A 144,179-nucleotide genomic window follows, 5' to 3' on the forward strand; every position below is an offset into this window, starting at 1 on the left:
AAACTTCCTTTTAAGAAGAACGAAGATATCAATCCTACCAAAGCCAGCCATTGAGGCATGAACCACGACCATCTCATCAGGGCTCGTGAAGAAATTGCCCTCTTGGAAGCCCAAGGACTCATCGAGAAGACATCTTCCCCTTGGGCCTGTGAAGCGTTTTATGTGAACAAACGCGCGGAACAAAAACGCGGCAAGCTTCGCCTTGTGATCAATTACCAGCCCCTGAACACGTTCTTGCTTGATGACAAGTTCCTTTACCAACCAGGCCATCTCTTCTTCTTGACTATTTAAGGCCAAGGTTTTCAGCAAGTTCGATCTCAAAGCAGGATTCTGGCAGTTGGGTATTCATCCCGGCACAATCGGGTTACCTCCGACCAGGGTCTAAGAGGTTTACTATTCATAATTCTCCGGTTAAATTAAAACAATATCAAAACAGAGTTCCCCGACGAAGTCCAGGTGCAACTCTACCGAGACGGTGGTCCCTTATCATACATCTTACATGGCTCTCCAACCGCCTTCTCCGGCTCGGTTACTCTCAAAGCAGTCCCATGCTTCAAAAGTGGACTATTTGTATGAACTTCAGCTACACTCCGGCTGAGCGAGATCCATCAGCGAACTTTCCGATCCTCAATCCTTATGATGTCTTCCCGGACATCCTCTTCGTCACAAGGAAGCTTGAACTATCATAGCTCCTAAAAAGACCCGGGGTCTCAAGGAGTATGTTCGAGCTCCTCCGTTCTCTCGAGAACCAAGTTCTGCAAGTGGCAAGGAACAATATTTCCCGGTTGATATCAGTCCAGGACCTGATCCGCCGGTGGATCCATCTTGGCTACACTCATCTTCACTTGGGTGCTTGTCAAGATCGCAACAACCTTCCATGGTCGCAAAGGTCTTCCCGGTGGCGTCGTCTCAATTTTCGGACACTAGATTCGAAGTTCCCTCATGCCACCATCACGGCGTTCGAGACCACTGCGAGCGATGGCCTTGTGTTTTACACTATTTATCCCAACTACAACATATCTCTTCAGGATCCTAATCTTACGGATGCCTGGCAGTTCCTAATACAGCTTACCGGTGCTCCTCAAAAGGAATCAGCTATTGCAGCTACGCTGCACTACCAGATCTGCTACAGACTACAGAATCATGCCATGAACCTCAACACTGGATTCTCCAGTAATGATGCAGCTCTCTTCGTCCAGATCGGCGAAGACAGAATCCCGACAATCACTCATGTCCCTCGACAGATTGATCGCGAAACTCTCATCAAGCTCATCCCTGAATCTTGGATTACGGCATATGAATCTACCCACACCATACCTGCTGCAACACCACCGTTGACAGCAACGAATCCCGTCTACAAAGCACTTGATGACGGACGTACCATGGTCACCTATCCACGACCTACTGATATGGGTATGATTCTCCCATGTTCATCCTCTGATGCTTGGCCTCCTTGGCCTAATCAGGATGATGATCTTGATTCTGATGCTCCCCCGCCGCCACCTCCGAAACCTAAAAAGAAGAGGCGCGGCCCAGACTCTCTTTGGCTTCGTTATCAGGCAGGTTGCCCTAACGTTGGCCCCCTTGGCGAAGATCGTGGACGATATCAGTTCATCGTTGAGTATGGAAACAGCAAACCCTGTTCAGTGGGTTGTTGTTCCTCTCCTGATCCTCCGATGACTCCTCCACCATCCACTCCTTATTGTAAGCCAGATCTGCCACCTGCTCCTCCATCTCCACCAGCGGAACCTCCGCTTATGCTTTGGCAGCAGCAGCCCATTCCATGTTATATGGCTACCAGTTCTGAAGGCATCAGCAGGAATTTTCCTCCTACGGTTGATTATGAGGATGCTGATCGCCGTTATCACAAGTGGAAAATTACTCCTCCAAGTGTTCTTGACAACAATGGCCAGATGGCACATAATTCTTCTGTTGAAGCCCAGCTCAACTGGCAAGCTGAGAACGCTCTGGTCCAGAATCAGTATCTGACCAAGCTTCTCTCATACCAAGAACATCATACTCTTGCTCTACGTCAGAACGAAGGTGACATCCGTTATCTGAAGACACGGATTGAATCCCTCCATCAGGAGCTTATGACCATAGCTATGACGGTGAAGGATTCGGCACAGGCCTCTTACCTGATCTCTGGCCGAGAAAAGGAGAAGCGTCTCCTAGAAGAACAGCTTCGTCTAGCCCAATCTCATAACTATCCGGCTAGTCCAACCCTGTTCCCTGATTCAGTTATGACACCTGTCTACCATGACTATCAGGCCCCGCACAGTTTTCCTACGGCCATGTTCAAAGAACTCCAAGATCAGCAAAGACATCTAGCTGCACATAAGGCAAGATCCGCTAAACCTAAGCGATCTCATGAGGCACCATACCCATCAGTGCAGCAGCCAGTCTTTCAACCTTCCCCTATAAATATTGCTAAGCCGATGGTGCAACCTACTTTCCAACCTCTAGCTGAGCCACCTACAGGACCTCCTGGTTTTGTCCCCTGGGTTCCTCCCAGATCTAATCCATCACCTCCTGACTCAGCTTATACTGTTGTCCCACAACCTGCACATCCGAATACCCTCAGCAATTACTTAACCCAGTTAACCTTAGCTCCATCAGCCATCCCCGCGTTGGCAACCTCTAAGGTCTCTTCTGTCACTACCTTCTCAGACTCGGAATCACAGGCTTCTTCGAGCCCTTTGCCAGTCTATCGGACTAAAGCTCCGAGATGATCCTCGAGCAACCGAACCTATCATCTACAAGGTGCGAGTGAAGTGGACATCTGCTCCACGAGCACCACCAATTGCCCCAGGCCCAAAATCCCACGATGCCTCCTCGGGCCCATGTTCCTAGCCCTTTTGGCAATCAAGACCCCAAGCGTTGTTTACCTTTGACGGTCTTCCTTTCCATAAATGGCCTGACCGTATCTCGGAATTTCATGCCGGCTCATCTGAGAAATGTTGGTTCTTGGTGCTACGACAACACTTGTTCTCACCAAGTTTTTGGCCCGTTCCCATGGTACTCTCGAGAGAATGGTTTATGGCCCTTGGTGGTTATCGTCGCTTCAATGGACGCAGATCCCCATAGATGTTTTCATAGTGATTATACAATGAAATGATTGGCCCTATTGAGAACAATCGCATCAAAGCTCGCGAAGAATACTTCCGGATGAAGTCTTTGTTCTTTCCAAAAGGTGACCTTGCAAAACATTACACTCGCATCTTTGGATCGCTTCTACATCCTCGGTGGCATGGATGATCCTAACATGAAGCAGAGTCTTCCTCAACTCTTTCCCTGATCCTCTGGGAAAGGAGGCTGCAAAGGCTTTGCAGCAGCTAGGTCTTCGTATTGATCAAGCTCCTATTGGACGTCTCTACCAAGAGATCCTCAGCGCACTACAAAAGCTATGTGATCAACAGCTTTTCTTCAAGCAATGGGAGAAGACCACCCATAAGCTCACAGACGCGTGTGATACTTCATATCTTAAGCTCAAGTGCAAAGATAAGGACTGCTCATGTCCTTCAAAGAAGAAATCTCATTTCTCCAAAGTTCATCCAGGCAAAATCCGTTCCAAGCATAACCGTACTCATCGGTTTAAACGGGCTTCACAGCAGCAGAGGCCTTATAAGTTCTTCAAAAGGAAGAAATTCAGGAACAAGACCTCTACGAAGTGTTATGCCTGCGGAAAAATTGGTCACTTTGCAAAGAATTGTCCTGACAAAGCTAAGCAGGCCAAACTCATGCACATGCTTGCCCCCTTCTCTATTACGGATGATCTTGAGGCAGACGTTGAATCTCTCTACTCGGTGGATGATGACTTCACGCCAGATCTACTATTCGTTCTTGAGAATTGGAACGAAGATGATCCAGACTCTTCTTCACCCGAACCCGAGTCCGATGAATTTGACCCCATCTACCCGATCATTTCTCCTGACACGCCTAAGTCACCAGTTTTGGCTATCACCAAAACCCCCTTACCTCAAGCTCCTCTTTCCATCCTTCCTACATCTTGGGATCGTCCGATTAAGATCATAGGATACTTTGACACCGGATGTGCTTCCACAATCCTAGCTCCCAAGGTCCTTCCCTCGGAATTTTGGAAGCCTCACAGCCAGTTCTTTACTGCAGCAGATGGTCAAACATTCTCCATTGACCTCATTTCCAAACATCCTGTTAAGCTTAGGTTGTTCCCCAATCTAACCATCTCCCACACAGTGTTGGGATCCTCTCTCCCTGGTCGAGATGCTCTTATAGGCTTCGATGTTCTATGCAAGTTACCCCATCTCCGATGGAGTATTCATGGTCTCAGCTACAAGAAGCATTTTACCCCCTGGACCACTCTGCCCAAGCTATTTCTAATGACTCCTATTGAGAGAGAGCAAGACACGATTGTTCCTCGGAGTGCGATCTTTGATAATCATGCGATTTCCTCGGCAAGTGTTCCAATCCTCTCTGGCACAATGACAGGTTCTTCATCAAACTTCCTTTTAAGAAGAACGAAGATATCAATCCTACCAAAGCCAGCCATTCAGGCATGAACCCTGACCATCTCATCAGGGCTCGTGAAGAAATTGCCCTCTTGGAAGCCCAAGGACTCATCGAGAAGACATCTTCCCCTTGGGCCTGTGAAGCGTTTTATGTGAACAAACGCGCGGAACAAAAACGCGGCAAGCTTCGCCTTGTGATCAATTACCAGCCCCTGAACACGTTCTTGCTTGATGACAAGTTCCCTTTACCAACCAGGCCATCTCTTCTTCTTCAGCTATTTAAGGCCAAGGTTTTCAGCAAGTTCGATCTCAAAGCAGGATTCTGGCAGTTGGGTATTCATCCTGATGATCGCCCCAAAACAGGATTCTGTATCCCTGGAGGCCATTACCAATGGAAGGTCCTCCCTTTTGGACTCAAGGTGGCTCCGTCTTTATTCCAGCAGGCTATGTTGCAGGTCTATGCTCCCATCAGAGAAAATGCTCTCATCTATATTGACGACATCCTCCTATTCTCATCTACTGAGGACGAACATGCCCTTCTTCTTCAAACATTCTTGGACATCACTGTAGCCCATGGCATCATGCTCTCTCCTACTAAGATGGTAGTTGCAGTCGACACAGTCGACTTCCTTGGTGTCACCATCTCCAATGGACATTTCCAGCTACAGCCTCACATTGGAAACTCTCTTCTAGAATTCTCAGACGGTCCTCTTACCCGTCAAGAGTTACAACAGTTCCTCGGCATCATCAACTATATGGCAGAATTTCTCCCTCATCAGATCCGTATGACCAGTCATCTTCATCGCCTCTTGAAGAAAGATGCTCCTCCATGGTCAGCTATTCATACCAAAGCAATCAAGGATTTAAAGGCCCTGGCTCAGACTCTTCCTACCCTGCAGATCCCTTCTACAGGTCTTCGCATCCTCCAGACTGATGCTAGTGACACTCAATGGGGTGCTGTTCTCCTCGAAGAACTTCCAAACAAGACACGTCGTATCTGTGGATATCGCAGTGGCGAGTTCAAGCCGTCCGAACAACATTATCATTCGACTTTCAAGGAGATTCTAGCAGTTCGTCGCGGCATTGAAAAGTTCCAGTTCTTCCTCATCGGTCATACCTTCTTGATAGAAATGGACATGACAGCTTTCCCGAAGATGTTGCAGTTCAAGCAAAAGCAACTTCCTGAATCTCAGCTCCTTCGTTGGGCTCAATGGTTCTCCCAATGGTCGTTTACAGTTCACCATATCAAAGGCAAGGACAACGTACTTGCAGATTTCCTCTCTCGTACCAAGCGGAAGTTACCATTATCTTCTTCCATCCCTGTCCTCTGCATGCCCCTTACACCAGGTGCTTCTTCCTCGGCACCTCCACCACCTGACCCTCTGCTTCGTCTTCTTCCAAGGCTTCCAGCCTCTCTGTTTAGTCATCTCTCTCTTCGTACCCTAAAAGCTTACAGCATAGCAACCTACCAGTCTGTCCTCCTCTCCATTGTTCATACCAGTGGACTCCAGTTTGACTGGGTCGCTTGTCACCCTGATTATCCCTTCCTAATGCCCTTCGCCATTAATCCAGCATTATTTGACAAAGAATGCGTGGTTTTCTTCTGGCATCTTCTAGCGGTTCATAAGGTGGCTCTCACCTTCAACCGGCTTACTCTCTGGCATTATCTCAGCACAGTCTCCACCATCTTCTCCAACCCAATAGGTTCAGCCTATTTCCGTCTGCAGAGACCCCAGTGCTTAGCCCGTTTTCTCCGTCTCTTTGCTCCTATTCCCACTTGGCTTCATCAACTCTCAGCCCTTGATGAACATCCCTTTGTCACTTACATCTTCCATCGACCACCGGATTTCATACACCATCATCTGGTTACACCACCCATCTTGGATCATAACCTTATTGCTTATGACCCTACCTTCACCTTCCTCGAATCCAGCTCTCAGGATCTTTTTATCCATCGTGATCAGTCAGATGAGCATAAGGCTCGATGGTTCTCTTTCATGACAACCATGTGCACTCACAACAACGTTGATCCAGCCACGTTGCCCTCTTGCCTTCTGCAAAGTACCAACACGGCCTGGGAGGTCAACAACGTACTTCACCATCCGTTCATCCATCGTATCATGAGCGAACATACAGAATTCGAAGTCGACCATGCTTTAGACTTCTACATCCCCTACGATGATGATACCGACCTTGATACGGATTAGCCTGTATTGTATAGGACTATTTTTAATGTATGTCTGTATCGAGTTTGTATGTCTTTCATTTGAGTATGTCTGAGTATGTATGTATGTGTGTACCATGTCTGTACTTCTACCCGACAGCAGTCCGACAGCAGTCCACATCAGTTTGGTTTCTCTTTCGGCTACTATGGTTAGTTGAAGACTTTGAAGGCTCAACCACAGTTTGTTGAAGACTTTGTACCAACTATGGTTAGGTGGGTTACCAACTATGGTTTGGTTAGATGAAGACTTTGTACTTACCTTGGTTAAGTTACTTTTAGACTTTTGTACCCGTGGTTAGTTAACCCGGATTAGTTTGTAAGTCTATATAAGCAGTTCGCCTGCTCCTTTGTAATTCAAGTTGTGAAATCAATAGAAACTCTGAAATATGGTATCAGAGCCTTGTGAGTAGTTCCTTCGACTCCTGTCTGATGGAGCTCTGCTCCCTGTTCTTCTTCTGTCTCTTGCACTGTTTTGTTATTGTTTTAATTTAACCGGAGAATTATGAATAGTAAACCTCTTAGACCCTGGTCGGAGGTAACCCGATTGTGCCGGGATTTTACAGCGGCCTTGCCGGAATACCTCTCGGGACGATAAGACTTGTATATAGCATATCTTTGGCTAGGATTTTTGTCTCCTTATGCTACGACCCTTACCAATAGGGATTTATATGTTGGGTAGTCAGAGCACCTGTTGCCTGTGGAGGAGAGAGGCCAGGTTAGAGGTAGTAATGGCTATCGGGGTCTGCCACTGGGTGGTCTTGGTGGCTTTGACTGGCGTAGGCACCCTTGTGATAACTGAGGTTTCATTGTGGTGATAAGTTATGTGACCCATAGTATCTCCCGAGTTATCATAGTAGCATATACCTGACTTAGATTTGTGTGGTAGGTGAAAAATGAATTTAACATGTGCATGCATCATAAATTGTTTGTAAATGTGTGTTTGTGTGTATGTGCATTCCCCTTTACTCTCTCACTAGCTTGTGGAGCTAATCCCGTTGCGCAACCTCTTTTAGTTGATATGTAGGTAATCTCTTGACGTGCTCCTTTTGATGCGAATCGAGTGGAGCTAGTGGCTTGGACTTGGATGTTGATGCACATTCAAGGATGGTGCCCTTGGGGCATAATCTAATTCTTTACTTTTATAATCATCTTTTGTCATGGACAAACTCCGTGTATATCTTTTGGAGTAATTACTTGATGATTATAGGAAAATAGTAACGATAGTATATATTATCATTAGCCAGAGTAGACTCCATTAGATAAGAGATATAGCCACCCCCCCTCCCCTCTCTAGACTACAAAGTCATAATAACAAATAGTAGAGAGATGGGGGGAGCTTTTTTGAAAATTTTCCAATAGAAGGAACAAAAAACCTAGAATCACAAAGAAAAACAAAATCTGGATTATATTTCTGAAGATGAGTAATTAATGCACGAGAAGTGGAAGCACTTCCAAAACCACGACAATTCCAACAAAACTTCCTCCATCGATCTTCTCACTAATCTTTAAACTTTTTCTAAAAGTGGAAGATCGGCAATGCACTTGCTCATTCTTGACTTCACAAACCCAGGTTTTTTTAGGAAGATGGAATTCCAGAGGTTTGGAGAAGTGAAGAAAGTATTTTTGAATATGTGCTGGACAAGGGCTTGGTCATCAAAGACATCCTGACTATCAGAGAGATTCTCCTTCTCAACGCTGTACCTTTTTTTAGGTCCAAAGGAATGGTCCCTAACATTAGCATCTTGGGGCTTCGAAGGCTCACTATGATCAGAGGCATTCTCTGAGTGATGAGGCATAAAACACCCCACCAATCAGAGGCTGCCACGTGGCCGACCTGACCTCAGTCCGAGAATCGAACTGAGCTGAGCAGGAAATCGGGCCAACCCGATCTTCGATAGGTCACCTGACAGAGCCGGACTCACACAAGTTTGCCGGGGGCTGAGGCCGAGCTCACACAGGTCAGCCATAAACTCTTGGCCGAGCTGACTGCCGAGACAACCTCTCGGGCCGACCTCCCAGGCCGAAGTGACTGCCAAGGCCGACCGACCAGGCCGACCTCCTAAGCCGACCTCCTAGGCCAAGCTCTCCTCCACGGAAACTACCGTAGCGCCCCACCAGGGATCGCGGGGCCACGTCAGCGCATCCCGAGAATCACGGGATAAGAACCGAGTCACGATCCCAGCGCAATACGAAGTCACACTCTACATGGACTCTTACCTTAATAAGAGCCCGACCCCGAAAATAGCTCTCCACTCCGCTCTACGCGAGAGAGCCTTTCGAAAGAAGGACTCCTACCAATTCTAGGACTCTCCCAACCGCCTCATCTCATCCTCACTCTATAAATACCCAGGTATGGAGCACCATTCCTCATCTTGCTTTTCATTACGCAGTTACACTGTTGCACTGGTGATCTAACTTGAGCATCGGAGAGTCCTGGGCCGGAGCCACACCGGCTCTCTTGTGCTCATCACTTGGTCCTTGCAGGCTCATCCGTGGGCGAACCAAGCGTCGGAGATTTCCACACGCAACACTGAGTCACTTGAAAAGGTAGACATGCGAAAAGTTCCACTTGATTTCGAGGTACCTGAACCAATTTTAGAGCTCTTGTATCTCACCCTATTATGGTAACCCTTGGATCTATTTTTTTTTTTCTTCAAGAGGGAGATCTTTCCTTTGGAAAGTTTTGAAGGTTTGAAAAAATTCTGGATGATCACAAATTTAGGGTTCCCAATGTAGAGATGAGTAACACCATCAATGGTCTTGGACGAAGGGTTTAAAGAGTGTGGAGAGGGAGGAGGTGGAGTGGGAGTGGGGTTACTTGGGGCACGGGTAAGAGGGGGTTGGGGTGTTTTTGGGTTAGGTTCAAAACAAGAAGGGCCAGGAAAGTGGGGTTGGTCCTGGATTGGGTAAACCGTCATAGGGGAAGGGTTAAAAGAAAGAGAAGGGGGAAGTGGTACCACTGAGTAAATTCTCCATGAGGGGTTCGTTAATGGCAGTATCAGGGAGGAGAAGTGGATGAGAGTGGAATGGGAGGGAAACTTGGTGAATAGTCAAAGAAATGATAGGATCGGGTGAGGTAGTGTAAGTAGGTGATGTTAATGTTCTCATATCATTTCGTGTTGGTAACTGATGGTATATATATACATACACGACACCTCAATAACTGACCATACAAGAGTGTAACAGACCCTAACAGACTCTGGACCACTACGTGATAGGTGGAGAGTGTGTGGATTGGGTCTTGATACAATGGGTGTCGGATGACATAGGACTACCTACAACAGGTGAGTTCAAAAGAGCATCAATGCAATTATCATTCCCTTGATTTAGGAGATCACGGAGATAACCTGATGGTTGAAAAGAGGTAGAAATATCAATTTGGTTTCCCACCGATAAGGACGAAGGAGGGAGGGGGTTACACGTCCCTTGGAAATATAACCCTGGGAACCAGAGGTGATGATTAATTCCTTTACGAACAAGAGGGTAGATAAGGTCATGTATGTAAGGGTATTTGTATAATATCCCTTCATATGTTCTAATATAATCCTATTTGTATTAATACTCAGGCTGTGACGGGTAATCTAGTAATTAGCCCATCTGACCTAAACCCTAGTTTCCTATAAATACTAACTGGAGACAGTAGTCTGAGTATTCCAAACTAGATACTCAGAGTGTAATACTTTAAGCAACCTTGTGCTTAAACCCTAAACCCTAACAATGTACAGATTAGTTGGATAATCCGACGAGGGAATACAATCATCCAACGATAATCATTTAAAATTTTGAAGAGGCACATTTTCGCTGTGTTATCACCAAGACAGTCGTCTACAATACTATGAGTAATCTGGCCACAACGGAGGCATGCATAAAAAGTACAATTCAAAACGAACCCCAACAACATCTGTGGATTTTCCTTCAAAATTACGAATGCACACTGTAGATTGAATAGGAGCTTTGATGGGGGGAATCTGATCGAGCTTAACTCGAGCAAATATCTGGTGGAAAACCATGCGACTCAGGGGATATTTCTAAATCAAGCACTTCACCCAATGTAGAAGCAGCGTGTTTTTTTTTTTTTTTTTTTTTTCTTACCTATCAAAAAAAAAAAAAAAAACATCAGATGTTTTTGCCCACCAATTTCTTTTTGGATAGCACTTTTGTAATTGCAAAATCCATTCACCATACCACCAAGGGCTAGCTCGAAGGATTTCATTACGAAGAACTTGGGAAGCAAAATCCACTGCCAAGCAGCCTTCTTAAAAAATAAGTAGTTTATTTATTTTTTTTATTTTTATTTTTTAATAAAGAGAGATTATCTATTAACATTCATTCAAAGTGCGAGAAAAGTGCACAGATTGTACATCAGCAAGCAAAGCCGAAGCCAAAAAAGATGGAGGGGAATCTTAATTTTTATCCTATGCAGTTACTGCACGGTGCAGTACTGCATCGTGCGGCAGCTGCAGAGGCCATGTGCATTATGTGAGACCCATTATGTCACATGATCTCTATTATACCGCACGATGTATTATTATACTGTACACTTATAGGAGAAGATAACGATTCGGAGAATCCTCCCAAAATACAAGAAGAAATAGAAATTCGCCCAGGAGTAAGTAAGATGACCAGCCACGAAATTCTGTTCTCTGTAGACATGACAAAAGGAGATGTGAATGAACTGCCTGCTAAAGTTCAGACAGTCTTCTATGATAGAAGAAATTCTCCAAGGAACATCTACAACATTCTTGTTCAAAAGTTGAATGATAAGAAGATAATCACTCTCCACTTCGATATGAGAAAGACCTTTTGAGATAGCCACAAACAAAGCTTTCCTAACCGCCAAAGCTTCAGCTACATAAATTCTTTAGCAAAATGGAGACTAGAATAGTACACTAGAGAAGGAGGCTTAACAGATCTATTAAAGGGCAAAGGGGCATGATTGAACCTGGCCTAGCTCAAGTATGCCAAAGTTAGATGCTCCTGCAAGATAAAGTTATAATATTCAGATCCTCTATGGTTGTGTCTTTCTTTTATAGTAGCATATGGCGCCAAGAGCCAGTTGATTAACGAATATTGAGTGAATAGAGGCCATTAAGGGCTACTATCCGATTAGAACAACCGAGGGAGGATCGTAAAACTGTGCAGATAGATATCCGCGTTTGGGAAACATCTTCATGAATATGGATGACTTGACCTCGGGTTAGACTCCGGGGAGGACATGACTAGCGATAGGATCAACAAGAATGGGTGAGCCCCCATCGGTGCCCATGAATGGTAAGAAGGCCCCAGTGAATGAGGGCACGGTGGCCGTTAAGCACCTTCCATAAGAAACAGCCGAACCTGTGGTGCAATAGTGCCGCCAAAATGCTGGCTCATTCGTTCCCCTTGGCTATGGGGCGGGTCGTCTATGACACGTGGCGGTCGTTATTGGCCATGTGAATATTGGATGTATCGGTACACTAGAGAAGGAGGGCTTAACAGATCTATTAAAGATAGCATGATTGACCTCATTGCCCACCATGTACAATACCTTTTGTCGCACCTCATTGATGTGCTTCTTTATGCCACTTGTTCAAAGAACCCTCTCCCAAAAAAATTATATAAGTATGTATTTTTTTGTTCCCAGATTTTTAGACAAAACTGTTGGAATTTTTCAAATAATAATGTGGGACATCGGTTCTGAAAGAAAATTTCTTTTGGGTTATATGTGATAATGATCTATTATCACATATTATGTTTAGAAAGGATTGTACGGTGCACTTGTGAGCAAGGACGGTGATCGTCCCAGAGTGTATGCGTACGAGTGCGTGAGGCGCTTTGATGGCGCACTTTGCATTTCGCACGTACGCGAGCCCAATGGTTGTACCCATACGAACTACTAGGTCCAAGCCCATATGTAGCCCACAAGTTCAGTCATTCAGACATATCAATTCTTTGATAGTTTCAAGTGATTACTGTCTCTACATACCAGTGATCAAGCCAGCCTGGTTTATCTTGGGAGGCAGGTTTGCTGTAACCCATTTGCAGTAATAGGGTGCAAATACTGTCTTAATGACAGAACGACCTCGTTCAACTCAGACTATCTATCTGTCCTCTTCCTTTTTATATCAGATTTTAACAAGAACCAAATGAACCATGTATCATGTTTATATTATACTGTGAGATTTTTTTAGGCTGAATTTTTAGAAGTGTTATTTTTTGAATGAATGAAAAATATATTAAGGTAAAAGAGCAAAAGACCACAAAAATAAGAGGCAAGTTTAGGGGGACCCAAATATAAAAGATCAAATGCATCTCACAAAAGGATGATACATCAAAAGTTTGGGTAGGGAAAAAAACAACTGCCAAAGGATGTCAAATAAAAAGCAACGGGAGGGGAGAAACAACAAAGAAATGATGATGAGACATCAAGAATCCAAAGAGGAAGAAGAAATAAGAGGAAGATATAGATCCCAACATTTTGACTAATGCATATCCCTTAATGTATTTGGGCTCGCAGTACAAATGAGAAAAAGTCTATTTCTGATCTCGAAAGTAATGGATTCCCATATCTACTCTATCGTACGCAACGATGAGGTCCATCTTTTATTTATTTATTTTCCCACCAAACATGATGAATCACATTCCTAAAGGAAGCTTTCTGATATAGTTATAGATTAACTTACCATTGAAATTTTTTAAAATCCATCGCCATTCTCTCTGAAATGGAAAGATAGATCTTTGATGTGACCAATACTTACTTAGGACCCCTTTCTAAAAAGATCTAGAGAAGGGGCAATAGAAGGAGATTTGGTCCATATTTTCATGAGAGTTCCAGCATAAAAAACAATTAGAGGACAACTTTCTCCATTCCCATTGATTTTTTTTTTTCTTTTTTTTTACCTATATTTGTGGTACTATGATTTAAGCCCAATACGTTTTTACCAAAAAAAAACCCAATACGTTGCCTCTTATAGGATTAGGCAACTTTTGGACTGAATTATAGTAAAACCTACAATCCAAATTCTATTATGACAACACATTGGTGCTTCTCCCTCAGAATCCCACAAAATGAACAGATTGTTGGATTTACTAATAATTCTGAAGAATCACTATGAGAATCCGAAATCACCCTTTCATCTGATTGAAGAGTTAGTATGCTATATCATGTTAATCAGGGTCATGAAATCCATCCAAGCGTGGCTTTAGACTGCCAGATTTCAATTCTTGGAATTTTTATCCTATGCAGTCACTGCATGATGCAGTGCTGCATCGTGCGGCGGCTGCAGAGACCATGTGCACCATGTGGGGCCCGCTGTGTCACATGATCTCTGCTGCGTCGCACGATGCAGTACTGCACTGTGCAGTAATAGGAGCGGATATCGATTCTTCTTCCACCTCCAAACGTGGCCTTGTTCAAGCCCATTCCTTGTTCAAACATGAAAGCTGAAGAGACTCCAAAGCCTATCTCAAAACCTGCGAGTGGCGGCGCTGTTAAGCCCCCACGAGCCTTGTCTGAAGTTCCCTATAACCTAGCCACTGCCACTCGAAGAAGTTAACTCCCCTATTGACAGCCGTGTCAGGTATAGCTGGCTGCTACGTCTGGATGCAATAGATAAGATTTACACTCCTTTCAGACTATGGCAGTAACAGAACGAACCTTGGGAACGATTCCCTCATGGCTCCCTGTCAATAATTCACGGGCATAAGACGGGAACATGAGAGACTACTGTTTTGGACATCGGGGCAAAGAAGAGCATGAGAGAACATTCCCTACCCTGACATCAAGTAGGAGGTTGTCAGGGCCGCTGAATCTATTGAATCTCCCTTCTTCCCTGGGCAAGTGATTCACTACTTGATTTGCCACATCTGCTTTTACCGGTTCAATTGACAGCTGCTTGATTTGGTTCAGGAAACACTGAATCCTCAGGGTTCCTTGTTTGATCCGACAAGATTTTTATATACTAGTGTAGCAGTCGAAATCTATACCCTGCAAACATGTCTTCTCATTGATGGTAAAACAGTAGTAGCCAAGAAGCAATTGCATTCAGAATGCATACAAAAGCAATAAAGATGGGTCAATTCATTCTATATCGGAGAAAATTTCCTTGGTCCACATGAAACAAGATTAGACCATCAGTACAGCAATCCGGCCAACCGTAAATGGATTACAAGAAGTTTTCAACATTTCATACAATTACCTGAGCACTTTATTTGCAAAGTTTATGGTAAAATAAATGAATCGTTTTAAGAAATTGATGCTCCATGTCTCATTGACAGTAAGTAGGTTGAGTGCAGCCGATATTAGAGGTCCTCAAGTCAAAGACCTAAGCAGCACATCATCGAGAACAGCAGACTAGCTGCAAAGATTTAATTTAAGCATATCCCCAGACTGCCACAGAAATCTGCTCAGAACTTCTTGTGTCTTATCATTTCTGACTGGACATGATAAAAGAGAAAGCAAATGCAACTCAATCTTGAATGTCAAGAACCAAACACATTCTGAAACACACTTGGGACGTGAGGAATTGGCATTCACGGGGAGATTTCCTCACTCAGAAAAAGGTAGCGGAAGCGGTAATCAAAGGGGAGGATGCCACAGTTGCGAGAGCCAAGGAAGCTCTGCCGCCTCCGAGAGATGCATTGTTCAACAAAGGCTGCTTGGTGAGGCGGAAGGTAACGAGAGATCCACACAGCTAAATTAGAATCATCAACAAAGCCCCTGGCAAAGCAGTGGAGCATTTTTGGCACCAGGAGCCTCCCCTTGCTGCTCATCCCAACAGAAGCTCGAATGAAGTCACGCCGAGCTTCTAGAAGTTCTTGTCTCACATTCTTGGCAGTGTAGATTTTTACCTGCATGACCAGTACTATTTCTCTCAGATTCAATACAATCAACAACTTCCTAATACCAGAAACAAGTAAATCCTCATCGGCTCAGAAACTTCCTAAGAGCACTGGATTTTGATTCAAACACTGGGAATTCATTAAATTAAAAACTAAAAAATCAGCTAAAAACACTAGAAACTATTACCGCAGGAGATGAGTACATTCCACAGCTCAAAGCAAATACTACAAGTGGTTCGAAGGTATCAATCGAGAACTTCCGCTGCTCCTCTGATACCTTGAGCTTGTGAAGTGCAAGTACTAATGCCTAAACAGAATAACAAGCTTTGATACGTCAATCACATATATATGAGTAACAAGTAAAGAACTTACATACTACGTCGAAGAATACTAATGAAATGCAAGGACGTACAGTTTGAGGCCTATGGACTGGTGGCTTCATCTTCAGTATTACATATTCAATAGCAGCAGCATTGAAGGAATGGCCCCCAACAGTGTATGCTGCCTGAAAGGAGAAACACAAAAATGCACAAACAAATCTGATTAGGAATACTGTATCATCAAACTAAAGGTCTAAGATTTTCTTCAAGAACAATAATAGAAGTGTCTGACTGCTCACTGATCATCGCAAATAGATCACTTAAAGAGAGAAAGGAAGAAATTAAGCTCTAGAAATCCATTAAAAGAAGTCCAACCCATCCTTCAGATCATGGACCCAAACAGCTGAACATTAGTGTTGCTTAGGTAAAGAACCCCCATGGGTTAATCTCATAAGAATAACTGCAAGTCCTTTTGGAATTAGGACTGCTAAAAGTAAAAAAGAAGGAAAAAAAAAAAAAAAAAACTGGATTTGGACTCCTAACACAACCAGGACTGGAAAACTGTCCCATGAGTGGACCCACTCTGCCTTAAAGATAGGAACAAGTCAGCGAAGTATGACATGGGGGGATGTGAAGCCCTTGTAGCTCCCCTTAACCCCAAGCCTCCATTAGAGAAACAAAAGGATTTGTTATGATAAATCACAGTCTAATCCAAGCCTGTGCATAGATATAGGGTATCTTCTTATGGGTTGATCTTGTGCTCAGACTGCACCAGAGTTTTAAGCGTGAATGAGCAATTCAATTCACCTTTTCTCCCCCTTATCTATCTACTTACTATCTGTGATACATCAAAACAGGTTATCAGTACTACGGAAGAGAGAGAGAGAGAAGAGAAGGAAAGAAGGTGCTGCAAGTCTCTAGAGAAGAAAACAGACTCACGGTTCTGGCAGAATGCCAAACTGTGAGCATGAGAGTGTGTTATATAATATATTATCCCAAGATTTATAATAATACCCCGTAACAACTAGATACTCTTAAAACAAGAAATATATACCAAAAACACCCCTCAAGCTGGAGCAAATACATCACCCATGCCTAGCTCGGAACAATCCTCGAGAAAAGCTGGACGAAACAAGCCCTTAGTGAACATATCACCTAGCTGATTCACAAAGGTGACAAGGACATGCTTTAATAATTGAGTAACTAGATCATCACGAGACAAAGGACCTGTTGTACTAGATCCAGATAAAGTGGCAAGATTAGTGTCACCAGATGGCACCATATCAGAACTCCCATCAGACACTGCGGTATTGGCCAATCATGGGGCCCACTGAGGCTTACAATGTTTAGCCCAAGTCCCAACATGTGTCAACTGTATGGTTAGGCATGCCACAATGTGTAAATTGACGTAAAGGTTGGTCTACCTATTATCCATTACGTCCACCCGTATTACAACCACGTCCTCCCCCTTGAACCACGATCTCTCTCAGGAAAGGCAGAGCCATGACCATGTCCACCATTAGCAGCAACAAAAACAAAACTATCCTTAGAAGAGGAGGATGAATCAGCTCTGGTGTGAGAGGGAGAGACAATCACAGTTGTCACGACGTCAAGGCGAACCAAGGCAATGGAAGGGACCTGGACACAAGGTGACACCAACAAAACAACCAAGGTGACCAAAACGCCCACCTAGGCAACCAAGGTGATGTTTTGGTCGAATGATCAAGGCTTGAATGAAATCTGATGGCTGGATCTCCTTATATACGAGAGTCACAAAAATAGCAAGTGGCCAAAAAACTGTCAAGAACACAATCAGCTGATCAAACAAGATTGATCAGACCGTCATCTACTGACCATAATTCATTCACAAATAATGGAGATGGATGAGATCAACAGAGGTATAAAAAACTAGCCATACAAGACACCTACTCATGTACCTGTAAGAGAGGGGCAGAAAGGAACCTACCGCAGGTCTTCAGCAACAAAAAAAAAAAAAAACCACCGCAAGGCTTCAACAGTGCATCTACATGTCTTCATCAACAGCAGTAACCCTAGTTCTTCATTTAAAACAACTTAGGTTTCATGGTAATCATAAAATTAGCAGCAATAGGTGGCTGCACACCACAGGAGAAACCCTGAGAAGAGTCTCTCAAAATAGAAAAAAAGAGATGGTAGTGACTGATAAAACCTGTTCTGATACCATGTAACAACACCAAAATAGGTTATCAATACTACGGAAGAGAGAGAAGAAGAAGGTGCCGCAAGTCTATAGAGAAGAAAACAGACTCACGGTTCTGGCAGATAAATATATTGGGGAAGAAGGGAAAGTGCATAAGGTCTTCGCAGAAAAGAGGTGATTCAGAGCCTGCCAAACTGTAAGCATGAAGGTGTCTTATATAAAATAGTCCCAAGATTTACAATAATACTCCTGACAACTAGATATTACATAAAGTACTCTTAAAAACAAGAAATATCTACCCAAAACATCCCTGCTGTAGCACTACCCTTTAACACTATCGTAATGGGATTAGCTATATTGCCTACACCAAATATAATGTACCAACACATCTCTTCCCATTATTGGATATGTTAGAATAAGTAGTTCTACCTGATAAGGGTATTTTTGTCTATTTTTATGTATTTTCTCCCATAGCTGATTCTTTTTTTTTTTTTGGTAAATACCTTAGCTGATTCTTATTAGGTATTCCTAATTAGAATCGGCAAAGGTGGCTTTCCTAAATCTAGTTTGAGTGATTGTAACTCTTTGAATATAAATAAAGGGGCTTGGTGATCCAGATTGATCACTCAAGCATTCAGTTCTAAGGCTGTTTACATGGTATCAGAGACAACTTGATCTAGAAGAGACCTTTCTCGATTTTCAGGTTTTCTTTTCTCCACCCTTCTCGGTTTCTGGTTTTCTTCTTCTCCACCATTCTCGGTCTCTCTCTCTCATTCAGGGCAGCAACTATGAGGTGATCTAATGCAAATTTAGCTGCTGCCCTCAATGTCACCTCATTGAAGATTCAAAGACAATTGGTGCAATCAGAATCTGCCGCAGGTTTCCCCCAACCTTGGGGATTGAGCTTGCTACTTCAACTCCAGCTTGATTTCTGTTATTTTTTGGAGATTGATTCCTGCCATTATTGGCCTACACCCTTCCCTGATTGAAGACTGCAGCTTTGAATCAACACCAATTCAGATTCAACCCTACGATTTCTCTGCATTCAGGATTTTTCCTAAATTTTCATAAATTTAGGGCTTTTTATTAGCTCATCAAAAGGAGCTAATTTTTGGAGGATATCTTCCCTACTACTAGAGGGAAACTCGACCTCAGTTTCAGCCTGTTCTAACGGCTGAAAATTCTGCAATCTCAAAACCCAGGACTCTACTCGATTCTGATAATTGCCCTGCTAGGGTTTTTTATTTACTCATCAGAAGTTGCTGATTTTTTGAGGACTTATTACATACTACCTGAAGAGAATTTGATCCAAGTTTGAGCCTATTCTGATGGTTCAATTTGTGGGAATTTCAAAACCTGTGTGTTCTACACTTTTGACATCATGTCTGATCATACTTTAGCTGACTCAGATGGATTTGCTCATCCAGAGTACCTTCCTTTTGCTTCTCCCACTAAACTAGATGGGACTAATTACTTGATGTGGTCAAGGTCCACTTACCTCACAATTGCTGGCCATGGCTACATAGGACACCTTATAGGCAGTCTTCCCAATCCTGTTGAAGGACCTGCCCTGGCTCGATGGTTATCTCATGACTCTATGGTAATGTCATATCTTATTCATTCTATGCATTCTTCCATTGCACTTGGTTATCTTCTCCTCGACATTGTTGCCCAGATATGAAAAATGTTAACAGATCTGAATTAGGGAATAAGGCTTAGATGATCAAAGGCTGATCCTAAGCAATGTATTTATAATATTAGAAGACAATTACATGGGCAATTCTGTCCCTCATAACTGACTCAATACATAGCAAAATAAAAAAGGGAAAAAGACCAGAATACCCCCCATGGTATTCTGCCCCATACAACCAACACTCCCCCTCAAGTTGGTGTATATATGTCACACATGCCCAACTTGACCAAAACAGGACAGAACTTTGCTACTCAACCCTTTAGTGAACACATCGACTAACTGGTCAGCAGACTTCACAAAGGGAATATAGATGAGGCCAGCTTCAATCTTCTCCTTAATGAAATGTCGGTCAACTTCAACATGCTTGGTATGATCATGCTGGACAGGGTTATGAGCGATGCTAATGGCAGCTTTGTTGTCACAATACAACATTATGGGAAGATGGACAACAACTCCAATGTCTTGCAACAATCCTTTAAGCCATAGCAACTCACAAATTCCTTGTACCATAGCACGGAATTCAGCTTCAGCACTGGATCTTGCCACAACATTCTGCTTCTTGCTACGCCATATGACAAGATTCTCAACCACAAAAGAGTAATATCCTGAGATGGATTTCCTATCAGCAGAGCCAGCCCAATCAGCATCAGTGTAAGCTTCAACTTTCAGATGGCCATTGGGAGATAAAAGTATTCCTTTTCCAGGAGCAGACTTCAAATATCGAAGAATACGAATAACTGCCTCCATATGAGAGGAATAAGGATCATGCATAAATTGGCTCACTAGACTAACTGCAACAACTATATTTGGCCGTGTATGAGAGGGGTAGAGTAGCTTGCCAACCAATCGCTGATAGCGACCTTTGTCAACTGGTTCACCTTCTTTCTCCTCAAGCCTTGCAATAGCTTCCATGGGGGTGTTTGTGGGATGACACCCTAACATCCCTGTTTCGGACAACAGATCTAGGATATATTTCCTTTGAGAAAGGAAGATGCCCTTTGAAGATCAAGCAACTTCTATCCCTAAAAAATATTTTAGAGTTCCCAGATCCTTTATTTCAAACTCACGGCCAAGGAAGTGCTTTAATTTCTTGATCTCATCACCATCATCTCCGATTACCACAGTATCATCAACATAGACTATGAGAATAGTTATCTCATTACCAACTCGTTTGATGAACAGTGTATGGTCAGCATTGCTTTGCTTATATCCCACTGAAATCATAGCCTTGCGAAACTTGTCGAACCAAGCTCTATGTAACTGTTTCAACCCATAAAGAGCACGCTTCAATTTACAGACCTTGCCCTTGGTCTTATCCTCAGAGAAGCCTGGTGGAATAACCATATATACCTCTTCCTCTAATTCTCCATAGAGGAAGGCATTCTTCACATCTAACTGCTGAAGATCCCACCCAAGATTTACAGCACAAGACAATGACACTCTTACAGTATTGAGTTTAGCCACTGGTGCGAAGGTCTCCTGATAATCAACTCCATAAGTTTGGGTATAGCCCTTTGCAACCAGGCGTGCCTTATATTGATCCACAATCCCATCAACCTTCTGTTTGATCACAAATACCCATTTACATCCCACTGGTTGTTTCCCTGGAGGAAGATCTACAAGATCCCAAGTATTAATTTTTTTCAATGCTCTCATTTCTTCCAACATTGCAGCCTTCCACTTTCCATCTGTATAGGCTTCCTGCCAATTTTTAGGAATGGAAACAGAAGAAAGAGAGGACACAAATGCACGAAAAGATGGAGAAAGAGAATTATAAATAACAAAGCGGGAAATGGGATGCTGAGTGCAAGTCCTAGTACCTTTGCGATGAGCAATAGCCAGGTCGGAAAGAGAAATCTTACCAGGAGAAGTAAGGTCTAGATCCAGAGTTGGCAACTGGATGGGTACTGGAGCTACGGTGGATTGAGGCTGCCCTTTTCTGGAACATCTTTTGTGATATGTTAAAATGTTGGAGTCGTCGATCCTCTTCTGAAATTTATCAATGGTTCTCTGAATTGGAGTCAACTCCCCCTGAGTAGGAGCTTCACTGTCATCATTTTCCATAGTCTCCCCCTGTATAGGATTATCTAAAGGTGATGGGGCAGCAGTCAAAGGAGATGGGGCAACAGCCAAAGGTGATGGGGCAAAAGCCAAAGGAGATGGGGCAGCAGCCAAAGGTGATGGGGCAACAGCCAAAGGAGATGGAATTTCAAGAATAGTAGGCCCAAGGGAAGGAAACACATCCACATCTTCACTATAACTCTCCCCTTGAAGAGGTGGTGAAGAATAATAAGAAAGGCCTTTATGAAAGGTAACATCCATACTGACTAGAGTACAACGGAAAGGGGGATGATAACATTTATAACCCTCTGGGTTGGAGAATAACCTAAAAAAATACACCGCAATCCACGGGGTTCAAGCTTGCCAGGGGACTTGGTATCCCTAGCATAACACACACAGCCAAACACCTTGGGTGAAACCACAAAGGAGGAATTCCCAAGTAAAACTTCAGCCGGACTACGGGAGTCAAGGTCACTAGTAGACAATCGATTAATGAGATAGGCTGCAGTGAGAACATCAAGTGACAATCTATAAATGACACAAACCAACGATGTCCAGAAATTGAAGTCTTACGACTAGGGCCCCAAACATCAGAATGAACCACATGGAAAAGAGAAGAACTTCTTTTATTAGAACTAGAATAAATTGAACGTGTCTGTTTGGCCAAAACACACACCTCACAATAGAATTCATCTTTATTACAACCCTTGACTAAGGCTGGAAACAAATGAGACAAAGTTCCTAATGGGGGATGACCTAATCTAGAGTATCATTAGTAAAGTTCAGAAGAGGCCAATGAATTTTGATGGAGTGGAGAAAGTAAGGTTGGTGGAGAAGGACAACCATCATCAAGCAGGTACAATCCACCTTGCACTTTACCACATCCAATCGTCTTCCCTGTCACCAGATCCTGAAAATCACAGTGAGAAGGGAAAATGTTACTTTGCAATTAAGTTTACGAGTAAGACTACTAATGGAAAGAAGATTAGTAGTAAAATTAGGAATGTGTAAAACTAAAGACAAGGTAAGGGAAGAGGTGCAGTTAATGGATCCTTTTCCAGAGATGGAGGAAAGGGAACCATCAGCTACCCTGACTTTGTCCTTCCCTGAAGTGGGAGAATAACGATGAAAAAGACTAGAAGATCTAGTCATGTGGTCTGTAGCACCAGAATCGATGATCCAAGCATGGGATGCTACAGAAGCACAGTGACCACCAAATGGGATAACTGACCAAGCAAAATATGAAACTCAAGGAGTAGAGGAATTGGCAGGAGCTAATGTACTAGAAGCAGCAGCGGCAGAAGTCCTTAGCATACGTAGGAATGCCTGTAGATCTTCCTGGGATAGACTAAGGTCAGTAGTAGGAACTGTAGTAAAAGTCTCAGTGTGATGAGCCTTGTTCTTTGGTTTTTTCTTGGCAACCTTTTTTTGCTTCAAAGTCAGTTGGTTTCTCGTAAAGCTTCCAACATTTCTCTTTGGTGTGATAGGACTTGTGACAGTGCTCACAAGTAGAATTACCAAGAGAAAGGTTTCCAACAGGTGCAGGAGTAGCCGAGGCAGCAGTCTGGAGGGCTGAATTAGGGAATAAGGCTTGGATGATCAAAGGCTGATCCCAACCAATGTGTCTATAATATTAGAAGACAATTACATGGACAATTCTGTCCCTCATAACCGACTTAATACATAGCAAAATAAAAAAGGGAAAAAGACCAAAATACCCCCCACGGTATTCTGTCCCATACAACCAACAGAAGATTGCAAAGGATACCTATTCCCAGGTTGGGAATGATGCTTAGGTATATGAATTAAGAAAAAAAATTCATGATGCTAAACAGAATGAGTTGACAGTCTCTCAATACTATGCTGAACTCGGAAAGTACTGGCAAGAACTTGACCATTACTCTGATTATCAGCCCACTACTGCTACTAATATTGCTGCATACAGGAAACATGTTGATAAAATTAGGGTTTATGATTTTTTGGCTAGCTTAATGTTGAATATGATCCGATTAGAGTTCAGATTCTCAACAAGGATCCTTTCCCTACTTTGGAACAGTCATATGCATTAGTCCACATTGAAGATCAACGTCGTGCAGCTATGCTCCATACTGCACCTCCAGATCAGTCAACTCTAAACATTGGGACTGCTTCGAATCCTCCTATTGCTGAAACTTCTAAATCAGAAAAGGCAGCCATCAAATGTGAACATTGTGGTAAGTTATGGCACAGTAAGGCCACATGTTGGAAGGTACATGGTAAACCAGCCAACTTTGAAGCTAAGCGTGCTGCTCATGGGAAATCGAAAAATAAAGCCAATCATACTGAGGCTGTCACTACTACTACTACTACTGATACCGGACTATCCAAGGAGGAACTTCAGGCTTTCCGGCGTATGTTACAGGCTTCCACTACTTCTACTACATCGACTCTTGCCAGTTCTTCCACCACTCTAGGTTCAAATTTTGCCCACTCAGGTATTTCTTTTGCTGGTCATTGTGCATCAGTAGTCTCTTCTCCTTAGATCATAGACTCCGTGCCACTGATCATATGACTGGATCCTCCAGCCTATTTCATCGTTATTCTCCTACTTCTGGTAAAGATAAAGTCCGAGTGGCTGATGGTTCTCTCTCCTCTATCTCTAGGAAAGGATCCATCAGTTGCTCTCCTTCTCTAACTTTATCCTTTGTTTTACATATACCTAAATTTACTACTAATCTTCTATCCATCAGTAATCTTACCCGTGACTTAAATTGCAAAGTAACTTTTTTCTCTTCACACTGTGTTTTTCAGGATCTAACAATGGGGGCGACGATTGGATGTGGTAAGATGCATGATGGATTGTACCTGCTTGATAATGGGAGTCCTACTTCACCACCACCACTTCCTTCTCCTATTCATTATAGCTCATTAGTCTCTTCTGAACTTCAACAATGGCATCAACGACTAGGTCATCCCCCTTTAGGAACTTTATCTTTTTTATTTCCAGCATTAGTTAAATAATGTAATAAGGACGAATTTTTTGTGAGGCTTGTGTTTTGGCCAAACAACATCATTCCACTTATTCTATTTCTAATAAAAGAAGTTCTTCTCCTTTTAATCTTGTTCATTTTGATGTATGGGGACCTAGCCAAAAATCTTCCCTCTCCAGCCATCGTTGGTTTGTTTATTTTATTGACTGTTATTCTAGGAGTACATGGGTCTATTTAATGCACAACAAAAGTGATGTCTTCTCTTGTTTTCAAAATTTTCATAAGATGGTTCAAACCCAATACAATGCCACTCTCAAGAAATTGAGGAGTGACAATGGCAAAGAATATATAGATGGTCGATTCCAACACTACCTTGGTGCCCATGGAATACTCCATCAGACCAGTTGTGTCAATACCCCAGCCCAAAATGGTGTGGCTGCAAGGAAAAACCGCCACCTCCTTGAGGTGGCTTGAGCTATTATGTTTGCCCATTCTGTTCCTTCCCAATATTAGGAGATGTTGTCCTTACTGCAGCCTATCTCATTAATAAGCTACCTACCCGAGTCCTTGACTCCCAAACCCCTGCTACTTTATAGGGCTCTTCCTCCTTTGTCGTTCCCCCAAAAGTTTTTGTTGTGTGTGTTATGCTAGAGATACCCGATCCCCAAGCAAACTTGAACCCCGTGGCATTCGCAGTATTTTCTTGGGATATTCTCCATCCCAAAAGGGATATAAATGTTACCATCCCCCCACCCATCGTACCTTGGTCAGTATGGATGTTATCTTTCATGAGGCTCTCACCTATTATCAATCTACACCTCTTCAGGGGGAGGATTTCAGTGAAGATGTGTTGGTTGAGCTTCTTGTTCAGAACCAACCGAATATTAACCCCACCCTTCTTGACCCTCCTGCTCCTCCCCTACCTCTTAATGAAGATAGAGAGGATTTTACATAGGGGGAGAACTCAGATGCTGAAAATCCTATGGCTAAAAATCCCATTCAGGGGGAGTTGACTCCAGTCCAACAAACTATTAGGAAATTTCAAATGAGAATCAATGACTTTAACATCAAAACCTACCACAGAGGATATTCCAAAAACAAGCAGCTTCCATCCATTGCAGCCCTAGTACCAATCCAGTTGCCGGCTTTGGAACCATATCATTCTCTATGTAACAACTCTTCTCCGCCTTCTCCTGACTTACCTATTGCTCATCGCAAAGATATTCGGACTTGCACTCAGCATCCTATTTCTCATGTAGTCTCTTATGATTCTCTTTCTCCATCCTTTCGTACATTTGTCTCTTCTCTTTATTTTGTTCGTATTCCCCAGAATTGGCAGGAAACTTTTACAGATGGAAAGTGGAAGGTAGCAATGATGGAAGAAATGAAAGCCTTACAAAAGAATGTACATGGGAACTTGTGGTTCTTTCTCCAGGAAAGAAATCAGTTGAATGTAAGTGGGTGTTTGTGGTGAAACAGAAGGTAGATGGTACTATGGATCGATACAAAGCACGATTGGTGGCAAAGTGATTTACTCAAACTTATGGGATCGACTACCAGGAGACCTTTGCACCGGTTGCAAAGCTGTACACTGTCAGAGTACTACTATCTTGTGCAGTAAATTTGGGATGGGATGGGATGGGAATTGCAGCAGTTAGATGTGAAGAATGCCTTCCTCCAAGAAAAGCTTGAAGAGGAAGTGTTTATGCATATTCCACCTGGTTTCTAGTGTGATAAAATCAGCGGCAAAGTCTATAAATTGAAGCATGCTTTATACGGGCTGAAGCAGTCACCCCGTGCAGGGTTTGGACGATTCCACAAGGCTATGCTTTCTGTGGGTTATAAGCAGAGTAATGCTGATCATACCCTGTTTATAAAAAGGAATGGTGAAAAAATAACCATTCTCATAGTCTATGTGGATGACATTGTGGTCACCGAGAATGATAATAATGAGATCAGCAAGTTGAAGACTTATCTTGGCCAAGAATTTGAAATAAAAGATCTGGGAAACCTAAAGTACTTTCTAGGGATAGAAGTTGCTCGATCTTCTAAGGGCATATTTCTTTCTCAAAGGAAGTACATCCTAGATTTGTTGACAGAGACTGGAATGCTAGGGTGTCATCCTTCAGATACACCTATGGAAGCTACTACACGGCTTAAAGAAAAGGAAACACTGGTTGACAAAGGTCGTTATTAGAGATTTGTTGGCAAGCTTATTTATTTATCTCATACACGACCAGATATAGCAGTTGTTGTGAGTATGGTAAGTCAGTTCATGCATGATCCTCATTCTTCTCACATCGATGTTATTCTCTGAATCCTCTGATATTTGAAGTCAGCCCTGAGAATAGGAATCCTTTTGTCTCCGAATGGCCATCTTCGTGTTGAAGCATAAACTGATGCAGATTGGGCTGGATCCTCTGATAGGAAGTCCATCTCGGGCTATTTCTCATTTTTTGGTGGAAACCTTTTTACATGGCGCAGTAAAAAGTAGAACGTAGTGGCAAGGTCTAGTGCTGAAGCAGAATTTTGTGCTATGGCACAAGGTATTTGTGAATTGTTATGGCTCAAAGGCTTGTTGCAAGATCTTGGTACTCCTATCCGTCTTCCCATGATGTTGTATTGTGACCATGGTATAAAATCTCGCGATATATAGCCATATTTCGTAAATCTCGACATGTTCGAGATACGAAACACTTCCGAAACAAAAAAATACAATATCTCGTCAATATATAGTGATATATCATGGATCTCACGATATATCGTGATATATCGTGGATCTCACGATATATCGCGAGATCTCACGATATATCGCGAGATATTGAAAAAGTGACAAATAGTGTCACACTAAGGCCCCTTTTATACCATATTTCGCAGCTCTTGGTCGATATTTCGACCGAGAGCTGCTGAAAATCAATTTTTCTCTCTTCTTCCTCATTTTTTGCTTTTCTTCCTCCCTTCCAAGCCTCATCCAAGCATTGTTGAAGCTCCTTGTCTCCGGGAAGACGTCGGAGGGTCATCTAAGCTCATCATCCAAGCCTATTTTCATTATTTAAGGTAAATTCTATTTCTCTAAAACTATTTTTTTTTTAAAAACTTTGTACAAATGTTGTTGGATGTTGATGATATTAATATATGTTAGACACCGGAGGCCGATCTACAGCCTCACGGTGTCGAAATTTTTTTCCCATATGTATTGTTTTTATTTTTTTTCTGGTTTTAAAAATTCATTTTCCTACAACTAAAATAGGAAATAATTAGGGGTAATATGACTTAGATGGTAATGAATTAAATATAGGTTAGACACCAATGGCTGATCTACGGCTTCACAGTGTCGGATTTATTTTTCTGCTCTTAAATAATTCTTTTAATTTTCGAAAATTAAGAAACATATATAAAAAATTAAAAAAACAGAAATAAATAAGGAAAAATATGAGTTTTAAGTTTAAAAAGTAATGAAAAAATATGAAAGTTATTTCTATATGTTTTGAGATGCATTACATGCATATTATGTTTACTAATTTTTGGTTTTGTTGTGTTAGGTCAATACTTATATTAACATTATATATAAAAAATTGGTTTTAATTATGTGAAAAATATAAGGGTTAGGGGAAAAATATTAAATAACTATACAAGTGTATTAGTAATCTAAAAGTGTCAATTGAAGTGCATCTACATTAAGTTTTTTAATTATTTGTGTTACTTATATTGCAGTAAACAAGTATCATTATGGCGGATCGTGATAGATAACGTGCGAAGGGCAAGCAAAAGGTGGGGGAAAGTAGTCAACAAAGGGGGCGGAGGGAACAAAGAGAACAGAGGGAACAAGAGAGACCAGCCAGCCAGCATAGGGGTGACATTGCATGGTTACATGGTATTCCCATTGATGGGGATAAGAGAAAAACTATATGTAACTATTGTCACATGCAATTTATGGGAGGTGGGTCCAGTAGACTTAAACAACATCTGACTGGAGGATCTAAAGATGTTGTAGGTTGTCATATGGTCCCTACTGAAGTAGCCAGGGAGATTGGTGATAGTTTGAGGGGAAGAAAGAAGAGGAAAGCTGACAAGCAAAGGATAAGAGAACAACTTGAGGATACAGTGAGGAGTTCGATGGGAGGAGGAAGACGATACAATGATGATGATGATGATGATGATGACATTCATAGCACGATGACATACAAACAAGCAGAGGAGGCTAGAGATTTTAGGCGGACTGTTTCAAGGAGTAGAGTAAGTTTTCAAGATGATCACAGAGACAAAGAGTAGGGGGTAGTGGAGGAGTGGCGTTCGGAGGTCCTAGAACTTTGAATCCTTTTAAAAGATCACAAAGTGTGAGGGCAGCCCCAACACCTCTACCAGCACAGCATACCACCATCAACATCCGATCCTAAATTGCATAAGAAGAAAGGAAGCAGTCAACCCAGAATCAAAAGAGCATGGAAGGGGATGAAGAGATTGATTAAAGAATCAATAGCTAAGTGGATGCTATACCATACCATCCGAGCAAACACTGCACAAGGCCCCCATTATGATACCATGATAGATACCATTGCAGAGGCTGGCCCAGGATTCAAGGGCCCCACCCCATATGAGGTAATGAATGTTTATCTACCTCAACAAAAGAGTGAGATTGATGAGTACATTAGTGAGATGAGGACTATGTGGGAGACATATGGGGTGACTATAATGGCAGATGGATGGACTGGGCCTACAAGAAAGTCCATCATCAATTTCATGGTTTATTGTGATGGGAGGACAGTGTTCCTCAAATCTGTGGATGCATCCAAAGAGATAAAGGATGCAAAATATATTTACAGATTGTTAAAGGAAGTAGTGGAAAAAGATGTGGATATTGAGAATGTTGTCCAGATTGTAACGGACAATGGAAGAAACTTCAAGCTACCCGGTGAGAAGATGATGAACAATAGTAAGTACCGGCTCTTCTGGACTCCTTGTGCAGCCCATTGCATTGACTTAATGCTAAAAGATATGGGAAAGTTAAAGTTGGTGAAGACTGTGGTTGAAAGTGCAAGACAAATCACCAACTTTGTATACAACCACTCCTATGCACTCAATCTATTGAGGGAAAAATGTAGGGGTGACTTGGTTAGGCCTGGCATCACAAGATTTGCCACCAACTACATTGTTCTCAAAAGCATTGAGACAAAGAAGGCCGGGCTGAGAAGCATGTTTGCTTCGAGGAGTGGTTTGAATGGAAGGGTTCCAAGACGCAAATGGGAGGGAAGCACAAACAACGATGTCATCTGAGGACTTCTGGACCAAACTAAGCAAAATGGTGAAAGTTTTAGAGCCAGTAGTTAAAGTTCTACATGTTACTGACTCCGCTCTGAAGGGCCCAACCATGCCAGTCCTATATGCTGCAATAGACTTGATGAAAGATAGTGTCTATAGTGTGGCTCCTCGCAGTAGCAAACACTTCCTAGATATCATAAATGCTCGCTGGGAGAATCAACTTATGCATCCACTGCATAAGGCTAGTGAGTAAACTTGTTTTATGTTTACTAATTCATAGTATTATTATTTACTAATTATCTATGCATTTGACAATACCTCTATTCTATATGTCATATTTTAGCATACTACTTGAACCCTAAGTATCAATATAACAATAGGCTTGGGTTGGAAACTCAACTTATTGATGCTGTGAAACAAGTAGTGAAGAAGTTGGAGCCAGATGGTGCACTACAAGCAATTTGCAACAATGAAGTGAGTTCATTTAGAAACTCAACTTATTGATGTTTTCAAATAAGTAGTGAAGAAGTACTTACTAATTTTCCACATGGGTGTAGATCAAGGTATTTTGTGATGCATTGGAAAGTTTTGGAACCGAGGCTGCGATACAAGGCAGAGCACGTGGTGATCTTGGTAATTCTTTTAAGTTTTAAATTACATATGTATTGAAATTTGAAAGTTGAAAGTTGAAACAACATTGACACATGTCTTTTTTGTTGTAAACTTGTAATGCAAATTGAATGGTGGGTGTTGTATGGGAATCGGTGAAAACTTAAGAAGAATAGCAATTAAAGTCCTCGCCCAAACATGTTCGCATCGGTTGTGAGAAGAACCGGAGTACCTTTGCACTCATCCACTCCAAGAGGCGCAACAGTTGGGGTCTCAACGTTTATCCGACATGGTGTATGTGCACTACAACTGAGGTGAAAGCCGCAACACATACGCATGGACATGAGGGACAGAGGGGCACCATTGATCTAGCCGACATCTTTCAAGTTGACTCGGACGATGAGGACCCTATTGTGGATTGGGTGAGGATAGAGGTGAGCCAGTGTTGGATGAGGAGGAGGTAGGCCCGACCCATGATAGCTTCCGAGATTGGTGCGATGTGGGCGAGTATATGGTGACAAGGGTCGATACATGCGAGGAAGCCTCACCCATACCATTCAGACCACTGGTGCGCAATGTTCGCGATGATGAAGATTGGTCTAAGTCCTCGAATGATGATGATGGTGATGATGGTGGTGGTGATGTTGGTGGTGGTGATCTTGGTGAAGAATTTGACGGCATGCGAGAGCGTTATGTGGTAGGCCAGGAGGCCCAGGATACGGCACTGTAGAGCCACTCCGATTCACGGAGAGACAGTTTGATCATGCCACACAAGATACGGACCACGGAGCACGTGCCCCGCACCCCCACCTCGAGAGGCCCCCTACATACATACAACAGAAGCGTAGGGGTCGATAAACACAGATACTGCAACTCGATCACATGGACATTGATAACCTATCTAGCTCTGTTGGTGGTTTGAGTATAGGTGATAGGGAGGGAGGACCGACTAGACATTGGCGTGCCACATCTTTTGACGCACATGCCACTCCATTGGCATCGGATTATGGTGCATCACAACCTTACGGTGGATATGGATATGGATCATCATCATATGGGCAGTTTAGTGGGGTAAGGGACTATGATTACCAGTCCCAGTCCCAGGGGACATACTGGATCATCTTTTGTAGATAACATCTTTGCATACCCTAGCGGACCTAGCTACCAATCTCACCAGCCATACATGCAGCCAATGCCATCGCCTCTTGCGCCGGCGCCAACATCATATCACAATGGAACATCTTCTTCACTGATGGATCGATTGGTAACCCTAGTTTATATCCTAGGATAGGTTACCTACAGTATGTTGATGATTCCATTTACGTGACACTTGTGGATGACTACACTCGTTTCTTCTCCGATTCTATACCGTGGTCCACATATGTCCTTCAAACAGAGAGCAATGGACATTGACTCCAGCGAGGCATGAGTGGGATTGATCCAGGGAGGCACAACAACTACTATTAGCAGTTTAGCACTTGTAATTTGTAACTTAAGTTGTGATTTCATTAATCTATGTGTATTTAACTATTTATACATTAGGGTCAGCGACCGTATGTCAATCAAGGGTGCAAGCCCAAAACACCAATTTGAATTCACATTTTTACAATTTTATGGTTTAAATGTGTTTATTAAGCTTAAATAAGGCTGTCCATGAAGTTTCAGGCCTAGACATGGCCAAATATCCCCCGAGATGGACCCCCGAAATATTGCAGAAAAAATGCAATATTTCGGTCATATTTCGCGATATCTCGGATATCTCGGTAGGACCGAGATACCGATATATCGCGAGATATAGTACTATGATTGTGACAACAAGGCTGCCATTAGCATTGCTCACATCTTGTTCAGCATGATCGTATCAAGCATGTGGAGGTTGATAGGCACTTTATCAAAGAGAAGTTAGAAGAAGTGCAGGTCTATGTTCCTTTTGTGAAGTCTGCTGACCAACTAGTTGATGTGTTCACTAAGGGATTAAGTGGGAAAGTTTTTCATCCTATTCTTGTCAAGTTGGGCATGGTTGATATTTATGCTCCTACTTGAGGGGGAGTGTTAGAATAAGTAGTTCTACCCGATAAGGGTATTTTTGTCTATTTTTATGTATTTTCTCCCTTAGCCGATTCTTATTGGGTATTCCTAATTAGAATCGGCAAGGGTAGCTTTCCTAATTCTAGTTTGAGTAATTGTAACACTTTGAGTATAAATAAAGGGGCTTGGTGATCCAGATTGATCACTCAAGCATTCCGTTCTAAGGCTGTTTACAGGATATAAAGATAAAAATCCCACACCTTGATGGCTTCTAACCTTTCTTTTCATTTTAGAAAAGGGCTGCTAAACTTCAATCACAATTATGTACATAGAAAAACTCTCTCCCTCCACCCCAAAAAAAAAAAAACCCAATTTCTGAGACCCGGAAACATTAGACAGTGTCATAGACTCAGTTCTGAGAGATGCCATGATTTTCATCTAGAAAAACTTAATTTATCATTCACCCCTTACCTCTTATTTCTTTTGTACATAACTATATTTGATTTATATTTTATTGCAAAATCAAATATAATAGATAACAGAACCTCCACAGAGAACTACTCAATCAGATAAAAAGATTCCTTATTTACTGTCCTTCAGCTAATTCATTTCCAAGGGAGTTTGCTGAGTCACTGACCACCACAGTTATCAAGGCAGCAAGGCGACCATGGCGTTGGAGAGGGTATAAAATCAAGGCGACATCAACAAAGCGCCCAAGGAACCTGGATGCCTTGATCACAATGCTGACCACACCACTTCCTCCAAGAGATTAAAATGCGCCCCCCCCCCCCTCCCAAGACCTGAGGGACCTAGCTTTCATTGTAAAAAGATATCTCTATAGTCCTCCATCACTAGATTACACCTCTTACTCATTTAACTCTTAGTTGTATCCAAGAAGTTTCAATTGGCTCGCATTGGCATTATATCTTCAGTTGCATTATAAAATAGCAGACTTAAGTGGTCTATTTTGATAAATCATTTGATAGGGAGTCAGCACAAAGTGATTACTTTAGATACCTAGGTTCAATCATGAATAAAGGGCAAATAGAAGATGATATTATACAAAGAATTAGACAGGGATGGATGAAATTGAAGGAAGCATCCAAAGTGTTGTATGTTCAACGTGTCCCTTTAAAACTCAAAAGGAAAATTTTATAGAACGGTTATACGACCAGCAATGACGTATGGGGCGGGCTGAATGTTGGGCAGTAAAGAAAAAACATGTAAACAAACTTAATTTGGCTGAAATGATGTTGCGGTTGATGAGTGGTGAACTATAAAAGATAAAATAAAGAATGAACAAAATAAAGCAAACCTGGACATTGCCCCTATTCATGATAAATTGCGAGAAACTCGTTTGAGGTGGCATGGACATGTGCAACGGAGGCCTTTGAATGCTCCAGTACGGAAAAGTGATTTATTGCAAGTTGAAGGAGCTAAAAGAGCTAGAGGAAATGCCTAAAATAACCATAGAAGAAGTTCTAAGGACATGTATCATAGTTGTCAAAGAGTCGCGCAAGGATTTTTTTTGGGACCTAGGCATACCACCGCCTTGTTGTATTGAACGCCTTGGTATTTTTTCTATTATTATATAAAGATTAAATGCCTTTCCTAATGTTTTTATTAGGTTTGTGTAGAATGTTTATATACAGTGTGATGCATGGGATCATGCCTTTGTATTTTATAAAAACAAAAGAAAGAAAGAAAGGGAGAAGAAGATTTCATCATGGGACAAAGGAACCAAAGTCAGAACCCTTCGCTACTTTTTACTTGGTCAGTTGGATGTTTTACCTAAATTATTTGGCCTTAATATAATAGTGAAAATTATAAACAAAGGGATAAGGAAAGAATAGAGAAAATAGAGTACAGCTGGTGGGTGATATTTATCCAATTGTGCCCACGTGTCCTTTTCCAACCGGCAGTCTCAAGAATCTCTGTGTCATGTGACTCCTCGTCTCCACTACCGTTATGATTCGTGTGTGTTTTACCACATACTTTTTGTCCCTTTGGGTTTGAGAAGTGGGAACGAAATTGCATTCATGATTTAACATCGTTCATGCACGCTTAGGTCACCTAGGCACTGCATAATCACCTAAGCGCTTAGGAAGGCCCTCCAACGCCTTGAGTCACCCAGTGCTTTGACAATTATGACATGTACAGCTTAGGATTGGAATCTTGTATGCCTTTGAATTGAACTGATTGGAGAAATAGGATCCATGTAGCCAAACCCATTTAGTTGGGATAAGGCTGAGTTGAGTTGAGAATTGATAAAATAAGTCATCGCTTGTAAGGATGGAAGTCTAAATATCTTTCTTAAAGAAGGGAAATTGATACTCATTTGCCATGTGTTATTGAGCATCCTCATTCACATAACATCTGCAATGGACATCCCATCTACTGTACCAAACAATTTAGAAAATTTGTTCCGACTTATTTTTACGGAGAAAGGAAGGCTCTCTTAACCATAAATGGGTGAGCAGATCTACTATTGCTTTGCCTATTGAGGAAGGCAGATTGAGTGTAAAGAGGTTGCATGATGTTCTAATTAGTCTTTGCATGAAGATGGAATGGAATTCAATAAAGGGGGAGGGACTGTGTACTCAAATTTTTTCGTGCAAAATAATGCAAAGAAAATCTCATGCTGCTGTTTTTCTTTCTTTTACTTCAACTTACAGATTATGGTCTTCTCTGCAAGGGGCAAATAGAAAACCTATTTTCATCATCTCAGTGGCTTATTGGAAGTAGTTTTCTTTCTGGTATGATAATTGAACACATACGTATGAGCCCTATTTATGTCTTTGTGAATGCTAATGCAATTTAAATTCAGATTTGTTGGTCAACAAGGTGTTGGATGTAAATGGTATGTGGTTCAGTCTTTCCTCTTTGAATCTACCCCCTCCTGTTTATAATCATATAATTAGAGCCGGCTTTTTCATTTCTGATTTTCTGGATGAGCTTATTTGGATTCACAAAAACAAGGAAGAATTTTGAGTCAAATCAGTTTAGGGCGATAAGTAAACTGCCAGCTGTTCAATGGAGTAAATGGGTTTGGTGCAGGCATTCCTTCCAAAATCAATGTGTTTTGTGGAAGGTTTTTCATCATTTTGTTCAAGTGGATGCTGTGATCCAAGAACTGGGAATCCTGTGTGTTTGCTGTGTTTGCACATCAGCTTTGGAGAATCTAGACCACCTGTATGGGCAAAGGGAGTTTGCTACTTTTCATGGTGTTTCTCTTATCCAAAATCAATCAGTGGAAGGTCATATTATAATATGGTTACCTTGCATCTAAAGCCTCCATGTACTCTTAGTTGCTTGCAAGGTTCTAAAACTCGGTCTCGACCAGGTTGAGTTTTCCAAGATCTCGACGAGACAGTGTATTTTTTTTGTCTCGGAATCATGTTTTGGTGGGCATATGGCCATAGTCGGCTCCGAAACTTTAAGGTAAGCTTGTTTTAGGCTTAATAAACATATTTAAATGTTCAAATTGAAAAAAAATAAAAATTGGTGTCTTGGATTTGCACGCTTGGTTGGCAGTAAAGCTCGAACCCTTAATGTAATATTGCCTATTCTACACATTGTTTGAATGATATGAGACATAATTGGCAAGTAAAACAAGTAAATTATGCACATAATATTGAATAATTATTTAAGAAATAGTTAAAGATTTAAAGTTTCTACTACAAACCACAAGATACAATGAAGTGTTCACAATGCATATTACATAGATACCCAACCTAAGTACAATGAATAATACATAAGTCATAGACCCCTTACTACCCTAGTCTTCCACGTCTTAACTCTCAAGTCCCAACAATACAATACTAGGACTCTATGAGTACTGAGGAGGTCAAGATTCTTGAAATATTCGAGATTTCACAGAGATTTCTCCGAGATTCTTGAAATATTCGAAATCTCGGTCGAGTTTTTTGAGATTTTTACATTTTTTTTGTTTCATATAATAACTCGTCTCGAGAAGCTCAAGTTTCTCGAGTTTTCCGAGATCTCGCTGATATCTCAGCGAGATTTTGAACTATGGTTGCTTGGACTAGTTCCATGTTTTATTAGTTGGAAGTTCAGCAAGAGAGGTATTCTAGACTATTTGAAAGTGAGCTGATTGGCCATAATTAAGTGCTATTGAAGATTGGAAGATGGATGGTTGATGATATTCCTTTCTTCACCACTTCTAGGCTTCCATCTACCTTTGAGCAGGGAATGCTTGATGTTTTGAGCATCACATTGAAACCTTGAAGGATTTATCACGAGATGGAAAAGACCTCCAGCAGGCTATTTTAAACTCAATGTGGATGGGGCTTCCAATTGTAAACCTGGCCTAGATGGGTTGTGGAGGTATTACTAGAAATTTTCAGGGGGATGTTCTTTCTTCTTTTAGTTCAAATGTGACGCTGAAATATAGAATATGACTCCGAGTGATGCCTTTCCAGAGAAAATACCAAATTACGGAAACAACGGGGGTAAAGAAAGAGGTTAGTGTGTTTTAAGTCAAACCTTTTGCATCAAAGAAAAGAGCTTTAAGTCACTTCTAGGGACTCCATATGCCAAATAAGCCTGTAAGAGAGTGTATGAAAAACAACAAAGGAGATCAAAATTCTTCCAAAGTATCTTTCCATCTTCTCTTAACTGAGATTCCACACTTGAATAAGCATATGCAGTAAATCAATAACAGTACAATGTAATAAGAATTAAATCTAAAAACATACATGCATAATCAGCGCATTATATAAGTTGATCCAGAAAGCCAGCTTCTCGTCACTGCTCAAACAGGTAGGGTTCACTCTAGCCAGCTGCTCAACAAGAGATCTGTTCTTTAAACAAATGACACCATAAGAACAGTTTATTAGCTCTGGTTCCACACTACAACTTATGCAGTTAAGGAAAAAGACAGTATTCGAAGCAAACTCTAAAGTAGATATGTCAAAGATCTATTGAACTAAGGACGACGGAACAGAGAAGAAAGGTAGATCAAGCAATTCCACTGAATAACCAGAAAAAGAAATACACCTGATATTTGAATTAGGGAAAACTACCTGATTAACCATATTTGAGTTTCCCATTACAAAACTACACATTCACTGTTTGGATTTACAAAACTGCCCAAAACAGTAATTCTCTCTAGCCATGTATTTTCTGGACCTATATACCCCTGAATTCCTCCACCCTCTACTTCCTATCTCCATGTCCACCTTCCTCGCCTCCACCCACCCTTTCCCTGCCTTCCCGCCCCTGGTTCAACACCTCATCTCCGAGACCATCCCACCTCTCCTCCTGCAACTTCTTCTTCTTCTTCAACTGTCTTTACCGACACTTCCCTGCAACCCCCCAGACCTCCCCTACCTTCCCACCCCTCCCATCCATGCTTCAACACCCTGCCAGTCCCACCCTCCCCTGTCCCCGCAACCATCACCCCTCTCCTCCTCCTACAACTTCTTCTTCTTCTTCAACCACCCTCACCCATCCTTCCCTGCAAACCCAGCCCTCCCCTGCATTCTTGCCCCTTCCTTCCCCGCTTCAAAGGCTCAGCGCCACTAATGTAGTCCTAGATTGGTAGAGGACCAACTAGGAGCCAAATACCAATAACTGTTATGAACAGGTGAAACGGCTAGGTCAAAATAGGATTTTTTTGGTGAAATTAGGGTTAGGGTTTGATGTATGGGTTATGTCAAGTTGAGGTAGGGGAGTCTATCAGTGAAGATCTTGAGATGTTTTGATGGATCGAAATGTGTAAATTTGAATAGGCAGCAACTTAGGTTTAGGGTTTCGGGTTTTGAAAAAGAGGAAAAGAGGGGAGTCTAGGGTTTAGGATGGGAACTTGGGGTTAGGGTTTGGATCAAGTATTCCTAGTGTAGGGAATGAAATTCAATTCAGGTATGGTGTGTTTCTGATGGTTGGATTGATCTGTGAAGAATTTGGGAGATGGGATGGGATGTTAGGGTTTGGTGGTTTAGAGGATTAGAAGAAGAAAGGTTAGGGTTAGGATGAATCAAACTCAATGTTGCAGCAGAATTCCCTTGGCAACAGCTTGTTTGATTAAAAAACTTGAATAAAAATTGAATCTTTAACTAGAACTTTAAGGAGACATTCAAAGAACTTGAAGGAAAGCTTCAAAAGAACCACCTGAGCTTCACACCGCAACATGTCAATTGGATCAAACACCAATCCCACCAACGAACCACCCGGGCTCCCACCGCAAGGTGTCAATCGGATCAAACACCGATCCCACCAGCCTTGATCAAACACAAGACAAAAACTCTTCAATGGAGAAGAAGAGCAGCAAAAGCTTTTCATTAATATCAAAATTCGTGTTCAATACTTGCCCCCCTTACAACCTTATATAAAAGACTCAAAAAGAGACTCCTACACTAAAAAAGAAAGGCCTAACCCAATCCTTAACCTATTAGGTAACCTAAACTGATTAGGAAAGTGAAATAACAAAGGAAATAGACTTAAAACATGGCTGGACTTATAGAGTCCTAATCCAGCCCAACTTAAATAGTCACATGATCATGTGACTTGGTGAAGTGATCATGTGACCACTAATTACAGAAAAATAATACTAAGTAAGGAATCCCGTATAGAACCTAATTACCCATACCCATATTTAAAACCCATGGGGATCAAAGGCCCAACATGTATATGACCTAACCCTAGACTTATTCCCATCAAAATAAGCCTCTTTTGGTGATGTATCTGCATCAACTCTCCCCATCTTGAAAAATTCGTCCTTGAATTTTGTAGTGATGAGGGGGAAACAACATGTGAGTAGCAGCTTTGACCATTCCCAAACAAAACTCTGGCGATGCAAGAACATTAGAGATAAAGTCTTCAAGGCGTGGAGCTTTCTCTTCAGAGAACCATGGTGACATAACAAACTCTATGTGCTTGACCTCTGAATCAATATCAACTGTGAATGTCGTATTCATGGAGTCTTTAACATTGGTAACCTTCTCATCTAAGACTTGGGGCACAAGCTCCACGTCTTTAAGAACAGCATCTTGAATCTCAAAGACTTGTTGCAAAGTGCTCTCAACCACCACTTCATCTTCCACTGTTTCAGCTTTGTCTACTTTAATCTCTTCAACAGAGACCTCTTCAATAGAATCTTCTACATGTTGACTTTCCGTCTTTGAAGCTTCAGGCATTGTCTCTTTCTTTTCATCAGAATTCACCGTGATCATTTCAGCTTTATCTTCAACTTGTGCTCCTCTCAATTTCCTTTGGCAATGTGAATTTGTATTCAGCTGCTGGTTTAACACTGGTGATGTCAGATTTCCATCACTCTTCAACTTGCAAACTGAATCTCATTGATGGAGGCTTCAAGTTGTCATCAGATTTGAAGGTCTTTCGGTGGTGATGTTGTCAAAGGAAATTTATTTTAGCTTACTGTTGAGCTCTAAATGCCCGTGGTATATATTTTTTATTTAGGTCTCCTTCATCTCTACCCAATTAATAAGGGCTTTGCCTTCATACTGAACTACTGAAGATTTCTCTCAGTAGTTCTCCACCACTCACGGGTTGGAACCCACTAGCTTAGTACGTGCTAATTTCATGTTTCTATCCTTAGGTAAATCAAACCAATCAAAATAATCATCTAATGCATCTAACCAATCATAAAATACATGTGGTACATGATTGCCATCAAATTTCTTTTAATTCACGCTTAACCTTTTGAACATTATCAAAGCGTCAACAAGGAGCATCATTATCAACATTAAAGAAAGACCTCATATAATCTTCAAAACTCATTTGATTCTTTGGAGTTTGTTGTAGTTCCTTATTTTCTCTGTCTTCTCTATACCTGTCTTCCTTGTGATCTTTGTACCTATCCTTGTCTTCCCTGTGTCTTCTAGGAGGTCGATGAACTTGGGACTGTATCTGATATCTGTCCTCTTCGATGGGAATGTTGTCCCTTACCGGAGTGATTTGACATTCTTCAAGTTGTTATAATATGTTATTGGTAGCTCTTTGTTCAACAAACATAGCCTTTTGTTCTGTAGCTATAGTTCTTTGGTCAGATTGTAGTTGCTGAAACATATCAATAACTCATGCCATAGGATCGGGTGGGACTGGCAATGGTCCACCATGTTCATCCATGGCTCTGATACCCCTTAATATAGTCCTAGATTGGTAGAGGGCCAACTAGGAGCCAAATACCAAGATCTGTTATGAACAAGTGAATCGACTAAGTCAAAATAGGATTTTTTGGTGAAATTAGGGTTAGGGTTTGATGTATGGGTTATATCAAGTTGAGGTAGTCCAATCTATCAGTGAAGGTCTTGAGATGTTTTGATGGATGGAAGTGTGTAATTTTCAATGGGCAGCAACTTAAGTTTAGGGATTTGGGTTTTAGAAAAGAGGAAAAGAGGGAAATCTAGGGTTTAAGATGGGAATTTGGGGCTAGGGTTTGGATCGAGTATTCCTAATGTAGGGAATGAAATTCGATTCAGGTATGGTGTGTTTCTGATGGTTGGATTGGTCTGTGAAATTTGGGAAATGGGATGATATCCAGAGATGGAATGGGATGTTAGGGTTTGGTGATTTAGAGGATTAGAAGAAGAAAGGTTAGGGTTGGGATGAATCAAACTCATTGTTGTTGCAGAATTCCCTTGGCAGCTGCTTGTTTGATTGAGAAACTTGAATAAAAATTGAATCTTTACTAGAACTTGAAGGAAAGCTACAAAAGAACCACCCGGGCTTCACACCACAAGGTGTCGATTGGATCAAACACCAATCCCACCAACGAACCACCCGGGCTTCCCACCACAAGGTGTCAATCGGATCAAACACCAATCCCACCAGCCTTGATCAAACACAAGACAAAAATCTTCAATAAAGAAGAAGAGCAGTAAAAGCTTTTCATTTACATCAAAATCCGTGTTCAATACTTGCCCCCTTATTACAACCTTGTATAAAAGACTCAAAAATAGACTCCTACACTAAAAAGGAATGGCCTAACCCAATCCTTAACCTGTTAGGTAACCTAAACTGACTAGGAAAGTGAAATAACAAAGGAAATAGACTCAAAACATGGCTGGACTTATAGAGTCCTAATCCAGCCCAACTTAAATAGTCACGTGACTATTTAAGTTGTCACATTACCACTTAACCAAGTCACATGATCACTTAAGTGAGCACATGACCACAAATTATATGAAAATAAAACTAAGGAATCTCGTATGGAACCTAATTACCCATATTTTAGGCCCAAAAAAGTGGCCTATTGCATAGAAAACCCATGGGAACAAAGACCCAACATGTATATAACTTAACCCTAGACTTATTCCCATCAAAATAAGCCTCTTTTGGTGATGTATCTGCATCATCTACCATCCCCTGTCCCCGCAACCACCCCCCTCTCCTTTAATCGTCCTCACCCACGCTTCCCTGCAACCTACCCTTCCTGACCCTACCTTCTTGGCTCGCCACCCCTCCCCTATCTCCGTGACCACCCTGCTCTATTCCACCCCCTACCACGACCAGTAGCCATGGTCGCACCCTTGCAATCATCGCCTAATTATCCATCCTTATGCATCCCTTTTATTTCATCCGATCATCATCAACCTCTGCAACCTCCTACATTGAACACCTCTACATCATGCAAGAACCAGGGGGTGCATGGTGGGGCGGGAAAGTAAGGGAAGGGAGAGTGAGAGCAGGAGTGGGAGGAGTGAGGTGGGTTGCGTCCGTAAGGGGAAGCAGGGGGATGGGGTGGGTGGGGTTGTGGAAAGGGGCGAAGGGTAATGGCAGGGGTAGGATTACAAGAGGTGTAATAGGGGTTCATCCAAGTGAGCGGAAGGGAGAATAGGGGTGGGGTGGGGTGGGGTGGGTTGGGTTGAGTTCCAACAAGGGGTGGGGGTGGGTGGTCTTGCAAGAAGAAGAACAGGGAGAGGGAGAAAAGGGGAGGGGTGGGTTGGGTTTCAGCAGGGGATGGGGACAGGTGGTGTTGCATGAGGAGGAGCAGAAGAAGGGGCGAGTGGAGGACCTTGGGGCAGGAGGAAGATGATTAGGGGAAAGGGAGGGATTGCAAAGGTGGCTCGCTGGTGGGATGGGAGGGGTTGCAGATGGTGATATAGAAGAAGGGGAGATGGAAGGGTAAAATCAAGGTATAAAGCATTGGTATTAGGTATCGTATTGGAAAGGTGATTTTAAGAGACATATCGGAGAGACACAAAATATGCTAGATACATATGGAAATGGTCAAGAAACACATGGAAATGCTTATAAATATGCAAAATACTGTTTTGAAGCATAAACACTATAAATAAGTAATATGTAAAATATATAATGTATAATAAGGAGAACAAAGTACAACAAGACAAGTGCATTCAACTGATTATATATAAAAGATGTGATTTCTTACATGTACTAATATCAATTATTTTAGGTATTGTATTGGTAATGCATCATATCGGTACCTTAAAAATAAGATACGTATCGATTAGTATCAAAGGATATGGAAGGATTCCTTAAACCTTGGGTAAAATCGTCAAAAAGTATACTTAATTGAGGGAGGAACACTGTTTTGACTAGTTTTGTAAACCAAAACTCCATTTTGGATAATTTTGTGAAGTGAAACAGTAATTGTATAATTTTGTAATGCAAAATCCAAAACTGTGTAATCCAGTAATTTTCCCTTTGAATTAGCAATGTATGTAGGAAGGGAAAGCATGCATTAGAGGTTACATTGACTATCTTTTATATCTAATTACAGAAATTTCATTGGCTTGCGACATTTTCTCTTCAAGACAATTAATGCACCATCATCTAAAAAACAAATGAAGTTGATCATGCATGTGAGAAAGACACCAATCTACCAAGAGCAACTACTATGATAAAGGTAAGCATAAACCGATAACCTGGAAGTATAGGAGCAAAAAAAATAAATTAACATAAAAAAGATACAACCATTTCAAAATTTCAGAAAATTAGAAGGAAAGATAATAGATGGATAATTGAAATTGAAGTCACATTTTAAAATACCGAGTGGATTGGTGTTATGCCCCCATGGATTGCCAAATCAAAACTAAAATAATTTTTAAATATAAAAATATAACAAGAAATAAATATATGAAAAAAATATAGAAATTGATGGCTGAAAATAGTGGATTCATAGAACAGGACTGAGCCAACAGATTTATGGCCCTGCAAATTGTTGGTAGAAATGGATTCGCAGGTATAAGTCAGATATAAGAAAGTACTTGGGAATGAAGGTGATGCAGAATTTCAGCGAGAAGAGAAGATGGGCCTGTTGTTTTGGGTTTGGTTCACTTTCTTGGTTCAAGTTAGATTTAATTTTGAATGTCTAATGGGTTATATGGGCCATGGGCTTACTATTTTTGAGTTCTCTATTGCAATGGGCCAATTCTATATGCCCAAATATTAGGAATTTAGGTCCTATAGGGGATTTAAGTAGTTAGTTTCTAATTTGTAGTAGTCTAGAAGCTTTCTATTTTGCTTTCTCTAGAACTCTCTTGCTTGTGCATGAAGCGTTACTATTTTCTTGTAATGTTGCAAAGTTATAAATAAAAGGAGTAGGGGGATCATACTACCCCAACTATTTTGATAAAAACCCTATGGCTGTTATGTGGTTTTCCTCTTGCGTGCAGCAAGAAACTCTGTGAGATGCAGAATGCTGAGATATTTTGGGGTTCCTAGTTGATGCCCATGCCCTACCTTCAACCCAAGTTGGGTCTTGATCTGCCCTGTGGATAGGAAGCTAGAGATGTTTACTAAATTCTGTTATCTAGTTTCTAATCTGCTGGGTTGATGAACTGTGAATTCTGGCAATCGGTTTAAGCTGATTCTTATATATTGAACATGATCTTTGTTTGATGATGTTCTGCTCTGTGGCTGTGAAGTTATAACTTTGTTTCTAATTCTGAATGCAGTTTCTATTTTGATTCACTTGCCTATATCTTTATATCCAACCATTGGATTGGAAAAAACTTTATGGGTTTGAAGTACTAGGGGAGACCTAGTTTCGGTAGTAATTTGGGATTGATCTGAGTTCTATTTTGGGAGTTATCAAAGATCGCCTATTGCTTTTTGAGTTCCCACGATTCTGATTGTGGGTGGGATTCTGAAATCTATATGGTGTTAAAATGAATCAATTAGAAGGTCCCTCCAAGACCCCATTCAAAGAATGCTGAAAGCTTGAGGCAGTGCATTCATATGGCTACTCAAGCACGAAACATGGCAGATTTTAGGGTGAAATTTTGTTAGAATTTCATACGGCTACTCAAGCACGAGACATGGCAGATTTGAAAGTTGATTTAGGGCTGTGTGTGTGTGTGTGTGAGAGAGAGAGAGAAGTACCTATGTGGGTGAGTTGCAGAGTTCATCATCAGAAAGGTGGAGGCTTGAACTTAACCAGGGGCAGTCTAAGGTTTCATAATTTAGGGCTGAATCTGTGGTTCAGAATTCCCATTTTACCATGTCCAAAATGAATTGGAAACTTCTTATCCACTTGATTAACCTACCAAGTTGGAAATCTGATACACAAGTGGATAAAGTGGAGGAGAGTAAACCAGGTAAGAAACTGCTCTAAGGGGACAAGCGAATTCCCATGTTGACTCCCGACTTCTAAAATGGTGATTTCGCTTTTTTTTTTTTTTTTTGAACAAAAATTATATTACAAAGAAAAAAGGAGAGGATATATAAGCCCTAGGGACAAAGAAAGAAAAAGAAGGGGGGGGGGGGGGGAGCAAGCCAACTAAGGCGGAGGGGCTGGCTACAATAAAGAGGGAGGGAGACCCCAGGAGACAACAATGAGCCTGTTCCTTGGGGAATCCCTTACAGGAAGGTGGGAGAGGGAAGCAATCTTGGAGTTGACATCAAAGGAGAGAGCATTCCAAATCTTGTCCAAGGAGTGAGAGTTGGAAGTCCATCTTCTAAGATACGTTGGACCCAAATGTGAGAGATGGAGGCACAAAAAGCTAGCTTGTCGACTGAGTCACAAACGGAGTTTCCACCAAAAGTCATATCAATCCAAATTCACTCTCTCTAAAGGGGGAGGGCTCTTCCTTTGCCATGCCAGCAGCTATTAAGAGCTCTCTTTCAAATGGTAGCAGCGAATGGGCAAGAGAAGAATAAGTGGTCTGCATCTTCGTAGTCATTCCAATAAAGGCAGCAAGAGGGGGAGACCTAGAGCTGTCAGCGGATGAGAAAAGCCCGAGTAGGGAGGCAGTTGGAGAGGGCTCTCCAAATAGTGAAGCTCTGACGAGGGATGTAGCCTTTGAACCAGATGATCTTGTGCTAGGGGGAAACCGGACCTCTAAGTTTGATCAAATCCCAAGCTGATTGCGAGCTGAATAGACCTGTAGTAAAGGGGAGCCAAAGAACCACATCACCTCTACAACAGTATCCAGGGGAATGGGGGGGAGGGAGCTCCATAAGTCAGCTACGGGGGGGGGGGGGACCAAGATCCCTGGAAATGATGGAGGCTACCAATGAATCTCTGCCAAGGCCAGAAGAGTAAATGAGTCTAAAACTCACTACTACAGAGAGGACACCAAAAGGGTGCCACTTGTCATGCCAGAGGGAGGTACCCGGAGGAAATGGCATCAATAGCAAGGTGTCTGACCTATAGGACCCTACTCCAAACCCAGGAAGCAGCAACAGACCAAAGACTATCTCTGTGAAGGGACCCTGCATAAACCCAAGAGATCCAGATGCTGTTCTTCTTTGTGACTAGTTTCCGAATGAGCTTTAAAGTGCCAACAAGGTTAGAATCCTTGATTTTTCCCAGCCCCAACCCCCCTTCAGATTTGTGAAGGCAAATAGAGGACCATCTGACAGGGTGAAGGAATCTTGTTGAAGCAGTTCCTTTCCAAAGGAACGAGCGCATGATGGATTCAGCTGCTCTGAAGGTGGCCTTGGGAAGGCTAAACACACCACAGCAATAAATATAGGACTGTATAACTGATCAAGTGAGCTCAAGGTGACCTGCATAAGATAGGAGCTTAGCTTTCCACAACTAAAGCCTTCTGCGCTAAAGGTCTAAAATAGGGGTGCAGTGATGGGCAGACAGTCTGGCTGTGATGAAGCGGAGGCCAAGGTATTTAACAGGGAGGGAACCAAGGGAAAAGCCGGTGAGAAGGGCAAGTTGGGTTTTGGAGGGTCCGGGAACCCTAGCAAGGAAGATGTGGGAGTGGTACTTAAGGAGATTGATGCGCAAGCCCAAGAGCTCTTGGAAGAGATGAAGGGAGGATATAATACTCTCAGTGGACTGGGTGTTGGCCTGGAGAAGATCATAAGGTCGTCGGCGAAAGCAAGGTGGGTGAGGTTGGAGACCTTACACTTGGGGATGGGAGAAACGAGGTGTTGGCCAGTTTTGGATTGGATACTGCGGGAGAGAACTTCGAGGGCCAAGCAAAAGAGGAAGGGGGAAAGGGGACAACCTTGGCAGATGCCAACTGACGAGGCAAAATATCTTACAGGGCTACCATTGACAAGCACAAAGAAGCAAGGGGAGAAGATGTAGGAGAGTATCCAGTTGACAAAGATAGGAGGGAAAGACATTTTGAGGAGAGTTTGGGAAATGAAGGCCCACCAAATGGAGTCGAAAGCTTTATGGATGTCGATTTTCAAGGGCAGCAGGGGAATGGAATTTGCGGTCAAACCCTCGAACAACCTCTTGGTAGAGAATGATGCAGATCAGAGCTTTAAGAAGAGGACAAAAATAAAAGTCAGAAAATACTGTTCATGTGACACTGTTCACGAGAACAGTAATTTGGGTGCATATTCTCCTATTTTTAGTTTCTTCTTTAGTTTAGTTTAGTTTCTAATTTTAGATTTAGAAAGTAGCCTTAAGTTTCTATTTTTAATTAGACTTAGTTTCTATAATTATTAGTTTCAAATTTATTTGCATGTGGCTGAATAATAAAGTCAAGTAGTTTAAGGTTGGTTACTTTCTCTTTTAGATTAGATTTAGTAGTTTCTATCTTCCTATGATTCTATTTTAGATTAGTTTCTATTTTAGAAAATTTCTATTTTATTGTAAGATAGCCTAAGCTATTAATAGGCATCACATTATAATGAAAAAACAGATTTTGGAGTGTTATAAGATGAGAAAGAACGATTGAGAGCTGAAATGCTTGAGTGAATATTGTCTTCAGAGTTCACTCAGCCCCTTTACTTATAGATTTCATTAATAGGCAGAATTACAAATATAACCCTCCATAGCCGACTATGATAGCTAGAGAGGGAAATAAAGGAAATAAAACATAGAAAATACCCTTATCGGGTTTACATATCTCACCACTCCCCCTCAAGTTGGTGCATTTATATCATGCATGCCCAACTTGACTAAGCTAGGATGAAACAACTTTCCACTTAACCCTTTTGTGAAGACATCTGCAAGTTGATCACTTGACTTCACAAAAGATATACAAATCTGCCCACTTTCTAACTTCTCCTTGATGAAGTGTCTGTCAATCTCCACATGCTTGGTACAGTCGTGCTGCACTGGATTGTGGGCAATGCAGATTGCTGCTTTGTTACTCGACCAACTCAGGGTGGAACTTGTGTTGTGGCGGTTTGACTAGCAAAATGTCAGGAGATATTGCAAACTTGTGCATTGCCACATTGGCATCCAACCCAGGCATTTTGGTATAGCTCCAAGTAAAACAATCCCGAAATGCCTGGGTTGCTTAAGAAGGTTGGTTCGGGCAAGGAATGAGATTATTCTAATGCCAATGCAAGAAGAGGCGGTGGGTGGGCTCGGAAAGGTATGGTAGCAAAATGGTAGTCCGAAAGGAATGTTCTCGGATAAATTTTCCTAGGTCAATGCCTGTGATCAGTCACATTTGAGACTCTAGCCAACTGCGTCTTAGTATTGGAATAATTCTATGACATGGTTCATTCAACTACAATGTCATAGTACAACATCATTGGAAGATGAACAGAACCACTAATATCTTGGAGCAGACTCTGAAGCCCCAAAAGTTCACATATGCCTTGGGCCATGGCACAAAACTCAGTTTCAGCACTGGATCTTGCCACCACATTTTGCTTTTTACTTCACCAAGTGACAAGGTTGCCTCCTACAAAAGTACAATAACCTGAAGTAGATTTCCAGTCTGGATTCCCACCCCAATCAACATTTGCGTAAGCCTCAATGCGAAGATGATCATATGGAGAGAGAAGAATCCCTTTTCCTCGAGCTGACTTCAAGTAATGGAGAATACGAAGAACAGCCGCCATATGAGTAGAGTAGGTGTAATACCCATGCCCAAAATATAAGGGTAATTTGGACTTTTCACTTTGTGAGCAGAATCTGTACCAATGGACCAATGAAGGGTGGAATTGTGGTTGTTAGCATGCACACTAGAGGTAAAACCTTGCTAGTATTTTATTAGTATTAGTGCAGGGTATGCTTATTTATTTATTTATTTTTCCTTCTTTGTGCATGGTTATATGTTGCTAGTATCCAAATATATTTATTTATAAATTTATTAACATCTAAGAGAGGTTAGCCTAGTGGTTAGGACCCCATATGGATTTAAACAAGTCTAAGGATCAATTCTTGAGGGAAGCAATTGAAAGGAATTTTATTTGTTTTGCTTTGGATAGCATGGTGGACACAATATTGACTTTTGGCTTGGGGACTATAATCGATATTGAAAGGAGAAGAAAGATTCTCTTTGTCAAGTGTACTTGAGAAGTTGAGATAAATTAAGGAAAGGGAGACAATGAAGAAACTTAAAGTTTAATGAATTAATAAACTGTAAAATAAATTAAGAGATTAAAACTTAAAATTTAATTAAAAGGGGGTTGAAACCTATTCTAACAAATAAAGAAGAAGAAGTAAAGAAGAGGAAATAAAGAAGGATTGAAGAAGAAGAAATAAAGATGAAGCAATAAAGAAGAAGGAGGAGGAAAAACAAAAAAAAGAGAGGGAGAAAAGAATTTCACGTAAGAGCAAGAGAGAAGAGGATTCATTGGGCTTGTCATTTTTCTTGTCATTTATTCAGAAGGTATATAGTATCATATTTTCATACTCTATATCATGGTCATTTGAATATAGGAGATGGAGTCTTAAGGTTGTGTTGTTACAGTGTACAGTTTTGGACAGATTCTGTGCGCTGTTAGAAAAAAAAATTTGTATCTCTTAATCGGTGAGGATTTTGGACCCCAATTTTGATGGAATTATAGATGACATGTAGATGAAATATTATTTCAAATTTGAGGCCCATCCAATTTCGTTTGGTATCCCATCTGAATGAGAACTTGGGACTAATCTATTGTCTTGGCAGAATTTGAACCTGAACTTGGGAATAATGAAAGCCCACCTAATACTTGGAATTTAAACTTGAAATCTGGTGTGAATCATTATTATTTAGTCTAGTTTAATACAAAAAATATTCGGATTAAAATAAGTTTAGGATATGGTATTTATGTATCTTTTAAATATGTTGTGCAGATTCTGGCAGAATCTGTGCACTAAGATTGAAACAAATGATTTAAATATAAAATATGAGAATTTGGAGATGATTTTTGGTGGAGATCTTGGTATTAGGGTAAATTGGTCCCCTGTAAATTTTGAGAGTCTCTAGATATGTACAAGTGGGGGAAATATTGAAATTTGAGGGCTGCCCATGTTTACAAGTTGGGTACAGCTTTGTAAGGGTACATAATCCTATTGATTTTGCTATTTATAATCTATGTAGGGGATATTGGATTGTTATTTTTGTGATTTGAAGTGCAGTGAGAATTGAGTTAAAACTTACAAGGTGAGTGAGACCCCGCAGAACCTATGTATTATTTTCATATACAAATCGCTTTTCTTTGATTTGTCGTTTTATGAAATTTCATGATTTAAAACAACAAGACTATTTGTGCATAATTGTCTTTAAGTCTATTTTGAAGTATTATACATGTTTTGAAATATAATATGATTTTTATGGAAAGAATGCATGATTGTGATTTTATCAAAAGCATGATCAGACTTGTCATTTTATAAGATATGATTTGAATGTAATATTGTTGGACTGCAACCCTTCCAACAGGGGGTTATGTATTGGGGTGGATTGTTGAGCACAGGAGTGAGGCAAGAGCGTGACGTTTAAGGACATGGTCCGGTTCTGTGAGCCAAGAGCTCGAAGCTCACAATTCCATTATGTTTAGGTATGTGGACCGAGGGGTGAGGCAAGAGCGTGACGTTTAAGGAACGTGGTTTCCCCTCCATAGGAGCCCGTTACCGGTTCTGTGAGCCAAGAGCCTGAGTCCCATCCTATTGATTATATTGGTGATATGTTAATTTTTAGCAGTGCCATTTTATGAACCTACTGAAGCTATTAATTGGAACTAGATTTATGAACTTTTGAACTCATGGCATGTTTTACTGGAATTTGTGATATTTTCAGATTTATATAACATATGTTTTGAGATTCTATTACATTTCAGGATATGCATTTGTTTATCGATATTTATGTTCTATTTCCCCTTACTCATTAAGCTTTCCCCAAGCTTACCCCTTTATTTAACCACACAGAGGACGAGAGTCAGGAACCATGCTCATGTGATGAGTGCACTGGAGTTATTGGAGGAGATGATACTCAGATTGGGGATGATTAGAAAATTTATGGAATCAATTATCCTTTTTTTATTTAGAACGATTGTAATGATTTGGGTTTGTATTTGACCATGATACATGGTTTATTTTAATATTTAGATGGATGGATGTAATAGGGATTTATTTTTACTTTTAGTTGTGCTGCCACCAAAACCTTAGTTTTAAATATTCGAATTCATATTAATCGAATGCTGAATTTAACTGTTTAAGTCTTCCGTTGTGTTATATGATGGTATTATTGAGGATTTATTTGGAGATTATGACTAATGGTTCAATTTTGGTTCATCTATCTAAAACCATTTCGATTTTGTGGATTTGTGTGACAACCCTTACCCCTAGGCCAGTTTGGGGGCGTTACAGTAGGGATCATGCATGAACTGGCTGACCAAGCTTACTGCAAATGCAATGTCCAGTTTGGTATGGGAGAGATAAATTAATTTTCCCACCAGTCGTTGATATCGATCCTTATCAACTGGACCACCATCTTTCTCTTGCAGACGAGTAGTAGCTTCCAAGGGAGTGTCACATGGATGACACCCTAACAAACCAATTTCTGTGAGTAGGTCTAGAACATAATTCTTTTGGGAGAGAAAAATGCATTTAGGAGAATGGGCAACTTCAATCCCAAGAAAGTACCTGAGTTGTCCTAGGTCTTTTATCTCAAATTCTCGTCCCAAGAAATTCTTCAGGTGAGAGACTTCATCTGCATCATTACCAGTCACAACTATGTCATCAACATAGATTATAAGAAGAGTGACCTTATCTCCATTTCGCTTGATGAACAAGGTGAGATCAACATTGCTTTGTTTGTATCCTACAGAGATCATTGCCTTATGAAACCTGCCAAACCAAGCCCAAGGAGATTACTTCAACCCATATAATGCCTTGTTCAGCCTACAAACCTTCCCATGAGTCTTGTCACAAGAAAAACCAGGAGGGACCTCCATATATACCTCCTCTTCTAGTTCTCCATAAAGGAATGCATTTTTAAAATCCAATTATTGCAATTCCCAGCCTAGATTGACAACATATGACAATAGGACCTGAACAGTATTTAACTATGCAACTAAGGCAAATGTCTCCTGATAGTCACTCTCATAAGTCTGGGTAAAGCACTTTTCCACAAATCTAGCCTTGTATCTGTCTACTGATCCATCTACCTTCTGCTTGATAACAAATACCCACTTACAGCCAACTGGTTTCTTGCCTAGAGGAAAAACCACTAGCTCCCAAGTCTCATTTTTGGATAATGCACTCATCTCTTCAATCATGGCCGCTTTCCACTTTGGATCTGCAATCGCCTCTTGCCATTTCTGAGGAATAGAAACAAAGAAAAGAGAGGACACTGCACGAATAGGAAGGAGACAAAGCATCATAAGAAACAAAATTGGAGATGGGATGTTGGGTGCAAGACCTAATGCCTTTACGGGCAGCAATAGGTCAATCAAGAGAAGGATCCTTACCAAGTAATGAAGCAGAGTCTGGATTTGTATCTGGATTAGGATCTGGCGATTGGAGAAGATGTACGGTAGTGGTGGTCTCCACTTGCTATTTGTAATTCCGGGAATAGATTTTGTCAACAGGAACCTGACTCACAGGTCTACGCTCCCCCTGAATAGGAGCAGAAGGTGGAAGCTCTGGATAGGAAGGCTCCCCCTGAATAGGAGCAGGAAGAATAGCAAACACGTCTTCAAAGCCTAGATCATGCTCCCCTTAAAGAGGTGACTGAGAATAATATGCCAGGTATTCATGGAACACTATATCCACAGTAACAAAGGCACGCCGAGTAGGTGGGTGATAACACTTGTATCCTGTCTGGGTGGCGGAGTAACCCAAGAAAATACCCCGAATGCTCTTACGGTCCAACTTGCCATGAGGATGGTGGTTGTGAGCATAACAAACAACCAAAAATTTTGGGAGGCACCACAAAAGAGGAAGAACCTTGGAGAAGGTCAATAGGTGCACGGCCATCAAGGACACGAGTAGGCATTCTGTTGATGAGGTAGGCAGCAGCGAGAATGGCATCGCTCTAACAATTAGGGAGGAACAAGACGAGCAAACATAATGGCCCGAGCTACTTCAAGAAGGTATCTGTTTTTTCTCTCAGCCACACCATTTGGGCAGGAGTGTCAACACAACTGGTTTGATGGATGATTCCATTTTCAACCAAATACATTTGGAACTGTCCCTCCATGTATTCTCTGCCATTATCACTTCTCAGAATTTTTAATGTGGCACCAAATTGGGTCTGAATCATGCGCTGAAAGTACTGAAAACAGCGAAAGGCTTCACTTTTGTTTTGCATCATGTAAACCCAAGTGGTCCGAGTAAAGCAATCAATAAAGGAAACAAACCAACGATGACCAGAAATGGATACACGATGGGCAGGGCCCCATACATCAGTATGAACTAAAGTAAATGGAGAAATACTTCTTTTATTTAATGGAGAATAGGTTGAACGAGCCTACTTGGCTAAACACAAGCCTCACATAATAACTCATCCGGTTTACAATCCTTGACAAGATGAGGAAACAATAAAGCTAAAGTTCGAAGTGGAGGGTGACCAAGCCTACAATGCCATAGATGGAGATTTGGAGAAGTGACTGAATGTAACTGATGAGCTGAGGATGAAGCTAATGGTGAACAAGTCTGACCCGTGTCGAGTATGCAGAGACCACCATATACCTTAGCACCCCCAATCGTGTGCCCCTTCACCAGATCTTGTATGACACAATGAGAGGGAAAGAAAGTTATTTTGCAGTTCAAATCTTTGGTTAGACTACTAATGGAAAGAATATTAGTAGGAAATGAAGGAACATGCAAAACAGCATTTAGTGTAAGGGTAGGAGAGCAGTGAACGGAACTCTTTCCATGTATGGGAGAAAGGGAACCATTAGCCGCTCGAACAGTATCTTTTCCTAAACGAGGAGAATAATGATGAAATACATGGGAGGAACCAGTCATGTGGTCAGTGGCACCGGAGTCTATTATCCAAGGACTGGAGACAGCCGATGCACAATGACTACCGACCGGAATACCTGAGGCAAAGTAAGAACCAGAAGAGGCAGCAGGTGTAGACGTCGTAGAAGGTCAGCGGAGGGTTTACATATCTCAACATGGAGAAAAGAATTTTCAGGCCTTGTTGCCATCGGTTATGGGAGAAATTCCATGTTTCAACAGCTAGGATAGCTGTGGGTGAGAAGCCCTTCCCCTAACCCCCCTTCTCTTCTATGTCCCCTTCTTCTATCTTCTCTTCGCCTCCCTTCCCTATTCAATATACACTACTGTGCTGTTACTTGTGACTGAGATTTGTTTGCTGCTACTACATCTGAGAAGGACCAGAAGTCATTCCAAGCCACTGCTGGAGCTGTTGTTGCTGATCAGAGACAAGGAAGACCATATACACATCTGTGGCTGCACTTGTTCCTAATTCCCTGCTGCTATAATCGAAAGGCTTAAACTCAGCAACCTTCCTCCCATCGACAGTGATACTTGGAGGACTGCTTCAGGCCCCTAAGGAGCCCACTAGACCTCAATCTTGAACCCTGTTGCTGTTCCTTTCATTGTATCAATCCTGTTGCAATCGATCTCCCGCTGGTTTCCCTGGTTCGAGATCGACTTTTGCATTATTTGGTATCAAAGCTATGGTGGAGGGAAGCTCCAACCAAGCCTCGATAGATCCACCTCCCTACGTTTTCAAGACCCGAGTTCGTCTACCCAATGAGAGCAAGCCATATTATGTGTTGATGAGAGGCGACATGACAACATTATTTCATAATCCGTGGTGGATATGTTGTCTCAGACAGGCTAGATTTGCATCATGCCTACAGGTCAAGTCTTTGTTGATTTTAGTGTTCCTCATACTATGATGGTGCTTGGTGTCAGTCAGTACCATCTCCAAAGAGCTTTATTGTAGTAGGCTGTGATTGGTTGGACGAGCGACATGGTTGGATTGAACCTAAAAACAACACGTGTGTCCTACCTGATCGACACCATCTATACCATTGTTGTACTCTAAAAGGGTTACAACCAAAGGTGACAACATCTACGGTACAGCCACAGGGAACACCGAACATATCAACTCAAAAGCAAATGGCAGCAACTATGATTGAAGTTTCACCAAAGGCTGATGCACCAACAGAAGATTCTACTAAGACGATCTGTGTTGAAGAAATTCAAGAACATATAGCTAACAAAATTCAAGTAGACCAAGCTGCACTAGTGGTTGAGATCGTGGTTGAGAAGCTCAGCCATCAAATTGATGTGGATGTCAAGAACACAATGGTAGAAGACAAACTAGAAGACGACCCCGTGGACACATCCAAAGACGTTAAAGTGGCACATATGGAGTTTGTCATCCCCTTGAAGTACCTCGAAGAGCGACATCCTTGCCTCAATGACTACATTCGTACATCCAAGGAATCACCCAAAATTTTTCTACGGATTGAAGATGGATGTGCACCATACTAAAATCACCCTAACATTCTACAAAAGTCAAGGACGAATTTTTTCTCAGAGGGGGCGAGTTGATGCAGATCAAAGCTTGAAGAAGATGACAAAAATAATAGTCAGAAAATACTGTTCACGAATTACTGTTCATGTGAACAGTAACACGTGACACTGTTCACAAGAACAGTAATTTGGGTGCATATTCTCCTATTTTAGTTTCTTATTTAGTTTCGTTTAGTTTCTAATTTTAGATTTAGAAAGTAGGCTTAAGTTTCTATTTTTAATTAGACTTAGTTTCTATAAGTATTAGTTTCTAATTTATTTGCATGTGGCTGAATTATAAAGCCAAGTAGTTTAAGTTTGGTTACTTTCTATTTTAGATTAGATTTAGTAGTTTCTATTTTCCTAAGTTTCTATTTTAGATTAGTTTCTATTTTGGAAAGTTTCTAATTTATTGTAAGCTTGCCTAAGCTATTAATAGGCATCACATTATAATGAAAAAACAGATTTTGGAGAACAGAATTTTCAGGCCTTGTTGCCATCGGTTATGGGAGAAATTCCATGTTTCAACAGCTGGGATAGCTCTGGGTGAGAGACCCATGGTGAGAAGCCCATTCCCCTACCTCCCCCCCTTCTCTTCTATATCCCCTTCTTCTATCTTCTCTTCTCGTCCCTTCCCTGTTCGATATACACTACTGTGCTGTTACTTGTGAGTAGTAGTTGTGACTGAGATTTGTTTGCTGCTACTACATCTGAGAAGGACCAGAAGTCATTCCAAAATCACTGCTGGAGCTGCTGTTGCTGATCAGAGACAAGGATACACACCTGTGGCCACACTTGTTCCTAATTCCCTGCTGCTATAATCGAAAGGCTTAAACTCAGCAACCTTCCTCCCATCAACAGTGATACTTGGAGGACTGCTTCAGGCCCCTAAGGAGCCCACTAGACCTCAGTCTTGAACCTGCTGCTGTTCCTTTCATTGTATCAATCCTACTGCAATCGATCTCCCACTGGTGTGAAAGGTATTCGGTTGCCACCAGCTCTTAAGCATACCCATTGCCATTGACTGCATGGGATTGAAAGACTTCCGGTTTCGTGAACGTGTTCATAACTTTCTCACGGATCTAATTTGGATGAATACACAGGAAGCCCAGAGACCTCGCCATCCGACTGACAGGCATCGATGACTGCCATCTTGTACTGATGCTTTAAGGTATGTTATAAAGTTCCTGTCCTGTTCTTCTAGGTCCTACGCTCCATTCAGCATGGTTAGGTTCGAGATCAACTTTTGCATTAGAGAACGATGTTATCTGCTATGCTATGGCCAGCAATGAAGGCAGAGGATTGGATACTGTGGGAGAGAATGACTTCCACAGTTCTTTTATCAAGTCCTAAGAAGCAATTTGCATACAAGTTCCAAAACACTGATGTCAAAATATTAGTCAAACAGCTAAACATCAGGTGGGTTAAAAGATGATCCAGAATTTAAATATTTATGTCACTAACCTTCAGAGTGGCAATATCAACCGAACATTTCTACCAGGAAAAATTTAACCAAGAATAGTAATGACACCTCACCTGAATTTCCGTAGTGCTCCAGCAGCATATTCCAGCTGTTTCTTCCCTACTGACATCCAAGAAACCTCGACTGCTGAGCCATATGTTCCAATGTCAGCCCAGCATAATTTACCACGTACACTATAAGGATCACAGACATTCTCTGTGGCCAAGACCTCAGCATTACAGTGTAGATCAACTTGTGGACTCTGTGTCCGTGATGAAATCATGGAGCGTTCAGAGGATGACGACAAGAATGAACTCAAAAGATGTCCATGCAGAAATAAAGGGGAGCTATGGCTCTCAAATGTAGATGAATTGGATGATACAATGGAAGAACCCACCAGCGATATAAATATATTTCTCATACACCGAACCATTTCCTCTGATAGCTGATTAGGGTAATTCCAGAGGCCCTCACTCGGCATCTCTTTGGTAAGCTTCCCCACCACATGTTGAAACATTTGTCTGGATATTTTCTGTTCTTGGACGGGCATGCTAGAGTCCACAGCATCCTGATGCAAAGTATTGATTCTCAACTCGAAAAAGACTTCAGGGGGGTAGGAAAAGAAAAACTTCATTATTTCTCTAGGATCTTTCATCTACATAATTATGTTTTTTTTTTTTTTTTGGTAGAAACATAATTATGTGATAAGGTAGATGATTTGCAATGTATATCAAAAAACAGCTCAATGAATTTAACCCCACCAGTCATATCATGAACCTCTAATATTTCAAAAAGAGAACTTCCCAGGTCCACCCAGGAAGAGTACACAGGTCTGGGGTCCTTATAACTTCCCACATGTTCCATGATAAGAGGATGAGGACCTACTGTTGGGGGTTCCAATAAAGGAGATCAACTTAAAAAAAAAAAAAAAAAATTCATCATGAATGGATATTTCAATCAATGTGCTTTTTGTTCACCCCAAACCCCAAAACCCTAGCTCCAAATACTAACAATTAGATCACATGGTTAAAAATCATTTGGTCATACTATTTTTTTTTGTATCTTCAAGGTGGGAATAATTTAGAGGGAGAGCCTTTGGAGCAATGGTAAGATTGCTCTATTGCAACATGCTGGTCGAGGGTTTGAATCAAGGATACAGCCTCTCTGCGAAGCAGTGTTAAGACTGCATACATCTGCCCCCTCCCCAGACCCTGCAGTAGTGGGAACCTCATGCACTGGGATGCCTTTTTAAAGTTGGGATCAGTTTATGTATAGGTCCTGTAGCCCCAGTTTTAGAGAGCCACCAGTGTACACAAGGCCTTGGATGTCAAGGAAGAAATGATCAAGTTCTTCTCTTAGGCTAAGTTTGGTTGCAAGGGAAATCAAAAGGGAAGGAAAGTGAAAATTTTCAAACCTATAAAAGAAACTTTTGTAATCAATATCCCATGTGATTGTATAAACTACTTAAATTTCTTATCATATTTAGTAATAATAATTTTACCTTTAATTTTTATTTTACCTTTTAAACTAAAGGGATTTGGATGCAAAGTAAAGTGAAATTTAATAACCAAATATGGAATGATTTGAAATTAGTGATATAGTCACATGGGATAATGATTACAAAAGTTTATTTTTCAAGTTGAAAATTTCACTCCCTTTGATTCCCCTTCCAACTAAACGTAGCCTTAGTATTTCCTATACTGGGATATTATTAATAAAAATATCTTTTTCCCTTTTTTGTTAACTAAACACTATCTCTCATAACTATTTCTCACATCTAATATGTTAATCTGTATCCCTAATCAATAAAAGTAGAGTAAATCTTTGAAAAGTCATATTTGAATATCATGTTACACTACCTAGTCTTTGAATCCAATAGGTTGCCTAAAATCCATTATACTCACTAGTTAATTGAAAATTTTGCATTAAGTTCCAGCCTCAACCTTATTTCAAAACCCTTTAGTACTAAATTTGATGTAACAAATAGGAAACGGTAGAATACAGCAAAATGCAATGAAATGGATTTCATTTACTACTTAGGAGTAAAAACATATATATATAAAAAAAAATATATATATATATATATTAGTTTTGAAAATCCTGTCACAAGGTATTCCAAATTCAACCGTTTTTGCAGAATTTCGATAACTTGACTGTACAGTACTTATTTATCCCATCTTACGTTGCATGGGTTTGAGTGTGGAATGGGATATGATTCCCAAGACCCAACATCAGTCTGAAGATTATATTTAAAATATGGGACGGGGAATGCTGATATGCCAGCTTGGAAGGGTACGTAGATATATCATACATAACAATCACATACAGTTCCAATTAAGCAAACAAATTAAGAATTTGAATGTATTCTCCATTCAAATCAAGAATGAAAACCTTCAGCAATAAGAGTAAGCAACTGAGATTGCATCACGAATTTGTAGGTGACCACTGGTAGTGGGGATAAGGCTTATGAGCCAAATTGTATCTTTGATGCAACAAGTTTGAACGTGGATCTTTATGCACATTTCTGTATCGCAAAAATTCTAAAATAATGAAAAACATAGTCACCAGAACTTGGCTGAAGCGGAGCATATAAAAACCCAAGTTTGAATTCAAATGAAAAATCACAACTCCAAGCTTTTCAAAATTCAATTGCCCTCATATTCAAGTCAGGAGTTCCATTACAAAGTTAAACAGAAAAGGGAAAGATATGCACCCCTGTCGTCGAGCATGCACTAGATGATCTGCTAGTAGTTTCCGACTGTTGGTTCCTTTGCTCCAGGTATGAGATTTCTCCACAGGTCACATGCAGTTCAGAATCTTTGAACACTGAATGCTTAAAACAGGTCAAAGAAGACGAGTTCAGGATAATAAGAACAAACTAGCATTTAGCACAAATAGAGAGAGAGAGAGAGAGAGAGGCATTGGCAAACATTATTCAACTCCATACAAAACCAAAAAGGGAGAAACAATTAACAATTCAGCAATAGACGGATAAACTATTCGAGTAAAACCAAGGACCAATATATCAACTTCAGCTCACATGCAACCGCAGATCATAGAGAAATATTATGATACCACTCTTGTTTTCCAAGGCTAACTTCTCTAGTTTGTAAATATTAACGTATCCATATTAAGGATTTAGGAAATACCTCCTTTTTTATGACAGTATGTAACATTGATGAGGGTTGGAGACACAAAATATCACTAGCTGCTGGATAGGTGCATTACTCACTCAACCTCTAGATTGACCATGTAACAAAGGATGTACATAATCATTTAGCCAACCAGGTTGTCAGGGAGTTAAGACGAGCCTAGTGTCACAGCCTTAGTCTTCACTAAGCCAACCGTGCCAGATTAGTAGCTCACAAGCACCCTTGTAGCACTAAATCAGCTAACCCACCAAGAGAGCACACAAGAGAACATTCAAGAGTTTGTGAGAATGAAAGTGTTGCTGCACTAGAAAGCTTTGGAGTACAAGAGTCTAGCCAAATGAGGCGACCGCTCTTTATAGGCACCCAAGAATACAATGAATGGCTAAGATTATGTACACTTGTCCTCCATCCAATATTTAGGAACATTCCAGCCAAAGGAGCCTAGAACCTCTCCACCTCATCAAATGGATAACTCTAGAAGCACCCAACACACTTCTATTATGTACAAGCATTCTTGGACATGCTAGACAATTCTAGAGCGTTCTAGTTTCTCTATGCACATGGCAAAGCGCCGCAAAATTTGTTGACCATGACATTCTCCCCCCACCTGGCAATGCCCTCATCGCATCTCCCTAATGGAATTTCAATATTTCTTCACAGAAATGCCACAAAGCGTTTGTTGGTTCCTAACTAGCCTCACTCTCTGGTAGCCCTTTGTTGGAATATGTAATCCAGAATACCGTGGGGGTATTCTGGTCCTTTTGGGGTAGTTTAATTCTGTTAGTTATATGTCCAGAATACCGTAGGGGTATTCTGGACCTTTCTTCTTTCTTAGTTATGTTTATTATTTTGGTTTTAGTCCCACATTGGTTTTGTAATCTTTTTTATTCATTCATTATGATTATAAATAGAAGTGCTTGGTGATCACATTGATTATCCAAGTATTAACCTAATTCAAATCTGCTTTCATGGTATCAGAGCTTATTTCGAACGAGGGACACCACTTTTTCTCGTTTTTTTTTTTTATTCTCCTTCTCTCTCGATCTTCTTCTCTTCTAGTTCTCTTCTTCTTCTTCTCCTTTGTTCTTCATTCTCATATAGGGCAGCACTGATGAGGTGATCATGCGATCCAGTTGCTGCCCCCATTACCTCATTAATGTTTCATAATTCTGTTCGATAGCCCTACATCAACACTGCTGCGATATCGGCTCTTCAGTTTTTTTTTTGGAGAATTGCTTCTACATCAGATACCAGGGCTCCTCTCCTCTCTTTGAGGCCCACAAGCTGCTGCCGAATTGTTGTTTTACTGGTTCAGAACTTATCTCCCAAGATTGAAGACCTCCTTGAGATCGATTCCTACATTATCAGGGTTTTTTTCAAAACCCTGACACCTATCGATCTTAGGGTTATTGCTGCCCACTGGACCTGATTTTTTGCAGGTGTTTTCCCCACTTATGAGGGCTCCTTCGACTGCTATTTGAGCTCCTACAGATCTGTTTTGGTGTGTGAAGACCTTGAGATCGATTTCATAATTACAGGGTTTTCTCAAACCCTAATTCTATCAATATTGGGGCTGCTGCACCTGTTTTCTGGATCGAATTTTTTTTCTACAGATGTGTTTATATTATTAAGGACTTCTCTACTTCAGTCTTTCAGCCACTTCGATACTGATTTTTTGCAGCCTAGGCTCCTCCATCGATTCCATCACTTTAGGGTTTTGTTCAAAAGCCTAAAAAAAACCTAATCGATCAAGGTTTCTTTTGGCTGCTGGTTCTACCTTTTGGGGCTTTACTTGAAGTTGTTTGACCTTCTCTGCTGCCAGTATGGGTGACTCTACCAACTCTACGGTTACTTCTATTCATGATGGCAATAACAAGACAGATTATCACAGCTTTCCACCTAACCCTATCAAACTGGATGGATCCAATTACCTTCTATGGTCCAGATCAGCCTCCTTTGCCATTGCTGGTTGTGGCCTCACCGACCACATTGATGGCACTAGTGTTAAGCCCAGTGATAAAGGCCTTGCTCAGACTAAGTGGCTTGCCAAATGCCAATAATGTTGTTCTCATGTCCTACCTCATAGGCTTTATGACTTCAGCTTTACAGCATAAATTTCTTCTTCTGGATACTGCCGACCAGATTTGGGCTGCTTGCAAGGAGACCTACGGGCAGCTTGGCAATGATGCCCAGGTTTATGAAATTCGAAAGAAGGTCCTTCACACTACTCAGGGAGACCTTTCTGTTTCGGACTACTATGCTACTCTCCGCGGCCTATGGCAACAGTTGGACCATTTCTCTGATTTTCACCCATCTACAGTTGATGACATTGCTTCTTATAAGAAACATATAGACAAGATCAGGGTCTATGATTTTCTGGCTGGTTTAAATATGGAGTATGACCCCATTCGTGTTCAAGTGTTGGGCCATCAACCTTTTCCCACACTTGAATACTCTTATGCATTGGTTTCTTCTGAGGAGAACCGCAGGGCTGCCATGTTACATCCTCCCATTACTGACAGATCTGCTCTCAAGGCTGCTGCCCCCATCATTCCTATACTTAGTAGCACTGCTTCTTTTGGTGATTCTACTACGGGGACTGTCGTTTGTGAGCACTGTCACAAACCATATCAAACCAAGGAGAAGTGCTGGAAACTTCATGGGAAACCAGCTGACTTTGAAGCAAAAAGAGCTGCCAAGACCAAGACCAAGACAAAGACCAAGGCCCATCAGACTGAGACTGTTACTACAGCCCCTACTACTGACACTGGTCTATCCCAGGATGATCTACAGGCATTCCTACGTATGCTGAGGTCTTCCGCTGCTGCTGCCTCTACTACATCAGCTCCTGCCAGTTCTTCCGCTCATTCAGGTTCACACTTTGCCCGGTCAGGTGTTCCTTATGGAGGTCATTGTGCTTCTGTAGCCTCCCATCCTTGGATCATAGATTCTGGGGCTACAGATCATATGACCGGCTCCTCTAGTTTGTTTCATAGATATTCTCCTACTTCTGGGAAGGACAAGGTCAAGGTAGCTGATGGTTCCCTTTCATCTATTTCTGGAAAGGGAATCATCAACTGTACTTCCTCTCTTCCATTAACTTCTGTTTTGCACATTCCTAATTTTACTACTAACCTTCTTTCCATTAGTAGTATTACTCGTGATCTTAACTGCAAAGTTACTTTCTTTCCTTCTCATTGTGTGTTTCAGGATCTGGCCTCTGGGAAGACGATTGGATAGGGTAAAGTGCATGGTGGGCTGTACCTGCTTGATGATGGTCGCTTCTCTCCACCACCATTACCTTCTCCACTACACCAGAACTCCATAGTCTCTTCTGAACTCTACCAGTGGCGCTCTAGGTTAGGTCACCCCCCTTTAGGAATCTTAGCACATTTATTTCCTAGTTTGGTCACCCTACATACTAAGGATTACTTTTTTTGTGAGGTGTGTGTTCTGGACAAACAGACACGTTCAAATTATCCTATTTCAAATAAAAGTTGTTCTTGTTTTGAGTTAGTGCATTCTGATGTTTGGGGCCCTAATCGTAAGCCCTCTATTTCTGGCCATCGGTGATTTGTATCTTTTATTGATTGTCATTCTAGGAACACATGGGTCTATCTCTTGCACACCAAAAATCAAGTTTTTTCATGCTTTCAACACTTTCATAAAATGGTCCAAACTCAGTTCCAGGCTACTCTCAAAATATTGGGAAGTGATAATGGAGCAGAGTATAAAGAATCACAATTTCAAAAATATTTGGCTGACCATGGAATCATTCATCAGACTAGTTGTGTTGATACCCCTGCCCAGAATGGTGTGGCAGAAAGGAAAAACTGCCACTTGTTAGAAATGGCCAGAGCATTAATGTTTGCGAGGAATGTCCCGTCTCAATATTGGGGGGATGTGGTTATCACGGCAGCTTATCTCATTAATAGGCTGCCATCTCGGGTACTTCACTCCCGTAGCCCCTCTGATGTTTTAATTGGTAATTCCTCCTTTATTGTGCCTCCCAAGGTGTCTGGTTGTGTGTGTTATGCTCAAAATACTAAATCTCCCAGCAAACTTGAACCTTGGGGACTCCATTGTATTTTCTTGGGTTATTCTCCAACCCAGAAAGGCTATAAATGTTACCATCCCCCTTCCCTCCATACCATGGTTAGCATGGATGTTGTTTTCCATGAGTCCCTTTCTTATTATTCTTCGCCACCTCTTCAGGGGGAGCGTGCTGGTGAAGATGTGGTTTTCGAGATTCCTCTACCTGAGGAGCCTCTGGCTGCCCAGCCCTCTTTACCACCCACGGCTGCTGTCCAGCCCCTTTTGGATGTTTCCCATCCACCCTTGGATGCTGCCCATCCTACTTTGGAGACTTCCCAACCACCTCTGGCTGTTTCTCCCTCACCTAATGGGAATCCTTTACAGGGGGAGACCATAGAAAATTGTGTTGTTAATATTCCTACTCAGGGGGAGCAGACTCCGGTCCAGAGAACTATTGGTGAATTTCAGAAGAGAATTGATAACTCCAACATGATCACCTATACAAGGGGAAGATCCACAAGAGGGCAGTTGCATCCCACTATAGCACTAGTACCCATCCAATTGTCGGCTCCAGACACAGATCCTACATCTCCTGGTAATCCATCTCCTTCCGACCTACCTATTGCACTTCGTAAAGGTACTAGGACTTGCACTTTACATCCCATATCTCATTTTGTTTCGTATAACTCTCTTTCTCCCTCTTTTCATGCATTTGTATCTTCTCTTTCCTCTGTTTCGGTTCCTAGAAATTGGCAGGAAGCATCTACAGATGGAAAGTGGAAGACAAAGAATGTTGGAAGAAATGAGAGCACTACACAAAAATAATACGTGGGATCTTGTGGCTCTTCCTCCAGGAAAAAAACCAGTGGGCTGTAGATGGGTCTTCGTAGTTAAACAGAAGACTGATGGTTCGGTGGACAGGTATAAGGCACGTTTGGTTGCAAAAGGGTTCACTTAGACTTATGGAGTTGACTATCAGGAGACCTTTGCACCAGTGGCAAAGCTCAACACTGTCAGGGTGTTATTATCTTGGGTGGGATCTTCAGCAGTTAGATGTCAAAAATGCCTTTCTCCATGGGGAGCTTGAGGAGGAGGTATATATGGACATTCCACCTGGTTTCTCTGATGACAGGACTAAGGGCAAGGTTTGTAAATTGAAGCGTGCCCTTTACCAGGGCCTGGTTTGGCAGATTTCATAAGGCTATGATTTCAACAGGTTACAAGCAGAGCAATGCTGATCACACTTTGTTTATCCGACGACTTGGTAACAAGGTTACTCTTCTCATAGTCTATGTGGATGATATTGTGATCACTGGTAATGATGATGCTGCAATCAGGGATTTGAAAATTCTTCTTGGCCGTGAGTTCGAGGTCAAAGATCTTGGTCCCCTAAAATATTTTCTAGGGATGGAAGTTGCTCGATCTTCGAAGGGCATCTTTCTTTCTCAAAGAAAATATGTCCTTGATCTATTGACTGAGACAGGGCTACTTGGCTGTCATCCTTCAGATACTCCTATGAAAGCTACTACAAAACTTAAGGAGAATGAGGGTGAGCCGGTTGACAAGGGTGCCCATCAGCGATTAGTAGGCAAACTAATCTACCTTTCCCACACACGCCCTGACATTGCAGTTGCTGTGAGTTTGGTGAGTCAGTTCATGCATGATCCATATCCCTCTCATATGGATGCAGTCCGTCGTATTTTGAGGTATTTGAAGTCTGCTCCAGGAAAGGGAATTCTTCTATCTACCAATGGTCACTTGAAGGTTGAAGCCTATACTGATGCCGATTGGGCTGGTTCTCCTAACAGGAAATCTATCTCTGGCTACTGTTCCTTTGTGGGTGGAAACCTTGTCACATGGCGGAGCAAAAAGCAGAATGTTGTGGCAAGGTCTAGTGCTGAAGCCGAGTTCCGCGCAATGGCAGAAGGAATTTGTGAACTTCTGTGGCTTAGAGGATTATTGCAGGATATTGGTGTTGCTGTCCATCTTCCAATGATGCTTTATTGTCACATAAAGCAGCCGTTAGCATTGCTCATAACTCTGTCCAGTATGATCGTACTAAACATGTGGAGGTTGACCGACATTTCATCAAGGAGAAGCTTGAAGCTGGCCTTGTTTGTGTTCCCTTTGTGAAGTCTACTGATCAGCTAGCTGATGTGTTCACTAAGGGATTGAGTAGCAAGCTGTTTCATCCTATCTTAGTCAAGTTGGGCTAGCATGATATATATGCTCCAATTTAAGGGGGAGTGTTAGTTATATGTCCAGAATACCCCTACGGTATTCTGGACCTTTCTTCTTTCTTAGTTATGTTTATTATTTTGGTTTTAGTCCCACATTGGTTTTGTAATCTTTTTTATTCATTCATTATGATTATAAATAGAAGTGCTTGGTGATCACATTGATTATCCAAGTATTAACCTAATTCAAATCTGCTTTCAAATTCCTCTGTTATTAGGTTTAAGTCACTGCTCTTATAGAGACAATTAGTTAGGGGTAATTATGTCTACAGTCGGCTATGTGGGTTTTAGTCCCACATCGCCTATTTCAGTCCCTTTGTATTTTCCCCTCTATTATAAATAGAGGGGCTTACCTATCAATGAATATAAGATATAATTTTCTCTCATTCTCTCTTTTCTAACCCACGGTTCTTCCAACGTGGTATCAGAGTTGGACTGATCTAGGTTAGAAAGAAAGAACAAGACCTTCTTCAATCACTCGACTTCTCCCTTCTTCTCTCTTTCTCGGCTTCTCCTTCCTCTGGTTTTCTTCTTCTTAACCTTGTAAGGGGGCAGCACTAATGAGGTAAGAACCTTAACCAATGATTTAGTTGCTGCCCTCCTCCATTCTATCAATTTTTTTCATTAAAATTCTGCTGGAACCATCTTTGCGATTTGGGGCTTTCTAGAATTTTTTGGAGATCTGATTTCTATTATTAAAGATGGTTGATCCTCCCTTGTTGGAGACTCCTGTGCACCCTTTTCCAGCCCTTTTCTACCCTATTCCATTGTCCTCCTTCCCTTTTTTCTTTTTCTCCATGTTTCATTAACCTATCCAACCTCCATACCCAAATCAATCCCAACTTGTCAGGGTTTTTTTCAAAACCCTGACTCCAATCAATTTTGGGGTTTACCTTTTCAGATGCAGCTGATTTTTTAGGGGTGATTCCTTACTACTATATGCCCCACTCTACCTAAGTTTGGACCTTTTCTGATGGCTGGATTAGTTTTTACAGAAAAGCCTCCTTAACCTTCTAATTTGGTTACCTGCCAAAACCCTGAATCCAATTGAATTAAAGGTTACAGGTTTCAGCTTTTGCTGATTTTTGGAGGGCTGATTACTTCCACTTCAAGGACCAATCGACCTCAATATTGCACCTATCCAACTTTTTTAAGATCCCTACCCCAGTCGATCTCAGCTTTTCAGGGTTTTCCAAAACCCTGATAAAAATCGACATGGGATAGGGATGTTTGCTGCTGTTGAAGTGCTTTGGAGGTGGTTCTAACATTAAAACAGAACTCTCTTACATCCATACAAGGCTTGAAGAAGGTCTATTTTACTGCAATGGTTGTTGCCCTATTCTTCTGCGACTTTTTGGAAGCTCTCCCCTTTGAAGATCAAGTCTCATACTTACTGGAGATTGATTGTTCACCTTGGAGGTTCCATTCTAGCAGTCTTGATCAGCATCTATTGCAAGTCTACATCAGCAATTGAAGTCCCCTTTCCCTAAATCGATCTCAATTTCAGGGTTTCTAAAACGGGAGAAAACCTTGACAATAATCGATTTTAGGGTTTGGGCTGTCCTATCAAGTTAATTTTTTGAGGAGAGTCTTATACATATCAGAGGAGTATTCAACCCAAGTTTCAGCATCACTCATCGAATTATTTTGAACAAATTCAGGTTCACACTTATGGCTCAATTTCGTCATTTATCAACCTATTCTTTTACTTGTTCCTATGTGGCTGGCTGCTTCAACTACCTATGGATCTGTTGAGTTATTTATCTTATACTTGCTGGTTCTATTGAGCTTTCCTACATACCTTGCTGGTTCTATTGATTGGCTTCAATAAGCATAACTGGTTGACGTGTTACTGCTACCTTTATGAGGACTACTGCTGCCCTATTATTGAGACTGAGTATCCTACTATTGGAGATCAAATTTCTTTCATTATTGAAGACTCGTATCTACTACCCTGGAGATCAGCTTATTTGGGATTACAACAGTGTATTCCATGGTTATTGGTTGCAACTACGAACCTATTCAGTTGTGTGAAGCTTTTCTACTGGTTCATATCCAGCTTACTTTGGGAGCTTGATCCTAGCATTGGCCACTAATTCAGATCTGATCCAAGTTTTTTGTTGAAGCTTATTACATCAATTCTGCCCGGATATCTTCATTAGTTCTATTTAGCATATGGGAGTTTATAGTTTGGAATTTTGCACACTGGTTCTTCCTTGTGTGAAGCTCGATCAAGTTTTGAAGAATGGTGCCTTCTCCTTCTAAAAATCAGACCTGTTTTTTATAATTCAGATCTGATCATTGGAGATTGGTGTTTTTTGGAATTAGTTTGATCGATTAAAGAGGGTTGATGATTATTGTGTTGCATTGTTTTTTGTCCATGGTTCTTTATCCCACAGTTTTTTTTCACTTCATCACCTCCCATACAATACCTTTGGCATATACCCATAACCACTTTGGAAGTTTATGGTATTCTCTACATAGCCATTTCTTCCTTTTCCATTACCCTTAGCACCTTCTGGAAATTTCTGGAATATTATACTTTTGCACTATTTTTTACATTATCTCCATTATCTGTCCACGTGTACTATTACACGTGAGGGGAAGATTATGTACACTACACCTGCAGCCATTGCAGAAAGTAGAACTTGCAGGACGTTTGGTGCAAAATATAGAAGATCAGTCTTCTCCATCATTGCTATTGGGTATCCTTCATTATTGGGTTGAGTTTGCTGTAAGGGGGAGATGAAGAGTATTGAAGAAGTTTGGTTATTGCCTGCCTATATGAGATTCTACAGTTGGGTTGATCATTTCTGCTGCCTGATTTATTTGTTTCCGCTGCTTGCTGCCCTAGTTGCTTATCTTCAAGATTATCAGTCAGAGATTCATCACTGGACAGCTGTTAAAGATTGGTGAAACTTTGCAGATCAAGTCTGCCCAGGTTTTGAAGATCTAATTTTCAAGTTCTTGAAAATTTATTTGGGAGCTTCATTCATCTGTCAAGTTGGACTTTGCTGCAACTTAGTTTCTTCCCATTTTGTTCAAGTTGGGCATTAGTACCTTATATGAGCCAACTTGAGGGGGAGTGTTAGCATTATTATGGAGTTTTTTCTTATTAGTTCAAGCTGAAGCTTCTCTTTACTTATTTGTATAATCCAGCTTGAGGGGGAGTGTTGGAATATGTAATCTAGAATACTGTGGGGGTATTCTGGTCCTTTTGGGGTAGTTTAATTTCTATGTTATTAGGTTTAAGTCACTGCTCTTATAGAGACAGTTAGTTAGGGGTAATTATGTCTACAATCGGCAATGTGGGTTTTAGTCCCACATCACCTATTTCAGTCCCTTTGTATTTTCCCCTCTATTATAAATAGAGGACCTTACCTATCAATGAATATAAGATATAATTTTCTCTCATTCTCTCTTTTCTAACCCACGGTTCTTCCAACACCCTTTCAACTTCAACAAATATTCCCTACGAGGAACTCCCCTTCTTCGAATGACTCGATCAGCGAACGTGTACTCAGCCTCCTATTCATAGGAAGTAGCAACACACATTTGTGCTCTAATCAAAGCCCCATGATCTAGGTCTTCCATGTCTCCATGATATGGCTTGAGTAGGCCTGCATGGAAGATTGGATGTATTTTAAGTTTAGGAGGTACGCTCACCTAGTAAGACACTTTGCCCACCTTCTTACAACCTCAAATGGTCCTTCAGATCTTCAAAGCAACCCTTTGTACACATTCCTTAAAGACTTCAACTGTTGAGTTAAAAACTTGACAAGCACGAAGTCTTCAACTATTAAGTCCGTTGGTTACCTCCCTTTGTCAGCCCATTTCTTCATTTTCTTAATGGCTTTGTTTAGGTAAGACTTGGTCACATCTACCTTCTCTTGCCACTATTCGGCAAACTTGAATGCCGATGAACTCTTTCCGTTTTAGCCATCATCACCGTGTGTGGCATCAGAGGCTGCTGTTCCGTGACTATCTCAATTGGACTTCAATTGGTAGCCTCGCTCCTTTAGAGATTGTGGGAGAATTGGGCCACATCAAGCAATGATGCGATCCCGGGGTTAAAAAAACTGTTTGGGTTTGCCATAGGCCCACCCAATGGCCGAAATAATAGAATACTCAAATCAAAGGATTAGTAGCAAAACTGTAATTAATTCAAAGTGTATAAGAGAGGAGCAGAACTGCAAATAAAAGGAATCTTAAAGGGTAACTTAGTAAATAGGATATAATATATTTACTTGATAGGGATAAACTTGGAAGCAAAGTGAAAAAAAGATAAACAAGAATAAGAAGAGAAGAGAAGGGCATTACTGGAAATTAAAGGAGTAAAATAAATAAATAAAAGGAATCATGGGGGGAGTGTTGTCTTCAACCTCTGGTCAGTAAGAAAGACCTGTTTCGAAGAAGAAATCTCTTCACGACAGGTCGAATCAACTTGGGTTTAAAAATGTAATCGCAACTGCTGAGTCTCTAAACTCAGGTACTAGCAGCCTCAACCAGTTAGAGAAGTAGGAAAAGAACTGTTCCGCAACCACGAGTAGCAGAAGGGTAAGAATCAGTTCTGAAATCGGTCCTATAACTCATAATCCCTACAACGAGTGGATTCCAAATCTTGCAGGTAGTGTCACCCCAAGGAGTATTATCAGCATCCAAAGTTTCAGATCGAAAGTTGTAGAATCAATGGAGATCGATCTACCTTCATTGGGCTGCAAGTGTCGCCCAGAACAGAAATAGGGAAAATTTGTGACAGACTATGAAGAAAGGAGAGAGGTAAAGGGGAAGAGAACAGAACAGAAGAATATTAGAGAAGGGTATAGGAAAGGAAGATTAAACCTGAGAATGATGTCCCATACATGAATCGAGTGAGAGAGACCGATGGAAGAGAGGGAGACAATGTCGCCGACCAGCAGGTCACACAAGGTAGCAGCTCAACAGCTTGCAAACAACACAAAGTCAATATTCCATTCCAATCTGTTGTTGTTTACATCAAATATATAAAAGAGAGAAATTTCTTAAACAAACTCTAAGACTGAAAATAGAGCTCCAAGCTAATTGGACGCACTCCCATGTAATCTACTCAAAATAAAACATGATTTAAAAAAAATAAAAGACTAAAAGTTAACCCCAAATAAACCCAAATAATTAACTAACCCTACCAACCCTTGTTGGTCCAAAAACCCGGGTTGAGCAGATTCCATCTGGGCTTGGATTTCCAAACCCGGTCATGTTGGTCCAACCACTCGAGTGCTACTGCATCAAGAAACTTGGCCCAGTCTTGCTGGTTGGAACTCACAAAGTGCCTAAGATACAACTCCAATAAGTTGTTGCTTCGCTCCATCTAGCCATTGGTTTGTGGGTGGAAGTTAGTAGAGAGTAGAGGACCGATCCCATCAACTTGAACAGCTCCATCCAAAAACTAGTAATGGACCACGGCACTCACCAATACTTGATGAGATTCTTCAGGAATAGTCTCGCTGCTTCTTTTGTCGTTCAATCCTTTGGTGATGCCACGAAGGTTGCATACTTAGAAAACCAATCTACAACTACCATAATGAGCTACACCCTTATGACTTATGTAGGGCCATGATGAAGTCAATAAAAACACTCTCCCATGGTCCTTCTAGTATGGGGAGTGGTTCTAACAACTCCCTGGGAGGTGATAGCTCGTCTTATTGGCATACAAGAAAAGTCTTCACATAGGCCTCTACACCATCCCACATTTGAGGCCAATAGTATACTGCCTCCAATAGTGCCCCAATGCACCGTTGTCTTGGGTGACCAGCCCACTTAGTTTCGTGGCACTCAAGGATGAGAGTCCTAGAAAGACTGCTCCATTTGGGCACATGAAGTCTCTACTTCTTGGCAAAGAGCAAGCCATCTTGCTCCCAAAACCAACATGTCTTTCATTCACGTGCAAGGGCGATCCAGCTCTTAACCAAAGGGTCATGTTGGAGGCCTTCCCTTATCAAATCTAGAAGTACTGCTTGAGGTTGGCTAAGAGATGCCACCTCTGCCTTTCAATTCAACACATCAGCCACATTATTGGGAAAAGTTTTATTTACATTACACATTCATAAAAATTATGTTCTGGAAGCAAACCAAAAGAGTCAACAAATGATTTTACAAATAATAACTGTCATCAGACTTGTCTATGGGAGGAAATATTCATATCAAAGTCATGAACTGTTATGACAAAAATGACCAGAGAAACATTACATACTGGTTCTTTCATATTTTTGGGGGAGCAAAAAACTAGTGACTGAGAAGAGGAATGTTTCAAATGGTACTCTGCAAGTCTCCGTTCATTTCTTTCTTGACTAAGTTGAAAATGCAATGAAACCATCTCTTGCTCAAGTTTTAAAACAGAAACCTCCAAAATGGCAATGTTAGACAAGACTTCTTCAGCCTGTAAATTGTATGAGATAAAGCAACTTAGAGAGTGAACCAATAATAATAATAAATAATAAAACAATATATAGTTTAATAAATTAGACACACTGATAATCAAAATCATAACAATCAACTGCATTTATGGCAGAATATAAAATGGAAAAATGAAATTAAAATAAAATTATAAGAATCATCCCAAAGGGAAGAAGATTCCTAGTTGTCATTATAGTACTTCATCATTTTAACACCTTCCAAGTAAGTAACAATTAGTTATGGTAGAAGAAAGGAATTTTTTCACCCATAACCAAGTGAGGAGCATGCATAAGGCATAATAAATAATGGATCCCACATTCCTTAAGGTCAAGCTAGGATACCATCAGCATTAAACCAATCCTAAAGGATATAGCTAATACAAAAATCTAATAATGGCACGTGGCAAATTTCTATTAATTGGTCAGAGAGTCCAAGTTTGCTTTTTCTTCACTCTTATGAATTGGCAACTCTAAAGTAATACTGGAGGACACTTAGGTAAGTGCCAACATGGAGATATAATGGTTGAAGAAGCTGTTCAAGGCGGTGGGGAGATGGATAAGTTTACAGTAGTTGCATGAGTCGATGGTCAACTGAGCATGGGTTTGATTCACTATCCAAAATAATTTGCCAGTATGTGATGCCAAATGAAAGTCAATCAATTGTGACTTCAAATTCGAGATATAAAATTCTCTGCACATGCAGTGTTCACAAAACTGATGACCCCAATTGGTACTGAAAATTAAAACAATAATTTAGCAGTTTAAGAGCATACATAACCCCTTGACTGTTCAAGTAAAACTTCATGACATATTTAGACAAAGCCACCTTTAAATTTTACAACAATCTATCATAATACTCTGATCAACGAAGTGAAGACAAAGTTGAGACGGAAACTAACCATCAGGGAGACACTTCTATACTCTACCAGAAAGGAGCAATTTGGCAGCGGATATGCAGCTTGCCACTAAAGACAAGCAATGCAAACTACAACCTCATACTTATACCAGAAGTTCTAAGCATAGGTATTCATGAGCCCAGCAAACAAGCAGAATTAAGTATGAAAAGTATAAACAGCCCTATAAGCATGGTACTAAATCTCGTTTCGTTTCGGTGTTTCGGTCTGACCGAAATTTCCGAGATACCGAAATTTCGTTTGGTCGAAATATGGTATTTTTCTGTGGGTGTAAAATGCCAAAAATGACCGAGATTTCTGAAATTTTCGAAACGAGAATGACCGAAATTACCGAAATTTCCGAAACGAGATGACCGAAATTTCCGAAATTTCATCGAAATTTCCGAAATATTCGAAATATTTCATTTTTTCATATCGGACTTACATTTCGTTTCGGACAGGTCGAGATACTCGAAATATTCGATATCTCGACCGAAATTTCGCGAGTTTTAGTACTATGCCTATAAGCATAGCTGCTAGTGTCTAGGCAACCCAAGGCATTGGAGGGGGCCTAGATGCAAGACGACACCAAGAAGGCAACCAAGGCGCCTGGATGCCTAGGTGACAACTTGACAATTATAAGTTCATAGAAGTTAACAGATGCAACATTAACTATTAAAAGATAGTTTTTAAAATAGATAAGGTTGGTGGTTGAGGTGAAGATGGGATTCCCTAGTGTGGAGGATGATTCCAATAGACTTTTCCCATAAGCATAGTGGTATAGTATAAAGATGATGTGGGGTCTGGCAACCTATAGATGGATGCAATCATAGCTTTCAAGGCGTCGCCTAGGCGGCCAGGCGGCTTCAGGGTGTCAAGGCGATGTTTTGCCTTACTAGATGTAGGTACGGTGATCGCCTTGGCCACCAAGGCGTCTCCTAGGCATCACCTTGGATGCCTTGGTCTGCCTAGGTGGCTAGACAGAAATCTTATGCTACCTTGGCCTTCCCAAATCCCAACCTTATACTTCAGTGCAAAGATAAACATATGTAAGTATGCAACCCACTGCATGTCGACTACTGATTGTCTTCTGCAAATGAAGATTCTTGAGAGCCTCATGGTCAGTGAAGAGAATAACTCTTTGTCAATGAGATAGTGTTGCCAATGTTCCAGCACATGTATAACTACATAGAGCTCCAAATCATATTGATAAGTTATGTAACCGATAAGGGTACTTTGGGTATTTCTCTTTGTTATTTTGTTTCTTATTTCTCTCCTTAGCTATCATAGTTGGCTATGGAGGGTATACTTGTAATTCTGTTCCTATTAATGAAATCTATATATAGAGGCCTGAGGAGAGACACAACTCACTCAAGCCATTCTACCATTTTTCGGTTCAGCTAACATGGTATCAAAGCCAACCTTATTCTGAGCCAAGCTTCCTCAGCCTCCATCTCCTCTCTTCTCTTCTCTTCTCCTTCTCCTACCTTCGGTCTCCTTTCTCCTTCTTCTCTTGGTTTCCCTTCTTCACTCAAGGGTAGCTCTAATGAGTTGATCTTTCGACCTAGATGCTGCCCTTAATCTTACCTCCTTTATATCCTATGCTTTGAAGTTTTTTCTGATCGATAGATGCTGCCTCCTTCCCTGTGGTGTTGAAGAGTTCCAAGTTCTTGAAGATTTAGCCATTTATTCTCTCATTGGCTCTTCTTCCCTCTCTTGGATCTTCACTTGCAATTTACTTGCAGCATCTATCCATCCTTAAATCCTTCTGCACAGCCCCTTCTCCAATCGATCACTTTTTTCTGGTTTTTTAAAACCCTGAGATTTATCGACTTTGGGTTTTGGGCTTCTTTTCTGCTGCTGGTTCCCTTGGAGGAGATCCCTTTGCATTAAGAGATCCTCTCCCTTCATTCCTAATCAGCAGCCACCACTTGGTTCTATTTCCCCTTGAAGATCCTTCCCTAATCGATCCTCTTCTTCAGCCTTTTCCAGTTTTTTTTTTTTCTTCAAAAACCTTAACTCTAATCAACTTTCTTTGATTAGAGCTGCTGCACTTCTTGTTGATGTTTGTTTCTTCGGAGTTACTACCACCAAAAGCCACCTTCGACCTTAATTTCAGCTTCAGAATCTGTGCCCTTTAAGAGTGCCTACCAAGTGTTTGATAAATTGCCTCTTAAGGTCGATTATCTCCTTTATCGATCTTCAGATTTCCGGTCTCTCTTGATTGAGTGCTTAGGCTCTTTCCTCCTTATTGGGCTGCTTCAGTGACAGGCTCAGATGCCTCTTCTGCAATATCTGGGCACGATGGGAAGCCCCGGACAGACCACCTTCCTTTTTCTGCCCCTATCAAGCTTGATGGCTCCAACTATCTTAAGTGGTCTTGGACCACCTATTTGACCATTGCTGGTCGAAGATTGAATGGTCACATACTTGGGACTTTTACCATGCCACCTACATTTGGGCCTCCGCAAAAGAAGTGGCTGTCCAATGACGCCATGGTCATGTCTTACTTGCTGGCCTTGATACAACCAGATCTGTTCGACACTTTCATGCTTCTGGAGACAGCCCATCAGATCTGGAGTGCAGCCAAAGAGACTTATGGACGTGTGGGGAATGCTGCCCAAGTGCATGAGGTTCGCAAGAAGGCTCATGATCTCACTCAAAAGGAGTTGTCGTTTTCTAAGTACTCTGCTGCCCTCAAAAGCTTGTGGCAGCAACTGGATCATTACTCCACTTATCAGCCCTCTACACCTACTGATGTTGCTGCCTATCGTCAACACCTCAACAGTGATCGTGTGTATGATTTTCCTGGCTGGTCTGCAAGTGTTGAACCAATCTCCCTTTCCTACACTGGAGCAGGCCTTTGCCATGATTCATACCGAGGAGACTCGTCGGGCTGCAATGCTACATGCTCCTCCTGTTACTAGGTCTGCCCTACAAACTCCTTCGACCCCTGATCCTATTACCACTACTAACAGTGGAAATGCTGCCTCCAGAGAGCCTGTCAAGTGTGAGCACTGTCACAGGCCCTATAACACCAAGGCCCAATGTTGGAAATTACATGGGAAACCTGCTGATTTTGAGGGGAAACGAGACAAGGGGAAGCCAAACCGAGGGCAAATCTGACTGAGGCTGCTGCTTCTACTACTACAATTCCCTCTGCTGACACTGGTTTTTCTCAAGATGAAATGCTAGCCCTCTGTCGCATGCTCCAGCCATCTTCTGCTGCACCTTCCACGGCATCTGCTGCCTCATCTAGTTCTTACTTTGCCTCAGGCATTCCGGTCGGTAGTCAATGTGCATAGACAGTCTCCAATCCTTGGATCATAGACTCCGGTGCCACTGACCACATGACTGGCTCCTCTCATGTATTTTATCATTATTCTTCTTGTTCTGGCAAAGATACTGTTCGGCTAGCGAATGGTTCCCTTTCTCCCATTCATGGAAAGGGTTCCATTCACTGCTCCCCTACCATTACCCTAAATTTCTGTTTTGCATGTTCCTTCCTTTCCTACTAATCTTCTTTCCTTTAGTAGCCTAACCAAAGATTTGAACTACAAAATAACCTTCTTTCCTTCTCATTGTGTCATACAGGATCTGGAGAAAGGCCACACGATTGGGGGTGGTAAGGTACATGGTGGTCTCTACCTAATCAACACGGGTCAGACTTGTCCACCAACAGTTTCCTCTTCAGCTCATCAGTTACATTCAGCAACTTCTTCGGATCTCCATCTATGGCTTGGTCACCCTCCTCTGAGAACTTTAGCTTTTGTGTTTCCTCAGTTAGTTAAAGGTTGCAACAAGGATGAGTTTTTAAGTGAAGCCTGTGTCTTGGCTAAGCAGACTCATTCTACTTACTCTCCAATCAATAAAAGAAGTACTTCTCCTTTTGCTTTAGTTCATACTGATGTGTAGGGCCCTACCTGTTGTGTTTCCATTTCTAGCTATAGATGGTTTGTTTCCTTCATTGATTGCTTTCCTCGGACCACTTGGGTGTATATGATGCAGCACAAAAGTGAGGTTTTTCGATGTTTCCAGCTATTCCATTGTATGATTCAGAACCAATTCAATGCCAAATTAAAAATTCTGCGGAGTGACAATGGCAAAGAATACATGGAAGGTCAATTCCAAGCCTATTTGCCTAAGAATGGCATCATCTATCAAACCAGCTGTGTAGACACCCCTGCCCAGAATGGAGTCGCCGAAAGGAAAAATCGCCACCTTTTGGAAGTGGCTCGAGCCATTATGTTTGCACGGCAGGTTCCTCCTCAATATTGGAGTGATGCTATACTTACTGCTACCTACCTCATTAACCGTATGCCTACCCTTGACCTTAATGGGCGTACTTTTTTTGACCTCCTTCAAGGTTCTTCCTCCTTTGTGGTCCCCCAAAAAATTTTTGGTTGTGTTTGCTATGCTCGCAATCATCATCTTCATGGTAAGCTAGATCCTCGGAGCATCCATTGTATTTTTTTGGGCTACTCCGCCACCCAGAAGGGATACAAATGTTATCATCCCCCTTCTCTGCGTACATTTGTTACCATGGACATTGTCTTCCATGAATCCTTGGCATACTATTCTCAGCCACCTCTTTAGGGGGAGCATGATGATCTAGTATTTGAAGATGTGCCTGATCTTCTTCTTCTACCAGCTCCTATCCAGGGGGAGTCTTCTTCTACCCTTCCGGCTCCTATTCAGGGGGAACCTCCTTCTTCAGCCTCTAGGGTGCCTCCTGCTCGGGGGGGAACGAAGACCTATGAGTCAAATTCTCGTGGATCAAATCTTTAGCCGAAAACCAAAGAGCAAGTTGAGATCACCACTACTATACCACTTCTCTAATCGTCAAAACCTGATCCAAATTCAGATTCCACTGCGTTACTTGGTAAGGATCCCTCTCTTGATTTACCTATTGCTACCGTAAAGGTATTAGGTCTTGCACCCAACATCCCATCACCAATTTTGTTTCATATGATGCTCTGTCCCCTTCCTATTATGCATTTGTGTCCTCTCTTTCCTTTGTTTCTATTCCTCAAAAATGGCAGGAGGCAATATCAGATCCAAAGTGGAAGATAGTAATGATGGAAGAGATGACGGCCGTATCTAAAAATGAAACATGGGAACTGGTGGCTCTTCCTTCGGGCAAGAAAACAGTGGGTTGCAAATGGGTGTTCGTTATCAAGCAGAAGCCTGATGGAACAGTGCACAAATATAAGGCCAGACTGGTGGCCAAGGGCTTTACCCAGACCCATGGCATTGATTATCAGGAGACATGTGCCCCAGTGGCAAAGTTGAACACAGGGTTCTATTATCATATGCTGTCAATCTTAGCTAGGATTTGCAGCAATTAGATGTGAAAATTGCATTCCTTCATAGAGAACTGAAGGAGGAAGTCTATATGGAGGTTCCTCTAGGTTTTGTTTGTGACAAGACTCATGGGAAGGTTTGCAAACTGAAGAGGGCATTATATGGGCTGAAACAATCTCCTCCGGATTGGTTTGGTGGGTTCCATAAAGCAATGATCTTTGTAGGATACAAACAGAGCAATGCTGATCATAACTTGTTCATCAAGTAGAATGGAGATAAGATTACTCTTCTCATAGTCTATGTCGATGACATAGTGGTGACTGGCTATGACGTAGAGGAAGTCTCTCACCTAAAGACATTCTTGGGCCAAGAATTTGAGATTAAAGACCTAGGACAGCTCAAGTACTTTCTTGGGATTGAAGTTGCTCGTTCTCCCAAAGGAAATATGTTCTAGACTTACTTTCAGAGACTGGTTTGTTAGGATGTCACCCATGTGACACTCTGGAGGCTTCTACTCGTCTACTAGAGAAGGATGGTGATCCAGTTGACAAGGGGCGCTATCAAAGGTTGGTGGGAAACTAATCTATCTCTCCTACACGAGACCAGGCATTGCGTTTGCTGTTAGTTTGGTTAGTCAGTTCATGCATGATCCTTACACCACTTATATGGCTGTTGTTCTTCGTATTCTCCACTACTTAAAGTCAGCTCCAGGAAAAGGGATTCTCTTAGCTCCACATGATCATCTCCGCATTGAGGCTTACACAGATGCTGACTGAGGTGGTAACCCTGACAAAAAATCTTCTTCAGGCTGTTGTACTTTTGTCGGAGGTAACCTTGTCACATGGCGAAGTAAAAAGCAAAATGTGGTGGCTAGGTCTAGTGTTGAAGCAGAATTTCGTGCCATGGCCCAGGGCATATGTGAATTGTTATAGCTTCAGAGTTTGCTCCAGGATATTGGTGGTTCTGTTCATCATCCAATGATGTTGTACTGTGACAACAAAGCGGCAATCAGCATTGCTCACAACCCAGTGCAACATGATCGTACTAAGCCTGTGGAGATCAACAGACACTTCATCAAGGAAAAGTTAGAAAGTGGGCAGATCTGTATACCCTTTGTGAAGTCAGGAGATCAACTTGCAGATGTCTTCACTAAAGGGCTAAGAAGAAAGCTGTTTCATCCTAGTTTAGTCAAGTTGGGCATACATGATATATATGCACCAACTTGAGGGGGAGTGTTAAGTAACGTAACCCGATAAGGGTACTTTGGGCATTTCTCTTTGTTATTTTGTTTCTTATTTCTCTCCTTAGCTATCATAGTTGGCTATTGAGGGTATACTTGTAATTTTGTTCCTATTAATGAAATCTATATATAGAGGGCTGAGGAGAGACACAACTCACTCAAGGCATTCTACCATTTTTCGGTTCAGCTAACAAATATGTAAAATATCACCTCTTGGCATCATTCAGCTTCTCATTATAGAAGGTATCGGGTGACCTCATTACATGAGAACTCCCTCCAATACCAATATGTGAGGCATCTGTCACAACCTCAAAAACCCGGTCAAAGTCTGGAAACTATAACAAGAGCTCAGTCCTCTTGTGATTAAGAAGCTCAAAAGGTTTAGTAGCTGCGGCTGTTCACCTGAAGTTTCCCTTGCTCTGCTTTAGGCATTCAGCGATGAACCTATGATCAAACTGAAATCTTGTATGAACCTACGCTAGAATGAAGCAAAGACATGAAAGCTTCTGACTTTGGTAAGGGTTTTGGGAACCGGACAGTCTAGGATGCTCTTGACTTTTTCTAGATCAACCTATACGCCGCTTGAAGAAACAAGAAGCCCAAGGAACACAACTTAAGGTAGCATGAAAGAGCTAATTTAGAAATTAATATAGAACTTTTCAACTCAAAGTACCCTCATGACTTGCCTTAGGTGATCAAACTGATCGTCCTCTTACTCAATGTCAAGAATCTACCAATAAATGGATGAAGTACCTCAGTCATGACATGCGTAAAAGTGCTCGACGCATTGAGAAGACAAAGGACATGACTTTACACTCAAACAGTCCATCCTTAGTCTTAAAAGCCGTCTTCTACTCATCACCTAGATGGATGCAAGTCTGATGGTATCCACTCTTAAGGTCTATTTTAGAGGAGACCTTAGCTCCAGACAGCAGATATCAAGCATGTCATCTAGCTATGGTATGGAGAATCTATACTTGACTGTGATCTTATTGATAGCTCGATTGTCAATACACATGCGCCACGAACCATCCTTCTTAGGTGTAACCAAAGCAAATACTGCACAAGGGCTCAAACTTCCTTCTATGAAACCCTTTCTCAAAAAATCATCAACATGTCACTTCAATTCTGCATGCTCGATAGGTCTCAATCTGTCAACGGGCAGGCTTGGTAATACAAAACGAGGAACTACATCAATAACATGTTGAATGTTAGTCAGGCATAGGTGGCAGCTCATCTGGCAACTCATCAGGAAGCAAATCTGAAAAGTCAAAAATCAAGTCCCATATTGGCTTAGGAAGCTTAACCTCATCTTGAAGGGCTACTTCCCGAGTGACGAGAGCCAATATGAATCATGTATCATGTTAGAAAAACAACGCCCAAAAATGGGATTTACAGAAGAAAACGAAAATTTAAGAGAAGAATCAAACACACAAACACACAACACAGAGATTTTACGTGGTTTACCCCCAAGAAGATAGGCTACCTCCACGGCCGGCGATAGAACTTAGTTTCACTACTTCTCTGAAGAATATTACAAAACCCTCAAATCTCACACACCCTCTCAACGAGATAAGAACAGTATATAGGAAGCCCTATAATGTAGTCCTATATAGGCAAGGCCTAATAGGAGCCAGGTAAGATCAAAATTCTGGACCTGTTTGCTAATTAGGCAAATTTGGGGCTGTTTAGGGTAAAACTAGGGTTAGGGTTAGGGTTTTGAGCTAGGGTTTTATTTGGTAATGATGGGCAGGTTTTTAGGAGTCTATTGGTGTAGGTTTGGATTGATTTGGATGAAGTTGAAAATCTAGGGTTTCAGATTAGAGGCCTTGTGAAAATGGAGTGTTTTCAGGATCTAGGGTTTAGGGATGGATTTTGGGAAAGGGGTTTATAGGGTATTAAAATGCAGATTTAGGAGGTTTTAATGGCATAAGAATATTAGGGTTTGGAAAGGTTTTAAAATTCTGCAATTGGGCAGAATCGAGTTGCAGGTTTTCTAGGTTCAATGGAGTGGAGGAATGGAGGGGTTATAGTGGGGATTATGGACTGGGTTTAAGGTCGAGTGTAGGGAGAGGTGTGGGGGATATAGGCTAGAAGTTTGGTTTGGAATTGATGGACAGATCTGAAGTTATGAGGGAGTACTAGTTGAGGTAGGAATGCAAGTTTAATGGAGAATTAGGGTTTGATGGAAGGAGGGGGGTGTGGCTTAGGTTAGAGGAATAAGGGAATAACTAAATTAACAAACAACTCACCGGATCTACAGATCTGCAGTAGCAGCAAGTTGAGGAAGCTTGATTGAAGAAGAAGGAACTCCCGATCTACAAGATGCAAGGAGTCGATTGGAGATCCACCAATCCCTTCACCTTGATATTACTCACAAGGCACACTCACAATGGAGCAAAGGCAGCAACAAAGGCAGCAAGCATAAAGCTGAGTTTTTATTAATTAAAATTCGTATTCAATACTTGGCCCCCTTAGAACCTTATATAAAAGACTCAAAATTAGACTTAGACACTAAAAAGGAATGGCCTAACCCAATCCTTAACCTATTAGCTAACTTAAACTGACTAGGAAACTAAAATAGACTCAAAATAGAGTCCTAATGACTTAAAAACAACTTAAACTATTTAAAGTGAAAGAAAATTCCCTACTAGCCAATAGGATCCCTTCACTTAAATTAGACCAATTGAACCAATTGGATGCAACCAATTTAATCCGGTTCAATTAAAAACACAAAATAAAAACTAAGTATGGAAATAAACTAAACTAAGCTAAGGCTCCTACTAAAACCCTAGGTTTAGGGTGGCTTCTTCAATTCGAGGAGGCTAGGATCTGCATCAACTCTCCCCAACTTAGAAACATTCATCTCCGATGAATGGGTGAAATCCATGCAACACTCTGGCAACTTGGGGCTGAGCTTGTTGACATCATGAATGGGAGTCCAAGTACTCTGCTTGTGTGAAAAAACTCGTCCACGAACCTTGTGATGAGGAGGAGGAAGCGACATGTGGGCAGCAGCTTCAACACTTCCCTGGCAGAATTCTGTTGAGGTTAGAACAGTAGGAATATGGTCTTCAACTCGTGGGGCCTTCTCTTCGAAGAACCAAGGGGGCATCACAAAGTCAATGTGCTCAACCTCCATAGGGTCTTCAATATTGATAACCATGTTATTCAGCCCCATCTCTTCAAGAACAGCAACTTGCTTGTCACTGTCTCCCTGTGAAATGTTCTCAATTACCTCGTCACAATCAACCACATCATCCATGAGAATTGGAGCAATCGTATGGACACCTCGAGCACCACCATCTATATCTTCAAGGTAACATTTTAAGTTTTCATCACTATCAGGGGGTAGTGCATATATACCTTGCCCATCGTGCCCTTCAAGGGTTTCCTCTGCCTTGGCAGCCACATTAACAGGTCTATGCTTTTGTGGGCAATCTTTGGCATAGTGCCCAAGCTCATTACAGTGGAAACACTTGTGGGGTTCATTGCTGTCCATGGGAGCTTTACCTTTATGATCAACACGTGGAGGGGTTGTAGGGCGGGAAGAACTACCAACAGAGTAGCCTAATCGAGTAGAACCAACAGTAGAATTTCCAGCTCGATTGTGACCAGTGGTAGTAGACTTGAATGCTGAAAAAGTTTTGACGGTACCCTCAGTGGAGGAATCAAATCTTCTATTCCCAGCCAATAATTCTTCAACCTTCAATGCCTTCTCGAAACAGTCCTTGATGTTCAGAACATCAACAACTCCAATAGCCCTAACAATATCAGATCTAAATCCCAGCCGAAATCGAGATAACATCTGAATAGCACTCTCTCTAGTATCAGTACGAGAAGAAAGAGAATCGAACTGCTGCATATATTCGGATACAGTCATAGTCCCTTGCCAAAGGGAATTGAGTTGATCTTGCATCCGAGCTCGAATGTCGGCAAATATTCTCCTTAGTCTACTCATGCCTCCCAATGTGGGAGGCGCATGGCGACCACTGGCGACCTCTTGAGGCAAATCTTTCTCTTTCCCTTGATTTCTTCTGCTTCTTTCCTCTTATTTCTTTCGATTTCTTCTTTCTTGATTTCTTCTTGATTTCTATTTCTTCTTAAAACTGAGAAACAATAAAAAAAAACATGGCTTGAGTATACATCTATTAACACATTAAAAATAGAAAATAAAAATAACATGTTAGTAGGTGCATCACCTACGTGCTCCATGTCTCTCTCTGTCTTTCGCCACCATTCTCGGGCAGGGCCAATCAGTTTGGTACGTGCCAATCTCATCTTTCGATCTTCAGGCAAGTCATACCAGTCAAAATAATCATCCAGGGCAGCAAGCCAGTCATAGAACACCTGTGGATCATCATGCCCATTATACTCCTTTAGCTCTAGTTTGACTTTTTGTGTATCGTACCTCCTATTTGTAGCTTCATCTCCAGTGAAGTAAGATCTCATGTATTCCTCAAAGTTAGGTCTTCGAGGTGCTTCTGTAGTTCTATCCCTATCTTCTCTGTAGTCATCTCTGTCAGGTCTACGTCGGTCCCTGTAATCCCTGTCGTGTCTGGAATGATCTTTGTGGTCCCTGTGATGTCTGGGATGATCTCTACGATATTCATCCCTTCCCAGAGTTCCGTGTACTTCAAAATGCACTTGGAATCTATCCTCCTCTACATATAGAGGGTTGTTGACAAGAGGCACAGCCTGCCTTTCTTCCAACCGTGTCACTTTGTCATTAAGTTTCTGCAGCATGCCCATGATTACTGTTATGGGATCAGGTGGGGGGGCAGATTGGTGTCTGGGATTGGATTGCCATGATCATCCATGGCTCTGATACCAATTTAATGTAGTCCTATATAGGCAAGGCCTAATAGGAGCTAAGTAAGATCAAAATTCTGGAACTGTTTGCTAATTAGGCAAATTTGGGGCTGTTTAGGGTAAAACTAGGGTTAGGGTTAGGGTTTTGAGCTAGGGTTTTATTTGGTAATGATGGGCAGATTTTTAGGAGTCTATTGGTGTAGGTTTGGATTGATTTGGATGAAGTTGAAAAATCTAGAGTTTCAGGTTAGAGGCCTTGTGAAAATGGAGTGTTTTCAGGATCTAGGGTTTAGAGATGGATTTTGGGAAAGGGGTTTATAGGGTATTAAAATGCAGGTTTAGGAGGCTTTAATGGTATAAGAATATTAGGGTTTGGAAGGGTTTTAAAATTCTGCAGTTGGGCAGAATCGAGTTGCAGGTTTTTTAGGTTCAATGGAGTGGAGGAATGGAGGGGTTATAGTGGGGATTATGGACTGGGTTTAAGGTTGAGTGTAGGGAGAGGTGTGGGGGATATAGGCTAGAAGTTTGGTTTGGAATTGATGGACAGATCTGAAGTTATGAGGGAGTCCTAGTTGAGGTAGGAGTGTAAGTTTAATGGAGAATTAGGGTTTGATGGAAGGAGGGGGTGTGGATTAGGTTAGAGGAAGAAGGGAATAACTAAATTAACAAACAACTCACCAAATCTGTAGATCTGCAGTAGCAGCAAGTTGAGGAAGCTTGATTGAAGAAGGACCTTCCGATCTACAAGATGCAAGGAGTCGATTGGAGATCCACCAATCCCTTCACCTTGATATTACTCACAAGGCAACCTTGATATTACTCACAAGGCACACTCACGATGGAGCAAAGGCAGCAACAAAGGCAGCAAGCATAAAGCTGAGTTTTTATTAATTAAAATTCGTATTCAATACTTGGCCCCCTTAAAACCTTATATAAAAGACTCAAAATTAGACTTAGACACTAAAAAGGAATGGCCTAACCCAATCCTTAACCTATTAGCTAACTTAAACTGACTAGGAAACTGAAATAGACTCAAAATAGAGTCCTAATGACTGAAAAACAACTTAAACTACTTAAAATAAAAGAAGATTCCCTACTAGCCAATAGGATATAAGAACCTCTTAGCCAATAGGATCACTTTACTTAAATTAGACCAATTGAACCAATTGGATGCAACCAATTTAACCCGATTCAATTAAAAGCACAAAATAAAAACTAAATATGGAAATAAACTAAACTAAGCTAAGGCTCCTACTAAAACCCTAGGTTTAGGGTGGCTTCTTCAATTCGAGGAGGCTAGGATCTGCATCATCCTAACCCACAAAAGTACAGAAATGCCCCAAGAAAACCCAAAAATGACCACCCGATCAAAGTCGGACCAGAACTGAACATATGTCGAAATACATATCATTTCGAAGGTCTCGACAAGCTCTACAGGACTCACCGCCTCTAGCCCTGATGTATGCACTTTTTAGGCCATCTGGATGCGTTTGGAGGCCGAAACGGACCTCTGAAGATCCCCACTGCACTTACTGGATTGAGATCAAGCTTCACCAATAACATATCATTGTTGGACTCAATAAACTCCTCCTGTGGTAGTGCCAATAACTTCTTTCCCTCAAAAACCAGCTTCTGATTAGTCCTCAATGCTCTCCTCCAAGCTGTATCAGAAGGGATGTCATTAGGATTGAAGATAATGGGCTTTCCCTTGAACTGAAATATGCACTATTTTTTATGCCACCAACCAGCACATCATTGTCGTAAATCCAAGGTCATCCTAGTAGAACATCCGTTAGCTTCATAGATATCACATCACACCCTTGGAGCTTGAGTGGAAAGAAGCATCTTTGCTTAACCACCAAATTGTTGCCATTAAGGAGAAACCTAATAGGGTTGGGGATGCTTTTCCGTATGTAGCTTAGCCTTGTCAATAAAAGCTTAAGATTCTAAGTTGACGCAACTTCCACTATCTATAATTACCTAAGCCATTTTAGGGCCACTAACCATGCAGGTGTAGAATATGCACTATCTATGGCAATCCTCACCATTGGTTTCAGCTATCAAAATGTAGCTGACCACGTAGCTCCAAATGCTTCCTCACTGTCATAAATCTAATCATTATCATCAGGATAAGGCTCATATTCCTCTGGAGTGTCATTTGTCTCAACTGTAGTAGCACCAGTATTAATCGTCTGTCTAATAGGGCAAAATTGTTGCTTGGGCTGCAGCCCTTAAAAAGCTTCTCAGAGGCCTTCACCTGGCCAATAGATGCATATGGTGTAAACATGAAGTGGAATCATCAGAGCACCTGTTCATTCTTGTGGCAATGCTACAGTAATATGGGATTATCTTTTTGCTTTATTTGGTATGCAGTCTGCAAGACCCAGAGTCTCAGAAATGTTATTACTTGCTGATTTCAATCTTCCCATGGAAAGAAAAGGACAAATATTTTAGAAGTTGACCCCTCTTAGAGCCATTTGACAGATTAGGCTGAAAGGAACAGGAGAATTCCTACGAAAAAGGAAGTAGTAAGCAATAGATTTGCATCACTATTGGTAGATCCATTATGGAATGGGCTACCTGATATTGGCATCGAGGGTTCCATATTTCCAGATAATTCGCTGAATCTGATTAGGGAAACTTAAACTTCTTCGCTGGTGATGTCACAAAACTACTCTTCTCAATCATTTTCTAGAATGTGCATGCCGTAAAATCATATATTTTTGTATAGCTGGTGATATTTTATATTGTTCACCGATTTTTCTGTGGCACTTTTTCATTATTATATTTTCATGAAATTCTATTGTTTATTGCCTATCAAAAAAATTATTTGGTCTTACTCACTTGGTGAAAGACCATATTAGAAATATAAAGCTGCATTGTCATAATTTCCAGTCAACTTATAACAATAATATGAGGTTGGTAGTGCTCAGATGAAGTTAATATTCAGAAATAATTAAGACTTGGATGACTTGTTAATAAATTTCAAAAAGGATTTCATAAGAACTGGACTTCCCATAATTCACAGCATTAGCATACTACCAGCTACACTGCTCAACACAATAAAGGAATTAGTCACAGAAAAATGGGTGAGGAGCATGGAAACGTAACATACATCAGTTGGGAGACATGAAAGATTAGATGATGCCACAGAATCATGCTCGATGGCATTTTCCAGGACAGCACGCAGTTCCATCTCTTCCTGTAGGCGTTCTTGCAATATCTGAACCTATAAGAGAATTACTTTAATTAGGGCATAACAAAGATACTGACTAACAGTGTTACTTTTCCCTAATCCTAAAATAGTTATGTGAAGCTTTTGCAAGCACTTGAATCCAAAAAATGACAAGAGTTCCAAGCTAAACAAATCCTTTTGAATGCAATACATAATATTCGTATGAATTACATTCTCTGCCATAACTTAGATATAGAAAACTTTTTGTTTTGTTATTCTAGCCTTCTTTGACTAATTGGACCAGCAGTTTGATCCTCTCGTAATCCCTTATTCCCCTATTTAATAAAATCTTTCTCAGAAAAGAAAAAAAAAAAGTATAGGACACCATATATCTACTAAATATAAGAGCAACCATTCCCATTTCTTCTGTGTTTGAACAATATAAGCTACAAACGTAGCATGGAACAAATTAAATCCTTTCAAGAATCTATGGGGTACATCTTATGAAAGAAAGTCCAGATCCATAATGGGTATATCTTATGAAATAAAGTCTAGATCCATAATTTTAACTAAATGCAGCCATTACAATCACATGTAGAGGTAATAATTACTGAGGATCTGTAGTCCAAGCATAAAGTCTACAAGTAAAAAATAATTTATAGACATTGACAATCAATGCCACTTCACAAAAGCTTTCCTATTCAATACTCCTATAGATTGTATCAATACCTTTGGTTACCTCAATGGTCAAAATCTTAAGATGTTGGACCTAAGGGACCAAGGATCGAGTATTGGTACCACAGAACCACTCATCACAACACTCCTATAGATTGTGAATTTTGTTCTGCACCTCTTTTTTTTTTTTTTTTTTTTTGATTGATGAAATTCAGTTAAGTACTTTACATAGATTGGATTCGGTTTTATAATGGGGTCAGGAAGCAGCAAGACAGAATATTGTTGCAATGGTGAATACAAGCACGCAAAACTTACATCCTGTTCAAGTTGGACTCTGTAAGGAGAGGTACCATTGCTCTTATTGCATGAACTAGGGCTTCCAGTTTCTCCACAAGAGTTGCTCACCTGAACAAGTGAAGGGTTAATAGATCAACAGCAACGAAATTCTAAGGTATATATCACAGTGAAGGCATAGAAAAGTTTGTCTTATCAAAGGTAAAGAATCAACAGCAACAATAAAGATGCTGGTGGTTGACAATATACCAAGATAAACAGTTGAGCAGTCAGTCTGATGGTGAAACCACCCTGATGCAGATAAGTCACCTAAAGGGCTTATTTTATTGGAAATAAGCTTTGGGTTGGGTTGTATGTGTTGGGCCTTTGATCATATGGGTTTTAGTAGTAATGGCGTAAAATATGGGTAGACGGTAGGAATACGGGATAAGGCTTCATTAGTTTAGTTAGTCTTTATTTTAAGTTGTTTAATAGGCTTTGAATTCCCTCGCCTTGCGTGAATAGGTTTCCTTTTGTTATTATATTTCCTTTTTAAACTATGCTTAGTTATTAGCAATAAGATTAGCTTTTCATATTTAGATTAGGAGTTTGATTTAGTTTTTCTATAGAAAGCTTGTAAGAGCCATTGGCTCAGAGACGATTTAGATGAATGAAAGTTTGAAGTAGTTTTCTTCAATGGATGTTGTGCGATTCAGTAGGGGTGAGAAATCCTTGGAGGGCAGTGAGATTCTGCACCTTGTTGGTGTGAAGCCTTGGGCAGTGGAATTCTGTTCCAGCTGGTGGGAAACCATTGTTATCCTTTTCTTTTCCCTTTTTCACTGCAATTTTTCCATAATTAATGTTCTCTGCAGTACTCCATTCCAATCACCATTAGAATGCTGGTTTGGTGGTGAGTTCATAAGCTGATTCACGTTCTGTTTTCTGCAATCATTAATTAAAATTAGGGAAAATTACACTGCCACCCCCTGAGGTCTGTACTAAATACAGAGCGACCCCCTGTGTTTCTAAATTATACAGCTGCACCCCCCTGAATTCCCACTCCGTTAGTTGGGTGTTACAATGTTCGTTAAGTTTACCTTAAAATGACTAATATACCCCTTCAAGGTGAATTTACCATTTTGCCCATAGGGCATCATCCCTAACTTCACAACCCCCCTCTTCCCCTGGTACTCGAATCAGGGTGGTTTCATCCTCTTCAGCGTCACTTCTGTTACTCGAATTCAGTAAAGCACGAAGGATCTCATCCCTCACAGGCAGTGTCCTATATATTTCTGAAGAGGGAAAAGGGCTGTGCAGAAAAAACCCAAGCTTCACTCAGTAGTAGCGTTTCCTCAAGAAGGCGGGAAGTACCATGAGATGATAATCATGAACCCACACAAAAACCTCATCTGGGTTTATCACCTCTATCACTTTATCTGCAAAAATCTTGTTGGTGGAAACATAGGCTTGCCATAGAGCTCGGTCGAAACGTGCTCCATGGTTAGGAGATATGGGTAACATGTAATGTAACAGAGGCCATAGATGCTGCTTACAAAAACCATGATAGAACTTATTCTGAATATCGGGAGGCAAAAAGGTAGGAGTGCACCGAAACTTGTCGAGAAGCAATTGGGCTACCTCCTCTTGCTCTGAAACATTGATCTCAGCCTTCAAGCAACCAACATAAACAACTTCGACATCAGCAGGGAACCCATCTTTGAGCTGCAACACAAGCACGTCTTTATCCCACTCAAAAGACCACTTATTAGTCTCCGAATCACGCTGAGTTTTACAGGGAGCTGATTTGCAACGATAATCCTTCTTTCTTGAAAAACAGAGGATACAACATCAGAACCACCGGAATCACTCCGACCCTCGTCATCATAATCGTCATCAAAATCAGAGATTATCCCAGGAACAGTCATGACCCTTGGATGTCGATTCATCGTTCAACCGATATGTGGCAAATCTTCCCCGGAAGAGACCAAATTCAACAAATTCGCACACGATCTAGAGAACATCCTTTTCTCTTATAAACACAAAACTAGACTAAAAAAAGATCGATTTTCAGGCCAAAATAAAATCTGGGATTCTAGTTACTCTGGCTCTCTGGTTTCTTAGGGTTTGAGACTTTAAAAGGGTATATTATAAATGGGTATTACAAACAAGAAGCGAAACTCTGATGGGTCGAAGAAGAAGAATCAAGAGAGAATGGAAAAAACCCATAAAAAAAACCGTTCAATGAGAGCAGAGGAGAACAAAAGAAGAACAGAACTTGATAAACAAGGAACGTTTATACGAGAATCTGACGAACGAACACCATCATCATGAATGCAAGTTCTCTCTCTCTTTTTTTTTTTTCTTCTTCTACTTCAAACCCAAGGCCCACCCAGAACTGAAGTTGCAGGAAACGTAAACAGGGACAAAGAAGAAAGGTACAGAAGCGACGCTGAAGAGGATGAAACCACCCTGATTCGAGTAACAGGGGAAGAGGGGGTTGTGAAGTTAGGGATGATGCCCTATGGGCAGAATGGTAAGTTCACCCTGAAGGGATATGTTAGTCATTTGAGGGTAAACTTAACAAACATTGTAACACCTAACTAACGGAGTGGGAATTCAGGGGGTGCAACTGTATAATTTAGAAACACAGGGGGTCACGCTGTATTTTGTACAAACCTCAGGGGGTGGCAGTGTAATTTTCCCTTAAAATTATTGGTTTTCAAAACCTGTCTTCAGTCTCTGATGCTGTTGATTAATTCTAACAATCCTACTCTTACTGTGATTGTTTGATTTTTATGGTTCTATAATGCTGATCATGTTTCTGATTTCAAAATTGTTCTATTGATAATTTTCCCATTCCAAATTTGTTTTCAATTTTCTAGTCTGTTAAGGCTGTGTATGGCAACGTTCTAAAAAAAACCAATTCTGGTGTTTTTTTTTTTTTTTTTTTTTAAAACAGAAATGGGCTGAAAACTGTATGGCATCACTGGTCCATTTTTTTGTTTTTTGAAAGGAACCGGACTCTAGCACAGTTTTGAGCGTCATTTGAGAAACATCAAAATGATGTTTCTCACCGTTGATAATCAATTCTATGAAAAGGCAGAGAAACAAGTCATGAACTTAAGTCATGAGCGGTATTATTGGGTTTTGCCTCACAAAACATAAAACTCATAAAACCAACATCTTCATTCGCATAACCCTAGCTATTCGTTGTCTTCATGAACCCAGTGTCTTCAACCCCTGCGCAATCGAAGTCAGCGACTGGCAAGATCTGCGCAATCGAAGCCCTCTTGTGGTTGAATTGAAGGTAATCTTCGTTGTTTTCTCACCAGCGACTTCAAACTCTTCGTGATCAAACCAAGGACTCCAACCTCTGCTCTGGTGGACTAATAGAAAGCACCAATCACCGTGGAAACCCTCTGAGGAAACCCATCTCTGCAACTTGTCTTCACCCTTTGTGGAAACCCTCTTTAGAAACGATTCTGTGAAGTCCGACCCATACAGGTTTCCATTTTTTCCCAGTTACAGAAATGTTTTCTTTTTTTCTTTTCAGTGTTACCATACAGTATTTAAGGACCCAGAATCGATCCAAAAACAAAGAAACACAAAAAACAGTGCCAGACCCAGACTCGGACTTTTAGAACAGAAACGTTGCAACACAGAGGCCTTAACTGTTAGTCGAAGTCCTATTTCAAGTAGGACTGAATATTCCCTTTGAATGCTGAACTTGATATGTTGTCACTACTAGTCTGATTTATTTGAAATTGATACCATAACATCAATTTTGTTTGGGGCTTATAATTCTGCTATCTGATTCGTACTCTGATTTGTGAATTGATTGTTATACCCTTGATGTAAATAAGTCACCAAAAGGGTTTATTTTATTGAAAATAAGTTTTGGGTTGGGTCGTATATGTATTGGGAATTTGATCCCATGGGTTTATTTTGTAATTGGCCAATTAATGAGCCTAAAATATGGGTAGAAAGTAGGAAAACGGGATTTGCTTCATTAGTTTAGTTAGAGTCCTATTTTGAGTCTGTTTTCTTTATTATTTCACTTTCCTCATAATTCAGGTTATCTTATTAGTTAAGGATAAGGCTAGGCCTTTCCTTTTTAGTGTCTTAAGTCTATTTTTGAGTCTTCTATATAAGTTTGTAAGGGAAACCATCATTGTACACAAATTTGATTAATGAAATATTGGCTTGAACCTTTGTGAAAATCCTGAGATGGAATGGGTAAGATGCCCAGGCTGAGATAGCCAACCCTTCCTTTCCCCCTTCTTCTTCCCTACTCAATCCCCATTCTTCTTATATTTTCTGCTTTGTTTTAAAACCTGCAACCAAGCAATTGGGTGTGTATTCTGGAGTTTGCATCAAGGTTTTGAGATCCAAGAGTCATTCAACACCACTGGTTCGATTGTTGTGGCTTCTCTTTATTCAGGAGATTATTTATTCTTGATTGTTGCTTCAACAGGTTACAAATTTGTTGGTTTGTATTTATTACTTCTCTTGTGTTTACCAGTTTGAGATCCCATTGTTCTGGTATTATTGGATTGATCTTTTGGTAGGAAATGTTCTTCATTTTAGATAATGAAACCATTCCATTACTACCAACCCAAAGAAATACGACCTCTTTGAGATATAAGGTTCATGCCTCTTTCTCCTAAGACTAGAGTTCTTTTCTATTTGATCCTGCCTGGGATTAGACCTATTCTGGTTCTAGTCTTACATTATTTGGTATCAAAGCTATGGGTACACCAAGTACAAGTGACCAAATCACTCTTCAACCACTGGCTGATATAGTCAAAGGTTTATCTGATGAGATGAAGTCGATGAAGCAACAAATAAATACGATGTCTCAACAGGGTAATGCAAAAAGATTCACTCCACAGTTAGATGATGGTCACTACGCAAAATTCTGCCCGCAAAGAGGGAAGGCAGACTCAGTGATCACAGCCATTGAATCTATTCCAGAGATGTTGGTGTGTGAACCACATCTTGATGATGATTGGGCTGTTAGCCCTTGAAGGAGAAGAGTGTGAAGACACCCTGGATGATAACATTGACACCTATGAGGTTAATGTTGAAGTTCCAACAATTTGTGGCGTCATGGAAGAGTCGATCCGTGATGCTTCGAATGTCGAGGCGTATATTGAAGAGTTTGAAGTTTAGAAAGTTGAAGACACAACTATAGAAGACCCCATGGACATGATTGCTGATTTCGAAATTGAGCACATAGAGTTTGTCAAGCCACCAGAGTTCTTTGAAGAGAAAGTTCCATGCCTTGAAGATTACATTTCTAACATCCACGAGCTGCCTGAGTATCATAATGGTTTGAAGACAGAGGTTCACCACACAAAGTTGATTCCTCCAAATTGCAATATTCGAGGGCGGTTTTTTTTCAAGCAGGGGAGAATTGATGTAGATAAGTCACCTAAAGGGTTTATTTTATTGAAAATAAGCTTTGGGTTGGGTCATATATGTATTGGGAATTTGATCCCATGGGTTTATTTTGTAATTGGGCAATTAATGAGCCTAAAATATGGGTAGAAAGTAGGAAAACGGGATTTGCTTCATTAGTTTAGTTAGAGTCCTATTTTGAGTTTCCTAGTAAATTCAGGTTACCTTATTAGTTAAGGATAGGGTTAGGCCTTTCCTATTTAGTGTCTTAAGTCTATTTTTGAGTCTTCTACATAAGTTTGTAAGGGAGGCCATCATTGTACACAAATTTGATTAATGAAATATTGGCTTGAATCTTTGTGAAAATGCTGAGATGGGATGGGTGAGATGCCTAGGCTGAGATAGCCAACCCTTCCTTTCCCCTTTCTTCTTCCCTACTCAATCCCCATTCTTCTTCTATTTTCTGTTTTGTTTAAAACCTGCAACCAAGCCATTGGGTGTGTATTCTGAAGTTTGCATCAAGGTTTTGAGATCCAAGAGTCATTCAACCCCACTGGTTCGATTGTTGCAGCTTCTCTTTATTCAGGAGATTATTTATTCTTGATTGTTGCTTCAACAGGTTACAAATTTGTGGGTTTATATTTATTACTTCTCTTGTGGTTACCAATTTGAGATCCCATTGTTCTGGTATTATTGGATTGATCTTTTGGTGGGAAATGTTCTTCATTTTAGATAATGAAACCATTCATTACTATCCACCCAAAGAAATACAGCCTCTTTCTCCTAAGACTGAGTTTTTTCTATTTGATCCTGTCCGGGATTAGACCTATTCTGGTTCTAGTCTTACATTAACCCTTCTCCTAGCCCTACTAGGATTCTTTAATATATTCTGATTCAACCATTGGATCAACCTGAAACTTTCAGCAAGGGTTCCTTAACTTGAGAACAGAAGACAACGTGAATGTCATACTGATCTGAGTTCTTGATTCTAATTAATTAGAAATATCCTAATTGCTGGAATTCAATTTAAGATTTGAATAATCTTCAATTAATTTTAATCCGACCATTGGATCATTACCATCTTCGAAAGGACATCTCTAGTATTTATTGTGTTTGGTTTTCATAGTTTAACCTTTATCTGAGAAGGTTGACTTTTTGTTGACTTTTGGGGTTTGGGTTTGCTAGGGATCCTGTAAGAGGGGTGTTTAGCCTGAACCAAGGTTTCATCCTATCTACCCCCACCACACACCCCAATCACATACATTTACAAAAACACGGAGAGAGAGAGAGAGAGAGAGACAAAGATGAGATTCCATATCCATCACAGTGGTATTAAAACCCTAACATCTTTATAAAACATTAATCAGTAACTGAAAAGGAAGCACTGAGGTAATTTATTTTTGGTAGCAATCCAACCATGTTGAAGAGATGATAACAATGTAAGAAAATACCACCAGGACTGTCACATCAATGCCATGGTTTAGTTACTCATATACTATTTCTTCCATATGAGAGCAAATAATATACACATCTGACAAACTGACAAAGAGAAGTAACAAAGTTGCCTTCAGATCTTCAGGTAGATGTCCATCCAGAGGATGAGAAGAAGAAGAAAAGGGGCAGACGATAAATTCCACAAACAGATTGTGAATTCCAACAACCTATTGTCAGTTCTTCCCAATGAAGTTTCTCAGAAAAAGGATCCAACCCATTACAGGTCTGATAGCACTAACCTCTATTTTGGGGTTACAACTCCTAAACTCGTTCACAAGATAGAACTGATCTTCAGAAATACCATTTCTCCCAGAAATCTGTGTCCTTCTAACCAGAGTCTCCCCTCTGCTGAAAATAAGAAAAGTAAGCACAGGAAGAAAATTCTCCCGAAGATAACTGAAGCATATTAGGTCCTAATAGAATTCAACACAAATAGCTAAAGAGCAGCAACCAAGAAAACTGCAAGAATGTACCACTTACAGGTTCAAGGGGAATTGCAAAACAGTCGAGTCAAACATATTGTCTGTGGTGTACTCCTACAAAAAGTACCTGAACATATACCGACTAGTTTATCTGCTGTTTCAACAAATCATAAGCATGTAAGCTTGAAACTGATGCCCCTTCTCTGACTCTGACTACAAACAGTACCAAGAGATAACCAGCTCCAAATTTTCTTTCGGATGAAAAATAATTCTCAAAATAGAATTATCTCAACAACTAATGGACCGGCAATTTTTTCAAGTAGACATACATATGCAAGTATTGCATGTTTGTTTGTTTCCTTCAAACCTTTTTTAGAGAATGAAGATAAAAACGTCATAGAAGATCAGCAATAACTCAAAAGAGACGCAAATCTAGAAAAAGCACTGTGACACATGTGAGCAAATCACAATGCACCTGAAAGAATACCTTCTTTTTTCTTGGGAAGGGGGGTTGGAGGGAAGCAGTCTAATCTACCTCAAGAGACTAATCTATTCTCATCGTAGTTAAAAAACTGAGCTTGAGCCTCTAGCTCAATAGGTTGACAATTTGACATACTTTGCACCAAAATTGTGAGGTTTCCAACCATACTCACCCACCCAAAAAAGAAGTTGGCATTTATTTAAAAATGGGAAGGGAAAGGAAAGGGACTACATACAACCTTTCTGGGAATCACCCTCAATTGGGAGACCACAACAATAATTTTAAAAAGTTAACAATTGGGAGGTTCGGTTCATAGGAAAACACAGAGGTTTCCTCCAATTATGAATGAAAAATGACAAGAAATCAGACATCAAAAGTTAAAGAGAGTAATCAAAACTTGCGAGAGAGTAATCATGATAGAAATAAAATTCCATTTACAGTCCCTCGAGAGAATGCATAACAGAAAAATCAAAAAGGACAAGAAACGTCTGGTTGTATAGTGATAGCATCTCTTCATTGACTGACGTAGGAATGCCAGAAAATATCATTAACACAATTAACAAAACGAAAGGATCAAAAAGTAAGTTGAACAGTAAACTAGAAAGGGCATTAGTGTTCTTCCGAAAGGAACAATTTTTACTAATGATGCAGATTTATCACCAAATTGGGCTTCTTTTATTAGGAATAAGTCTAGGGTTGGGTAATATACATGTTGGACCTTTGATCCCATGAGTTTTCTATGTAATGTGCCACTTTTATAAGCCTAAAATATGGGTACTAAGGTTACATACGGGATTAGTAAGTAGATTTCTTTTTATTTGGTTAGTGATCATGTGATCACTTAAATGATCATGTGACTTGGTTAAGTGGTCATGTGACTATTTAATTGTTATTTAAGTTGGGCTGGATTAGGACTCTACAAGTCCAGCCATGTTTTGAGTCTATTTCCTTTAGTATTTTAGCTTCCTAGTCAATTTAAGTTACCTAATAGGTTAACGATTGGGTTAGGCCTCTCTTTTTTAGAATAGGAGTCTATTTTTAGCATAGTTGTCACGGCGTCACAGCGATCCAAGTCGGTGGAGGGGTGTCACGTCGATATATCGACATGTCGCCCGCCATGGCGTTGCCATGGCGAGCATGTCGACCATGTTTTATTTTTTATTTTCTCTATTTTTAATGTGTTAATAGATGTATACTCAAGCCATGTTTTATTTTTTCTCTATTGTTTCTCAAGTTTTAAGAAGAAAATTCAGAAATCGAAGAAGAAATCGAAGAGGGAAAGAAGAAATCGAAAGAAATCGAAGAGGGAAAGAAGACAGGAAGAAGAAATCGAAGAGGGAAAGAAGACAGGAAGAAGAAATCGAAGAAGAAATCGAAAGAAATTGAAGAGGGAAAGAAGAAATCGAAGAGGGAAGAAGAAATCGAAGACAGGAAGAAGAAATCGAAGAGGGAAAGAGAGTCAGGAAGAAGAAATCAAAGAGGGTCGCCATGGCGTAGGTCGCCATGCAGCCCTCTCCAGCGCCAGGACGCCATGACAACTATGATTTTTAGTCTTTTATATAATGTTGTAAGGTGGACAAGCATGGTACACGAATTTTGATTAATGAAAAGCTTTTTGCTACTCTTCTTTTCCATTGAAGATTTTGTCTTGTGTTTGATCAAGGCTGATAGGATTGGTGTTTGATCCAATCGACTCCTTGCGGTGTGAAGCCCGGGAGGATCGTTTGAAGGAATCGGTGTTTGATCCAATTGACACTTTGCGGTGTGAAGCCCAGGTGGTTCGAATTGGTTATTTGTTTTCTCCATTGTTGTTACGTTCAAGCTCTACATTCAAGTTCTGATTTCTAGACTGATTCTACATCATCAAGCACTATTCAAGTCTACAACATCACCCCAAGTCTGATCCAATTTGTTCTTCATCCACAAGTAAGTCTAGAACTGAAAACCTGCAACTATTCTTCTTCCCTTCTAGAAGGTCACATAAAAGGTGATTTTCACGAGAATTTTGCCCAGCCAAATCTAACCGTTAGAACCTGCTAAAATTTTGATCATTACCATCCACCCAATCGATTGTCTGAAATTACACTTTTACCCCTCTCCTATCTCTACTAGGAAACCTCCATAACTCCAGATTTAACCCTCTGATTTAGCCGTAACTTTTAGCATTATTCCCCTCCACCCTACCCACACTCAACCTAAATATTAAGCCCATTCAACCACCTGATTTCCTGTTATTATAAACCCTAGATTCCATCATCTTCCACCTTTCAAAACCCAAAACCCAAAACCTAACTTGCTGCCAATTCATTCCAGCATACATTCCACCATCAAAACTTAACGTAACCTTCACGGGTAGACTCCCCTTCCTCAACTCAACATAACCCATATATCAAACTCTAACCCTAATTTCACCAAAAACCTATTTTTGACCTAGCCGATTCACCTGTTCATAATAGATCCTGGTTTAGTGGCTTTTAGTTGGTCTTCTATCAATCTAGGATTACATTAACTACCCCAAAATTTCCATACATAATAATGGAAAAGGATCAAGGGAATGAAGTGGACAGAACTCGAGGTCCAATATTGTCCCCTCTGGAAGACCCAAAATAAAAATAAAACCAAACCACGAAATCTAATACACTTTCTACAGTGAAATCACAGAGGTAGGTAGCCGCATTTCCTTCAATAAATGAAAGAAAATGACGATAAAATGTCCCTGAATCTCCTCTCTCGCAGATAAAGCCTCCAAACTAAAAAAAAAAATCCCTGATTTTCACCAGTTCAGCTTAGAAAGTAGATAAAGATTTCAAATATTGTCAAGACAAGCAGGAAAAAGGAATGCGGCATCATTGAGACACAAAATTGAAGTACAGGCTGTACAGGGTCTACAGGCAGAGAGAGAGAGCAGTAGCTTGAAGGAAGAAACAAACTTCAAGGCTATCTCTGCCTGTGAATACGAGACCCGAGAGAAAAGAGAGCGTTAAAAGAGAGAATTAAAAACGAAATAAGTGCAGTTTTTTCCTTTCGGCATCTCACTAACTAAAGTAAAAGTAAAAGTCCGAAGAGCTCATCACTGAAAGGAGATGGCAATGCTCTTCCATTTGTACAACATCAAAGCTGGTAAGCAAAAGCAAAGTAAACGAAACCAGGAGGGAGGCGAAAAAGGGAATAAAATAGACCTGCTCTGCATCCTTCATCTACCACTAACTGAGAAGCAATGCGAACTCAGAAGTCAGAACAACCTTTTGCCTTTCCTATACGAAGACCAAGCAAGCTAGAACAGTGATAAGCCTTAAAAGCCCGCCAATTTCAAACTCATGTGTATCTCCTCGGTCCCCTTCAAATTCAAATCTCCATTTCTTCTTCCTTACAAACGACAAACAAACATGCAGTATACTTAACCAATCAAAAGCCCATTTGTTTTGTTTTCAACTTTCAAGGGATGAAAATAAAAACCAGGAGGAAAAAAACAGAAAAGGAGAAAATGGGAACCTTTTGTCTTTTAATGCAGGACGGGTAGTGATTCAAGGATGTCTTCTACCCACGAAGATACAAGAAATGCTCCATTTTTCGGACATTTGCAAGGGAAATCTCAAGATTCAGAGAAGATAGAGGAGTTGCTCAGAAAACCATGGCGGCGACTACTTTAACTGAGAATGCCCAGAGCACTCGACCAACAACAAAACACCATTTTTATTCGGAAATATGGACACTAACTCCACTCTCTCGTATTTGAAAAACCTCGAGGATGTCCGATATTGGAGATGCTGCAACAGTGATCGGGCGGAACAAGAACACAGAAAATGAGAAAATAGACAAAAAGGCTTACATTCCAACACTGAAAATAATGAGAGGGCAATCTCAAAAGGGTAAAGTGGGAAAAGGGCCTTAGGGATTTGGAAATGATGTCAGAAGAAAGAGAAAATAATGAGAGGGGAATCATAAGGGTAAAGTGGGAAAAGGGCCATGGGGATTTGGACTTTGGACTTTGGACTTTGGACTTACTGGCTTTCACGATCACGGAGTGGTCCTCTGCTATCACTGTGTAGTCACCTGCTGCCTGTTGCAAAAAAAAACAAACCTGCTCCTAGTGTTTCTGCCTTTGCTGGTGGGTCCGGCCTCCACCATGGAATGGTGGTGGACTGAACCTAATCCTGCCATCAAGGTGTTGGGCGGATGTCGAGCAACGCCCGACGCAGCGAAGAATTTGACTAATATTCATTATTAAAAAATTAGTAAATTATTCCCCCCTTTCCTCGATTATGCTCAAATGACAAACCCCACCCCTGCATATTGAGTTATAGCTCTCCCCTCCCCTGAAATCAAAAGATTTTATTTACACCCAAATTTTGCTCAGAATCTTCGGTCACAAGCCAAAAGGATCGAGACTGAGGGAAACCATAGCAATGCTTGATCAGAAGGCGCACATCTAATTTAATTGACCAAAAAAAGGTTGCAGTTATGATCGATCAGCATCAACAATTACGATCGATCAAGCGGTTACCTTTGTGTATACAGTTAGAGCAAACTCAGAAAGCGTGGTGGTGGTGGCCATGATGGATCCAGCATAGTAACCGTCCAATCGATTATTAACTTGTCATATAAATAACGAGGGAAAGATGTGAGCAAGGCATCAATCAAATACCCTAAACTTGCACTTTTACTTTTCTTAGCTTTACTTTTAGCAATGGTGTGAACTTAAGGAGTTTCGTTTCTAGTTTTTGTATGCTTTACACTGTAGATTGTTCACCTCGAACAAACTTACAGTGAATATCCGTTTCCATCGTTTCCATTGTACTGCTTATCTTTGTGAAGTCCTCGGATACTGGGGCGAGAGTAGGACCCATAGCAGAAACGTAGTTCCTTCCCTTTCCAGTTTTCGAGCTGAGAAACTAAGGGGAAACAATTTGGCACACCCGATGGGACACTCTACAAATAATGCCAGACACAAGAGCAATTCAACACAACAAAGATAAGGAGGTTGAATCTGACAGCGAAAATGAAGATCAGCTGGTGGCGCATAGGGAGGAACAGCTTGAAAGTAGCATTCCCTCTTATGTAACCATGATCCTATAGGAGCAGGCCCGCGTGGCCGCTGAAACTCAAGCCTTCGTGAAAACAGGTATGGTCGATATGTGGAATCTTGCTGCTACGATAGTCCAAACCTACAACGGTACTCAGGCCCGTTTTGAACTATTGTTTTCTGTGGTTTTAATCCAACAGTAGCCGATACAAGCCAACCAGTTGCGTATCGGCTAGACCCCGGTGGTTGGGGTTGGAAGTAGTTCAACCTCTGCCCAAGCCAGGCCCATCGGGTTGCTCGGTCGACCTACAAATCAAGGTGGTTCAGCTTGGAATGTGCAGCCCCAGAATGGAGCTACAACATCTGCGGCGCAGACTGGTAACCTGACCGTCCCCAAAACCATGTCAGGGCCGACGACAGGGCATCAAGCTGTGGGAGGAGAACCAAGGGGACAAGCGACTTTAAGCTTTTACCAAAGGCTGGCAATCCCCAGAGTGAACTTGACAGAGCCGGAGTGGCCATACGTCGGTCAACATCTTCCACCTCCCGATGAGGGGTAGGAAAAAGCCAGACAAAGATAGCCGATAATTGTAGATCAGGCTAATCAGGTACTTGTGAACCAAATAGATTTAACTCAGTTAATTCAGGAACAAATAAATCCTTTATTTCGGCCAGTCACTCAACCGGTATACAGAAAACCATACCCTGAGCATTACGATGCCGTAGATTTCGGCCGGAACATAAAGATTCCTGAATTTTCTAAGTTCTCTAGAGAGGATAACATGTCCACTATGGAGCACATAGTAAGATTTATCGTTCAGTGTGGGAATTTGGGGGCCAACAAGGTCATGAAGCTTCGGTTGTTCCCAAACTCCTTGACTGGGTCGGCTTTTACATGGTACATAAACTTGTCGGCCGATTCTATCCAAACTTGGTGAGAGATGGAGGACCAGTTCCATGCCTAGTTTTACCGAACCAAACCAATGGTGTCCATAGCCGATCTGGCACGTATGTGCCAACTACCAGATGAGTCGGTCGCTAAGTTTGTGAATAGGTTTAAGATGGCACAGTATAAATGCCCCACCGTTTTGCAAGAGGTAGAGTATGCAAAAATGGCCTTAGGAGGTCTTTCTTTTGAATTGCAAAAATGTTTCGCTGGCCACAAATTCCCAGACCTTTGCCAGTTGGTTCCCAGGCCACTAGGTACGAAGTGCTGCTTAGGGAAGAGGATGAGCGGAAAGCTTCATCCTTGGGTACTTACTATAAGCAGCCATCCTTAGCAGTAATGGGAGCAACTGGCTTAAAATCGATCAACTTTTCAGATATAGAGGCTGATGAAGAATATGAGATTAGCATCGCTAAGATCATCTCTGGCAAACCCTATATCTGCAAAGCTTTGGCCTCGACCAGTGAGCGGTCAGGGGGCAATCTACCACCAAAGCCTATGCCAGCCAGAAACTTTAATGTCAGGAATCGATACTCTTATGATACATCAAAGGTTGAGTTGATCTTTGATCACCTCCTAAAAGACATGCAGATTAAGTTGTCTGAGGCACCGGTCAACATGGTGGATGCGGATCTATCGAAGTTGCACCTACTCAAGAGGAAGGAACCGGTCATCAAGGCAAGGCACTTGCAGCGGTTAGACAAAGAAAAAAAGAAAGGAGTTGTCAACATAGAGGCCATTGAACCGCTGCCAAACCAGCAATTCCAATGGGGAGTGTGTGTACACTGTAGAAAGTTGTATGAAAACAAGCTCCCAGTAGAAGGTGTTGCTTCACCAATAGATTTTCAGCCAAAGGGGATAGAGGCGAAGATAACACGAGCCATTGCAGGGCTGTCAAGGCAAGATAGGCCATTACAACGTTCTCGGTCACGAGGCCTAAGTGGAGATCCATTGAGACCGGAACGTCGGTCAAGAGAACGAGAGGCTAGACAGTTGACAGGACGGCAATAGAATCCTAATCCAACGGGCCGGTCAAAAGGAAGGGGCGAGTCATGCCCTTTAGCCAAGGATAGTTTGGCACAACCATTCATATTTGCCCCAATGCGGTTGTAATTTGCTATTGTTGTCCCTGAGGACAAGGCACAAGAGGCCACATCGAGAAGGCCTTGGGCCCAAGTTCATCGCAGAATGGTGATACCTAGAGTCGGAGGAGGAAGGAACTACCGCTGGAATGTCACTAGGCATCCAAAATTTCCTTTCGATCAGGACATGGGGATGACTAAGATGCAAAAGCGAAGATGGCAAAGACAGCAAGCAGCTGCTCATCGCCAGCATGAAGAGGCACTGTTATACCCGCACCCGAGATACTATTATTTTATTTCCTTCCTATGCCACGTAGGGAGGTAGAGGTCCTTGTGGGTGAACCATGCTCCCCAGTTGTCAGGCCAACCCATAGAATCTTTGACCAGTTCACAGGGGTCACCCTGTGATGGGCAAAGGGTAAGTTTTGGCACCCATTTATTTTTTGTTGTTACCCTCTTTAAGTCCTTGGTGTGCAGGTCAAAGCCCGTTAACTTTTGAAGTCCTTTCTGCCAGTTCAGCAGGGACGGATCCACTGATGGTGAATCCGTCCGACAGTCCGTCCATGCTGCCTTGTGCCTTTATGTGTGTTCTCTATTGTGGGGCCCACCTGCTCTTTTGTTTGGACATTTTAATACCCTTGGGCTTGGTTAAGTCCTACTTGGCCTTCCCTTAGTAACTTCTTTAATAAGCCCATAGGACCCATGTTTTATTTTAAAACTAGTCTAGATGTGTTTCGTGTTAAATGGACTTTTAAGCAACCCTACCCAAACAGGCCTTAAGTTAGAACAAGAAAACCTGTGCGACCTACTTGTTCCATGTCCCAGACATTATACATGAGTCCCCGGAAATGGTAGACCCCATCCCCATCTTACCCTTACTTTGTTTAGTCTTGTTAGCGGGCCCGTATGGCTCAATTAGAACTTTAATGAGTTTTAAGCTTTGGGCTGCCATCCAAACAGGTCCTAAGGCCCATTTCAAGTTATAAAAAGGGCATGGGCTTTCTCCCTCAACCATTTCATCTCCTCTTCAAGGCAAAAACGTGGGAAGAGAGGAGAAAAGGAAAAGAAGAAGGAAGGAGAGGAAGAAGAAGAAGAGAAGGGGAAGGGAGAAGAAAGGAAGCCGATGTCCTCCCCTTCTATACCTAATCTCCTCCCTCCCCTCTTATTGTTCGGACAAGGAAAGAAGAAAAGGAAGGAAAAGAAGGAAGAAGGAGAAGAAGAAAAGAAAAGAAAGGAAGAGGAGAAAAAGGAGAAGGAGAAGGAAGGAGGTCACGAGGGCTCACCCAGCCTTAGATCTTGTTTCCCTATTCGTGATAAGTGATATTTCCAGCTCTCCCTCTCTATTTCTCTAATTGTTAGCTTAGGGTTTAGGATCTTGAGTTTGGGTTTAGCTTGGGTTCCACTTGGGACCCAATGCTCTTGTTGGGGACATGATTCTAGTCCCTTGGGATGCCTTTGCACACTCTTGCACCTCTCTTTGAAGTGTCTTTCAACCAATCCTTGTAAACCTAGGTTTTTTTCACCCAAAAACCCAAGTTTGGGCTGGGTGATTGAGTATGGACCTTATATGCTTTGATTCCTTGTGCCATTAGGGTTATTAGGACCCTAATGAACTTTAGAAACCTCTCTTATAAATCCTTGAAGCCAGTGATGGCCTTAGGAACTAGTTTGAAGGAGATTTGGATTTGAAAACTTATTTCTATTGCGAACGGACTCAGTGACAGACTCACCATTATGCCTCCGTCAGCCTCTGTTCATTACGTCTGAGAACGGAGCCACGGACGGATTCACATAAGTGCCTCTGTTTGTGAATATGTTCGTTGTTGACAGCTTGACTGCTGCTCAGTATTTTGACCATAACTTTGTCTATAGATATTGTATCGATGCGATTCAAGTTGTGTTGTAAAATAGACGCAAATGGCTATATTTCCTATGAAGGAACCATGGACCCAATCCGAATGAAAGACCCTCAAAAGTGGGCCCAAACCTAGATGATATGTTTTGACAGCAACTTTAGAACATAATTGTAATTCAGTAACCTCGCCCACGTCTGGCTGCTTGTGTAAGACTTGATAAATATTATTGGGGGTTAGTTACCACCTAAATTGTGTCTCCTAAATATTCTAATTAAGTGACCTATTGTGGTGCCAAGGTTTACCCTTGATGCCCTCAAAACCCCCCTTGCTGTCCTAAGGAACTTATGACCTCAAACTAAAAATGGAAAAGCCCCAAGGTGATTCCAAACCCTTGAATCCCCAAGAGTAATGCCTAGGCTAGGACATGTTAGCTTTGTTGGACCTTGAAGTGATCCTTTTGGATCCTATGGTCCCAATACCTTTAATGATGAAGATTGGAAGAGAGAGACTTAAGAATTTTGTGTTCAAGCCTGAACGGATCCAGGAACGGACCTAGGCTGTTGCCTCCGCTCCTCAGTCCGTTTGTGCTATGTTTTGCTATACACAATAGTAACACTTGGGGACTCTTAATGGGATCCCTCCACACATATTCTAACACTTGCTCTCGCATCTTTAGGTTGTCAAGCTCGTACAAGAGAGCATGTACCAAGCAAACACTAATAGATACCCCGAACATTACACGAATCATTGGTGAAGGGGGGTTGGACTTTGTTTTATCATTGAGTGATTCTATGTTTAAATGATATGTTTTGTTGCAATCAAGCTACTTGTCATACTTCATGCATATCGCATATTTGCATTATTTACCTATGATTACGTTCATGTGTATGTTAGTTGATGGTTGTACGTTGTGAATGCGTTGGAAATGGATGAAATGATAATGTGGTTGTTTAATGTCTCTTATCATGTATTATATTTGGCCTATCATGTGCCGTATTGTGCTGGTATTGGGTTGGCACAATGTGATAAAAGGGATACGGGTGGTAGATGTCTGAGTTCCTACACCGTAATCGCCTTATTGATAATCCAGCCTGAGGATCGAGGGTATGTTCTGGTACTATGGTTTGGGATTATCGGAGGTTTGTCGGGAGATCGATGGTGTGTTTCGGGACCGACAGGCTTTCACTAACATAGATAGGGTTATATCATTGGGGATCGAGGGTATGTTCCGGTACCAGGGATATGGCTTTACTATGTCATAGATTAATGGCATTATATCGTTGGGGATCGAGGGTAAGTTCCGATACCAGGGATACAGTTCCATTACTCTACACAGCATAGCATTTATGTATACATACATTACATCTGATCATCATCATCATCATCATCATCATCATCATCAATCATCAACAACATTCATCATTATTCTTATTACATATCGTACTGTTGTGTATATTGCATGATTGTAAATGGGATCTGATGTGCGAGTCATCATTGGTGGTATGGGACGTCAATGATGCATGTTTATCAGGTTCGGTTTGTAGTCAAACAATTGTTATTGTGTGTGTTTGGTTTAACTTCCTGCTCGTTGGGCTTAGTGGAAGCTCACCCCTCGTGGAACCATCTTTTTTAGAATGTGTTCCAAGTAGTACTATACCGAGGTGCATGGAGGACTTGGTCGATGCGGATGTGAAAGTTGGATTATGGCTGTTGATACTTTAAATGTTTTCTTTATTTCTTGTTGCTTGTGTTATTGCATTTTGATGTAATGTTCTCTTTTCCCTGTATTTTCATAGCATCTTTTAATGTAGTAACTTTTAGACTAAGTATTGTACTCAAAGATAATCTTTTGTGTATGTAATATCACTGTAGTTATTCCCTAAATGAGAATCAATGGTATTTATTACAAGTCTTCTGCTATTCTGATATTAGTCCTGATTCTCGACTGTGTGACTGTGGGGTAAGCCACTGCATCCGTGATCCTAAAGGTGGTTTAGGATGTTGGTAAGCATCCTAGTCATACCAAAACCCTAGGGTGGGGACGGGGGTGTGACAACATGGTATTAGAGCAATGATGCTCTCGCTTAATTCACAGTCCAGCTAAACCTGTCACACCCCAAACCACCCCCTAGGAGGATTGGGTAGGTGACCCGAATTACGTAACGGCAATCCGTCAAATCCCACGGATATAGAAGTAGTGCTTACATTCATGAAACCACATCCACATCTTAACCATAAGTAAGATCAGAGTAATGCATGACGTCTACAATTCAAAAGTAAAAGGAAGCATAACGATACGGGAAATGGTGATAATATATACATATAAAGTCTTGTTTGATACATCTCTCGGGCACACACAACCCACAACAAAGAAACAAAAGCTAACAAGTACATACAAAAATATATACAGGGCGAGCATTCTCAGCCCTAAAAGAAAAAGAAAAGAAAACTACAATAACCAAGTCAAAACGGGGATAACTCCAGAAAACCCAAAAGGAGTCCCCAGTCAAAACATCACATGCACGCTTCAATGGTCTTTATCAACAACCACCGAAAAAAGTATGCAGAATCAATATGACCTCCGTCGGGGTCCACACCAACATTGTCAAAACAACTAAAACTCTCCTCCTCGAGATGGCCCACCATGCCACAACGGCATCCACCTGCAAGATCATCTAAGAAGAGAGCAACATATAACAGAGTGTGAGCCCCACCGAGCTCGTGAGCAAATAACATCAATCATGCATGCACATGCAATTACAATCCACAGTTCACATGATCTACATGATATGCAAGTCAAAATTTTATTATTATCCACCTATCATTACAACTAACTCTGGTCTTGCCACTACAATCCCCAATACATGTATCCCTAGTGCGGGCTTCTAACCCCTTCCCGCGATACACCCATTAAGTTGTCAGAGAAGACTGGTCAGCCCCCGCATTCGTTCACCAAGGTCGGCCCGACCAGCCCTCTGTGATTATCCAGGGGGACAACCATTTCTTCCCTCATGCACCATTCCGGTGTTCTTTTATTTATGCACCATTCCGGTGTTCTTTTATTCTCTTTTTTTTCACTCCCTGATAATTGTCCCCACAAGCATCCAACACCACAACCCCTGCTGGCAAGGGTTTGTGGCACGGGTGATGAAACTTTAGCCCCATGTCTATATGGCATCGTATGAGTCCAGCGGTGTCAATCGTACCCCATAATATGGGCTACCACAGGCCCCATTTCCAAGCCGAGTATGGCATCTAGTCTAGCAATCACAACCATCATATAGAATTCACAGTGTTGATCAACAACAGTCATTATGCAGTGATTTGAGTAACTTGAATTATAAATAAATAACACAGCATTCATGATTCATTTATTAAATAGCCAATATCAGATCATAATTACATTTGCACATATGATAGTATTATTCACTCACCAGTATTTGGCTCTAGGTACTCAGTCACAAATTCAGTTTCAGCAATTGTCTGATTGTTGTCCTCGAGCACGAGATCAGGTCCTAGACATAAATCAAACATTTTCTTATTCAGTTATCAGCTCTACACTGGTGGTCCTAGGGTTACCCTAATTTACTGGGTTGACCCGGAGTTCAATTGGTTCACTCTTAGAATCATTGAGCCTTACACTGGGCCTTAGGTCATGTTTTGGTGTATGGGCCAGTGCTAGGGCACAGGGGCAAATTGGTCATTTACAATACTAGTACCTGCCACTAGGTCAAAACATGGTCACACAATAGTCTATGACATAAGTACATTGCTGTCCACTTTAGGTTAATGATGTAGAATCAAACACAGCAATGCACAGTCACATGCGGGGCTCACTTAGGGTTTCAAAATATTTTTCATTTTATGGACACAAGTGGGGGAAGGGCATTTTTGTCATTTACTACATCCCACAGTGTCCAGGGATCAAGGCCATCAGGAAATTATAGATCTGCCCCTTCATTTCTGAAAGATTCCATCACTGGGCCTTGCTGCATCGCCCAGTGCCTGCAGAATCGACCTTGGGCTGAGTTTCCAAGGTGGGGTTATAGGGCTGGGCCCACACTTGATCCTCTGCATGTTTGGGGATCTGGGTAGCCCTTGCAATGGTCTACATCATAGTCCAATCGATTTCATCATCAGGGTTCCAGTCAGGCTGACTGTGGCTGCCCAAATAACCCTGGTGAATAGTGTTCAGGGTTTTGGCAAACCTGAAATCTTGGATTCTGCCACATGTAAGGCTGGATATGCATGTTCAATAGGGTTTTAGGGCTGCAACCATCTAGGGTTTGGTCTCTGCAGCCCTGGCTTACAGTTTGGGCTTCAATCCACTAGCCAGAAGGGGATCTGGGCAGTGCAACCATGCACAACCAGATTTCGGCCAAGGCAGCAACATATCACAATTTTCTTTTTCAATAAAAATCTCAGATTCACCATGCACTAGGTCTGCATGCATGGCTGGTCTGGACCAAGACTAGGCAAACCCTAGCTTGTCTGGGCTGCCCAGGGTTACAAAACACAACACGCAAGGGAAGGAGATAGAGAATAGCAGGTATGCAGGGGATTTTATACCTGAAAATGGCTGAGGGAGGTTTGGTTGCAGGCTAGAATGGCTGCAGTTGGTCTCCTTCCTTCCCTTCCTCTCTTTTCTCTCTCTTCTTTCCTTTCTTCTCTCTTTCGGATTCAGTTTCTGCCAAGGGTTCTAAAATGAGCCCATGGCCTCCTATTTATAGCCTAAGGCCAACTAAGGCTTGTTTTCCTTCAGTCCCTCTTTTAAAAACTGATTTTTGGAACTGATTCTATTCAGTTCTGGGCTCTCTGGTGGGGTTCGCAGTGAACCAGGGATATGAGGTGGTCCCTCAGAGTCCCCTCTATCACTGGAGAGTGTCCATGGTTATGTTGGGTGGTCCCCACATTTTTAATAATAAAAAATATGCAAAAACAGCCACTGGGCGATGTCTCTGGGCGTTGCCACATCGCCCAGTGCCATGGCCCAATGAATTCCAGCGACAAAATTCAAAGGGGAACAGCACAGGGGTTTGACCCTGGGTTAGGGTATTGTCCCCACATGCCCACCATGGGTTTTTACATGATTTTTCAGAGGTGGGTCCCACCATTTTAGGGAGGAGAGAGATTACCTGGGATCCAAGTCATACATCAGTCTGTGAGCTGTGCAAGTGCAGGGGTCTGCTATCCATCTTCTAACAGGTATATAGGGAAACCTGTTCAAAGCATTCTCATTGATCTCATTGAGTGGAGTGATGCTCCACGGTGATCCTGGTGGCCTGGCCGAGGTTCTGCGATTCGATCGATTCCATCGATCGAGGCGGGGTTTGACATTTCTCCCCACCTTACAAAAATTTCGTCCTCGAAATTTGCTTACCTAGTAAACCATAGAGTTGAGGATACTTCTCCTTCATTTCTTCCTCACGTTCCCACGAAGCTTCTTCCACTGGGTTATTTCCCCAACGAACCTTCATGAAACCGACGGTGCGGTTTCGAAGGTTTTGCTCCTTTCTGTCTAATATCTCTGTGGGGTGCTCTTCATAGGTCATATCTATGTCCAACTGATCAGGTTCAGCTGATAATACATGCATCGGATTGTTTAAGTATTTTCATAACATTAACACATGAAAAACATCATGGACTCCTGATAAGGATGGTGGTAAAGCTAGCCTGTATGCTACGGGTCTCACTCTATTTAGAATTTCATATGGACCAATAAATCTTAGGCTCAACTTGCCTTTCTTGTTGAAGCGTAGCAGTCCTTTGGTTGGAGACACTCGAAGAAATACTTTCTCTCTGGCCTCAAATTCAATATCCTTCCTTCGATTATCCACATAACTCTTCTGTCTCAACTGAGCTGCCTTGATCTTCTCTCTTATGACATCCACCTTGTCACAGGTCGCTTGAATAATTTTGGGTCTAAGATATTTCCGCTCACCAACTTCATCCCAATAGAGTGGAGTTCGACACTTCCTACCATAGAGTGCTTCGAACGGTGCCATGCCAATGGTGGAGTGATAACTGTTATTGTATGCAAATTCCACCAGTGGTATATGAGCATCCCAACTATCATTCATTTCCAAAACATAGGCTCAGAGCATGTCCTCCAAAGTCTGAATGGTTCTTTCTGATTGTCCGTCTGTCTGCGGATGGAAAGCTATACTAAGATTTAATTGAGATCCCAATGCCTTTTGTAAACTTCTCCAAAACTTTGAAGTAATCGAGGATCTCCGTCAGACACAATACTGACAGGTACACCATGTAAGCAGACTATGTTCTCAATGTAGATCTGGGCAAGCTTCTCCATCGGATAACTTATTTTAATCGGTATGAAGTGAGCTGCCTTTGTCAGTTCGTCTACGATCACCCAAATTGCATTCATGCCCTTCCTGGTGTTGGGCAGATTTGTTACGAAATCCATAGTGATTATTTCCCACTTCCACTCAGGTATGGGAAGTGGTTGCAAAAGTCCATACGGTCGGTGTCTTTCCGCCTTTATTTGTTGACAGGTAAGGCACTTGGACACGTAGATTGCTATGGTCTACTTCATTCCAATCCACCAATAATATTTCTTCAAGTCCTTGTACATCTTTGTACTTTTCGGGTGGATAGTATAGGATGAGTTGTGCGCCTCTTTAAGAATTTGGTCTTGGACATCAAAATCCTCAGGCACGCATAATCTATCACGAAACTTCAATGCTCCATCTTGGGCCAATGAAAAATCTAGGTCCTTATGGACACCTTGTTGAATTTCCCAAATTATTTTGGCCAGCTCGGGATCCAATGGTTATTTCGTAATTATTTCTTCTCGTATCGACGGCTGCAGATCCATTACTGCTAATTGCATAGCCGCTTCTTCGATCACGAGCTCCAGATCAAAATTTTGAGCTTCCTCTATTAACTGCTCACTTACGACTAAAGATGCGAGGGATGCAGTCTAAGATTTTCTGCTTAGTGCATCCACCACAACATTGGCCTTACCAAGGTGATACTGGATTTCACAGTCATAATCCTTTACCAATTCCAGGCACCGCCTCTGTCTCATGTTTAGTTCCTTTTGGGTGAAGAAATACTTCAGGCTTTTGTGATCACTGAAGATTTCACCCTTTTCACCGTATAAGTAGTGTCGCCAAATTTTTAACGCGAAGACTACCTCTGCTAACTCCAAATCATGAGTAGGGTAATTCTTCTTGTGTTCTTTTAACTGCCTGGAGGCATAAGAGACTACTTTACCTCTCTGCATCAGGACGCCACCTAAGCCTGTTCTAGATGCGTCAGTATATACCACCATTCCTCTAGTTCCGTCTGGAATGGTCAAAACCGGAGCTGTTACCAATCGGTTCTTCAGTTCTTGAAAACTCTGCTCTCATGTCTCATTCCATTCAAACTTAGTACCCTTCCTCGTGAGTTTTGTCATGGGCGCCGAGATACGTGAGAAATTCTCAATGAATCGGCGGTAATAACCTGCCAATCCTAAGAAACTTCGGATCTCCATAGCATTCTTCGGAGTTTCCCATTCAAGTATCGCTTTCACTTTATCGGGGTCTACCTTGATGCTGTCCTTGGTGATGATATGCCCCAGCAAACCAATTTGGTTAAGCCAAAATTCACACTTATTAAATTTGGCATAAAGTTGGTGTTCCCGCAGCCGCTGCAACACGAATGTAAGGTGTCGTGCATGCTCTTCCTCACTCTTAGAGTATACCAGAATTTCATCAATAAACACTATGCCGAACTTATCTAGCACATCATGGAATACTCTATTCATCATATCCATGAACGCTGTCGGGGCGTTGGTTAGTCCGACCAACAAAACTAAAAATTCATAATGTCCGTATCGAGTTTGGGACACCGTTTTATGAATGTCACCACTTTTGATCTTCAGTTGATGGTATCCTGACCTAAGATCAATCTTAAAGAAAACTCTTGCTCCTTGTAGCTGATCGAAAAGGTCATCGAAACGCAGCAACGGGTATCGATTCTTGATTGTCAGCTTATTCAACTCGCGGTAGTCGATACATAGCTGCATGCTTCCATCTTTCTTCTTTACGAATAGCACAGGTGCTCCCCAGGGTGACACACTGGGTCGAATAAATCCCTTCTTCAGCAGATCTTGAAGTTGTGTCTGCAACTCTTTCAATTCGACTGGCGCCATCCTATATGGTGCCTTGGATACTGGTGCTGCACCAGGAATCAGCTCAATTGTGAACTCTATATCGCGGTCCGGCGGCAACTGTGTCAGATCTTCTGGAAATACATCAGGAAATTCTCTGACAACGCAAAGTTCCTCCAAGGGTTTATCTTTGCCTCCGTGTCTATCACAGTGGCCAAAAAGCCTTGGCATCCTTCTCCTAATAACCTCCACGCCTGGAGTGCGGACAATGTTATCCTTCTGGATTTCCTCCTTGATTCACTTTGATAGGTGAAGTCCGACCCATCTTCTAGTTTAAACTTTATCTTTTTCTCCGCACACATGACATTTGCACCATAGGCAGACAGACAATCCATGCCTAATATCACGTCAAAATCATTTATATCCATTTTTATCAGCCGTGCGGTTAGATTCTTCTCACAGATTTTGATCTGACAGGGGTCATAAACCTCTTTCAAACTCACGACACTTCCTGTCGATGTACTGACTATTAACTCATGCCCGATGTCCCTTGGTTGATCTTCCATCTTACTCACAAAGATTGAGGAGACGAAAGAGTGGGTTGCACCTGAGTCGAATAATACTCGTGCGGGTATGGTTGAGACATTCAGGGTACCTAGGGTTTGTAGGTAATTTCGGTTTCATGAATTAAACCAGTTATTCTCTATAATTTACAGTGTTCGACCACTTACCTATCATTACGTCGGAGTTTGCCTCAGCTTCTTCATTGGTCAGAGCGTACACCTTTCCTTGCATCCGATTGTCACATGGTTGAAATGGTCTAGCGTAGGGCTGATTAAATGAATTGTTGCCATATCCATGTGATTTGCAATCCCTAGCCATATGCCCTTCCTTGTTGCACAGGTAGCATTTGAAAGGTGGAGCTCCAGGTGTCAAGGCTTTGCTCGCTTGACTTGCTGCTGGCTGGGCTGGCGAAGTTGCTATCGTTGCTTGACTCGTAGTAGGTTGAGTGGATCGAGTAAATGTAGGGCGAAAAGAATTCTGACCTATGCTCGGCCTACAATACAGAGTTGGAGTAGGGCTTGAATTTGTTCCTCGATAAACTTTGTTTGGCAAACCATAGGTTTGGAAATTGTTTGATCTCTTGTTCAAACCAGGCGACGTCACAGTCTTTTCTTTCTCTTTTTCCTTGAATCTATCCTCCATTGTCTTCTCCTTATCAACCATTTGAGCATAATCCCGAATATCCATGATTGACAAAACTGATCCAATCTCAATTTTGAGTCCCTTCTCAAATTTCTTGGCCTTACTAACTTCCCCTTTCAAGTGCTCTGGAGCAAAGTGGAATAGATCTTCGAATCGCTGTTGGTAATTAGTACCGACTTGTTCCCTTGCACCAATGCGATGAATTCTGCTTCCTTTCTATCCTTGAAACTTTTGGGAAAATAGTTCTTAAAGAAAACTTCTTTAAACTGCTCCCATGTGGGGTTTGGGTGAGCAGCCTCCAAATTAGGCCTAGTTGCCTTCCACCAAGCTTCGGCTTCGTTCTGCAACTGATAACCCGCACAAATAATCTTTTGTGCGTCCGTGCACTCAAGTACTTCAAAAGCCTTTTCTAGGGCACTGACCGACCGTTCCGGCTGCATTGCCTCAGAGGTTATTTTGGAAAATGTAGGCGGTTGGAGTTTCTTGAACCTTTCCATAACCTTGGTGGTAGAATTTTCTGCTAAGTGCTGAGGTATAGGTGGTGGAAATAGCACTGGTTGATTGGGTGGTGGTGGTGGTGCAGCACGTTCATGCATCATAGTTGCAAACTGTGTAGACATCTGACCAAGCAACTCCTGTTGCTCTTGCATGGTTCGTATCATCGTGGTCATGAATGCAGTCACGTCGCCGGCTGCCACACTTGGCTGAGGTGCTGCTGCAGTAGCTTATGCAGCTGTTAGTGCTCCTAATGAAGCAGCCGGTGCCTCAGAGTTTCGAGCCTTAGTTTCGTTGGGCAGTTCAACCTCCGGTACAATTCTAGGTTGTTTACCCTTACGACCTCCATGAGAACTTCTAGTGTTGACCATTGTTGCTTCTCTGAAAAGAGGAGCGAGTTCAATATTCCAATTTATCTATACGGATTAACAGTTGTTCCCTAGCTAACAGATACTAACCCAGTCCATAGTTCCAACGAGTATCATGAGTCATACCAGTAAGGTGGATTATTAGATTCATTATCTTGGTTTGTTAGGTGTTGTGTCTTATTGAATACCTTATGTTTCTCTTGCTTATGTGTTTTATGAGTCAGTATGTTATGCATGGCACTAATGGAGAAAAGAAAAAAAAAATTTCAGATTTTTAAATAAAGACTTTTAATTAATTACCTGATCTAGCAGTCAAACATCTCCAGCTTCTTCCCGATCTCAAACTCTAGTGCCAGTAGAAATTCTATGTCAGCTATTACCTCTCCAGCTAGACTCAGAAAATGCTCTCGGTCCTCGGGTGCACTAATGGCTGCTATAGCCAAGTAAAAGTCCAGTCGACTCTCAGCCCGGGGTAACACTAACCGTATCCTTCTCAGTCTCTCTCGTAAATGTCTAATATAAAGCATGATGATGGGGTCTCCAGCCTTAGTCAACTCAGTGGTCCTATCACATAACATGGTTCTAAGCATAAGGACATACTTAATTGAAAGAATTAAGTACACGACTATTGGAAACTTAAATAACCATAACACCAATATAACAAATCCTTGGGTTGGCTCGAGGTACCTTAGCGTCTACATCTTCGTTTGGCTAAGAGCCCTATTAGGTCCTATTCTCAGTTATCCTAGGCCTAGGTTTGGATGAGGTCTACGCTTTCCATATGTACTGTGCACGTAACACAACACACCTATGTAGCTATGTTCAGTTTGCATCACAACAACTCAATCGGTTCATACATTACAGTAGACAAGCATGATGTATACTTATAATACATACCAAATATTATATATATATATATATTGTATATAATTATGCACATTAATATATAACACACACTTGTCTAAAACCTAGCCATATAGGTTCTTTTCCCTTAGTCCCTAGGTGTTGCATTTGTAAAATTTTCACTCTCTTGAACTCATGAAATCTAAGTTCTTAAGTTGTCAATTTCTTATTATGTAATATATTTTAATATTTTTGTTATTTAATAATAATAATAAATAAATAAATTATTTTTTGTAAAAGTCCTTACTTTAAGGTCTTATGAGGTTATTATGCTCGAAAATAAGGTTTCCATGTGAAAATACTAATTTTCCTTTAATATTCCATCACTGGGCGATGTCTCTGGGAGTTGCCACATCGCCTAGTGCCATCGCCCAGAGAATCGGGCTCAGGCTTTTTAAGTCCGAGAGGGCCCCATTTGTTCTCTATTCTATTCCAAACTTCTCCAAACCTTAGGGAAAAGCTCTTGAAGAGTAAGGGGACCACTTCCACACTATTTCTCATCGATTCCTCTGGCTATTTGCGATCACATACGCTCTCTGGTAAGCTTTCTAGGTCAAACTTGTCTTTTACATATCTCTATTCACTTCCCTCTTGTTTTGGTTTTGATTTTCACCAAATTGCTAGTCCTAATCATGGGGTTCCTTTCTCTTTTGTAGAGAATGTCCACTAGCAGGCGTACTACACGTAACTTAGTAGCCCAGAAGAGGCTACGAGCTGAGTTTAAGGATTCTTCCTACTCAGAGATTCCTCCTCCATCTCCTAGGGAGAATTCATCTTCAGAGGAACCTAATTTCTACCACCATCTTTTCTCTAGTTACGAATACGCTAAGGAGTGGAAGAATTTCATTTCCGTAAAGATAGTGAATGGCTTGGTGGTGCGAGTAGAGGACTTCCACCAATATGGCCTCTTTGCCAAGTTTAATGCCCTAGGCTGGGCATTAATGTTATCTCCTACCAAGCCTTGTTATCCCAACTTGGTTCGGTACTTTTACTGTAACCTAGGGCCTTATAGTGCCCAGGAGTTCGGGGTGGAGAGTAGGGTGAAGGGAGTGGATATCAGGCTGACCACTGCCCTATTGGCAGAGATCCTGGGTTTACTTGACACAGGTGATAGGGTTTATTACCAACCCCACATGGACATATCCGAGATGTTCTCCCTCGAGACTAGGAGGACAGTTTTCATTGCATTGACCGGTTCAGGGGATACTCCCATGTCGGAGACTGCCTACAAGCCCAGTGCTAGGGTGATCAGTAGGTGTGTGACCTATAACATCTATCCCAAGGGAGGAAACAAGGGCATCATATCTATGATGCGGGCGTATATCACTTACTGCCTGTTGGGTTCTGGTCAGGGGGGTCCAATCATCAACCTCCCATATTTATTACTCCAGGTGATGCTTTACCACTCGTGGAATCCAACCGATGGTAACCTTCCTTATGGGAAGTTCCTTACATTGGTCTTTCGATACTTTGGGGTTCCGTTAGAGGGGGAGTACATTGACAGGGTCCGATCCAGGCCTATAGACAAAACTTTTATCTTGAAGATGAAAGTGCCTAGTGAAGATCTAGTAGTGGATGAGGAGCAGGTGATGGCTGAGGATATGCAGCAGGACGAGGGGCAAGGTGGTGATGCACAAGATGAGGGTCAGATTGGAGAGGGGCAGGGCGACATTGGAGTGGACACTCAGGGCATGTACATAGAGGAGCTAGGTTAGGTCCAGCTAATCTCGAGGGTTTTGACACACAGTTTACGGACTTACCTGCTTACAAGACGACCGGTGCCACCAGTTCACAGGTTCCCGGGCCTCCAGATTGGGCTCAGGTGATGGCACAACTTCAGAGCCTCAGCACACAGATGTCAGACCTGAGATCCAGGGTAGACTAGGGCTTCACTTCCTTGGGTAGTAGGGTGGGTGCTGTCGAGCAGAGATTGGATATCTGGGACCGCTACTTTCGATTTGATTCGCTCCCGCCTCAGCCTCCTATAGGTGATTTACCTCCTATAGAGTAGCTCTCAGCATCATCCAGACACTTTCGCTACATGGTTTTGACTACTGTTATTTTCTTATGCTTATGTACTTTTTCTTTCTTTGTCTTCAGTTTATATACTTGTTGAATTGCAGTTATGCAATCAAACTTTTGTAACTATTGTTAAATTAATGAAAAATCTTGTCTCTTTGTTTATTTACATTTAACTCCCCTATGGCTTTTAAGTGTTGCATATTTTATTGCTTATATCTTATTAACCCAAGTCTACATGTCATGAATGTAAGAAGAGCCACACGCTCTGATACCAAGCTCTATCACACCCCAAACCACCCCTTAGGAGGATTGGGTAGGTGACCCGAATTGCATAACGGCAATCCGCCAAATCCCACGGATCTAGAAGCAGTGCTTACATTCATGAAACCATATCCACATCTTAACCATAAGTAAGATCAGAGTAATGCAGGACGTCTACAATTCAAAAGTAAAAGGAAGCATAGCAATACGGGATGGGGATAATATATACATATAAAGTCTTGTTTGATACATCTCCCGGGCACACACAACCCACAACAAAGAAACAAAAGTACATACGAAAATATATACAGGGCGAGCATTCTCAGCCCCAAAAGAAAAAGAAAAGAAAACTACAATAACCAAGTCAAAACGGGGATAACTCCAGAAAACACAAAAGGAGTCCCCAGTCAAAACATCACATGCATGCTTCAATGGTCTTCATCAACAACCACCGAAAAAAGTACGCAGAATCGGTATGACCTCCGTCAGGGTCCACACCAACATCGTCAAAACAACCAAAACTCTCCTCCTCGAGATGGCCCGCCATGCCATAGCGGCATCCACCTGCAAGATCATCTAAGAAGAGAGCAACATATAACAGAGTATGAGCCCCACTGAGCTCGTGGGCAAATAACATCAATCATGCATGCACATGCAATCACAATCCACAGATCACATGATCTACATGATATGCAAGTCCAAATTTTATTATTATCCACCTATCATTACAACTAAGTCTGGTCTTGCCGCTATAATCCCCAATACATGTATTCCTAGTGCGGGCTTCTAACCCCTTCCCGCGATACACCCATTGAGTTGTCGGAGAAGACTGGTCAACCCCCGCATTTGTTCACCAAGGTCGGCCCGACCAACCCTCTGTGATTATCCAGGGGGACAACCATTTCTTCCCTCATGCACCATTCTGGTGTTCTTTTATTCTTTTTTTTTTCACTCCCTGATAATTGTCCCCATAGGCATCCAACACCTCAACCCCTGCTGGCAAGGGTTTGTGGCACAGGTGATGAAACTCTAGCCCCATGTCTATATGGCATCGTATGAGTCTAGCGGTGTCAACCATACCCCATAATACGGGCTACCACAGGCCCCATTTCCAAGCCGAGTACGGCATCTAGTCTAGCAATCACAACCATTATATAGAATTCACAGTGTTGATCAACAACAGTCATTAAGCAGTGATTTGAGTAACTTGAATTATAAATAAATAACACAACATTCATGATTCATTTATTAAATAGCCGGCATCAGATCATAATTACATTTGCACATACGATAGTATTATTCACTCACCAGTATTTGGCTCTGGGTATTTAGTCACAAATTCAGTTCCAGCAGTTGTCTGATTTTTATCCTCGAGCACGGGATCAGGTCCTAGACATAAATCAAACATTGTCTTATTCAGTTATTAGCTCTACACTGGTGGTCGTAGGGTTACCCTAATTTAATGGGTTGACCCGGAGTTCAATTGGTTCACTCTTGGAATCATGGAGCCTTACACCGGGCCTTAGGTCATGTTTCGGTGCATGGGCCAGTGCTAGGGCATAGGGGAAAATTGGTCATTTACATTACCAGTACATGCCACTAGGTTAGAACATGGTCCCACAACAGTCTATAACATAATTACACTTCTGTCCACTTTAGGTCAGTGATGTAGAATCAAACACAGCAGTGCACAATCACATGCGGGGCTCACTTAGGGTTTCAAAATATTTTTCATTTATGGACAGATGTGGGGGAAGGGCATTTTTGTCATTTCCCACATCCCACAGTGTCTAGGGATCAAGGCCATTAGGAAGTTACAGATCTGCCCCTTTATTTATGAAAGATTCCATCATTGGGCCTTGCACTGGGCCTTGCTGCATCGCCCAGTGCCTACAGAATCGACCTTGGGCTGAGTTTCCAAGGTGGGGCCTGCAAGGCTGGGCCACACTTGATCCTCTGCATGTTTGGGGATCTGGGTAGCCCTTGCAATGGTCTACATCATAGTCCAATCGATTTCATCATCAGGGTTCCAGTTAGGCTGACTGTGGCTGCCCAAATAACCCTGGTGAATAGTGTTTAGGGTTTTGGCGAACCTGAAATCTTGGATTCAGCCATAGGCAAGGCTGGATATGCATGTTCAATGGGGTTTCAGGGCTGCAACCATCTAGGGTTTGGTCTCTGCAGCCCTGGCTTGCAGTCTGGGCTTCAATCCACTAGCCAGAAGGGGATCTGGGTAGTGCAACCATGCACAGCCAGATTTCGACCAAGGCAGCAGCATATCAGAATTTTCTTTTTCAATAAAAATCTTAGATTCACCATGCACTAGGTCTGCATGGCTGGTCTAGACCAAGACTGGGCAAACCCTAGCTTGTCTGGGCTGCCCAGGGTTACAAAACACAACATGCAAGGGAAGGAGATAGAGAACAGCAGGTATGCAGGGGATTTTATACCTGAAAATGGCTGAGGGAGGTTTGGTTGCAGGCTGGAATGGCTGCAGCTAGTCTCCTTCCTTCCCCCTTCCTTCCTTCTTCCTCTCTTTTCTCTCTCTCCTTTCCTTTCTTTTCTCTTTCGGATTCAGTTTCTGCCAAGGGTTCTAAAATGAGCCCATGGCCTCCTATTTATAGCCTAAGGCCAACTAAGGGCTATTTGCCTTCAGTCCCTCTTTTAAAAACTGCTTTTTGGAGCTGATTCTGTTCAGTTCTGCGCTCTCTGGTGGGGTCCACAGTGAACCAGGGATATGAGGTGGTCCCTCAGAGTCCCCTCTATCACTGGTGAGTGTCCATGGTCATGTTGGGTGGTCCCCATATTTTTAATAATTAAAAATGTGCAAAAATAGCCACTGGGCATTGTCTCTGGGCGTTGCCATATCGCCCAGTACCATGGCCTAGTGAATTCTAGCAATAGAATTCAAAGGGGAACAGCACAGGGGTTTGACCCTGGGTTAGGGTATTGTCCCCACATGTCCACCATGGGTTTTTACATGATTTTTCAGAGGTGGGTCCCACCATTTTAGGGAGGAGAGAGATTACCTGGGATCCAAGTCATACATCAGTCTGTGAGCTGTGCAAGTGCAGGGGTCTGCTATCCATCTTCTAACAGGTATATAGGGAAACCTATTCAAAGCATTCTCATTGATCTCATTGAGTGGAGTGATGCTCCACAGTGATCCTAGAGGCCTGGCCAGAGGTTCCTGCACTTCAGTCAGATTCCAGCCTGTCAGGGGGCAGGGTTTGACAGAACCTTAGGTGCACTGGTTTATACTAAAAGTCTTAACAACAAACTTAAACAATAATAAAGACACTAGGAACAATATGCATAAAATTACACCTTGCTTGCATTGATGATCTTGATTACATTATAGCAACAACCATAGGTTTTACTACTTTGAGTGCAAACTTACAATAAGGACAGCAAGAATAGTACAACTAAAACCTCGTTAGAAGTAAAGAATTTCATAAGGAAAAGAATATAAAACATTAGTGCAAACTATAGACCTGAGTGACACCACCAGTCTACCGTAAAGGTACTTCTTTTATGTATGCTACAACCTGTTATATCTGTTATACTTGTTTACTACCTTTGTTTATTGGTGTAAGTCCTTTGACAGGATTTCGCTATGGCTCACACTCGTTCAAGTAGGAGTCTGTCTCCTCCGAGCAAGGATGATGCTGACCCTTCAGTCACAACTCGACCGGATGTCCCTATTACCCAAGCAAATCCAGACGTGGCAATGGTATTGGGAGATTTACTACGTAATATGCAATAAGAGAATCGAGTATTCATGCAGGCCTGGGGTACTCAGTTATTGATTGTGGTGCAAGAGCGAGAAGGGCAACTAGTACCTCTAGCACCCGAGTGGGTTGATGCCTCAAAGTTGACTAAAAGGTTCCAAAAACTTAACCCCTCCACTTTTACAAAGACGACCACTGATCTCCTCTATCCGGCACAATGGATAAGGGATATGGAGAGAATCTTTGTGGTACTTCGATGTGCTGATGAATAGAAGACTAGGTGTGCTGCCTTCCAATTTAGAGGCGAGGCTGATTCTTGGTGGCAGTCCACTAAAGATAATTTCAGGCAACTGCATCTGAACCCTATATGGGGTTAGCCCAAACGACCCACCCGATCTGGTTTGGACTAGAACTGAAGATATGTTGATATATGTATCGATTTGAAGGTCTCGACACTCCACATCTCATCCAAACTCTTATAAGAGATTAAGACACTTTATAGAAAAGCCCTTACCCAAAAAAGTTAAGAAATGCCTCCCAATAATCCTGAACAACTGACCCGTTCTGGTTCGGACCAGAATTGAACATATGTCGAATTACATATCGATTCGAAGGTCTCGCCTCTCCACATCTCATCCACACCTCTCATAAGAGATAAGGACACTTTATAAGTCCAAACGAAGCACTAAGTCTGGTTCAGACCACATCTCAACCACACGTCTCGTAAGAGATAAGGACACTTTTTAGAAAGCCCTAACAAATAAAAGTACAGAAATGCCCCCCAATAAGCCAAATGACTCATCCGGTCTGGGTCGGACCAGAACTGAACATATGTCAAAATACGTATCGATTAGAAGGTCTTGACCCTCAACTTCTCATCCACACGTTTCAGAAGAGATAAGGGCACTATATAGAAAATTCCTAACCCAAAACAGTACAAAAATGCCCCCCAATAAGCCCAAACAACCCACCCTGTCTAGTTCGGACAAGAATTGAACATATGTAAAAATATCTACCGATTCGAAGAACTCGGCCCTCCACATCTCACACACACCTCTCATAAGAGATAAGGACACTTTATAGAAAATCCCTAACCCAAAAAAGTAAAGAAATGCCTCCTAATAATCTCAAACGACCCACTCGGTTGGGTCTGGACCAGAACTAAACATATATCAAAATACGTATCGATTCGAAGAACTCAACCCTCAACATCTCATCCACACCTCTCATAAGAGATAAGGACTTTTCATTGAAAAGCCCTAACCCAAAAATTACAGAAATGCCTCCCAATAATACTAACGACCCACCCGGTCTAGTTCAGACTAGAACTATACATATGTGGAGATACGTATTGATTCGATGGTCTCGAGCTTCAACTTCTAATCCACATGTCTCAGAAGAGATAAGGACACTTTATAGAAAAGCCCTTACCTAAAAAGTAAAGAAATGCCTCCCAATAGGCCCAAACAACCCACCCGGTCTTGTTAGGACAAGAACTAAACATATGTCAAAATTCGTATCAATTCGAGGGTCTTGACCCTCAACATCTCATCCATACCTATCATATGAGATAAGGACACTTTATAAAAAAGCCCTAACTTAAAAAATTACAAAAATACCCCCAATAAAGCCCAAACGAACCACCCGGTCTGGTTCAAACAAGAAGCTGAATATATGTTAAAATACGTACTGATTCGAAGGTCTCTACTCTCAACATCTCATCCACACCTCTCAAAAGAGATAAGGATACTTTATAAAAAAGCCCTAACCCAAAAAAGCGTAGAAATGCCCCCCAATAAGCCCAAATGACCCACCCAGTCTGGTTTGGACCATAACTGAACAGATGTAGAAATACATATCGATTCGAAGGTCTTGAACCTCCACATCTCATCCACACCTATCATCAGATATAAGGACACTTCATAGGAAAGACCTAATCCAATAAAAGTATGGAAATACCCCCCAATATGCCCAAATGACCCTCCCGGTCTGGCTTGGACCAGAACTGAAAATATGTTAAAATATGTATCGATTCAAAGGTCTTGACCGCCCACATCCAATCCACACCTATCATAAGAGATAAGGACACATTATAGAAAAGTCCTAACTCAAAAAATTATAGAAATGCCACTAATAAGCCCAAATGAACTACCCGGTCCGGTTTGGACTGGAACTGAAGATATGTCGATATACGTATCGATTCAAAGGTCTCGACACTCCACGTCTCATCCACACTCTCATAAGAGATAAGGACACTTAATACTAAAGCCCTGACCCAAAAAAGTATAGAAATGCCCCCCATAATAATCCCAAATGATCCTCCCGGTCTGGTTTGCACCATAACTGAACTTATGTCAAAATACGTACTGGTTTGAAGGTCTCGACCCTCCACATCTCATCCACACCTCCCATAAGAGATAAGGACACTTTATAGAAATGCCCTAAGCAAAAAAGGTACAGATATACCCCCAATATGCCCAAACGAACAACCCGATTTGGTTTGGACCAGTATTGAACATATGTCAAAACTCGTATTGATTCGAAGGTCTCAGCCTCAACTTCTCATACTCCTGTCACAAAAGAGATAAGGACACTTTATTGAACAACCATTACCCAAAAAAGTATGGAAATGCCCTCCAATAAGCCCAAACGAAGCACCCAATCTGGTTCGGACCAGAACTGAACATATGTCGAAATATGTATCGATTCAAAGGTATCGACCTTCAACTTCTCATCCACATGTCTCAGAAGAGATAAGGACACTTTATAGTAAATTCCTAACCCAAAAAAGTACGGAAATGCCCCCCAATAAGCCCAAATTACCCACCCGGTCTGTTTTGGACCAGAATTGAACATATGTCAAAATACGTATCGATTCGAAGATCTCAACCCTCAACATCTTATCCACATGTCTCTTAAGAGATAAGGACACTTTATAGAAAGCCCTAACCCAAAAAAGTATAGAAATGCCCCCCAATAAGCCTAAGTGACCCATCTGGTCTGGTTCAGACCAGAACTAAACATATATCAAAATGCATAGTCTCAGAAGAGATAAGGGCACTTTTTAGAAAATCCCTAACCCAAAAAGTACAAAAATGCCCCCCGATAAGCCTAAACAACCCACTCGGTGTAGTTCGGACAAGAACTGAACATATGTCAAAATACGTATAAATTCGAAGGTCTTGGCCCTCCACATATCACACACACCTCTCATAAGAGATAAGGACACTTTATAATTATGCCCTAACCCAAAAAAGTATAGAAATGCCCCTCAATAAGCCCAAACGACCGGACCAGAACTGAACATATATCGAAATACTTATCGATTCGAAGGTCTTGACCTTAAACTTGTTATCCATGCATTTCAAAAGATACAAGGACACTTTATGGAAAAGCCCTAACCCAAAAAAGTATGAAAATGCCACCCTCAATAAGCCTAAACAACCGACCCGGTCTATTTTGGACCAGAATAGAATATATGTCAAAATACGTATCTATTCGAAGGTCTTGACCCTCAACATCTCATCCACATGTCTCATAACAGATAAGGACACTTTATAGAAAGCCCTAACCCGAAAAAGTGTAGAAATGCTCCCCAATAAGCCTAAACTACCCATTCGGTCTTGTGCGGACTAGAACTGAACATAGGTAGAAAGAAGTATCTATTCGAAGGTCTCGAATCTCAACTTCTCATGCACATGTCTTAGAAGAGATAAGGACACTTTATAAAAAGCCCTAACCCAAAAAAGTACAAAAATACCCCCAATAAGCTCGAACAACCCACCCGATATGGTTGGGACAAGAACTGAACATATGTTGAAATACGTAACGATTCGAAGGTCTCGACCCTCAACATTTCATCCACACGTCTCATAAGAGATAAGGACACTTTATTGAAAAGCCATAACCCAAAAAAGTACAGAAATGCCCCCCAATAAGCCTAAACGACCTACCCGGTTTGGTTTGGACCAGAACTGAACATATTTCAAAATACGTATTGATTCGAAGGTCTCGACACTCCACGTCTCATCCATACTCTCATAAAAGATAAGGACACCTTATAGAAAAATACTAACCCTAAAAAGCATAGAAATGCCCCTCAATAAGCCCAAATAACCCACCCGGTCTGGTTCGAACTAGAACTGATCATATGTTGAAATACGTATCGATTCGAAGGTCTCAACCCTCAACATCACATCCACACATCTTAGAAGAGATATGGACACTTTTTAGAAAAGCCCTAACCCAAAAAAGTTCAAAAATGCCCCCCAATAAGCCCGAACAACCCACCCAATCTGATTTGGATAAGAATTGAACATATGTCAAAATACGTATCGATTCGAAGGTCTCGGTCCTCAATATCTCATCCACACCTCTCATAAGAGATAAGGACACTTTATATAAAAGCCCAAACCCAAAAAATTGTAGAAATGCCCCCCAATAAGCCCAAATGACTCACCCGATTTGGTTCGGACCAGAACTGAACATATGCTGAAATACGTATTGATTCAAAAGTCTCGACACTCCACATCTCATCCACACTCTCATTAAAGATAAGAACACTTTATAGAAAATACCTCAACTTGAAAATAATAGAAATGCCCCCCAATAAGCCCAAATGAACCACCCGTTCTGGTTCAGATCAGAACTGAACATATGTCGAAATACGTATCGATACGAAGGTCTCGACCTTCCACATCTCATCCACACATCTCATAAGAGATAAAGACACTTTATAGAAAAGCCCTTACCCAAAAAAGAAAATAAATGCCTCCCAATAATCCCAAACCACCCACCCCGTCTGGTTCGGACCAAAACTGAACATATGTCAAAATACGTATCGATTCAAAGATGTCAGCCCTCAACATCTCATCTACATCTCTCATAAGAGATAAGGACACTTTATAGAAAAGCTCCAACTCAAAAAATTATAAAAATGCTCCCGATAAGCCCTAACGACCCACCCGGTCTGGTTTGAACAGGAACTAAACATATGTCAAAATATGTATTGATTCAAAGGTCACGACCCTCCACATCTCATCCACACCTCTCATAAGAGATAATGATACTTTATAGAAAAGACCTTACTCAAAAAAGTAAATAAATGCCTCCCAATAATCCCAAACCAATCATTTGGTTCAGTTCGGATCAAAACTAAACATATGTTAAAATACTTATCGATTCGAAGATGTCAACCGTCAACATCTCATCCTCACCTCTTATAAGAGATAAAGATACTTTATAGAAAAGCCCTTACCCAAAAAAGTAAAGAAATGACTCCTAATAATCCCAAATGACCCACCCGGTCTGGTTTGGACCAGAACTGAACATATGTTGAAATACGTATTGATTCAAAGGTCTCGATCCTCAACTTCTCATCCACACGTATCAGAAGAGATAAGGACACTTTATAGAAAAGCCCTAACCCAAAAAAGTACAAAAATGCCCCCTAATAAGCCCGACCAACCCATCTGGTCTGGTTCAGAAAAGAACTGAACATATATCGAAGTACGTATCAATTTGAAGGTCTCGGCCCTCAATATCTGATCCACACCTCTAATAAGAGATAAGGACACTTTATAGAAAAGCCCTAACGCAAAAATGTATAGAAATGCCCCCCAATAAGCCCAAACGACCCACCCTGTCTGGTTCAGACCTGAACTGAACATATGTTGAAATACATATCAATTTGAAGGTCCCGACACTCCACGTCTCATCCACACTCTCCTAAACGGTAAGGGATCTTTTTAGAAAATCACTAACCCCAAAAAGCATAGAAATGCCCCCCAATTAGCTCAAGTGACCCACCCGGTCTGGTTCGGATCAGAACTGAACATATGTTGAAATACTTATCTATTCGAAGGTCTCGACCCTCAACATCATATCCACACGTCTCATAAGAGACAAGGACACTTTATAGCAAGCCCAACCTAAAAAAGTATAGAAATGCCCCCTAACAAGCCCAAACGACCCACCCGGTCTGGTTCGGACCAGAACTGAACATATGTTGAAATACGTATCGATTCGAAGGTCTCGATCCTCAACTTCTCATTCACATGTCATAGAAGAGATAAGTACACTTTATAGAAAAGCCTTAACTCAAAAAAGTACAAAAATGCCCCCCAATAAGCCCGAACAACCCACTTGATCTGGTTCAGACAAGAACTGAGCATATGTCAAAATATATATCGATTCAAAGGTCTCGGCCCTCAATATCTCATCCACACCTCTACTAAGAGATAATGACACTTTATAGAAAAGCCCTAACGCAAAAAAGTATGGAAATGCCCCCAATAAGCCCAAACGACCCACCTTGTCTGGTTTGGACCCGAATTAAACATATGTCAAAATAAATATTGGTTCGAAGGTCTTGACCTTCAACTTCTCATCCACATGTCTAACAAGAGACAAGGACGATTTATGGAAATGTCCTAACCCAAAAAAGTACGGACATGCCACCTCCAATAAGCCCAAATGACCCACCCGATCTGTTTTGGACCAGAACTGAACATATGTTGAAATACTAATCTATTCGAATGTCTCGACCCACAACATCTCATCCACACGTCTCATAAGAGATAAGGACACTTTATAGCAAGCCCTAACCCAAAATTTTATAGAAATACCCCCCAATAAGCCCGAACAACCAACCTGATTTGGTTCGGACCAGAACTGAACATATGCTGAAATACGTATCGATTCGAAGGTCTCAACACTCCACGTATCATCAACACTCTCATAAAAGATAAGGACACTTTATAGAAAAGCACTAACCCTAAAATGCACAGAAATGCCCCCAATAAGCCCTAATGACCCACCTGATCTGATTTGGACTAGAACTAAACATATATCAAAATACTTATCGATTCGAAGGTCTCGACCCTCCATGTATCTTCCACACCTCTCATAAGAGATAAGGACACTTTAAAAAAAAACCCTAACCCAAAAAGTACAGAAATGCCCCCCAATAAATCCAAATGACCCACCCGGTCTGGTTCGTACTAGAACTGAACTTATGTCAAAGTACATATCGATTTGAAAGTCTTGATTCTCCACATCTCATCCACACCTCTTATAAGAGATAAGGACAGTTTATAGAAGTGCCCTAACCCAAAAAAGTATAGAAATGCCCCCACAATAAGCCCAAACAACCCACCTGGTCTGGTTCGGACCAGAACTAAATGTATATCGAAACATCTATCAATTTGAAGAACTCGGCCTTCAACTTCTCATACACCTATCTCAGAAGAGATAAGGACACTTTATCGAAATGCCTTTACCCAAAAACATAAAGAAATGCATCCTAATAAGCCCAAATGACCCACCCGGTTTGGTTCGGACAAGAACTAAACATTTGTTGAAATACGCATCGATAGGAAGGTCTCGACTCTCAACATCTCATCCACATGTCTCAGAACAGATAAGGACACTTTATAGCAAGCCCTAACCCAAAATATTATAGAAATACCCCCCAATAAGCCCGAACAACCAACCCGATCTGGTTCGGACCAGAACTGAACATATGTTGAAATACGTATCGATTCGAAGGTCTCGATACTCTACGTATCATCAACACTCTCATAAAAGAGAAGGACACTTTATAGAAAAGCACTAACCCTAAAATGCACAGAAATGCCCCCCAATAAGCCCTAATGACCCACCTGATCTGATTTGGACTAGAACTAAACATATATCAAAATACTTATCGATTCGAAGGTCTCGACCCTCCACGTATCTTCCACACCTCTCATAAGAGATAAGGACACTTTAAAAAAAAGCCCTAACCCAAAAAGTACAGAAATGCCCCCCAATAAACCCAAATGACCCACCCAGTCTGGTTCGTACTAGATTTGAACTTATGTCGAAGTACATATCGATTTGAAAGTCTCGACTCTCCACATCTCATCCACACCTCTCATAAGAGATAAGGATAGTTTATAGAAGTGCCCTAACCTAAAAAAGTATAGAAATGCCCCCACAATAAGCCCAAACAACCCACCTGGTCTGGTCCGGACCAGAACTGAATGTATATCGAAACATGTATCAATTTGAAGAACTCGGCCTTCAACTTCTCATACACCTATCTCAGAAGAGATAAGGACACTTTATCAAAATGCCCTTACCAAAAAAAAATAAGGAAATGCCTACTAATAAGCCCAAATGACCCCACCGGTCTAGTTCGGACAAGAACTAAACATTTGTTGAAATACGCATCGATAAGAAGGTCTCGACCCTCAACATCTCATCCACACGTCTCATAATAGATAAGGACACTTTATAGCAAGCCCTAACCCAAAATATTATAGAAATACCTCCCAATAAGCCCGAACAACCAACCCGATTTGGTTTGGACCAGAATTGAACATATGTTGAAATACGTATCGATTCGAAGGTCTCGATACTCCACGTATCATCAACACTCTCATAAGAGATAAGGACACTTTATAGAAAAGCACTAACCCTAAAATGCACAGAAATGCCCCCCAATAAGCCCTAATGACCCACCTGATCTGATTTGGACTAGAACTGAATGTATATCGAAATACTTATCGATTCGAAGGTCTCGACCCTCCACGTATCTTCCACACCTCTTATAAGAGATAAGGACACTTAAAAAAATACCCTAACCCAAAAAGTACAGAAATGCCCCCCAATAAACCCAAACGACCCACCCGGTCTGGTTCGTACTAGAACTGAACTTATGTTGAAGTACATATCGATTTGAAAGTCTCGACTCTCCACATCTTATCCACACCTCTCATAAGAGATAAGGACAGTTTATAGAAGTGCCCTAACCCAAAAAAGTATAGAAATACCCCCACAATAAGCCCAAACAACCCACCTGGTCTGGTTCGGACCAGAACTGAATGTATATCGAAACATGTATCGATTTGAAGAACTCGGCCTTCAACTTCTCATACACCTATCTCAGAAGAGATAAGGACACTTTATCGAAATGCCCTTACCCAAAAAAATAAAGAAATGCCTCCTAATAAGCCCAAATGACCCACCCGGTCTGGTTCAGACAAGAACTAAACATTTATTGAAATATGCATCGATAGGAAGGTCTCGACCCTCAACATCTCATCAACATGTCTCATAATAGATAATGACACTTTATAGAAAGCCCTAACCCAAAGAAGTACTGAAATGCCCCCCAATAAGCCTAAACGCCCACCCGGTCTGGTTCGGACCAGAACTGAACATATGTCGAACTGCGTATCTATTCGAAGGTCTCTACCCTTAACTTGTAATCCACACGTCTCAGAAGAGATAAGGACACAATATAGAAAATCCCTAGCCCAAAAAAGTTCAAAAATGCCCCCTAATAAGCCTAAATAACCCACCCGATTTGATTCAGACAAGAATTGAACATATGTCAAAATAAGTATCGATATAAAGGTCTTAGCCCTCAATATCTCATCCACACCTCTTATAAGAGATAAGGAAACTTTATAGAAAAGCCCTAACGCAAGAAAGTACAAAAATGCCCCCCAATAAGCCCAAACGAGCCACTTGGTCTAGTTCGGACCGGAACTGAACAAATGTTGAAATACATATCAATTCGGAGGTCTTGACACTCCACGTCTCATTCACACTCTCATAAAAGATAAGGACACTTTATAGAAAAGCACTAACCCTAAAAATCACAGAAATGCCTCCCAATAAGCCTAAATGACCCACCTGGTTTGGTTCGGACCAGAACAGAACATATGTCAAAATACGTAATAATTCAAAGGTCTCGACCCTCAACTTCTCATCCACATGTCTCAGAAGAGATAAGGACACTTTATAGAAAAGCCCTAACCCAAAAAAGTATAAAAATGCCCCCATTAAGCTCAAACAACCCACCCAGTCTGGTTCAGACAAGAACTGAACATATGCCAAAATATGTATCGATTTGAAGGTCTCGGCCCTCAATATCTCATCCACACCTCTAAGTAGAGATAATGATACTTTATAGAAAAACCCTAACATAAAAAAGTACATAAATGCCCCTCAATAAGCCCAAACGACCTACCCTGTCTGGTTCGTACCCGAATTGAAGATATGTTGAAATATATATCGATTCGAAGGTCTCAACACTCCATGTCTCATCCACACCCTCATAAATGGTAAGGAAACTTTATAGAAAAGCACTAACCCCAAAAAGCGTAGAAATGCCCCCCAATAAGCTCAATTGACCCACCTGATCGGGTTTAGACCAGAACTGAACAAATGTTTAAATACTTATCTATTCGAAGGTCTCGACCCTCAACATCTCATCTACACGTCTTATAAGAGATGAGGACACTTTACAGCAAGCCCTAACAAAAAAAAGTATAGAAATGCCCCCCAATAAACCCAAACGACCCACCCGGTCTAGTTTTGACCAGAACTGAACATATGTTGAAATACGTATCAATTTGAAGGTCTTGATCCTCAACTTCTCATCCACACGTCTTAGAAGAGATAAGGAAATTTATAGAAAATTCATAACCCAAAAAAGTACAAAAATGCCCCCAAATAACAAAAAGTTCCCCACTCCTGCTCGGTTGGAGTGAGCTCGTCCATCCCTTCCTGCTAGGGCCACTCCCGTTCCACGAAGGTGGAGTCAAGGTTACAAAGTCACTTTTTATCATCAATCACCGCGAGTAGAAAGCCTTGGTCTTGTTGGCCCCACTCAACTAGAAGATTCCACCTCTGGAAAGTGCCTACACCTAATGGCTTAAGCCACTGTTCCCATTTCCTCGCTGACTCATCATGCAAAAGGTACACCGTTTGAATGAGTGCACCCGCCAGCTCTAAGCTCTGCTCCTTCGACTGATTGTTCACATTGGATCTCAAGTTCTCTATTGCACTCCCTAAATAGGGTTCTTTTCACCTTTTCCTCACGGTACTTGTACGCTATCGATCATTGAGGAATACTTAGGCTTAGAGGGTGGTCCCCCTTTCTTTCTTTATGTGGTGGACTTTGCCGGCTTCCACCTTTGGATCTGTCGACAAAGAGATCTCGATCCTAGGAGTACTCCTATCTTTCCCTAACCTGGCTGATGGAAAGATGCTTGGTTCAATTGTTTCTATGCCCCTTTGTCCAGAGGGAGGGATCTATTCCCGAATGGCTGACTCACCGATAAAGCTGGCAGGGGAGGCTTTTCCCCTAGGAGGGATGAAAGAAGCAGAGATATTAGACTCAGTTCGAGCTTGAAATTGAACTTACCAATTCTGGATAGGAATTGATAATGGGAGAGGACAGCCACAGCCCATCTGATGATCGAATCGGGATCACCCACCCCGCCCGAACAACCCACTCGGTCTGGCTCGGATAGGAACTAAACATATGTTGAAATACATATCAATTCGAAGGTCTCGGCCCTTAATATCTCATCCACACCACTAATAAGAGATAAGGAAACTTTATAGAAAAGCCTTAGCATAAAAAAGTACAAAAATGCCCCCCAATAAGCCCAAACGACCCACCCTGTCTGGTTCAGACCCGAACTGAACATATGTCAAAATACATATCAATTCGAAGGTCTCAACCTTCAATTTCTCATCCACACGTCTCACAAAAGATAAGGACACTTTATGGAAATGCCCTAATCCAAAAAAAAGTACAAAAATGCCACCCCCAATAAGCCCAAATGACCAACCTAATCAGTTTTGGACCAGAACTGAACATATGTTGAATTACTTATCTATTCGAAGGTCTCGAGCCTCAACATCTCATCCACTCGTCTCATAAGAGATAAGGGCACTTTATTGCAAGCCCTAACTCAAAAAAGTATAGAAATGCCCCCAATAAGCCCAAACGACCCACCCGATCTTGTTCGGAGCAGAACTGAACATATGTCGAAAGAAGTATCGAATCGAAGGTCTCGACTCTCAACTTCTCATCCACATGTCTCAAAAGAGATAAGGACACTTTATAGAAAGTTGTAACCCAAAAAAGTATAAAAATACCCCCCAATAAGCCCGAATAACCCACCTGGTCTGGTTTGGACCAAAATTGAACAAATATTGAAATACGTATCGATTCAAAGGTTGCGACACTCAATGTATCATCCACTCTCATAAAAGATAAGGACACTTTATAGAAAAGCACTAGTCCTGAAAAGCACAGAAATGCCCCCCAATAAGCCCAAATGACCCACCTGATCTGGTTTAGACCAGAACAGAACATTTCAACCATGTTTGACATATTTTAATGGTCCGATTAACTTAGGTTTTGACCCAAGCTCAAGGTGCAGTGTCAGATACCGGTCGGGACCGAGCTAACTACAGAGCAAGTGGGACTAGTGCAAGATGAGTGGAATTACACCATGCGTGTTGGTGTAACATGACTAATGAGTCATGACAACTACAACAACAATGTTTACAGTCTTTAATTACTTTAGTTGCTTTATATTCTTGTTTAAATTCTAAATTCTCATCTAATGAACATTGGGAATGGAAAATGATGCTTGTGTGTGGAATTGCAAGATTAGGTGTCATAGCCAGCTTGGAAATGAGGCCTGTGGTAGCCCGTAGAATGGGATATGGTTGACACCACCCGACTCATACTATGCCATATAGAATGCATTGGGCTAGAGTATCATCACCCGTGCTATGAACCCTTGCCAATAGGGGTTAAAGTGTTGGATGTCTGTGGGAGAACCTATATCAAAGAGAAAAAGGAAAGAATTATGTTGCACCGAAAAGGTGATTACTTGGCTGAATGCCAGAGAAAGAAAGGTATCATACCGGAATGGTGAAGGGTGATTTCATAGACTAATCCCAGAGGGCTGGTCGGGCTGACCTTGGTGATTGATGCGAGAGCTGACTTGTCATGCCCCCATCCCAATGTAAGATATTTTGCCCTATAGGGGGTAACTGGGATAACACACATTATCCCAATACCTACCAGGATCATAGATACAGTGTCCCGAGCCATAGTCCATCCTGTCATCAATCGTGATAACAGCAAAGAACGCACCAAATGGAATAAATCATTCTAATCACAGAGTTAACGGAAGCAAAATTAAATCAAACATGTGAAATTATAGAGCATCGGTTCTCTAAGGATAACACATAGTATAACTTCTATAAATGTAACCATTCTTTCTCTCCTAAAATTAAACATACAGTTTATACATGATTATGGATGAATACATAAATTAAATAGTAAATAATTACCACAAGGGCACCATTCTTGGGTGTACATCTACATCCAAGTCATAGTCACTGGCTCCACTTAATTCACATCCAATGGTGCTCGTCAAGAGATTACCTGCATATTAACTAAAAAGGGGTTGCGCAATGGGGTTAGCTACACCGCTAGTGAGGGAGTAAAGGGGAACACGCATACACAACAATTTCAATATCAGAATGATGCATGCTAATGTTAGATTCATTTTCCACCTAACACATAATTTCTGTCGATCAAGTGTATGCTACTATGATAACTCAGGAGACACTGAGGGTCACTTAACTTATCGCCCCAGTGAAACCTCAATTATCACACTGGAGCCTATGCCGGTAGAAACCATTTGGTCACCCAGTGGCAGACCCTAATAGCCATCACTATCCCTGTCCTGGCCTCTCCCACCTCCACAGACTATAGTTGCTCAGGCTATCCAACAGATAAACACCTGTTAGCAAGGGTCGTAGCATAAGGGAGTAAGCATCCTAGCCACAGATATACTATATGCAAATCTTATCGTCCCAAGAGGTATTCCGGGTGCATCAACGTCCCATTCCATCTAGTACCTGGGTACCAGCATGGCATGGCACGGCACATACAGATCAGGATGGCATATAATAGATTTCATAATTAAATAAATTGGGGTTCCAGTACCGGCACACCCTGCACCGTAGCCCGATACGATGGTGAGAATATTTTCACATTCATAATAGTTCACATTTGAGATAAAGAATGTAAATGCACACGATTCTTATATTTATATAATAGCATGCTTAAGATTGCCAAATATATATATTCAAACCCAACAAAGTCACTTAGAACCCACTCACCTAACATCGGGTATCACCCGGCGTGGTTGACATGAATCTCACCGGTGCACTAGCTATCCATCGAGTTGGGTAGCCTAAAAATATAAAAGCCATCGTTAAAGCATGTATAGAAGGGTCTCATGCTAGGCCCCCAAGGTTAAAATCAAGTTTCAACCAAGATAGCACGAGTGGACTCATGGACGGAGGCAACAAGGTGAGTCTGCTCCTGACTCCATTCAGTTCAAAAGGTAAAAATACAAGGAGCGGGTCCATGGATGGAACTTCTTACTTGGATCTGGTTGTGCATCCGTTCGACTTCTGAGGCACTCCCGAGAGCAAGCGGACCCATGGGCGGATGTGTTTCTTTAGTCCGCCCCAGCATCCGATCGATCCCTGAGACACACCTAAGAGCGAACTGACCCACGGGCAGATGCAACAAAGTGAATCCATTCCTTTATTTGTATAGGTCAATTCACAGGGATTATACTGAGCGGACTGATGGACGGTACCACGATTGGTGGATCCAGTCGTGCGTCCATCGGTAATCTCTTTCGAGATTTCAAAGGGCTTCTTCTCCAGCTTGAAGCTTGGAGTACCCCAAGCTCTCAAGGTCATGGAGGGGATGTCTAAGTCTCCCTAAGGTCACTAGGACCTAGGTTCACCTCATGGATCCAAGATCCTATAAGGGTTTAGTCTCAATCCGGTCCAAGGGCTGGGTTTCAAGGTCCAAAACCAAGGGTTTAGTAGCATTGGCTGCAAGGCAGCTCATGGGAGCCCAAACTAGGTTTAGGTGAGCTCCATTTGAGCTCCCAAATAGGGTCTAGCATCACCTTGAGTCCTAAATGAAACCTTAGGTTAGCTCAAGCTCAAGGAAATCTACAAAATGAAATGGGAATGGAGAAGTGCCAAGGGTTTGAGGTCTCACCTTCAATGGAGACTGCAAGGACCAGGCTAGGTGAGCTTTCTTGACCTCCTTCCTTCCAACCACCCTCCCCATCTCTTCTCCTTCACCTTTTTCTTCTCCCTTTGTCTATTCAGTAAGAGGAGGAGATGTGGGGCAGCCAGTCATCTTGGCATGGCTTCCATCCTCTTCCCTTGCCCTCCTATTCCTCTCCTACTTCCACTTCTTCTTCTTCCTTCCTCCTCCTCCTTCTTCTCTTGTCTCTTCTCCTCCACGGTTTTCTTGGGAGGGGGAGAGATAAGAGAATAAAGGATTTTCTTATCCTTTAAGTGTAGGAAAGGGCCTTAGGCCATGTTTGGTTAGTTGCCCCCAAACACAATTAACCACTTAGACTTTAAATGGGTTCTAATTAGGTCTTAGGTCATGTTTGGGTCAAGTCATAGACCATTTGGTTCATTTAGTATATTGGGTCATGTTTGGTTTAGGCCCAAGTCTTATAAGACCCATTAGCCCTTATGCCTTGTTTGGTTTAAGTTGGGGTATAAAACCCATTAATTCTTTAAGTTAGGCTTTATGGGCCCACTCTTATGGCCCAACTAGCCAACTAATGGTAAGGGTGAGGGTCCATATAGTCCAAAGGTCCAATTGTAGTGTCTGAAACACGGGGGTGTGGGTCCCACAGAAAATTAAACCAACAGGGCAAGTAACAGCACGTGCGGATCCTCGAGCGGATTTAGTTCGAGTGAGTCTATTCGTGACTCCGGTGTTGCTATCAAGGCCCAAACTTCAAGGAAAATTGTGGGGCTTTGACCCACACTTCTAGGACTTCGAGGGGATAGTTATAATAATATTTTAAGTTCATGGTCATTAATGTTGACCATAGTCATAAGGCATTAACCTTTAGGTAAGGTCCAATTGCCCTGGGGTATTAGGGGATATTTTGGGTGTGGGTGTAATATCCCCCCAACCTTTTTAAAAATTTTATCCTTGAATTTAAGGCAACTAGAGGTCTTGAGGGTGAGGGCTTGTTGAATAACAATACCTCTAATTTTCCACTACTTGGACTAAGTGAAAGGTCGGGTCCAGATGAGGCAGTGCCAATTTGACACAACAGGTCATGTTCTACAATTTCTCTTCCTTATAGGGTCACATTACCACAGAAGGTGTGGTTTACAATAACCCCAGGCTCCATTGGGTTAAGGGTCGGTGGTTACAACATTCCAGAGGTAACACAAGGCCTCACACACTCAACTAAGCCACAAGAAACAGAAAGTTCCCTAGGTCTTCCAGATCAGGTGATACCACTCTAGCCTTTACTACTCTGGTCATTCTTGGGTTACAGGACTTAACCTGTCCAGTTACCAACATAGGGTTCATATTTGAATGCTTTCACTTCGGGTCATCTCATTACCTAACCCAACTTTAGAATGATTTAGAATATTGTTGGAATCTCCTATTGTTCACTCCCAGCACGGAGGGAATGCATTTGGTGACCCATTACTCCATTCATATCTGTCGTTGGAAAAGGTCTTGTTATATACTTCAGTTCCAGCTTTCACAACCTTATAACTTACTACATAGTCATCCCACAGGGGAAAGTCTACAATGGTTCTCTTTCAAGACCCAAACAATCTTCTAATGGTGTTGGTTTAAGTCACTCCCTTTAAGCAGTTTCCATTAACTAACCTACCCAGTCATTATTAAATTCATTAACTATTAACCTAGGATCTAGTTGACCAAGGTCGGGACTCAAACTAGCTACCATGATAAAGTCAAACCAAAGTCACACTTGTGGCCCAGAAGAACTAATCTAGCCACACACAAGGGTTTAAAGGATATATTTATATATTCATTTTCACACCAATACATAGGCATAAATTCAATATTTATATTCATATCCCTAAGGACATATTTGTCACCTAGGTCAAACAAAAAAGGTAGGCTAATCTTGGGTGTGGTATACTAAGTTATTTTGGGTGTCACATCACGACTTAGGATTTCCTCTATGAGTCTAAACAAGGTTTGGATGAACCAAGTAAAGTTCAAATAGAGTTGTCACTAGTCCGCGAGGTGACATGAATGACCTCCATATACACGTCTCGATTGATCACTCAAGCTAAGTTATTCCAAACCAGCCTAGTGTTTCCTTTCTTTTGGCCTGACTACCAGTTTAGATCCTATGTACCCCCATTAAGGGTTTCTACACCACAAGGTTTAGGCTTCCTATCCATAGGTTTTGGTCCTATTAATCACTCCCGGTCGCTCACTAACGGGGTCTATGGATTTTCATCCTCAAAGTTAACTCTCCTTCTTTCACATAGGAGGGGAGTCACTGTAATACCCATGACCAAAATATAAGGGTAATTTAGACTTTTCACTTTGTGTGCAGAATCTATACCAATGGACCAATGAAGGGTGGAATTGTGGTTGTTAGCATGCACACTAGAGGTAAAACCTTGCTAGTATTTTATTAGTATTAGTGCAGGGTATGTTTATTTATTTATTTATTTTTCCTTCTTTGTGCATGGTTATGTGTTACTAGTATCCAAATATATTTATTTATAAGTTTATTAACATCTAAGAGAGGTTAGCCTAGTGGTTAGGACCCCATATGGATTTAAACAGGTCTTAGGATCAATTCTTGAGGGAAGCAATTGAAAGGAATTTTATTTGTTTTGCTTTGGATAGCTTGGTGGACACAATATTGACTTTTGACTTGGGGACTATAATCGATACTAAAAGGAGAAGAAAGATTCTCTTTGTCAAGTGTACTTGAGAAGTTGAGATAAATTAAGGGAAGGGAGAGAATGAAGAAACTTAAAGTTTAATGAATTAATAAACTGTAAAAAATAAATTAAGAGATTAAAACTTAAAATTGAATTAAAAGGGGGTTGAAACCTATTCTAACAAATAAAGAAGAAGAAGTAAAGAAGAGGAAATAAAGAAGGATTGAAAAAGAAGAAGTAAAGATGAAGAAATAAAGAAGAAGAAGGAGGAGGAAGAACAAAAAAAAAAAAAGAGAGGGAGAAAAGAACTTCACATAAGAGCATGAGAAAAGAGGATTCATTGGGCTTGTCATTTTTCTTGTCAGTTATTCAGAAGGTATATATTATCATATTTTCATACTTTATATCATGGTTATTTGAATATAGGAGATGGAGTCTTAAGGTTGTATTGTTACAGTATACTATTTTGGATAGATTCGGTCTTCTGTTAGGAAAAGAATTGTATTTCTTAATCAGTGAGGATTTTGGACCCCAATTTTGGTGGGATTATAGATGACATGTAGATAAAATATTGTTTCAAATTTGAGGCCCATCCAATTTCGTTTGGTATCCCATCTGAATGAGAACTTGGGACTAATCTGCTGTCTTGGCAGAATTTGAACCTGAACTTAGGAATAATGAAAGCCCAACTAATACTTGGAATTTAGGCTTTAAATTTGGTGTGGATCATTATTATTTAGTCTAGTTTAATACCAAAAAAATTTGGATTTAATCATGTTTGGGATATGAAATTTATATATTTTGTAAATATGTTGCGTAGATTCTGGCAGAATCTGTGCACTAAGATTGAAACAAATGATTTAAATATAAAATAAGAGAATTTGGAGATGATTTTTGGTGGAGATCTTGGTATTATGGTAAATTAGTCCCTTGTAAATTTTGAGAATCTCTAGATGTTTAAAAGTGGGGTAAATATTACAATTTGAGGGCTGCCCATGTTTACAAGTTGGGTACAACTTTGTAAGGGTATATAAACCTATTGATTTTGCTATTTATAATCTATGTAGGGGATATTGGATCATTATTTTTGTGATTTGAAGTGCAGTAAGAATTGAGTTAAAACTTACAAGGTGAGTGAGACCCCGCAGAACCTATGTATTATTTTCATATACAAATCTCTTTTCTTTGATTTGCCGTTTTATGAAATTTCATGATTTGAAACATGACTATTTGTGCATAATTATTTTGAATTCTATTTTGAGGAACTTTACATGTTTTGAAATATAATTTGATTTCTATGGAAAGAATGCATGATTTTTACTTTATTAAAAGCATGATGAGACTTGTCATTTTATAAGATATGATTTGAATGTAATGTTGTTGGACTGCAACCCTTCCAACAGGGGGTTATGTGTTGGGGTGGATTGTTGAGCACAGGAGTGAGGCAAGAGCGTGACGTTTAAGGACATGGTCCGGTTCTATGAGCCAAGAGCTCGAAGCTCACAATTCCATTATGTTTGGTATGTGGACCGGGGGGTGAGGCAAGAGCGTGACATTTAAGGAACGTGGTTTCCCCTCCATGGAGCCTGTTACCGGTTCTGTGAGCCAAGAGCCTGAGTCCCATCCTATTGATTATATTGGTGATATGTTGATTTTTAGCAGTGTCATTTTATGAACCTACTGAGGCTATTAATTGGAACTAGATTTATGAACTTTTGAACTCATGGCATGTTTTACTGGAATTTGTGATATTTTCAAATTTATATAACATATGTTTTGATATTCTATTACATTTCGGGATATGCATTTGTTTATCGATATTTATGTTCTGTTTCCCCTCACTCATTAAGCTTTTTCCAAGCTTACCCATTTATTTAACCACATAGAGGACGAGAGTCAGGAGCCATGCGCATGTGATGAGTGCACTGGAGTTATTGGAGGAGATGATACTCAAATTGGGGATGATTAGAAAATTTATGGAATCATTTATCCTTCTTTTATTTGAAATGGTTGTAATGATTTTGGATTTGGATTTGACCTTGATACATGGTTTATTTTAATATTTGGATGGATGGATGTAATGGGGATTTATTCTTACTTTTAGTTGTGGTGCCACCAACACCTTCGTTTTAAATATTTGAATTCATATTAATCGAATGTTGAATTTAACTGTTTAAGTCTTCCGCTGTGTTATATGATGGTATTATTGAGGATTTATTTGGAGATTATGACTACTGGTTCAATTTTGGTTCATCTATCTAAAACCATTTTGATCTTGTGGATTTGTGTAACGACCCTTACCCCTAAGCCGGTTTGGGGGCGTTACAGTCACAACGTACACTAATGCCTGCCATCTCTGATTGGCTGGCCTGGCTAATATAGGCCCAATAACTATGCATGGGCCAAACAACATGGGTGTCCAATCTACGGTATGGGCACAAAATCATCACACATGGGTATGGCCAAAAGATCTCAAAAGTCTGGGCTCAAAATCCTAAAATAATTCGGGCAAACTCACGAGCGGGATCAGTACTCTGGGTTTGTTCATGGCTCCTCCACAAGATAGGCAGAGCGGACTTACGAGCGGATGCAAAATGTGAATCCATTCATTCGTCCGTTCTCAGAAGACTCAATGGCCGAGAGGGTTTGAGTCAAACAGATCTACGGACGGACTCATGGATGTGGATCCGTTCATTGATCCGCACAGTTTTAAAAGTGAAATTTTACAATTTTATGCGGAGCAGATTAACGGGCGGGATCACGATAAGTGGATACATTCGTTCGTCTGTTCGCAGAATTTTTATAAAACAGAGCCGCGAGTTTTAAAATTCATTTTTGGCTCCAAAGAGAGGGACACAACCGTAGGGGAGAAAATCTCTATAGGGACTTCTGTTCAGGCCTCTCTTGCACTCCTTTGGGTGGTTTTTGGCCATTCAAGCCCTAAAATTTCTCTCCTACACTCTCAAGGTATGATTCTCTTCCCATTTCTCTTTTCCATTCTTTCTTTTCTTCATTTGTAGGGTTTGGAAATAGTGTCTCTTTACCTTCCTTTCCTTTTCTTCTTGGATTTGATATGAATAATCCTAGTTTGTGATTGGATTTGATTTTGTTTACATTTTCATGGCCATGTACACTAAGACCATGCCCAAAATCGATTTGAGGCTAGGTTTTTGGGTTCAAATCAAGCCCTAATTGATCAATGGCACTATATGGTTGGATCCTTGTTTGTTTATTACATCTTTTACTAATTTTAAAAGTTTTCACAAGCATTTTAGAGATTGCCTGCCATGGTTGCCATGTGTAGTTGAATTTCTTGGATTATTCCTAAGTTTAGATTTGGGTAAATCCTCAATTTCT

General features: G+C 41.3%; 1 protein-coding gene across 2 annotated transcripts; it reads right to left on the minus strand.

Annotated features, from left to right (window-relative positions):
• Positions 1–15,080: 15,080 nt before the first annotated feature.
• Positions 15,081–96,986, minus strand: LOC122660370. Of its 2 annotated transcripts, XM_043855649.1 has the most exons (12): positions 96,793–96,986; positions 96,552–96,657; positions 89,461–89,550; positions 88,411–88,524; positions 72,845–73,030; positions 59,905–60,051; positions 57,266–57,759; positions 37,368–37,467; positions 37,156–37,215; positions 15,944–16,036; positions 15,719–15,838; positions 15,081–15,540 (listed from the first exon to the last, which is right to left on the minus strand). In XM_043855649.1, exons 1-12 carry the CDS (start codon positions 96,828–96,830, stop codon positions 15,223–15,225), a joined length of 1,866 nt encoding a protein of 621 aa, XP_043711584.1. In that variant the 5' UTR covers positions 96,831–96,986; the 3' UTR covers positions 15,081–15,222. The 2 variants fall into 2 exon arrangements, with proteins under 2 accessions (XP_043711584.1, XP_043711585.1); XM_043855650.1 differs by lacking the exon at positions 59,905–60,051 and having other exon boundaries at positions 96,793–96,977.
• Between the last annotated feature and the right edge of the window lie 47,193 nt (positions 96,987–144,179).

Source organism: Telopea speciosissima, chromosome 4, assembly GCF_018873765.1.
Source record: "Telopea speciosissima isolate NSW1024214 ecotype Mountain lineage chromosome 4, Tspe_v1, whole genome shotgun sequence".
Classification (NCBI taxonomy): domain Eukaryota; kingdom Viridiplantae; phylum Streptophyta; class Magnoliopsida; order Proteales; family Proteaceae; genus Telopea; species Telopea speciosissima.

Coding starts and splice junctions, on each gene's coding strand:
- LOC122660370 (XM_043855649.1), bottom strand. CDS start 96,830: ATGTTTGACTCGACTGTTTTGCAATTCCCCTTGAACCT. Junction 89,551..96,551: donor GTTGTAACCCCAAAATAGAG/GTTAGTGCTATC, acceptor TCACTTGTTCAG/GTGAGCAACTCTTGTGGAGA. Junction 57,760..59,904: donor GTGCATGCTCGACGACAGGG/GTGCATATCTTT, acceptor ACTTTGCATCAG/GATGCTGTGGACTCTAGCAT.